Raw genomic sequence first — 144,179 nt, 5'->3', positions numbered from 1 at the left:
CAAAGAAGCAAGCCTCAGATTAAAGAACTACTGCTAAATTTGGAACAAGGATCCATTATCTTCTGACAGAATCTGTAAGGTACTACTTACAGTCCTTTAGTAGGACTTCTTGTTTGGATATATTTTAATTTGGGTAAGGAGAAGACAAATGCATGGCTGATTTCACTTTGGATAAAAGAACATCATCAATAACAAAAACCATGCTGGAATCTGACAAATCAATAAAATCATGTTTATTGCTACTATTATGGGATTGTTCCTTTCCCAGAGAGATTAATTGACTCATGATAAATACCGACTAGGGGGACATTTTCAAGTTGGAATCTCTCCCAATATATCATTTTGCAAGACGTTTGAAATATTTCTTCATTAAATCACCTACCATGTTGCATTTCTATATGTAGAATTCTAGAAGAAACTGAAGGAAGTTTGCAGGACTTGGAAAAATGTGGAAGACTCGTATAATATATAGGCAGAAGCTACTAAACATTTAAAAGGTATTACATCTTTTAAAAAAAAGTTTTTCTTTTTTTCCCACAGTCTCCATATATACATCCCTACACATACCATAAATTATATCAAGATATACAGTATTTTTCAAAGTATTAGATGCACTGGAGAATAAGGCGCACCTTAATTTTGGGGTGGAAAATAGGGGAAAAACTCTACATACCAGGTATTTATTTGGCTAGCGTCCTTAGTCTGTTCAGTTTTGTTAGGGCTGACAAAACATTTTTCAGAGAGAGTAGGAATAAAAACAAGTCTGCAAAGACTTAGGGCAGGAAAAGAGACAGAGAGAGAGAGACAGAGAGAGAGACAGAGAGAGAGAGACAGAGACAGAGAGAGAGCTACATTTGGAGTATAAGACACACCCAAATTTTCAGCCTCTTTTAGGGAGGAAAAAATTGCATCTTATACTCCAAACAATATGGTACATAGTTATACATTTCTACCCAATATATCATAAACCAATTGCCTAATTTTGCACCTATTATACTTCTATACAGTCTGTTTTCCCCCATTTCATAACGCTCCCTTCCCTCTTTCTTTCTCCCTCTCTTCTCTCTACCTTCTTTCTCCTTCTCTCCCCTTTCCTATTTTCTTCCTCCCCTTCTCCCCTCTCCTCCCTTCCCTTCTCTATTTCCTCTTCCTCCCTCTTGCCCCTTCCCTTCTAGACTTATATATTTTCTACATCCATATCTATACATATAATACATAACTTCTTTTTTTTCTGGGTATACAGTAGTCCCTCGCTATACTGCGCTTCACCTACTGCGGCTTCACTTCATCGCGGGTTTCTGAGGAAGCCGATCGGCAGATTTAAACAGCCCGCCGAACTCGATCGGCAGGTTTAAAAAAAAAATATATGTAAAATTGTAAATACTGTATTTAAATACTGTATCTAAAATAAATACTGTGTGGGAAAGGTTTATAAACACTTAAAACAATGAAAACTTACCAAACAATTACAATATAAATACTTAAATAAGTACTATCAGTCGATAAATTCCCCATCACGGATTTCACCTATCGCGGCCAGGTCTGGAACGTAACACCAGCGATAGGTGAGGGACTACTGTATACTATTATCCTAATGCTGCCACCTTTACTACCTAATTTTGTCACCTGAGTCCACCACCTTTAATTCTACATTTTCCTCCAATTTAGTCAGTGTTACTTAACTTCTACCCAGCCATAAAATTTCACCCATACATTATAATATGAATTTTCCTTATCTTTAATTTTCATTGTCAACCTATTCATTTCCGCACAGTCCAGTATTTTCTTAATTCTCCTTCAGAAGGGGCTTTTGCTGCTTTCCAGTTTTGTGCAAATGTAATTCTAGCTGCTGTGATTATGTGACTAATTAAATATGTATCTTCTTTATTACATTTCTTTGGTAGTATACCCAACAGGAATATTTCTGGTTTTAGCTCTGTACGTTGTTTCACCATTTTTTCTATCCACATTTGAATTAAGCTCCAATACACTTTAGCTTCTGCACATGTCCACCCCATATGATAAAAAGAGCCCAGTATTTGCTGACATTTCCAACATTTCATAGATTTATCTTTTTAAACATTTTAGCTAGCCTTTCCAGTTACTTGTACCGTCTATAAAATATTTATACATATTTTCTTTGTATGCTATTGCCATAGATTATTTATAATTTCTTTCCCAAAGCTGTTGCCATTTATCCAGTTTTATAATGTGGCTGAAATTTCTTGCCCATATTATTACCATTTATTTCAGTTGTTCATGCTCTAAATCAATATATAGTAAATAATTATATAGTTTTTAAATTAATCTTTCATCTGTTCCTGTGAGTCATCTAATTCTGTCATTTCTAAATTAATACCCTTTGTTTTAACATCCTTGTTGTATCTTGACTGCATTTTCATTTTCATATACCACACCAACTTAATCCCTTTTTCTTTCTCTTCTTGTATCCATAATTGGATTATTGGAGGATTGGATTATTATTATTATTTTCTTTTAAAGGGATTTTTATATCCCTTTTGTATACAATCTTTTTGGGGGGAGGGGGAGGTTGGCTTTTTCTATTTCCCTGTCCTTCTTATTGGAATATACTGGAATTCATTTTTATTCTCTTTTTATTCCTTTTTCCCCTTCTACTACTCTCACTTTTTATTGGATTACAAAATATTTGGATTATAAGATTTGATACAAAAGGTTGAAGGGAAAATTGAAGCAATGGAGAAGAAGATGGAGGAATTGGATGATCGACTCACAGAATTAGATAAAAGGCAGGAAAGGACATTTATAACATTGGAAATGGATTGTTCTGAATATTATTTATGATTTCAAAATATGATGGAAGACAGGAAAAAACTTGGCTGAGATAATGGCAGAAATTTTGGCAGAAGCAATGGAGGAAAAATAAAGAAAAGATTCAATATCATTAAGTATATTTTCTTTATTTTCCTCCATCAAAATATATAGAGTCCACACCAGATATGCAATAAAAAATAAGCTTCCTAGAGAGGTGCATATAAGATTTTCAAAGAATTCATTCAGAACAAAGATTTTACAAAAGCTAAAAAATAATATTATCAAATACAAAGAAAAGGAGATTGTGGCATTGAAACAGGTCCCAAGAAGAGTGAGAGACTCGAGAAGAGAATATCAATTTTTGATGAGAAGTTTGATTGAGAGAGGTGCTAATTCTGGAGGGGATAATGTTGGCTTGGCATAAAGAGAGATTTAGATTGGACACAGTGGAAAAAACTAAAATATTTTATAGACAATATTTTGAACAGAGCGAGGAAAGACTGAGAGGAGAAAGAGAGGTTAAATTTCAAGAAGATATTAGAGATGAGACAAAACAACAAGCAAGCCAACATTGAAGAGACGGAAGAGAAAGAATTGGAAGGACCAATGGTTATGGAGATAAAAGAGCAAAGAATGTGCGGCTGACTAGATCAGCCAAAACACTGAAATAGATGAACATGGAAGAGGAGATTAGGATGATTTAGATAAACATAAATGGATTGAATTCGGCTATAAAAAGGAAAAGAACACTTAATAAATTGAGGACATTAAAATGGTTATAATATATTAGCAAGAAGTACATATTAGATGACAACACAAGAAATTATTAAAATGTGCAAGATTGGGAGATTTATATTCAGCACTGGCAGATCAAAGTAAAAAAGTTGTATTATATATACAAAAAAAGAATACAAAATGTATATACACAGATGAAGATGGAAGAATTTTGATGGTCAAAATAGTAACAAATAACAAAAATAAAATTATTTGCAATTTATGCACTAAATGCATGACAAGATAAATTTTACTCTAAGCTACATGCTGAAATAATTGAATTAGACTATGAAAATATTTGCATGATGGGAGATATTATTGCTATTGTAGAGTCTGAATTGGACTATAAGATAACAAAAAACAACAAGGGACAAAGGAAGATATTACCAAAATCATTCTTTACTATGGTAGATGAATTAAATGTATTTGATGCATGGAGAGGGAAGTTCCCACAAAAGAAACAATATATATTTTATTCCTCTATGTAATGGTCAAGAATAGATATGTTGTGGATGTCAATAGATTTATTATCAAGTATATAAAATTAAATATTGAAATTGGTATATGGGCTGACCATAAACTGATAACAACAATTTGGAAAGGACAAAAGAAAAGAATTAGGTGGACATTAAATCAAGAAATATTGCATGAAAAAGAATTTCAACAATTTATAGATAAAGAAATGAAATTTTTCTTTGAAGAAAATAAAAAGAGTTATGTTTCACTTCAAACTGTATGGGATACAGTGAAAGCATATATCAGAGGATTAGTCATGACATATATGAGTAAAGAGAAACAAACAGAGAAAATATGAGAAAAAAAGTAGAAGAAGAATATAAGAGACTATAAAAGGAACTTCAAAAAGATACTCAGAATAAAAAGATTAAAAATATGATGGATTTAAAGATTCATATAATGACTATGATGAAAAATGAAGTGATGGCAAGGAAAATAAAAATGACTAAACAAAACTTTTTTGAACATGCAAATAAACCAGAGAGGTGGTTAGCCTACATGATTAAGAAGGAAAAGGGAAAAAATGGATTAAACAATTGGAAGACAATGAAGTGCATATGGTTTGGTGGGCATGGCTTGGTCAGGTGACATTGAGTTGGCTATGCCCCCTTGACCTTACTGTGAGTGATGTAGAGTTGGCAATTCGCACTCAGTCACATGAACCCTCACCAAGCCACACTCACAGAACCGGTAATTAAAAAAAATTTGAATCCCACCACTGACGTCATCCCAGGAAAAAAATATTTTATCCATAATTATCCAAATATCATCTGCTGCCTGCCATTGATTAAAGAGATTTGGCATTTAGCAGAGGATAAAATATTAGCACCAGTTTGTTAATGGTGGAGTTGCTTCCTTCATCCTATACTAAAATAATCAACCCCACAGCCAGGGGTGGGCAGCAGGCAGGATGGGGTGGAACACAGTTCCACTGGTGGAAATGAAGATGTGTGGGCAGCTCCAGCTGATTGGTGGCTGTCACTTCCTGGATTATTGGTCTTTGCTTGGCTCTCCTTTTTTTCCCTGCTGCTGCTGCTGCGCCTGGGCTCCTTGCTTTTTTCCGCTTTCCTCCTTCCTGGCCTTGAACAAGCTTCCATCTCTCCTGCCCAGCTCCCTTCCATCCTCACGTGGCCACCTCCCGCCTGAGGTGAAAGCAGAAGGCGTTGGTGGAAACGGCGCTGGCAGCATTTATGCTTCTGGCAGCACCCGTTCATCTAGCTACCTAGCCTGAGGTGGGGGGGCGACTCAGGAAGGAGAGTGCAGGAAACGCAAAGCAAATTGTCATCCTGGCGAGTGACACTTACAACTGGCAAAGTTGTAAGTCGAGGACTTAACAGTTCACTTGAACGATGATGATCGTTCAAGCCACTCCCACCTGGTGACATGGCCGGCAAGCCACTCCTACCCAGTCACATGACCACTAAGCCACACCCACAAAATAAGCCACACCCGCAGTGTGGCAGTAAAAATTTTGGCTGCCCATTACTGCCTACGGCACATCATCTGCTTACTTCTGGAGCGAAGATCAGAGCAAGTTTTGCTGAGCTCAAGGCTAAGGATTTGAAATAGACTTCTTCTGTCTTTGTTGATCTCTCAAAAGACTGTTTAGTTCTCTGAAGAGTTCAACTTCATGAAATATGATTCATGCCTTTCAAGTGATCATTAAGGCCTACTTAATAATTTTCTTCCCAGCTGGCATCAATCATTTGAATTACATTCTAAAATACACATAGATCATGTTCAGATATTTGAAATGATACTGACGATTTACAAATCGTATCTTTAAAAAAACCAATTTTGGGGTTATTTGTGTGCATTATCGTCACGGTCTCCATTTATGTATTGTATTTAATTTTTTTTAATCAATACTTTAAAGATATCTGCAACTAGCTATTATGGCAATTTAATCCTAGTAAATATCACAGAGTTGGCTGCATTTTATATAGAAATGTCACAATGAAAGTAGGATGATAAATATATTAGCCTTCCTAATTTTGGCTTGGGGCAGTATGCAAAATAATTTGATGATTTCTTACCAAGCAAAATTTCTGGTTGAATTCCTCCTTCTCTCTCTGTAATACCCCCCCCCCCCCAAATGTATCATTAAGGAACAAAATTTATTAGCAACTTTAGATGCATGGCTGGACACATAAGCACAAACCTATCCCAGGGAGATTCCCTTTACTTGAATGGTGTTTAATATGGCATCTTGAATGCACAACTGTTATCCCCCTCCTATTAAATGAAGATATATTATCCGTATTTGTCTTAAACATTCTGTTTGAACACTCTGCATATATATTCATTAGCACCTGGGATTAAGAGTAGGTTTGCACTTTTGCAGTTGCTGCTTTTCCTTATTTCCCAGGGCTGCCCTAGATTTCCTTCTCCTTTGCAATTTCAGTGTCTGTCATTCACATGTAGAAAACTCAGCTCTCTATTTAACACATTGCTGGTGAGAGATAGACATTTACAGGGCCCCTCTGCCCTTGAGCTGTTCCATTAGTGCATGGAAAGCACCTTGCAGCCTGTGACAAGCGCAGCAGATCGGCACTAAATCAAAAATCAGTGCCAGCCAGGGATCTAAGCCACCATGAAGGTCACAGACATCAGCCGCATGCCATCTCAATCCAAACAAAACACACTGGATACAGAGGGATTTTCGCAACTCACAATAGGAGGCAAACATGTCATGTTAGAATAATCCCCTCTAGTAGCGAAAAGGGTAAACTGACCTTTTTTATACAAGCACTTTGGCATCCTTAATCAAACTTTTGAAAGAGAAGGGTAGTAATTTGGGGGGTAAATTTTTTCTAATGCTGCATTGGAAACTCTGGCTACTGAAAAACTGCCTTTGGGATGAAACATAGAAACATAGAAGTCTGACGGCAGAAAAAGACCTCATGGTCCATCTAGTCTGCCCTTATACTATTTTCTGTATTTTATCTTAGGATGGATATATGTTTATCCCAGGCATGTTTAAATTCAGTTACTGTGGATTTATCTACCACGTCTGCTGGAAGTTTGTTCCAAGGATCTACTACTCTTTCAGTAAAATAATATTTTCTCATGTTGCTTTTGATCTTTCCCCCAACTAACTTCAGATTGTGTCCCCTTGTTCTTGTGTTCACTTTCCTATTAAAAACACTTCCCTCCTGGACCTTATTTAACCCTTTAACATATTTAAATGTTTCGATTATGTCCCCCCTTTTCCTTCTGTCCTCCAGACTATACAGATTGAGTTCATTCAGTCTTTCCTGATACGTTTTATGCTTAAGACCTTCCACCATTCTTGTAGCCCGTCTTTGGACCCGTTCAATTTTGTCAATATCTTTTTGTAGGTGAGGTCTCCAGAACTGAACACAGTACTCCAAATGTGGTCTCACCAGCGCTCTATATAGCGGGATCACAATCTCCCTCTTCCTGCTTGTTATACCTCTAGCTATGCAGCCAAGCATCCTACTTGCTTTCCCTACCGCCTGACTGCACTGTTCACCCATTTTGAGACTGTCAGAAATCACTACCCCATAATCCCTAAACCCCTAAATGAAGAAGTAAATACTTTTTTTTAATAACGTGGGGACCCAATATTATTATTTAGTCTTTAAAAAGAAAAGGGCCCAATATGAAAAGTGTTGCTCAAATGTGATGTGCATGGACTAATGTTGCTAACCATCCTGTCAGTTCGCGATGCTTAATTGTTAATGTTTTGCGCTGTTATAAGAAAATGATAATGGTGATGTTAGAGAGGCAGGCTAATGCATAAGCCGTTTAGAAAGGTGAATGAAAATTATCCTGTCTCCGGGCCCATAAAGAAAAGATGTTTTGCTGGAAGGCAGGAGACTGAACAGCAGGACTTCCTGGTTTTCTTACCTTTGCACGATTCCATGCACGCACCTTGCCAAAACCTACAGAGGCCATAGGGATGTCTTCTCTGCAGGCTTTTTCCCAAAAGGTATGTGCTTCTTTCTTTCCCGATGAATCAAAAGAGCGAAGGCTCCTTCCATGTATCAGAAGGAAGCAATCAGCTTCATATTTGGGGAACCTGTTTGTTTAGTGCACTAAGGCAGGGGTCTCCAACCTTGGCAACTTTCCAGAGTTGAAGTCCACAAGTCTTAAAAGCAGTGGTTCTCAAACTTTCTCATGCCGCAACCCCTTAATACAGTTCCTCAAGTTGTGGTGACCTCCGACAACAAGTCTAGCGCCAAGTCTCCCAACAGAGCTTTAAGCTGATTGGCAGCAAGGTCAGAAGGACACTCCTACTGTAAACGCCTGATTGGTCAGATTGTAAAAATATTATTATTATTATTATTATTATTATTATTATTATTATTATTATTATTATTATTATTATTTATTAGATTTGTATGCCACCCCTCTCCGAAGACTCGGGGTGGCTAACAACAATATAAAAAGACAATGTAAACAAATCTAATATTAAAAACAATCTAAAAAACCCCAATTTAAAAAACCACTCATACATACAAGCATACCATGTATAGATTCTATAAGCCTAGGGGGAAGAAAAATATGTTCCAAGGTGCCAGAATAGAAGCTTTAGTTCTTAACACCATGGGAAATTTGTCTTGACCCGTGTGAAATGGTCATTTGGCCCCCAAAGAGGTCCCAGCCGCCAGGTTGAGAAAGTTTCCAAGGTTGGAGATGCTTGCACTAAGGGCTATTTTTAATTTTTAACCATTAGTTGCGGACATGGAGGCATTCCTTTGGTCTTCATACCAGAAGCAAAAGATAAAGACGAGCAGAACGTTGCAAGATTGCAGAACAACACAGAGATAGTAAATGGCTCTTCTTCTTGGGTAGGTGACCAAATAAACTTCCTTCTATACGCTGCATTTTATCTCTTCTCAGATAAGAGCAAAAAAGGTAGCTTAATTGTTCTGCCGGCGTGTTTCAACCACCCGTAATTGCAGGGTAATTAGTCCAGGAAGACACACACCACATGATAAAAGGAAAATCCAAAAGTTTTTATAAACAGAAAAATAGAAACAGCTCCCATTTAAAATGTCAAAGGGATTTTCTGGTACACTCAAGGCACAGGTTAAATGCAATCCAATTGCTCACCCAATAACTGGGAAATTGAGTCCAATTCTAAAGTCCAGAGAGTCCACACACAATCTTGAACAGCACAAAAACCACGATCTTGACGAAACAATGAATCAGATAAACTGCCATGAGGCTAAAACACCAGGTTGCACTTTTATCTGCAGCACTAATTACAGCAGCCCCACCCAACTACAGGTGGCCTCATTTTCTCTTGTAATAATCCTTCAGTTGTTGTCTCCTATGCATCACTCTACGCATGCGTGGATGTGTCATTAATTCTTGTTCAGAATCCAAGGATGATACAGATGATTGATCTCCTCCTGGGCTGTCTGCCAAACTCCCCTCTTCCCTGTCACTCACGCTTCCTTGGTCAGAGGAGACTTCGTCGGCAGATTCTACTGGGAGCAAAACAGGCCTGCGGCATGTGGATGTCTCCCCCACATCCACCTGCACATTCCTTGGGGCAGGAGCTGGGCCAGAGCTAACCACAACATTAACTACTTGCTTTTTCTTTGGATTGCTCTCAGAGAGGTGAGCATTTCTACTGGGAATATATCCACCTCTTTTCAGAGATTTCAACCGATCCTCCGCTTCTTTTGATATTTCCTGCTGTTTTTAGCAGCCAGTTTATGATTGGACAGGGGATCTGTTTCAAAATTGTGTCTAGAATTCTTATTAAAATATAGTTTATTGATTTTTTAAGAGAAGAAAAAAAAAGGAAAAAGAAAAAGGGAAAAAAGGGGGGGAAATAGGGATACAAAAAGTAAGGGTGATACAGAACAATAAACATATTTCAGCATAAGATATATAACTTATTGTATATCAGTTTTAAACATTTAACTGTACATTTCCATGTTATACTTAATATTTAACGTTTTATAGTTTCGTATCTATAGATTTATTTAGTAATATATTAGTATGGTTAGATAAGATAAGGTAGGATTTGAGTGGGGAAAGGGAAAGGGATGATACCTGCGATATAGCAGTTTAACGACATATTTTTAAATTATAGTGTTGTGGGTTTGGGTGTGTATATTGAGGATGGTTGCATATTGCATTGTTAGTAGATTATAGATAGATATCAGAGGGATTGAACTCAGACAGAACATCTAGTTTGTATTTGGTCTAAAGAGTTTTCAGTTGGTGTCTGTTTTATTGTCATTCGTGTTGGATAGCCATCTGTACCACTTCTCCCAGGCCTTGTAGAACTCGGATTCATTCTTATTTTCTATTTCCATTGTCATTTTGGATAGTTCAGCACATTCCATGATTTTACTAATAATAGTTAAAGTTGTTGGGATGTTGTTTTCTTTCCATTGTTGGGCATATGTTAGTCTGGCGGCAGTCAATATTTGTATGATAAGGTATCTGTCTTCTTTGGTGGTTTTTTGTCAGAGGACACCTAGAAGAAACAGTTCGGGTTTGATTGTGTCTAGAATTCAAAGCAGCCTTCCTAAACGTGATTCTCCTCTGACCAGCTGATTCTCCTCTGACCAGCTTGTTCTAAAACAGAATTCCGTGCCACCGTGACAAAGGCAGCTCCAACATAGAATTTGTCTTTTGGTGGTTCTGTTGCTTTTATTTGGATTGGACCACATCCTAGAAGGATGCGAACAGAATAGATAGCAAGCATGAAGCAGTGACTTCCCAGCCTTTTTGGCACCAGGAATAGGTTTCATGGAAGATAATTTTTCTATGAACTGGATGGGGGTGGATTATTTTTTCTCACTAGCCTGCTGCCCACTTTCAGCTGTGTGGCCTGGTTCTTAATAGGCCAAGAACCAGAGATTGGGACCCCTGGTATAAAAGCATGATAAGTGCCTTCTTTCTTATTCTTCATAATGCTGGTAAAAGAAGAACAGGCATTCAACTGTGTGATTGTAGACACCATCTTATCTGTCCTGATGCTTTCCTCATGCAGATATTCCACAGCTCAAAATCCTACATCATTCATGTTGTGATTCAGCCTGAGGCTGCTCAGGGACCAGCTGTGTCTCTGCTGGCTCCATGCCCGGAGGAGGATGACAGCGCAGAGGAGGGGGCTGAACAGTCGGACGGGGGAGAGGAGAGTCAGGAATGGGATGAAGGAGAACAGCATGAGAGCCCCAGGGGGGGGCTCTCCCCAGCCAGTAGCTTGGAGTCATTAGGTGATGACGCACAAGCTGTCATTGACATGAGACAGAGACGTTCAGAGCAACGAAAGGAGCAGTTAAATAAATATTTTCACCATTGAATTAGAAATAGCTGGGTTTGGGTGTGGTCCTCATCAGCAGGGTTTAAAAGGCAGGCAAGGCCTTGAAGCCATGTGGAGTGTTATCAATTGGAGTTGCAGTGATCTGTTTTGATTCTCAGCGTCTCTGATCTTGGCTTGTGGCCTCGCAGTCTGGAAGACTCGTGGGAGGCGTCTGTTTGCTATCTACAGCTTTGTCTTGGCAGCAAGAATCTGGTATTGCTTCATGGACTATTCCCTTCGTGTATATATTTGAAGTTCCAACGTTTTTCCTGTTTGTAAGGACATTTTCTGTTACCTGTGTTTTCCTTGAATTATATAAACTGCCTTTGCCTTTTACCAGAGTGTCTGGCTTCTCTTTTTGGGTTGGTATTGGCTTCTGGAGTGACCCAGACAGAACAATTCATAACTTTCATGGCAAAGAATTGAATTCGATAAGATTCACTTGCACAGCTAAGGAAACTTAATTTTTTCATTCTCTGCAAATTTCATTGCATCTTTGAGTTTATTTATTCATTTATTGGATTTCTATGCCACCCCTCTCCGAGGACTAGGGGCAGCTCACAACATATAAAATATACAATACAAAATATCTTAATCCAATTAACTAATTAAAAATCTAACCCCCACCCAAAAAAACCCCATAAAAACAATCATTCCATTCACTCCATATTCTTTCAACACGTTCATTGGGCAGGAGGCAAAGATGTAATGGCCCCAGGCCTGACGGCATAAGTAAGTCTTCAGACTCTTACGGAAGGCAAGGAGGGTGGGGGCCGTAGGAATCTCCAGGGGGAGCAGGGCCCCCCACAGAGAAGGCTCTCCCCCGGGCTCCGCCAAACGACATTGTCTGGTTGACAGAACCTGGAGGAGGCCGACTCTGTGGGACCTGACCGGTCCCTGGGATTCATGCAGCAGAAGGTGGTCTCAGAGGTATTCTGATCCCATGCCATGTAGGGCTTTATAGGTCACAACCAACACTTTAAATTGGGTCCAGAAACCAATGCAGACCATGGAGTGTTGGATAAATATGCAAGAGTCTGGGCAAGCCCGTGACTGCTCGTGCGGCTGCATTTTGCACAATTTGTAATTTCCTAACACTTTTCAAAGGCAGCCCCATGTAGACAGCATTGCAGTAGTCAAACCTTGAGGCGATGAGGTTATATAAGTAATCCTTGTTAAGCAACTGCCTCATTTAGCAATTTTTTGCAGTTACAATGATGAAAAAGTAACTTTAGGACCTGCCCTCATATTTGTGACTTTTGCAGGTCTGTAAAGCAAAAGAAAAGTCAGGTTTTAAGCAGGGTTACAATTTCATTTTGCGACTGCTTCACTTAATGACCAACTTGGTCATTCAATGAGGACAATCTGCATGCTCTACTCTAATATATAGATTAAACAAGGCTGTACAGTACTGTTTGGTTTTTGAACCTCTGCAAATTTTGCATTGCCGTTTTCAACTCTAAAACATGTATTTTAAAAGCATTTAAAATTTTAACTTTTAAGAGAAAAATATAAGCAAAATCTGTATTTTATTAGACCAGCTAGAGGGAGGGAGGGTGTCCATTATTCCTGATTGTCCATTAAATCGGAAAGTATGTCATCAACAGCAATGTTATTATGCAAATTATATTTGTGTCATTTCATGTCAATTGCATAATGACACAAATTGATGCAAATGATGTAATTATGCAAATGACCCAAATGATGTAAATACCACAAGAATTCATCTGTTGCATCCAAAATTCATTGCCTTAAGATCTGCTAAATTGAAATTTCATTTGTAGTGTCCCACGTTGGAATAAAATACATTCAGTCATGTATTGTGAGAAAATATGTACTTACTGTATATGTGTATGTACTGGTATTTATTTATAGAGGTTACAATCTTTACATGCCTGTGAACAATCCATTGTTTTGTAAAACGTTCTAAGAAGCAAAGCAGAATAAGCAGAGTATCACATGAAAAGAAGAAAAATCCTGCATGCGAGTACTTTGTCTTTCAGAAACATCAAGAGTATTAAAGCAATTTTCCACTATCTAATGCTATGAGAAATGTAGTCAAAGAAGTAAGGAGACGTTGGAGCTGCCTTAAAGACCAAAAGTGACCCAGCTTAAATTGTTCAGCACCTAGTAATTCTGACTTACTGTGTTGATTTTACAGACTATTTGTAGCTCCGAGCTTATTTATTTTCTTGCAAACATTTCATTGTCCTAAATAGGTAATGTCATTAGTGTTGACTTAGTAGTGCAGCTTAAAAACAAGGGAATACAGTGATATCTTGTCTTACGAACTTAATTGGTTACGGGACGAGGTTCGTAATGTGAAAAGTTCGTAAGACGAAACAATGTTCCCCATAGGAATCAATGAAAAAGCGAATAATGCGTGCAAGCCCAAAACTCACCCCTTTTGTCAACCCAAGCACCCGTTTTTGCACTGCTGGGATTCCCCTGAGGCTCCCCTCCATGGGAAACCCCACCTCCAGACTTCTGTGTTTTTGCAATGCTGTGATTTCGCTGAGGCTTCCCTCGCTGGGAAACCCCACCTCCCGACTTCCGTTGCCAGCGAAGTGCCCATTTTTGTGCTGCTGGGATTCCCCTGCAGTCTGGAGGTGGGGCTTCCCATGAAGGGGAGCCTCGGGGGAATCCCAGCAGCACAAAAACGGGCGCTTCGCTGTCAACAGAAGTCCAGAGGTGGGGTTTCCCAGCAAGGGGAGCCTTCGGCTGTCAACGGAAGTCCGGAAGTGGGGCATCCCAGCAACGGCGGTTTGGGTTGGTAAAGTGAAAATAGTTCGGAAGAAGAGGCAAAAAACCCCCCTTAAATCCCGGGTTCGTATCTCGAAAAGTTCGTATGACGAGGGGTTCGTAAGACGAGGTATCACTGTATCACTTTTAAGCCACCATGCCTTTGGATTGATGACAGCCAACTCTTAGTGGCTAAATTTAAGCTGATTAAGTTTAGTCAAAATCAGTACTTGTCAGTGCTTCTCAAATAGTGGGACAGGGTGTGTGGGTGACCCTGGGAAATGTGATTTTTTTACCGCAGGGAGTAGGGTTTTTTGCACTGAATAATAGCATACAGCACAGAGCGGGAGATATGAAGTGCAGATAACAAACCCTTAAGAGACACCATAGAAAAATATTGAACAGGGATAAAAAGAAAGAAGGAGAGAGATGGAGATAATGAGACAAATGTTAAGTCTACCAAAAGCTAAGACGAGGAAATATGGAAATATGATGAACCGTATATAGCGCTTGGCTTCACTGTGACAACGGCGGGAAATGAGGAAAGACCAGTATGTTTACTGTGTCCAAAAATGTTTGCAGCAGACAGCACGTAGCCAATTAAATTAAGGCATCACTTAAACACATTACACTCCAATCATGCTGATAAGCCGCTTAAGTTTTTTCAGCAAAAACGTGCTGAATATTGCAAACAACTGTCCCGAAGGAAAGTTGGAGGATGCGCGAAATGTTTACTTTTCCTGGGGGGGAACACTGGTCTAAATGAAGAAATAGTCATTCTAAAGGCAAACTCACAGCAACTGCCCTTAAGTCTTGAGACGCGGTGGTTTAGTGACGAATACGCTGAGGTTGTCGATCAAAAGGTTGGCAGTTCAGCGGTTTGAATCCCTAATGGGATGAGCTCCTGTTACTTGTCCCAGCTTCTACCAACCTAGCAGTTCGAAGCCATGTAAAAAATGCAAGTAGAAAAACAGGGATTAGCAGTGGTAACAGTGTTCCATGTGCCTTTGATGTTTAGTCATTCCGGCCACATGACCATGGCGACATCTTCGGACAGCGCTGGTTCTTTGGCTTTGAAACAGGTGAGTACTGCTCCCTAGAGTTGGGAACAATTAGCACATATGTGCGAGGGGAACCTTTACTTTTTTATTTATTGGGACTGAGAGCTACGTTCTTCCTGATGACTCCATGAGCTGATCAACTGAGAATGGAATGAGCGTTCAGTTCAGCTGCTACTCCTTCCATTTAGGGAAGGTTGTCAGGTTTGGGGCCTCCCTGAGATAATATTCCAAATTGCAGAGAGAAGAATTGTAGTAACTTTAACGATGTAAAACTGCTTAGTCATGGTGAATATGCAAATTGTAATGTAATCTGATTGGCTGACAAAAGTATATTTACATAATGCACCTTTGCATAGGTGTGGCTTGTGAATTGGATTGAATGCATTGTGGCTTAGTATAGTTTAGAGTGGCTTGTGAATTAGTGTGGCCTGTGGTGGCTGAAGACTCGTAGCTGTATATTGCAACTGAGAACAGTAGATTGAGAATTGTGAGTACTTTGTATAGTAACTGCTAGAGAGATATCTACAGTATAAATAGTTTAGGTTTGCTACGAAAGAAGTAAATATTTTTTTCTAAGAAATTCTGCAGTACGTGTCTTCAATTATCTTCAAGATAAAGGTTCCCGGTATCTTGGTCTGAGGCAGACTGGTTAGCTGCTTTGGCTATCTGGGTGGGCTAGCTTCTGCAAAACATTACTCCAACAAAGGTTAATCTCATTTTTTTTTCATGCTTTTTAGTTTGATCTAGTAAATATGCTTGTAAAACTTGAATTATCTGTATTTTACTTTTTGTGGTTAGAGGCCTCAAGGTCTCCTATAGGCAGAAAGTCAAGATACAACATAAATACATACTGAAATAGGAATAATTGAGGTTAACTGCATCTGTTAATTCTTAAGAGCCCACATATATGTCAGGGTGTCATAAGAACACCAACTGCAATGTGATATACATAATGTATTCTAATTTACTTAAAAGATTAAATATAATTGACTATGTTAGTTTATATTTTATTATTTCATTTCTTGGCTCAGTTGTACCTCTTATTTATTTTCCTACACATTATAATCTTAGATTTATTTATTTATTTATTGGATTTGTATGTCGCCCCTCTCCGCAGACTCGGGGCGGCTAACAACAGCAATAAAACAGCATATAATAATAATCCAATACTAAAACAGTTAAAAACCCTTATTATAAAACCAAACATACATACAGACATACCATGCATAAAATTATAAAGGCCTAGGGGGAAAGAGTATCTCAATTCCCCCATGCCTGGCGGCAGAGGTGGGTTTTAAGCAGCTTACGAAAGGCAAGGATTCTCATATTATAAGGGCCAAAAACTAGTCTTGTAACATTGAACTACAAGTTTTAAGGAGAAATACCTATCAGTGTGCATCTCAAGAGTAGTATTTAGCTCTGAGGTCTAATTGCTGATATGCATGAGGCATCCTTCTACTAAACTTAAAATATGGTGTAGTCCTTCTCCTTGAATGGCCAAGCAGGTTGTAGAACCTGTGTAGAGGATCTTAATGGTAACTCCCTTGGAGGATGTATAGCTGAAATGGGCACATTTGTTCGACCACTCAAGCTGAATGCATGTGCAATAAATACATGTGTGTAATCACATTCAGCAGCCCCATTATGATGAAAGGAGTCATGCAAATAGATGATGGATGCCACTTATCTGAATTTACAGTTGGCATGTTGTATGAATGTACTCAAAGGTGTGAAGAAAAAAAATATAACATATCGGAGCTACTCTGTAATCTGGCATGTTTGGTTTTTGTGTGCGTTGTGAACACATCCAACAGTGTATCTTCGGAACCTGAGTTTTAGCACAAGAAAATAAAAGACATTCTTCAACAATCTACAGTTTTTAGATATGTTAATTCCTTGGAAGAAAAATCATGGAAAGCAGTATAATCACTGCAATTTTTAGATATTTCTTATAGTTATAAACAGTCTAGAAATGTTTTATCTCTGTGGTAAAAAGTAAAGGTAATATACAGCAGTGGGCTACGAGCCGGAACGCTAAATTGCGCTCGCCGCCACGACTCGTAAGTTCTTGCGGGACCAGCGCGATTTTGCTGCTGCATCTGTGGAGGTAGCAAAATTGCACCCGTGTTTCGTCAAGGTTTTACCTGCGGCTCTGTGCCCGATTTTGCTACCTCCACAGGTGTAGCAGCAAAATCGCGCTGGTCCCGCAAGAACTTACGAGCCGCAGCGGCGAGCGCAATTTAGCATTCCGGCTCGTAGCCCACCGCTGGTAATATAGCTTAAGAGACAATAGCAATGTTGTTATAACATGCTCACCCATGGTTAATTTCTCTATGTTGATTTCATTAACTCAATGTTCTGGATTTATACAACACAGAGAATGATAAAATAATTATTTAGTAGCAAAATATACTATTGATTAAATCAACTGAGTCGCTTCGAGAAGGGTGGCATAGAAATCTAATTAATAAATAAGTTAATAGTAAATAAACTATTAAATTGCAAATATTGGTATTTACAATACGCCCCTATAGGTCACCTAATTTGTCTTTCAGTTTGTTGTGCAAAACAGCAATGGAAAAATCTGCTTTGGGAGGCGTTGAAGGAAGATCTCAAACCTTGAGGTTTAGATAACTCACAGGCTAATTTCCCCTAATCAAGGGAGGATTTGAGATATACCTTCATACCAGTGCGCTGCGTGAGCATTGCGATGTTTTGCAGGTCTCCTCCTGTGATTTTGCTTCTGTGCATGCGCAGAGGGACAATTTTCCTTCTGTGCATGCTCAGAGAGCCAAAAAACACTGAAAATTTTAGGGGAAAAAAGATGGTGCACGCACGGACTGGCAAACATAGCACCGGAGCAGTCATGTGCAAATTGCGCAATTGGCGGGCCACTATCGGAGCAGCACACTGGGGTGCACTGGCAGGAACCCACCTCTGGTTTGAGGATTATATAATCAATGATCAAACTTCAGACTTGCTACTTTAATTTCCTAACTGAAAATACTGCTGTTATGGGATCTTATAAATAGAAAATATGCGGTCAGGATATACATTAAAAAAGTTAGCATAACACGTTGCTTAAAATCCTGTTACATATGCCTACAATATTTCTTTGCTTTGACTCTTTGATGTACTTTTGACCGTTTGTTTATTATAAGGAGAGTCCATATTGTCACAGTTCAAATAACAGTTCAGATGAGCCGGGGTGGCACAGCAGGTAGAGTGCTGTACTGCAGGCCACTGAAGCTGACTGTAGATCTGAAGGTCAGCGGTTCAAATCTCATCACCGGCTCAAGGTTGACTCAGCCTTCCATCCTTCCGAGGTGGGTAAAATGAGGACCCGGATTGTGGGGGTAATAGCCTAGCTCTGTTAAAAAGTGCTATTGCTAACATGTTGTAAGCCGCCCTGAATCTAAGGAGAAGGGCAGCATAAAAATTGAATAAAATAAATAAATAAATAAATAAACTGGTAGATCACCTCTTTCAGAGAGCAGACCAGCTTGGTCTGAGAAAAATGTAGTTAGGAAGGGGGATTGGTTCTCTAATTCCACAATATGTTTATTTAATAAATTTATATGGCTGCCCATCTCTGGGTGGCTAACAACACATTAAAACAACAGTTAGTTTTCACTTTCCAATTCCCAACCTCTAAAACTGACAGAGCAAATATTCATTGTCCTATGAATATTTGTGGATTTTTTTTAAAAAAAAACTTTTTGCTCCCTTCAAACAAAAGTGGAATAAATTGTGTGTACATCCTTATTTCTATCCTTACCTTATTTTGTGTACATTTGCTTAACTACATGCCCAAAAAACTGATCGTGTTCCTCTACCTTTCTCCTTGAAAGACGTATTTGGTTGATGAAAAGTACCTCACCTAAGTCCAAGGGAGCTCCAGAATTTTTTGTGCTACTTCTTTTTAAAACATACCACTTATTTAGAAACAGACTCCATTCTCAAACATAGCAGATAGTGGGAGATCCAGAGCTACTTCCAAATTGGTGCCAATTTATCATGTGACCTAATAGACTTAATCCTAGGTAGCTTCTGCTCTGGTATTCTCACTCTACTAATCAGAGCATACAAAATTTTCGCCAGACAAATCCTTGAATACAGCTAATCTGTCTGGAACCTGTTGTGGTTAGCTCTGGCCCAGCTCCTGCCCCAAGGACTGTGGATGTGGGGGAGACATCCACACGCTACAGGCCTGTTTTGCCCCCGGTGGAATCTGCTGATGAAGGCTCCTCTGACCAAGAAGACATGAGTGACAGGGAGGAGGAGGAGAGTGTGGCAGACAGCTGAGAAGGAGATCAATTATCTAGCTCCTCCTTGGATTCAGAACAAGAGTTAATGATACAGCCACCCATGCGGAGAGCAATGCATAGGCAACAACAACTGAGAGATTATTATCAAAGTAAATGAGGTCACCTGTGGTTTGGTGGGGCTGTGGGGCTGTTTCGCGACTGCTTTACTGACTTTGACCTTTTGTGTGCTTATTTTCCCCCGCTTTGAAACTAAACCAGAGCAAAGTGTGTTTCACTTTGTGAAAGAAGAACTGTGAATTGCCTCACAGCTGCAAGCTAAGTATCACAGAACTGATAAGGGACTTGTACAAATTGCCAGTTTGTTTGGAGACGAGTGCTCTTTGCTATACCAACAGAGGACTTAGTTTAAGTGAATTTTCATTATAAAGAACCTTGTTTTGAATTTTCAAACGTGCGTGTGTCTGAAATTTGTACCTGTGAATTTTTGGGAGAAGTCTACCAGAGAGCCCGACAGAACAGAACCCATACTGCATTTAGGACATAAACACTTTAGAAAACACCCAGAGGTACTTTACGTGAAGAGCCCACCACTTCTCCACTAGGAGCAGAATACCCTACACAACTAGACTTACAATCCTAGGTTTAGAAAGCTTAGAAGTACGTTGCCTTATACACGACCTAAGCATAGCACATAAAATCATCTGCTACAACGTCCTTCCTGTCAACCATAACTTCAGCTTCAGCCACAACAACACACGAGCACACAACAGATATAAACTTAAATTTAAGAGGGGAAGAAAGCATTGACTGATACGACTGAAAGACAGTTTTTAATGACTGCAGGAAATATGATTTTACCAATCAAGTAGTTATAATGCATGGAACTCACTACCTGACTCTGTAGTATCATCACCTAACCCCCAAAATGTTACCCTTAGACCAGGGGTCCCCAAACGTTTTACACAGGGGGCCAGTTCACTGTCCCTCGGACTGTTGGAGGGCCGGACTATAAAAAAAAAACTATGAACAAATCCCTATGCACACTGCACATACCTTATTTTAAAGTAAAAAACAAAATGGGAATGTACTATTTAGAGGGGGGAAAGAAGTCTGAAATTCATATATGTTTATGTTTTGTTTTTAATTTTTTTTGGTTAACATCTGATTGTAGGTTTTCTTGGTTTATAGAAAAATGTATAAAGAAAGAAGGAAGCACTTTGGCATAATGGTTAATAAGTTAGAAATATAATTGGTGTACCTTTTGAAGGAACATTAAGGAGGGAATTTAATTAAAAGAAAATGAATGTAACTGGATGACAAAATTAGAAAAAAAACCGTTTGCAACTTTTTTGATGATTGATATTAGTTACTAACAAAATACCGCATTTTATTCATAGAAAATTAGATGGAACACTGTGTTGTGCCACTCTCCCGCGGGGCGGATAAATGGCCTCAGCGGGCCGCATGTGGCCCGCGGGCCGTAGTTTGTGGACCACTGCCTTAGACTATCCATTGTTGACCTCACCCAATTCCTAAAGGGGCGTGCATAAGTGCACCAGAGTGCTTACCGTCCGCTGTCCTATTGTTTCTCTCTTACTAGCATCATGTATATAAATATTGTTATATCTTTTTATACTACCAATACGTACTTGACAAAATAAATAAATAAATAAAAATAAGTGAGAACTTGGTGTTCAATGAGTCTAAAAGATCTAAGGGTATATTTCAATGAAGGAAGGCGAAGTGAATTATGGAGCGAGCAGAATGTCAAATTCTGGAGGGCTTAGCAACTATTTAACCTTCACAAGAGACGATGACCTTTCAGGAAAGCTGGTCCCAAGTTGTTTAGGGATTTGCAATGAATGCTGCTTGATATTTCTTTGACATCCAGCTGCAGCAATGGGATGTAGAAATGATTCATTAAAAACTATCTTTCAGGTGCACCAGTCAATGCTTTCTTCCCCTCTTAAATTGGGTTGCTGGGGGGGGGAAAAAGCTTGGAGGAATCTTGTTCTAGTGACTCCTGAGCGAACACATGCTCAGAAACAGTTGGGCCTGTGTTCACACAATGTCTTCAGTCAAAAGATTCCAACAATCTCTCAGCAAGCAGTTTCGTACTTCAAACTTCACCCAAAGGCTAAGTGGTGGAGCAGTCACCATTTTAGATGTACCAGTCTGATTTCCAGGAGTTATATGCCGCCCCGAGTTTTCGGAGAGGGGCGGCATATAAATCCAATAAATGAAATGAAAATGCAGATGTTTTGAATAAAGAGGTCTATACATAGTTCCCTCTAAGCTGAGCAGTGAGCAATCGCTCACTTAAAAATCATCATCAACTCAGAGTTTTCCAAACCTGCCCAGAAGCCGAGAGGGAAAGAGTGAGAGGGAAGGAGAGAGAGAGAGGAAGAGAGAGAAACAGATAGAAAAAAGAGAGGAAGGAAAAGAGAAAGAAAAAGAATGGGAGTAAGGAAGAGAGAAAGAAAATCAAAATCTAGTTTGAAACTAGCTCAACTATTTAAGTGGCATTTTGATATTGATAGAGTTGCCCTATTATGAGCTCACTGTTATAGACACACAGTACAGTATTTTATTTTGAAATTCTCTGAGGCAAAACAGGGTGGGTTTTTTATTTATTTATTTGTTTGTTTGTTTGTTTGTTTATTATTTCTGTGCCGCCCAGTCCCGAAGGGACTGCCGCTCAGACACTATACTTTTCCGCCCCCCCCCAAAAAAAAATTAGAGGGAACACTGGGTCTATATGGATGGAGTAAAATGTGCATCCACTAGTTATTTCTATGAGTTTTCAGCCTGTTGTGTAAATCTAGACATTATGCTGATCTTTTGCACCACAGGTTTATCACTAAAAAATAACAATGTAGCAGGAACTGGAACCCCAGTTCAGGCTACTGTGTTCAACTCTTAGTCCCAAATGATATCACATAGACAACATTAGGTGAAGAGCAGCAAAGGCTTTTATCTAGATTTCTATGGATTTGAGACAAAAGGAGAAACAGAAGGGAATCTGAGTACTGTAGCTTGTAACACACTGCCATCTAGTGACCAACCTCCATACAGGAGAAAGCTTAGAGAAATAAAAAAGTGTGAAGACCAAAAAGTTTTGTTAGACTTTTTTCTTCCATTCCCACCCCCGCCTCTTCCATTTTCCTGTCTTCTGCATTCTGCTTCTGCTGTCAGAGTTTTATCATTTATCCCTGCTGCAGCTTTTATTAAAGTGAAGCACACCTTTGAGTTACATTATTCATTTAAAATTAACTGTATTACCGGCTTCACCGAACCATTAGCGGTGAAAGCTTTTGCAAAGGAAAGGCGCGCGCCCGATGCCTCTCCCTGCCTCCCCCGCCAATTAACAAACTTTTTCTGTTCATCACTCATCAATCGTCAGCCAGCAAGTCTGTTCTATTTAAATAAGCAGGCCTTTTTTTTTTTCACTTAATGTATCCCATCTGTTTCTGAAATAAATTGCAATAATCCGTGTTTAATGTTAATCAATGTATTACTAAATATGCAAATTATATTAAAAGACGTGGTTTGAAAAAGCTTTCATTTGTAAATAGGGGAGCTCCAAACAAGAAGCATATCTAAAAGGCATTTAGCTACAGTAGCCTAACTTTAACACTGTGGCAGATTTATAAAGCGGTTTGCGAGTTGATCTTTTCCCCACAAGGGGATATGTAAAACTATTGCATATCAGATGTTGTTAACATCGTATGGGCTAACAGAGTAGGAGCATAGTTTTGGAGGCGTCTCTTTTTATATTTAAATTAATCCTGATCCTACGCAGCTTCTGCTCTGGCGATCTCACACTACTCACAAGAGCCTACAAAACTTTTGCCAGACCCATCCTTGAATACAGTTCATCTGTCTGGAACTCATACCACATCTCGGACATCAACACCCTTGAAAATGTCCAAAGATACTTCACCAGAAGAGCCATTCACTCCTCCACTCGAAAGAGAATACCCTACGAAAGCAGACTATCAGTCCTAGGTCTTGAAAGCTTAGAACTACGACGCCTAAAACACCATCTAAGTATTGCCCACAAGATCATATGCTGCAACGTTCTACCTGTCAATGACTACTTCAACTTCAACCGCAACAACACAAGAGCATACAACAGATTCAAACTTAATATTAACTGCTCCAAACTTGACTGTAAAAAATATGATTTCAGCAACTGAGTTGTCGAAGCATGGAACTCATTACCTGACTCAGTAGTGTCAACCCTAACCCCCAACATTTTTCCCTTAGACTATCCACGATTGACATCTCCAGGTTCCTTAGAGGTCAGTAAGGGGTGTGCATAAGTGCACCAGTGTGCCTTCCGTCCCCTGTCCAATTGTCTCTCCTTATCTCATTTATCTTTTCTTCCTTTCAAATATGTTCACCTATACTTTTATATCTTTTCTTCTATTCTTTTCTTTACTTATATTACTACATATCTATTCTCTTCAATGTGTATTATGTATTGGACTAAATAAATAAACAAACAAATAAATAAATAATAAAATAAATAAATCCTAGTCTATGTTTTAAATTTTATTTATTATGGAAGTTCATCTCAACATCAAGGATGTTCTTCAAGCATTGATGGACTAGAGCAGTGATGGCGAAACTGTGGCATGGATGCCACAGGTGGCATGCCAAGCCATATTTGCTGGCACATGAGCTGTTGCCTCAGCTCAGCTCCAACATACATGTGTGTGCTGGTCAGCTGATTTTTGCCTTGCACAGAAGCTCTGGGAGGGCGTTTTTGGCCTCCAGAGAGCCTCTGGGGGATGGGGGAGGGTGTTTTTACTCTCCGGGGAAACCTTTGCAGCCTGGGGAGGGAGAAACATGAGCCTGCTGGGCCCAACAGAAGTTGGAAAATGTTTCCGGCCTCCACAGGGCCTCTGGGGGGCCGGGGAATCTGTTTCCACCATTCCCAGGCATTGAAATAATAATAATAATAATAATAATAATAATAATAATAATAATAATAATAATGTGAAGGAGAGCAAAGAGTCAGCATTGATGGAGGTCAACAATAGTAAGCTTCTCAAGGTGAAGCAAACTAAGGACCAGTACAGAAAAACTGTAACTCAATGCCGTATGGACAGTTGGCGGAACAAAGCAAACATAACTCGCCGCTACATCACGCAGTCTTAGGTGCTTGGGAAGCACCCGACTGGTGATGAAATACAAAATCCAGCAAAGTGATCTCGTTTGCTGTGTTGCATTGACATAATAATAATAATAATAATAATAATAATAATAATAACAACAACAACAACAACAACATATTAGCTCAACAACAACAACAACAACATATTAGCTTCATATGCTGCCCCTCTCCGAGGACTCAGAGCGTCTTATGAATTATGGGTGTGGGCACTCGCGCATGCGCGATAGCATGCACGCACGCATGCTCTTTTGGCACCTGAGGGAAAAAAAGGTTCACCATCACTGAACCAGACTGAAAGTTGCAATCTGACGCAAAAGAATATAAGGCCCTCAAGGGCTGGATCAAGACGTTCTTTCAGGCATTGGCACTACAGAAATAAGACTAGGAGAATTTCTACTGATGATACCTAGCCAGTTAATGAAATGTCTACAAACAAACAACCAGATTCAGCACCAAAGACTCCAGTTCTACCTGGTCTGCAGATATTTTCTATTGGAAGTACAGTGATACCTCATCTTACGAACTTAATTGGTTCCATGAGGAGGTTCGTAAGGTGAAAAGTTCGTAAGACGAAACAATGTTTCCCATAGGAAACAATGTAAAATCAATTAATGCGTGCAATCAAAAACGGCGCTCTGCTGGGCGCCGCTGCCCGGCTGTCACCTTTTGAAATAGCCGGGCGCTTCTCAGCGTTCTCCTGAACACCGAACCCAGATGTTCGGCAAAAGTTCGGGTTTGGGAAGCTGCCGAGAAGCTGTCACCTTTGCAGAAGAGCCGTGGAGCTGTCGGCCAGTCGTGAGGCACAAACGGAGGTGGGGAATCCCAACAGGGAATTCCATGGGCGGAGATTTGACGTCACAAAGACGTCCTTCCTGGAGTCCACATTTCTGAACCCTGGGTTTGTATCTTAAAAAGTTCGTATCATGAGGGGTTCGTATCACGAGGTACTACTGTATTATAATTAGCCACCCCCCAAAATAAACACTAAAAATACGTCTCTGTTGTCACGTTAATGCGCTATCCACCTGTCTTTGTAACAGCAGAAAACTATACTAACATAAAACATATTGTCCTCATTACTGAATAGCTATCCTGCTACAGGTTAAGTGCTACTTTAGTTACAATGTACAGAGCATATTAAGGACAGAGACTTGTGGAGTCTCCTGAGTTTTCTTTTGTCCAGCTTACCAAAGATCGCCAGCTTGAAGTAAAACATCCATTAACAAAACTGCTATATGTATCTACAGCTGTTGCCTTGTGTTATGGAGAGGGAGTTGCTTATTTTAATGTGTACCAAGTCCCCAAACTGATCTATCCATCCATTCACACGACCAATTTTTGAACAAAATAGAGATGGCTATAGACTGGGGGGGGGGGGGGTGTCTTAAAAAACTTCCTTTTAAAGCTTCTAGCACTTTTTCAAAAATCAAGAAGAATCAGAATTTTATGAGGTTTGGCAAAAGGTATATATCTGGTGGGATACAAAGAAACAGAGATAACCTTATTTTTACACTATTTTAAATATATTTGTACCTAGTAGTTATATTGTATTAGATAGTGATTATTAATAATATAAAGATAAACTCCTTCTTTCCTCTTCTACCATTTCTTTTTTTTCTTTTCTTAATAGTTCATTTCAAGTTATAATTTTAAAATTTCTATATATTTTAAAAATTTTTAGATGTGTTTTTACTTATTATCTTATAATTGATATATCTAAGTATTTTATAAATAATGATAAAGTTAGTTTTTTGTTTTTTTTACTTATTATAAATATAAAGATGACTTCTACTTTGAGAGGAGCGATTGTTGCTCCACTAAGTGTTACATGTAATGTATGTTTTGTCTGTCTTTGCAATTTAATTTAAAAAAAAAAAAAAGCTTCTAGCACTAAAGATTGAAGGAAACTCACCTGGTGCTATAAAATGTGTGTTGATCCAAAAGTTCTGAATAGCTGACTAGCAGTTTCCAAAAGTGATCGAAAAGAAAATATGCAAATCTAATATCTTTTTAAAGGCACCAACTGTATTTTGAGGAAGATGGCTATTTCCTCATTTCCCAGAACTCTAAATCCTCCACATCTTGTGGTCTTTTTACAAGGAGCAACTGCCTGGAGCACTACTAGGCAATCTCAAGTTATCTCCTTGTCCAGGGAGGAGTTATCAAAATGTGGTCTACTCGTCAATACCCCATTCCACTGCAGTCATTGACTCTTTCTGTTGAGTACCTTCTTCCCCATAGGCCCCCCAGCAGCATCAACTTTCTATTTGGTAGAGGTTTCCCTAATATATTCTAGCAAAAAAATCCTTTTCTTTGACTTATATGAAAATGAGTGACCCTCCCATCAGCCTGAAATGAATTACTAGAGGGTAATGAAAAATATACCAGTTTTCCCTCCAAGAGAACTAATATTTTCCATGACAATATGAATTGCCATACTAAAACTGCTAGTTAACTGATGTCTTCAACAATATGACAACAATCTTATCCAGGTTCCATCATACATAGCATGATTTTAATATTTGTGTGCAGTAAAACTTTAGTAAATTCACATGTTTCTCATAAAGCTGTTAACATGTAAATAGTCTGACCACAGCTATAATATTTAAAATGTGAGTGGAGGTTTTTACTGAAGAGCGGTTGCAAGATCTCATTATGCTGTAAGCATGAATTTGCTGAACGCATTAAGAGTACGATTTATGCTCTCATCCATGGGTCCTAGAATACCTGGAATCTTTAAAAGTGAATAGAAGAAAGTAAGACTCTATTTTTTTTGAGCAAATCTATTATGAGGAATTGGAAAGGAGGGGAAAAAGCCTAAATCAAAGTAAAAAGTCCTTCAGAACAAAAACAAAATAAACCAAGACTATAATGCCATCTGGGGGTGCACAGTCATATCACAGCAGCTCTCTTTTGGCATGTGACACGTGAGGTTCTGATCCAACAGCATCCCTGACAACTGAAGTGATCTGCTGTGAACTCCATTTATCAAACGTGTATGAATATGGAAACAGTCTCCTATTATTAATCATTGTTTTACAAGGAGCATGATGAGAAAATAAAATGAAATGTTTATACAGGATAGATGGCAATCTGTTTAATTTCTCATGGCTGACTATGTGCAGTTACACCAATAAAGCATTTACTAAAAAGCCTGTCTTGGAATGAGGCACTGTGGATAATAGGCAAAATATTTGTGTCATCACCAAAATACTCATTAGAAATTCTGTAACGACAAATGAAAAGCTACAGCGTGTCTCTTGGTTCCCATTAAGCAATCTACAACTGCTCCTTAGAATATAAACATGGTGACAAAAAAGAGAAAGGATCAATGAACTCACAAAGACTTGTACTAGTAAAAGCTCCTTATAGCTAATTTTCATTAAGAGCTCACTTAACAATAGTAATTTTCTTTAAACACGGGAGATGTTAGTTTCTTCGGTTGCTTTGTACAATGATTGTACTTGATTGCGCCTTAGCCAATTGATGCATTGCTAAGGGATGCCTATTACAGATATCAATATTAAAAATGTAAAAAATCAAGACAAAGTACTTCTGATCGAATGCCAACTTCCAAAATAAATCTCCAATGGGAATGTGTGGCCAATGACTTCAGAACGCAGGCAGAGAACTCTAGCACATCATTATAAAGTGTCAACCACCTATTTCCAGTTCCATCCTCTAGTCCAGATAATAAACTCTTTTTAATTTGTTCTGAAGATAACAAGGCAGATGTAGGATATGGATAAATTGTATAAGCTTTCTTTCCCTAAAACCAAATCATCAACATGACTAGCATCTGACCCTTCCTTCAAAAATTAATGCCATTGCAGAATATATTAATATTTATTTATTTATTTAATAGTAGTATTTATATGCTGCCCAATTCAAAATGGACTCTGGGCGACTAACAATAATAATATAAAACATAGGTACAATATAAACAAGAATAAAAACACTATAAAATATACTGCTCAAAAAAATAAAAGGAACACTCAAATAACACATCCTAGATCTGAATAAATGAAATATTCTCATTGAATACTGTACAAAGTTGAATGTGTACAACCACATGTGAAATTGATTGTCAATCAGTGTTGCTACCTAAGTGGATAGTTTGATTTCACAGAAGTTTGATTTACTTGGAGTTATATTGTGTTGTTTAAGTGTTCCCTTTATTTTTTTGAGCAGTGTACATTAATACCCCTTCATATTATACATACTCTCAATCCTTCATGGCAGTATCAGAGTGACCACTTAACGGCCCCAGGCCTGATGGAAGAGCCAGGTTTTAATAGAACTTAGGCTATTAGTACTTGGAGAAGGAAAAAAAAGCACTGGATTTTGAAAAAATTGCTGTGTAAATGCATTCCAGGTAAAACCAAACCACAAACTTAGGTAGTACAGTAACACCATTCTTTCTGGCCTTTTGATTGATTAGAACAATAATTATTATGTGTTATCCCAACCTTTATTTTTATAACTTGTGGCAGCATGCATAATGGTCACTCCTCCTATTTTCCCCACAACAATCCAGTGAGGTGAATTAAGCTAAGAATGACTGCCTCAAGATCATACTGTATTTAGTTCAGCATCTGAGCCACTACACTAAAGCAGCTGTTTTTTGGAAAACCTAATAAATGTTTATTAAATACATTTAATAAATATATTTTAATTAAATATATTAAATAAATAAATAAATACATTTAAATACATTTATTAAATATTAAATACATTTAATAAATACATAAATATGATGTTTTGTTTGTAATACGTACTTCTTCCTACAAAGTGAGCAAGAGTTAAAATAATAGACATGGAATTCTCTTGTTTCAATAAAATGGACAGAATCATTATCCTGTACGATTTCTGCTGGGTAGGCCTTCTATAATTTTTGGTGCGATATCACCAACTTTTCCTGGTTTATATCTGAAAACTGTTAAGGAGCACTAAATAATTTAATACTAGTCAATAAACCTCACAATATTTATTTGTTATGCAAGTAATATAAAATGTTTTGTGAAATGTTCAGAGAGGATATTCTGTTTCCATTGTCAGGGTGATCTTTCTCCATGATAATTACTTAAGATAATTACCGGTAGGTATTTAGCTATCTATGATAGAGAGCCAGAACAGTTTCCATAGATTTATTAATTCCGTTACCTGCTGTATTTGTTAACAGCTCAATCTTATACCCTGCACAATATACAATTATAAAAAGAGCTTTAAAATCATTGTAAAAACAGAATATTACAATACAGTGATATTCAATTAAAGATTAAATAAAAATATGCATGCTTGAGGGAAGACTCCTGAACTAATTATGTGGAGCAGAAAGTTAATTGTAAAATAATGTTTTTTTCACAATCTGCTTAAGTGCAAGAAGGAAAGGTAACCTCTGACACTTTCTGACATTTGAACGGTGCCTGGAAAAAATATAGTTATTACTGCATCAATTAGCTGTGCAAAGCCAGAACCCTTCAAAGAACCGCACTCCACCCTATGAATCAGGTTAACCTATCTGAGGACAACCCTAAAGTGTTGGGGGTTTTAATGATTAGTGGCACAGGGTGAGGATATATTAATTCTTAAACTGGACAATCCATGATCCTATCAGACTTTTCAGAATAATCAAGGGCTATTCTTTATTCAATATGTGTCCTGTTCTGTAACAACCAATATAATATTATTTAATGTTATTATATAACTTTTATCTTCTTTATTTTAAAAAGTGGAGACTGAAATTAGAATGGCTACCTGTTTAAGAAAGGCAGAGATGGCATTACAGTAGGTGCTTCTTCAAATTTTGTGCTGGATCACTCCAACCTGACTCTTTCCCATCTTAGTTTAAACTGGAGCTCAAAATCTGGAAAATCAGAGTGCTTCAAAACACCAAAAAATACCAAATGGTATTTTGGAAACAGATGGTATTCCCATTTATAGGCAAGGAGAATAGTGGCTCCTGTCATGCAACTGCTGAAAACTGAGATTGCGCTTATAAAAGCATCTAAACTCCTATAACTTGTGGGTATTTCAGCTTCAGATCCCTCCATTCCTAACCAGTTCAGGTCATGCTGGCTGGGAATCGAGGGAATTGAAAGCCTACATATCGGGAGAGCACCAGGTTGGCAAAGACCTCCTGGCTCATATATTAAGATTGATAGGCTGCCAGTTTGGCACCTGATATATACCATATAACATAGAATTGTAAGGCTGGAAGGGACCTTAGAGGTCTCCTAGTCCAACCTCTCGCTCAAGGCAGTAGACTTATAACACCCTGGTCAAATGGTTGCCCTTTTGTTGGATCTAGATTAGCAACAAGTCGGATCTAGTTTAACATTTAGTCGGATCTAGTTTGGCAACCAATCGGATCTAGTTTAGCATCTAGTCGGATCCAGTTCAGTCGGATCTAGTTGGGCAATCAGTCGGATTTGGTTTAACATCTAGTCAGATCCAGTTTAGTCAGATCTAGTTTAGCAACCAGAAGGATCTAATTTAGCATCTACTTGATCTAGTTTAGCATCTAGTCAGATCCAGTTCAGTCGGATCTAGTTTGGCAACCAATCGGATCTAGTTTAGCATCTAGTCGGATCCAGTTCAATGGGATCTAGTTGGGCAACCAGTCGGATTTGGTTTAACATCTAGTCAGATCCAGTTTAGTCAGATCTAGTTTAGCAACCAGAAGGATCTAATTTAGCATCTACTTGATCTAGTTTAGCATCTAGTCGGATCCAGTTCAGTCGGATCTAGTTTGGCAAACAATCGGATCTAGTTTAGCATCTAGTCGGATCCAGTTTAGCCGGATCCGGTTTAGCAACCAGACGGATCTAGTTTAGCCGGATCCAGTTTAGCAAAGTTGGATCTACATGGATCTAGGGTAGCATCTAGTCTGATCTACTTTAATCGGTTTAGCATCCAGGAAAGCTGCAGGAGTTTAGGAGGGGGAACACCGCCCCCCCCCCAGCGTTTCTATCTCATGGACCGATTAGCCGCGGAGGCATCTTCTGAATCGCCTCCCGCCAACAGCCACTCCATTCCAGGACCGGCGTCTCCCTCGCCGACTGCCCCCTCCTGGCCCCGCCCCCTCGCAAGTACGGCGAGAGGCGAGGGACAAACCTTCCGCGTTAAGACCAGGGACGTCAGCTGCGCCTTGACAACTACCGGCATTTCAACCGGAGACGGCGGAGGTCGTCACAGCAGGCGGCGGGACTCCTCCCTCTCGCAATGCTGCGGTGGCTGATAGGAGGGGGCCGCGAGCCGCAAGGGCTGGCTGAGGTAAAAGCCCGCCGTGGGTCGCGAGGAGCGTTGATAAGTCAGAGGGGCGGCTCGGCGACGGAAGGGGAGGCGGCGCGTTTTTGTTTATTTCATTGATGTCCGGCGGTCGCAGCGTTGCCTCTACCTTGAGGAAATCCGAGCAATGTCGGGAACCTTTTTTTCTCTATGCGTAGGGCAGTCACGCAGCCTTGAGCCTTGGCAGGTGGTAGTTTTCTCCAAGCCCTTCGTAATTCCCAGAGTTCCCATATTGCTGGGAATTAGGGAAGCTGGTTGCTTTTTTTTTAAAGAGAGCTCCACGTTGCGCAAGACCGACCCCCTTGGTCACTACAGAATAGCAATAGCATTAGCAATAGTCTTCGGAGAGGAGCGGCATACAAATCTAATAAATTATATATATATATATAAATTCTGCACAAACATAACATCAAAACTTCATTTTGCACCAACCAAAAAATATCTAATATCCTAAGGAGCCCCAAAGATAAATCCAATTGGAATACCAAGGAATCTATGAAATCCCTTGCAAAACATGTGCAGCCACATACATTGGACAAACCAACCGAATAGTAAGTGCACGCCTTGCAGAACATGTGAATGCAGTTAAAAAAGAAGAAAAGACTTCCTCCCTTGTCCAGCACATTAAAAAAACAGGTCACGAAATTGACTTTGAAAAAACTAAATTACTTCACAAAACAGAGAATTTATATAGAAGAATTGCTCTAGAAGCCATAGAAATTGAGAGGAGACCCCTTTGCATAAATAAAAGAGATGACACGTCCCGCCTACCAGAAATTTGGAAACCAGCCTTAAACAAAAAAAACACTTCATAAAAATCACCATGTCAATCCTTCTAATAATTATGATTTTGGAATTTTGAAATTTGGAAACCAGCCTTAAACAAAAAACACTTCATAAAAATCACCATGTCAATCCTTCTAATAATTATGAATTTGGAATTTTGAAATTTGGAAACCAGCCTTAAACAAAAAACACTTCATAAAAATCACCATGTCAATCCTTCTAATAATTATGATTACACCAACCAATCAGATCACTGAAACATAATCACCCAATCTATTTGCTACATTCAAACCAAATCTCCACCCCCGCACTATATACTAGGAAGAAATGACAGTTGCAAACATTCCATTTTACAACAGCACGAAGCTTGGAAACTTCAGCCTGATGATGGTGAATGTGATTTCACCGAAACGTCGCATAAACATGCAAAATATTACACAGGGCAAAACCCGAACTCAGAACAATCTACATATATATATATATATATATATATATATAATTATTATTATTATTATTATTATTATTATTATTATTATTATACACTGCAATAGCAGTTAGGCGCCTTTTACACTGACTTCCTTCTTGGTTAGAGAGCAGTGTTTCCCAGCCTTGGCAACTTGAAGCTACTTGGACTTCAGTTCCCAGAATTCCCCAGCCAGTGAATGCTGGCTGGGGAATTCTGGGAGATGAAGTCCAGATATCTTCAAGTTGCCAAGGTTGGGAAACCCTGGGTTACAGTTAGAATCCTGCATTATTAGCCTCCTAGATCATATGGAAAGAGCACATGGATAATTGCACATATTAGTACCTTCACATATTAGTACCAAGTAGAATTAGCAATAGCATTTAGACTTACATACCGCTTCATAGTGGGTTTTACAGCCATAACTAAATGGTTTACAGAATCAGCCTATTGCCCCCCAACAATCTGGCTCCTTATTTTATCCACCACAGAAAGATGGAAGGCTAAGTCAACCTTGAGCAGGTAGTGAGATTCGAACTGCTGAACTACAGGTAGCAGTTCGCTGAAGTAGCTGTGATCCCTGCAACTGGTTTTCTCAAAGTGGAACAATCCCTTCTTCTTTTTCAGACCGAGTTCTTGCTCCACCTTTGCGTTTTGTCTTAGTGAATATGAAACTGAACTGCGCAGCTATTCTTTCTTCCTCTTTTAAAAAAAAGGAATATTTTTTTTAAAAACCCAAAGCAAACGATGGAAGAAACATGGAAAGAAATGGTTGAAAGTGAGGGAGAATTGAGAGAAGAAGCATTAGATTAGCATTTAAACTTATATACTATTTCATAGCGCTTTTACAGCCCTCTCTATGCTGTTTGCAGAGTCAGCATCTTGCCCCAACAATCTGGGTCCCCATTTTATCCACCTCTGTAGGATGGAAGGCTGAGTCAATTTTGAGCCGGTGGTGAGATTTGAACTGCTGAACTACAGCTAGCAGTTAGCTGAAGTAGCCTGCAGTTGCTGCACTCTAACCACTTGGCTGTTAGAATAGATTTAAAATGGGAAATGGATGAGATTCAGCTTCATAAACTAAATGCACTCCTTTTTCAGTGGAAATAATACAGTGCTACCTCTACTTAAGAACGCCTCTATGTAAGAACTTTTCTAGATAAGAACCGGGTGTTGCCTCTACTTAAGAACCATTTTCTACTTAAGAAGCCGAGCCGGGAACAATCTCCCAGGAAATTTGTGAGCAGCACAAAGGCCCGGCCAGTTTCCTGCCATTCCCCCTTTAATCCTGGCCATCCGGGCTGCCAGGGGAGCCTTTTGGTGGCGCTTAAGGAGGCTTTGGCAGTCCAGAGCGAATGAAGCCTTTTCCTTTCTCTGGGCGCTTGGACAGGGAATAAACCTCTGCCAGCGTCCAGAGAAAAGAAACGCTCCCTTTGCTCTGGACAGCCGAGGAGTCACCACAGCGAAGGAAAGGCACCGGCTACAAAGTGAGCAAGCGAGAGGAGAGGGGAGCCCTTCAGCATGGGAAGGAAGAGGCAGCAGGTAGCAGCAGAAGCAGCCAGTGTATGGGAGGCAGCCTTGTGTCAGGTGCATTGGAGGCGTGTGCTCCTCCTCGCTGCCTCAGAGTCCCTCTTTTTTAAGCCTTAAAGTTTTTGATTTTTTTTATTCCCCTCACCTCACCTTCCTTTGGGAGCGACTCTCCTCCTCTTCCACCAAATTCCAAGCTTTTATTTCTTTCCTAACGGGTTTGCATGCATTATTTGCTTTTACATTGATTCCTATGGGAAAAATTGCTTCTACTTAAGAACTTCTACTTAAGAACCTGCTCACAGAACAAATAAAGTTCTTAAGTAGAAGTACCACTGTATATGAGTTTAATAGCTGCCTTAGAAGACTTCAGCACTTGGTTTACTAGCTTTCCTGTCCACTTAGATTACAGCAGAGGAAGACATTGCCAACTGTTTTTGTCAAGTTCACCCTGGTTCCCAAATTGTCTAAACAATAATATAGCGCTGCCAGTGATTGGCTTCACAGCCCGCAGGATCTGGAAGTACATAACATGGCTTTAGAACATATAGCAGTGATGGCGAACCTTTTTTCTCTTGGGTGCCAAAAGCGCATGTGTGTACTCTATTGCGCATGCACGAGTGCCTATATCCAGTGGTGGGCTGCTGCCCGGATTGAGGGAGGGGGGAACGCAGTGGGATAACAAAAATGGATCTCCACCCAGAGCGCCCAATTTGCACTGAAAGATGTTGAAATATAATGCAGGGTGTCCTGTATAAGCCATGCCCACAGTGCGGTAGTAAAAAATTTGGTAGCCCTTCACTGCCTATATCCATAATTTAATTCCCCTGTGCCTGTACGTGTGACCCCCACACGTGCTGTCCTGCCCCCCATGCATGCATGTACTAACCCTTCCTGCTCCCCTGCTCCCCCTTTTCCTAACTTCTAATGGGCCCGGTAGGCCTGTATTTTGCTCTCCCCAGGCTCCAGAGGCTTCCTTGGATCTTGGGGAGGGCAAAAATACCTCCCCCCCCCCGGAGGTCCTCTGGAGGCCGGAAACGCCCTGCAAGAGCCTCTGCATGAGTCAAAAATTAGCTGGCCGGCACGCACATGTGTGCTGTAGCTGAGCTAGGGCAGCGGGTCACGTGCCGGCAAATATGACTCTATGTGCCATCTGTGGGACATGTGCCATAGGTTTGCCATCTCTGACATATAGAATGGTAGTGCCTCCCTCTCACAATAGGAATAGGAGAGTCATGCAAAACCCTCCGTTGACAAAAATAGGAGAAACCTTTAAGTGATTCATTTGACACCGAACCAGCAATCTCTCCCAGTTTAAATGTAATTCCCCTTTTTGTTACAGACAGCAATGTATACTCTAAAGACCAGTGATGGTGAACCTTTTTTCCCTTGGGTGCCAAAAGAGAGTGTGTGCATGTTATTGCACATGCACGAGTGCCCACATCCATAATTCAATGCCTGGGGAGGGCAAAAACAGCTCCCCCTGCCCCCTGGGGGCCCTCTGGAGGCCAGAAATGGCCTGTTTCCCAACTTCTGGTGGGCCCAGTAGGCTCGTGTTTCACCTTCCCCAAGATCCACCTTCTCTACTTCATTATGCCTACTTCCTTTCCTAGCTGACTATCAGCTGTGCTAATTTTGGACATACAAAGTAGTCCTTGACATATGACTGGTCGTTTAACAACCATGACCATTCAGAATTACAAAGGGTACTTTCTAGTCCAGTGTTGGCGAAGCTTTTTTTCCTTGGTGCCGAAAGAGTGTGCGCGCGGGCTATCACGCATGCGTGAGTGCCCACACCCATAATTCAATGCCTGGGGAAGGAGAAAACAGCTTCCCCTGTCCCCCCATAGGCTCTCTGGAGGATGGAAATGGCCTGTTTCCCAACTTCTGGTGGGCCCAGTCGGCTCGTGTTTCGCTCCCGCAGGCTCCAAAGGCTTCCCTGGAGCTGGGGGAGGGTAAAAACACTCTGCCCCATGCTCCTGGAGGCTTTCTGGAAGCCAAAAACACCCTCACAGAGCTTCTGTGCAAGCTAAAAATCAACTGGTTGGCACACACATGCACATTGGAGCTGAGCCAGGGCAACGACTCACGTGCCAGCAGATATGGCTCCATGTGCCACCTGTACCATAGGTTTGGCATCACTGTTATAGTTTGTTCATAACGTTCAGCTACTTTCATTATTCAAACACCAAGTTATAACATTAAGAAAATTTGATACGAAATGTATTTATTTAAATTTATTAAATGCCTACCTCCGGTCGACTGTGGTTGTCATATACAAAGCTAGCAAAAAAGGAAAGAAAAACCAATAAAATCATAGAGACAGACCAGACTGAAATAATCTGATAAACAAATGAAGACAAGCAGTGTCTCAGATACCAGTCCCTATGCTATAGATCAGTGATTCTCAACCTTTCTAATGCCGCAACTCCTTAATACACTTCCTCATGTTGTGGTGACCCCCAAACATAAGTCTAGTGCCAATTCTCCCAGAAGAGCTTCAAGATGATTGGCAGGAAGGTCAGAGGGACACCCCCACTGTAAACGCCTGATTGGTCGGATTGTAAAAATATGTTCCAAGTCGCCAGAATAGAAGCTTTAATTCTTAACACCATGGGAAATTTGTCTTAGGCAACCTCTGTGAAACGGTTGTTCGACCCCCAAAGGGGTCCCGACCCCCAGGTTGAGAACCACTGGTATAGATGTTTAAAATGTTATATAGTTGGTATACAATTCCATCAATAATAACTAAATCAAATCAGACTGTAATAAATGTTAGAAATGTCACAAAACAGAAGAAAGAACTCAAAAATATTGGAAAGACATGCATGGTATAATGCAGAAAATTGTGATTTGAAATGAAATCACAATTTTTCCTAGTAGTAAATTTCAGGCAAAAAACCAAGAAAGGTAATTTAAAGAGATACATGATTAGAGCAGCAAACATAAACTCAATATTGGAAGGAAAAATACAATTCTGACAATGTCTGATTGGGAATTTAAATTTGGAAAATACGCAGCTATGCTTCAACTAATAGGATACTTATACAATAAATGTTAACTAAAATTTAAGAAGAATTGTTCCCATATATACAATATATTACTCAATATGGTAAATATATCTGCTTATAGTCTGGCTTTTAAGGGGGCCTGAAAGTACAAATATTGTATATTAAACCAGTACTTAGGATGGAGCCAAGAGAAATAGAAAATGGGCATAATCTATTGATCGAGAAATAATAAGACTATAATTGTATGATGCTCAGTTTTATTTTTCTAGAAAACTGTACAGACTATTGGTGAAGAACAAGCTCAAAATCCATATACGGAGCTTCTTGTGCTGAAAGGCCACCATGATATAGTGCGTTTTCTAGTGGCAATTGATGACTACAGGTGAGACATTGCTTCTGCACATTTGAACTGTAAAAATTATTTCCTTGCCTTTCGAAAGCTTCTGAAGACCCACCTTTGTCGCCAGGCATGGGGAAACTGACATACCCCTAGCTATTATGGTTTATGTATGATTTGTTAGGTTGTGTGATTGTTTTCTTTTTATAATAAGGGTTTTAAATTGTTTTTAACATTAGATTTGTACATGATATATTGTTGTTGTGAGCCGCTCCGAGTTCTCGGAGAGGGGCGGCATGCAAATCTAATAAATTATTATTATTAATTATTATTATTATTTCAATTTTTTTTAAAAAAATGAATTTTAATGTTTTGCTTTTTCAAATTGAAAAAATATATGATGGGCAGCTTCGGTCATATATATAAATTGATATAAGAAATCCCTACCAGCCTTTAGCTAAAACCCAATTAAAAGACATCTGTCAAAGATTTTGACAGAGCAAGTGTTGTATGACTTTAATTGCCATTACCTTTCCCCACTTCACTGGAAACATGTCTCAGAATGCGCTATTTCACAACAGTTATATACATTTTATAAGTTGGTTTCTTATCAGCAAACATTGGAAAGAAAGCATTTTACCCAAAACAAAAGATTTTGGTGACTTACAGAACAGATAGAATAAACTCTACGAATTATCCACATGTTATCAACTATATTTTCCACACATATTTATTTATTTATTATTTATTAATTGGACTTCTATGCCGCCCCTATCCAAGGACTCTGAGGACTATATGACGCTTCATTCCATATTTTTTGAAGGGGAGGTTCTGTTAATTTGTATGAACATTAAATTCAAATTTCTTTAGGTGAATAGTTAAATTTTCACAGTGAAATGTAGTACAGAGTTTTAAAACAAATTTGACATATTAACCTAAAATAATTTTTTGGATAATATTTGTTTAAAGAGGAATAATTTATACCAAGAATATTATGTCTTTAATTATAAACCCATTTTATTTCCATTATTCTTTATTCAGTCATTGGAGGATTTTTAACTAAAACGTAATTATTTCTTCCAACAACATTAGCATTATTACTTGCTTTCTGAAACAATTTCATTTAGTTTTCATAGTTCTTTGATTGTATTTTTGTCAACTGTTGTAAGCCAGGTTTCATGCTTCAGCTCTCTAGATAATTTCATTTTATTGAGAATTTTGCAGAGGGATTTTCTTGTTTTCTTTGTGGCTCAGCTAAAATCAGTGAGTGGAAAATTTTCTCAGATTGGTTTCTGAAGATACTAAATAAATCCTGTATCAACCTAACAGGCAGCTGCTTTTCACTTCTTTTCTTTTATGTTTTTGAACATGAAGAGAAGGTCATATTGATTGCAAGATCACTAAAGAAGGCTAAGCCTTAGCAAGTATCTTTCAGAAAATGGAATGAAATAAAATTGCAAGTAATACTCTAGCATTTGACACATTAAACTGGACTGAATTCGTAACACATTTTAAAAATTGCTTGTTTGACCATTTGGTGCTCCTCTAGGAAATAGACAAGATTATAGAGGATGGTGATCATGACTGGAAAAGAATCAGATGACCCATGAAACACCAACTTGGTGAAAAGAAATCCATTTGCAATATGAGATTGATCGGGCAGGAGAATGTCACACGAAGCCTGAGTTTCATAGTTCAATTTTTTTTAAAAATCTAAAGCATTGTTCTTATTGAGACATTATTTTTAGAAGATTTTAAAAAGTGTATTTGTGCTACGTAATGTGACAATAGTAATACAGTATATAGTTTCAGAATTAAATGTAATTTGTAGAGGGCTAGGGTTTTTTCTATGAATTCAGTCATTTTTTAAAATAATGCATACCAAAAGCATTTTAGGTGACTATTTTGATTTTGTTATAACAAATGAATGCAGAGGTGCTAGAAGTGGAAGCCTGATTATATAAAAATATAATACACATTTTATTTATTCAATAATAAAGACATGATCTCATTTTGAAGACTTAAGTATATTTTCTAAAGTTCAGTTAATGTTTTATCTCTCTCTCTGTCACTGATCTATTTAAATAATGATTATCAATAAACATTTTTATTGCTTTGTTGCAGTGTAATTATACAGTGGTACCTCTACTTACGAACTTAATTCATTTCGTAACCAGGTTCTTAAGTAGAAAAGTTTGTAAGGAGATGCAGTTTTTCCCATAGGAATCAATGTAAAAGCAAATAATGCGTGTGATTGGGAAAATCACAGGGAGGGTGGAAGCCCTGTTTCCTCCCAGGAGATTCCTAGACAGGCCCCACGGAGGCTTCTCCCTGCCTTTTCTGGTTTCGGAGTCTCGGGTTTGTAAGTGGAAAATGGTTCTTGAGAAGAGGCAAAAAAATCTTGAACACCCAGTTCTTATCTAGAAAAGTTTGTAAGTAGAGGCGTTCTTAGGTAGAGGTACCACTGCAGTCTTCAGTGTGTGTTTTTTTTCATTACTAGATTTGCATCTGCTGGTGATGATGGAATTGTATGTCTCTGGAATGTCCAGGTTTGTTTAGAATTTTTTAAAAAAATGTTTATAAAAATATCCATAGGGGTAGATTGGGTGGCGTTTACATTCATGACATGCTGGAACATAAAATTAGCTATTATTTGTCATTTGTATTCCAAAGATTCATAATAGAATTATTACAGAAGTAGAAATATAAATTTAAAAATGCATTCTGTGGGTCATAATAAAGAACCATGGGTTTGTGAATGTAATTCACACTTGAAAAGGTGAAGTTGAAACAGGCATTTCGATTATCAATATATTTGCATATCTGCATTATTAGAATATTTGTGCAGAAATTGTTTAATTACATGTAATACTGTTAACAAATCAATGGACTATTTTTTTAAATTTTATATAACCAGACACTTATGCAATACAGGTAGTTCTTGAGTTATGATAGCAATAGGGACTAGGATTGAGATAGCTCAACTATGCAATCCTAAAGCATGACATTATGTGATTGCATTACTTAGCAGTGACAATCCATGCAGTTTTAATTGTTATTGTAACTCCAAGATCTTTGGCTGTTTATCGGGAACCCGAGGGAGCCCTAGGTACAGCCTGGTGAGGTACGGGGTGTGGGGGGGAGAGTATTGGAAGAGATTTAGGGAGATCGGGATCGGCCTGTCACAGGTGCACACAGGAGCTCACTAATTGATAATTTATAATCAGATCACAACTCTGTTTATTACTTTGCTTCAGCTTTCCTTTTTTCTCCCATTCTCCCATTTTGAATATTCATCTCGGTCAGTAATGGTGAACCTTTTTTCCCCTCGGGTGCCAAAAAAATGTGGGTGGGTGCTATTGCAGATGCCCGAGTGCCCACACCCATAATTCAATGCCTGTGTAGCGTAAAAACAGCTTCCCCCACCCCCCGGAGGCCCTCTGGAGGCTGGAAACGGCCTATTTCCCAACTTCTGGTGGGCCCGGTATGCTTGTGTTTTGCCCTCCTCAGGCTCTAAAGGCTTCCTTGGAGCCAGGGAGGGTAAAAACGCCATCACCCATCCCTCTTGAGGCTCTTTGGAAGCCAAAAATGCCCTCCCAGAGTCTCTGTGCGAGCCAAAAATCACATGCATGTTGGAGGTGAGCTAGGGCAATGGCTTGTGTACCAACAGATATAGCTCCGCATGCCACCTGTGGCACCCGTGCCATAGGTTCGCCATCACTGATCTAGGTGCTGGGATAATTAGCAAGAAAGGAATTATTGTTTGTATTTACATTCATTAGAGGGGAAGGGATTGCAAGAAAGTAAGTAGACACACAATAGGAAATGCACATAGAAAGAAATGGGCTAGCTATTTGCCTAGTTTGTGCATGATTCCCTGCTCTGAATGCACCAGGCAAACAGCTGCTGCTAGCAGATGTTTGTTCCTCATGGTATGCGTGCTTATTCTTTGTCATTTCTTCTCCTCCTGTCTCTGTTCTTCAAGAGAGATTGGATAAAAACAATGGGTCAGTCACAGCAGAAATTGTCTAAAAATATTGCTTAAGCCATCTCTCCGCTCTGCAAGAGCTGGGGAAAGAAAATCTCATCAAGCACAAGTCAATGCATACTAATTGTATTGGCAAGCTTGTGGCTCAGAGAGTCATATGTTTAAAAAGTCCTAATGTCTTGGCCAGGATCACAAAGTTACATTTTCAGTACTATCATATTGTTCAAAGCCTTGGAATAGTTGCTGTACCAAATCTACTGTACTTGTAGATGACAGAGTAGTTTGAAGCAGATCCTTCAGCTGTACCATGTGTGGCTGATGTCAGGTTTTACTTTTTCTTTTTAAAAAGTGTTTAAAGTCCAAAATAGTAAAACAACTGTTTTTATTCTGTACAAAGGGCAAACTAAATTTAAGAAGTCAGCAAAAAAATTAGTTGGCTTTTGGGTTCTGCATATCTCTTATTATTTTCCATACCTAGCATTAATACAATAAATCATTTTAGTTAATAAAAACACAAATCAATATTTTTTTAAAATTACCTATTTGGTATTACTAACAGAATTCAAATTTTTAGTGTAAGAAATCTGGTACATTTTTTAAAAAGGCTTCTAAATGGTATTTTAGAAAAGGCAAAATGCACTTCACACTGGGCAAACATGCCAGGTAAAATATACAAATAGATTTCAGATTTTGCTGAAAGAATAGTTACAAAGGCATTGAAAGTCATCATTCTTAGGTAGCACAGATAGCTTAGAACTACAGATAGCTTAGAACTTTCAGTCATTCAGTCACTTATTCATTCACTTTGTATAGCCACCCATCGCACATTTATAATCCCATTCACTATCTATGGTATTGCTGGAAAAGATCCTGCCTGAAATTTGAGAGCTTCTACCACACAGTGCTGATAAATCTTCCTCAGCCTACCATTATCCAGATGTGTTTTCCATCACTTAATGTAATCGCTAGCTAGCACAGTGAATGGATTTATAGGAATTGGCTGGGTTTTCTGGCATATAACAGCAGCAGATGAGAGAAGGTTAAACTAGATGGACCCGTTATTTGCGTTGTACAGTATCAGATCTCATTTTTAATTAAATAACATTTGGAGGATTCTTATTCTTTGTATTGTTTCTTCATCACACATGTTTTTGTGTTCATCTATCACTGTAATTATAATATCAAGTTTGCTTTTGTTTTTCAGACTGGAGAAAAGTTATTTGAGCTACATGCACATACACAAAAAATCACGGCTCTTGCAGCCTTTCCTTTGTTAGATACCTGTGAAGAAAAATGCCATATGATTTTGACAGCAAGTGCTGACAGAACTGTAGTTGTATCCTTTACTTTTTGACTAGTGGAATGCAGAATTGATTTGTGTTGCGTAATAAGTGGTGTATATGGCTCATAATGTTATTACATCAAAGTTTAGGGTTTTAATGAGCAAAGTGCTATAAAAGCAATAGACTTTCATCATTTCCAGGACAAATTGATATGTGGCTAAAGAGGACAGTGATAAGATGCAGTTGTGAAACTGCACAATTCTTCATTGCATGGACAAAAAAGGCGGTTGGTGATAATAATCTTCAGGTTGATCAATAAAAACTCTCAGGAAATTCTTTTTTTACATATTTGCATATCTGTTGCTTTTTCTTCTCTTATAGGAATAAGGGAACAAGGTCTATAGAGGTCTTCTTCTCTCATTTGTGTGGTAGTAAGAGGTTCAAGGAAATATTTTTTTATACTTTGTTTTATGTTTGGTGTGAATGTGCTGTTTGGTTTTTTAAATAATGATAGGGTTTTATATGTTTTTTAATATTAGATTTGTTCCAGTACTATATTGTTTTTATTACTGTTGTGAGCCGCCCCGAGTCTTCGGAGAGGGGCGGCATACAAATCTAATTAATAATAATAATAATAATAATAATAATAATAATAATAATAATAATAATTTTTGCATAGTAAATAGCTGTGGGAAATAGAATCATTCTAACAGACTCCTCCATTTTTTAATTATAATCATATAAGATATTTCAGCTGCTATTCTTAGTCCTTAATGATTGAAACCAGGTTTGGGATTGTGACAATGGCAGACAAATTCACAAAGTATCCTGTTTTCATTCCACCGTAAAGGTAAGTAAGACTGGATGTGATTTTGTCTATTTTCAATCTTCTTAGCTAGAACACATTACAATAGGATGAATTCAAGCACTTTGTCCATTTACAAGAATATTAATCACTACTATAAATAGCTTTCTATAATCTTGGAAGCCTATGAATCTCAACCAGTGTATTCTTGATTACTTCTTAAATTAGATCTTTGAAATTATGGTAGAAGACCCCTTTAAATTCACAAATATGTTTCTATCATTTATTAGATAATTGCACAAAATTCTCATTTAATGACCACAATGGAAACTGGAATCTTGATTGCTGAATAAGTAATCATTAAACAAGATGCTTGCATGACTAGTTGCAGTCCTTAAGTGATCTCCTGGGTCTTTTGGGTGGATCAAAAGAGCTCCCTGTCTTTAATTCTTAAGCTTTCCTGCAGCCACCAAAGGATTTCAGTTTCTCTCTGTGTAATGAAGAGAGATCCTTCAGCAGGCTGCAGGTACAAAGGTGAAATCTGCCACCAAAGGATTTCAGCTTCTCTCTCCTTTGCTTGCAACTTGCCTGCTGTCTTCTCTATTGACTTTCTGGGAAAGGTGGCAGAGAAGATAGGGAATACAATCACGTGATTGGTTGGAATCAGTTCCCCAATGCCCGAAATGTCATGTAACCAAGGGGGTGCAATATTTTATGATAGCCATAGAAACGTAGAACTGCAGATAGCTTAGAACTACTGATAGCTGTAGAAACTTAGAACTACAGAGAGACAGTCTTGACTTATGACCAGTTATTTAACAACCAAACAAACGACCAAAGAAGACTGCTTTGTGGCCTGTAAAGCAGTCTTTACAGGCCACAAAGCAGTCTTCTTTGGTCATTTCTTTGGTTGTTAAACAACCGGTCATAAGTCAAGACTGTAGTTCTAAGTTTCTATTTGACACAGAATGTGGAAAGCAGTGTCAGAATTGGTCTTTAATATTGATACTCATTGTGCAGAACGGGGCCGCGAGAGCCATCGTGGGGCTTCCAAGATCTGCCCACATTTTACCAACACTCTGCAGCCTGAACTGACTGCCAATCAGTTTCCAGTTACAATTCAAAGTGTTGGTTATGACCTATAAAGCCCTACATGGCATCGGACCAGAATATCTCCGAGACCGCCTCCTGCCGCACGAATCCCAGCGGCCGATTAGGTCCCACAGAGTGCGCCTTCTCCGGGTCCCGTCGACCAAACAATGTCGGCTGGCAGGACCCAGGGGAAGAGCCTTCTCTGTGGTGGCCCTGGCCCTCTGGAATCAACTCCCTCCAGAGATTCGAATAGCCCCCACCCTCCTTGCCTTCCGTAAAATGCTCAAGACCCACTTTTGTCGCCAGGCGTGGGGATAATTACCATCTTTCCCCTTTTTATTATATTTTTGGCCTTACTGCATGATAGATTAGGTTGAATGTTTGTGACTGCATAGCTAGGGGTTTTATTATGTTATTAATGTCTTTTAAATGGATCTAATTTTTTATTGTTAGATTTGTAATGTATTGCTATGTTGTGAGCCGCCTCTTCGGAGAGGGGCGGCATACAAATCCAATAAACTAAATAAACTAAATTAAACTTTTCAGTTGGCAGTACTGAGCTACTATATGGTAACTTCTCTGTAATGTAAAATCTTAATTTCTGTTTTGTATATTTAATGCTGACCTATTTGAAAAACCTGGAACATCTCGAGGACTAATTATTTTTGTGGTATTTAACTTCTCATTTTGAGTTGCTTCCTTTTAAACAAAACTAGACGTGGCATATGAAAACATTCTTAATGTGATATTGCCTTGATAAAAAAACCCCGATTTCAAAGATTTGAAAAATATAGATTGCAATCCTGCTTAATTTAAAAATAAGTGTTATTGACTATAGGGGCACAATGGCTCAGAGGGTAAAGATGCTGAGCTTGTCAGCTGGAAAGCTGACCACCTGGGTGTCAGGCCAAAGCCATTGTGTGGATTCAGAGACTTTGGCCTGCCACATTAGTTTAGCATTAGGGGTTTTGGGAGGGGTAGCGAGTGAGAGGGAACGTTACTAGACACAACAAATTTGAAGGGGAAATTGTATGTCAGCGCCCCAAATAGCATCTGAGAAATAAATCAAATTCCAGTCCAATTCTTTCACTCAAGGTTCGATTTATTAATAGAGCCATGTTGGTCATCCCATCTTCATTCTGATATTAATGATGGAAGGCTTGAGTAAAAAAACTAAGGATTTGTAGGTTTTGGGGGGGGGGAGAAGGATACCTCAACACCTAGCATGTCTTTGTTGACTTAGGTGATGACCAACTTTGGATGGTCAATGAACTGCTGTAAGTCAAGGACTACATTTATCACCCAAGAATCTGCTACTAGGATCAAAGTGATACTAAAATGTCTAGATTCTAAGAATCTGAAACGGTTCTTGGATGTTCTGTTTTTTAAATTATTATTATTATATTGATGGTCTTTGACTGTAATAAGGGTCTATTTATTTATTTATTTACTAATGTCTTCCCAGTTCCCACCCAGGTTAAGGTTCATCCTACATCCCCACACCCACAAGTCCATCACGAGACCCAGTCTGTGTGTAGGGATTTCACCAACTTCCTCTTTTCTTCAGTTAATGCAGAACAAAAGATGACCTTGGCTCAAAGAAAGGAATTTGTTGTGTCTAGTAGCTTTCCCTCTCACTCGCTACCCCTCCCAAACCCCTAATGCTAGACTACTGTGGCAGGCCAAAATCTCTGAATCCACACAATGGCTTCGGCTTGACACTGGGATCAAATGCAAGTAGATAAAAAGGTACCACTTTGATGGGAAGATAACTGCATTTTGTGTGATTTGGCATATAGTCCTAATGGCCACATAACCATGGAAATTTCCTTGGACAATGCTGGCTCCCTCCACTAAGAAATGGACAAGAACATCGCTCCGTAGAGGAATGTCCAGACAGGGGAAACCTTTACCTTTTTGCCTTTGAGAAGACACATATTCAATTGCATTTATAATTCAACATGATTTTGAAATATTAAAGTGTTGTTCTTTCTCCTTTTTTTCCTTTCTGTTTCATAAACTGCATACAGCTCTGTAAATGGTTATAAATGTTATTGGAAGGAAATTGAATGTTTGTAAATACATCTGTATCTAAACCTGATAATTTTATTTGAAAACATAATTCAAAAATATTACATATTGCATGTCTGATTTTGTAATTTGAAGTGTTTGACTGTTCTTCAAAGAATGGATGTATGGCTTTCTGGAGGAAGTGATTTGTGTGTTTGGAACCGAAAATTAGATCTCTTGTGTAAGACAAGTCATCTAACTGATGCAGGTAAACAAATTTAAATAACTTATTAAACAGTAGAATGAATCTATAAAATGTTATAACATTAATTTGGCAAAGTCTCTGATTCTAAAGATAACATATATTAAAGCTTAATAAAAGTTAAAATTGTTACTATTAACATTTCTTACAGTTATAGTTATATATAATTGTTATAGCTATAATTGACATATTTGATCCCTACATTTTGACAGTCATTTGGATATAGGGAACTACATATACAAATAAACATAACCATATAAAATTTATTGATTTCAAATATATTAATTTCTGTTTGTAAAATATGTGTAAAAAAAGGAACACCTGTTAGAATTTATTTTCTTGCTGGACACATGTAGGACTTTCAAATATAACAGCAACAAAATCTTACTTGCATTTTCCATAATTTTTGTTGTTTCTTTTCATAACCCAATGTATTTTGCTTATCATCTTTGTTTGAGACAGTCTTTCATCTATGGTTATTTTTTGAATGGCTTATTGTTTGTTTCTTTATAAACATGCAAAAGATTCCTAGAGAAGCCTGACATATATGTCTGGATTGAGACATGAATGTTTTGGCCTGAACATGGAGTAGAATACAAATTTTATTTATGTATTTATTTTTTGACTTCTATGCTGCCCAATCCCTTGGGACTCAGGGTGGCTTACAACAATATAAAAACAATACAATATAATAGTAAGAAGTCAATATTAAAATTAAACGCTCTAAGATTATAATCAATAAAATCCCATAGTAGAGATTTACAAATCAAATCAATCGACCCAGCTCTCACCAATCCAAGAATAACTGTTTTTATATGGGAGGAGAAGAAAAATCCAAGGTCATTGGTAGTATGCAGTAGCAAAGGTGAAGCAGGAAAAATAAAATGCTCTGCTATTTAAAATAAGATACAATAGCACTGGATCTCTTCAGATCAAACATCTATTTTTAAAAGCTTTTTTATTTTGTTAAATTGTCTAGAACAATAATTTCTGGCAGGCAGAGACCAAAGGGTGGGTGGGGCACGCATATTTTCACCTTTTGGGGGGATAAAAAGGTGTATCTTATACAGTGATACCTTGTCTTACAAACTTAATTGGCTCCGGGACGAGGTTCTTAAGGTGAAAAGTTTGTAAGACGAAACAATGTTTCCCATAGGAATCAATGGAAAAGCGATTAATATGTGCAAGCCCAAAATTCTTTTGCCAGCCGAAGCATCCATTTTTGCACTGCTGGGATTCCCCACCTCTGGACTTCTGGGTTTTTGCTGGCAAGCAAGTTTTTCCCCAGCAGGGGAATCCCAGCATCGCAAAAACGAGCGCTTCGCTGGCAACGGAAGTCTGGAAGTGGGGTTTCCCAGCGAAGGGAGCATCAGTGAAATCGCAGCATCGCAAAAACACCGAAGTCCTCAAAACCCCACCTCCGGACCTCTGTGTTTTTACGTTGCTGCGAGTTCACTGAGGCTTCCCTCGCTGGGAATCCCTACCTCCGGACTTCCGTTGCCAGCGAAGCGCCCGTTTTTGCGATGCTGGGATTCCCCTGCTGGGATTCCCCTGCAGCATCGCAAAAACACAGAAGTCTGGAGGTGGGGTTTCCCATGGAGGGGAGCCTCAAGGGAATCCCAGCAGCGCAAAAATGGGTGCTTCGCTGGCAACGGAAGTCCAGAGGCGGGGCATCCCAGCGGTGGTGGTGGGTTTGTAAGGTTAAAATAGTTTGTAAGAAGAGGCAAAAAAATCTTAAACCCTGGGTTTATATCTCAAAAAGTTTGTTTGACAAGGCATTTGTAAGACGAGGTATCACTGAAAAATATGGCAAGTAGCCCTCTGAGAGTAGACAGAGAGTAGCACGTAATTTTTTAAAAAAATAACATGTAAGCTAGATATTAATTTCCTATTTTTTCTACTTTCCCCCTTTCTTAATAAAGATATCAGTGCTATGATTGAATTGCCGAAAAACTATGTGGCAGCAGCTGTTGGCAAAGAATTGAGTAAGTATTACTGTGAATTAGAGGAATGTTGCCAGCTCTTGTGGGCTAAGCACCACATCCGATCTTGAATGGCCAGAGCTGGAATCCACATTTCACATTTCAAACAATTGATGGAGGCAGGATAAGAAATTGAGTTTAACTTGTATATAATATAATTAATTAAAATGTAATATAATTAAACATATGTAAATTGATAGTTCACTGAGAATGGAATATTTTTTTCTCTTCTGTCAGTCAGATTTACATGTGGTTGTACACTCCTGCTATAAATAGTTATAGAGAGTAAGGAAGGCAGTGATGCATTGGTTTGGACCGGTTCGCCTAAACTAGTAGCGATCCGCTGGTGATGTCTGGTCTGTGGGTGCCACATCATTTTTTGCAATTTGTTTTTCAATTTTTTTAAAAAAAAATTAAAAAAATCTTTCTGAGCATGCACAGAAGCTGGATTTCCAGCACTATGCATGCAGTCACCATCTTGTTACCGCCTGGATTTTGGGGTATTGCGCGTGTGCATATGCACGCCCACAACGCATGCCCACACAGCGCAGGGGGAAGCGAACTAGCAGCGAAGTAAGTAGAAACCCACCCCTGGTAAGAAAGATGACCTTGATGGATATAGGCAAACTCCAGCAAGCCGTAAAATATTGTATATGTCCAGAGTGCAGGAGTGGGCTCCAGCCGGAATGCTAAATTGGGCTTGCCGCTGCAGCTCGTGAATGCTTGCGGGGCCTTCGCGATTTTGCTTCTGCACCTGTAGAGATAGCAAAATCGCGCAAGTGCGCCCGTGTTTCATCATGCGTAGAAGCAAAAAAGCCTCGCTGAAACACGGGCACACCTGCGGATCTGTGCACAATTTTGCACATGTGCAAAGGGTTCATTGTCAGCCGCTTTCAAGGAGCAGCAACCGGGAACCGATTTGGTGTCATGGCAAACAAGCCATTGCTACCTGTTCAGCGAATGGGGCCAAATTTCTGCTACTGGCTCGCGAGAACCGGTAGCAACCCACAACTGCCCAAGTACCTTTGAATCCGATCTGCAGCATAGTGTACTGATAGATAATTTTCTAGCATCACTATCATATATAACAGAAAACATTGTAACTTCAAACATTAAAAGGGATTTTTCATCCCTTTCATCTTTTCTAAATACATCCTAACAATCATCTCGAGTAAATACAAAAAAGAAGACATGGTAATAGAATGGTATATCCTGGAGAAAATAATTATGGGCGAAAACTATTACAAACTTGTTACTGATAGGAAGTAAAGAACAATATTTCAGATAATATAGTTTCCTATACTTCAATAAAGTTTTTTTTAACATCAATTTTGTCTTTCAAGTAATTCTAAAATTGAAAGTTTCCAGAGATGGAACCGAATGGGATGTGTCTGAAATAAAACGACTTATTGATCACCAGGATAATATTGTGTTATTGGTCAATGTCAGTGGTAAGCCTGGTTCCAGCTTTATTATCTGTAATGATTGGTACAACACACATTACATATTTTCATAACTATCTTCTACCTTTGCCAACTTGAGTTTATTTAACTCCATAAACCTTTCCCTAATAAAGTTAGAAGCTTTTGTTTTTAAATATTCCAAAATGTCTATATTAGAAATATGGGGGGGAGGGGGGGAGAACTAAAGGAAGCACCTTCTTGTAGCCTGACTTGGTAAAGATACTGAATCTTTATATCTTATAAAGATGAGTCTTTTGTGATACACTAGGAGACAACAAAGTTCTACTGTCTAGTAGAAAGTTATGATTTCTATTTTAGAAAACTGAGACTAAGGTAACAGCAAAGCAAAATTAAGCTGCTGGGAAATATTTTGGTGGTTGGTTTCAGCAAGCCATGGTTAGTTTGAAGTTCATGAGTTGACAGTCAGTAGCACGCAGTAATAGAACATTTAACTATGTTCTCTACGAGTTTACTAAATCCTCTTGTTTGGAAAGGATTATTCCCTTTACAAACATTTCCTTTTATAAAATATAATACATTGTCCATTTTTAAAATCCAAATTTATTTTTTAATTAATTTATTAAATTTATATGCCACCCCCTCTCTGAAGAATCAGGGCAGCTTACAACATATAAAAGTAGTATACACCGGTATATAATAATTAAGTTTAAATTAAGAATTACATTTTAAAAGAAACTAAAAGGCCTATTAACATGCACACATACCCATTCAAACAAACCTACTATACATTCATTGGCCAGGGGATAGAATGTAATGATCCCAGGCTTGGTGGCATAGATGAGTCTTTAGACTCTTATGGGAGGCGAGGAGGGTGGGGGCAACATGAATCTCTGGGGAGAGTTGATTCCAGAGGGCCGGAGCCCCCACAGAGAAAGCTCTTCCCGTAGATCCCGCCAAGTGACATAGTCTAGTTGACGGGACCTGTAGAAGGCCAACTCTCTGGGACCTAACTTGTCACTGGGATACATGCGGCAGGAGGCGGCCCTGTAAGTAATCTGTAAATGTTTGAATAAATAATAGATTGCTGTTTATCAATCTCAGTATTCACTATTTTGATATCTAGATTTGATTTTTGCAACTGGCTCCCATGCTGGTGAAATGATTGTGTGGAATTCATTGGACTGGACAATGCGAGGTTATGAATGCAACTGGGATGCATCTCTTCATGTGAACCACCAGCAAGAAATAAAATTATCACAAAGTCAAAATGAAATGTCAATTCAGGATTTAACTTCTGATGAGGAGGTAAAAATAATAGCATAGAAATTATTTAAGTTATATAAATGATACCTTATTTCATAATTGGATTATTTTTCAGTTGTATGTTACGTTCAACCCAACTGGAAATACTGTTAATCAGTCCTAAGCAAAGGGATAAAGTAGTCTTAAGTTTGAAAATTTCCTTTAGCATTGTAGATGAAAATCATTTGTATATAAGACCATTAAATACAGATGGATGATTTCATTTCAAAATTGAAGTAGAATATACTTTAATGTACTTGGTACAATATTAGTAGTAATGAGGTACATAGGAATATGAAAAATTTAACTTATAAGTAGAACCCTCATTCTGATTCAGAAAAAAATAAATTCTGTAATCTCTTTTTTCCCTATTTTCCTTATATTTAATAGTAATCTTATCATTTTCATTTATTTGACTGACTAACCATAATTTACTGAGAGTGTTTGAGTCAGGTTTATCTTGCCGTATGAATCAGAGGATATATGATGCAGCTAGGAATACTATGCAAGTAGTTTTAAATTCCACAAAAGAAGGGGAAATGTACATGTACTTAAACACATAAAATAACGATAACTTCCTTCGCAATTCAGTAATTTTTTGTATAATTGAAGGACTTTCTTAGGTGCACATGAAGAGAGATATTGGCAAATTATTATTTTTTAAATGTAAAACCTCAAATGCTGTAACACCCAGGAAATCAAATATACTTTGAGTTAGTGCATACTCTACATCTGAATATTGAATTTGAGATTATTGAATTTGCTCCATCTTCAATTCACATGTTTATGATTGTCTACCATCATACAGGCAGTCTTCAACTTAGGATCAAAGTTGAGTCCGAAATTTATGTTGCTTGGCAACACATTTTATTGAATACTGAATGATCTGTATATAGAACACAAATGCAGGAAATACCAGGAGTTTTGTCCACAATCCAAAATAATTTTTTTTTAAAGAAATAGTTCTGTTTAGTTCTTAGTAGGGAGGAAGAACACTAGATTCAGAGGCTGTCTTAAGTCAGAGTAATCTTTGCAACTGCTTGTCAAAGTGCAGCCAGTTGGGTAGATTAGCAGATCATGGAGGTGAAGAGACATAGTTGTATATTCAGGGATGCTGCAATAAAACGTTAATTTCAATGAGGGTTTCTTTTGTGTATATAAATGGATTTCCTCTTACAAACAATTGAGTCCATTTTTCTCATTCTTTTTCTCAATCTTGCTTGAACCTCTTCCAGTGTATCTTTAACTTCCCAATCCCTCATTCTCCCTCCTTCCTTATTGCTCACCCGAACACATTCTAAATATTGTTTAAAGACAATAACTGTTCAATTCTAATTTTACTACTACTCATTTTTTAGTTCTGTAAATCATTCATTATTTTTTATTAACTTTTATTTTGTTAATATTGTTCATCTGCAATATTTTCTTCCCATAATATGTCTTATAAGCGTGGCTACTAGCAGTCCCAGACTTAGTGTTAGTATATTACATTGTCAACACAAATGTGAGGAAGAAGGAATCTCAATCAAATTACTCAGGGAAAGTGTTTTAGAAATAGCTGCTGTTGTTAGAAAACCTTGAAAACTGAAAACTTCTGCACTGATTTTAATAGTCTTAATTATGTCTCTGTGGGGGCCCCAGCCCTCTTGAACCAACTCCCCCCAGAGTTTCATACTGCCCCCACCCTCCTTGCTTTCCGCAAGAGTCTTAAGACTCATTTATGCCGCCACGCTTGGGGCTATTAGATTCTTGCCCCCTGGCTGACGAAGGGGCTGAGAGAAAGTTGATTGAATGGGAATGATTGCTTTTTATGCCCTTTATATTTTATATTTAATTAATTGGATCTAAAATGTTATACAGTGTTTTATTATATGTTGTAAGCTGCCGAGTCCATGGAGAGGGGCGGCATAAAAGTCCAATAGATAGATAGATAGATAGATAGATAGATAGATAGATAGATAGATAGATAGATAGATAGATAGATAGATAGATAGATAGATGCAGCTTTAGTGAATAGTTTGACAGTGGTGAGGGAGTTATTTGTTTAGCAGAATGATAGCTTTTGGGGGGAAACTGTTCTTGTGTCTAGTTGTCCTGGTGTACGATGCGTCGTTTTGAGGATAGGAGTTGAAACAATTTGTGCCCAGGCTGTGAGGGATCAGTAAATACTTTCATGGCCCTCTTTTTGATTCGTGCAGTTTACAGGACTTCAATGGAAGACAGGTTGGCAGTAATCATTTTTTCTGCAGTTCTGATTATCCTCTGAAGTTTGTGTCTGTCTTGATGTAATTAAAGATGTAATTAATAGTTTGATTATACTATTAATATAAACTGAAGTCTAATATATTTTTGTAAATTTAGTAGTCATAAATTAGGATGTGCATAGTTTTTCCCCTTCTTACATATTGGACTTAATAATTAGATAATTAGAAACCTCTTACAGAAAATATATATCTTTTGTTAAGATGTTTTACTGGCTTATTTTTTCCAGTGTATTTTTGCTGCTGTTGGCAAAGGCATCTATGTATATAACCTTCAAATGAAACGTGTGATTGCCTTCCAGAAGACCGCTCATGATTCCACTGTCCTGCATATTACCAACGTTCCCAACAGGTGCAATTTACAAGGCATATTTCATGCATTCTTTACTTTCAGAAGGATGATCAGGGACATGCTTAATATTTATGCATTTTCTTTCTTAAACTTCCCTTACATCATAGTCTGTGCAGGCAACCTAATCTTTAGCCCAAATGACCTCTTTTGAAATTTAAGATATTTTTTTTTAAAGTACAGTGGTACCTCTACTTACGAACTTAATTCGTTCTGTGACCAGGTTCTTAAGTAGAAAAGTTTGTAAGTAGAAGCAATTTTTCCCATAGGAATCAATGTAAAAGCAAATAATGCGTGCAAACCCATTAGGAAAGAAATAAAAGCTCAGAATTTGGGTGGGAGGAAGAGGAGGAAGAAGAGGAGGGGGACAGTCGCTGCAGAAGGAAGAAGGGGAGGGGAGAGGAATCAAAAAAATCCAAAAGGCTTTTTTTTTTAAAAAAAAAAGAGGGACTCTGAGGCGGCGAGGAGGAGCATGCGCCTCCCATACACCCAGCGCGAGGCTGCCTCCCATACACTGCGCCAGAGAGAGAAACCCAGGGGGAATGGCAGGAAACTGGCCAGGCTTTTGTGCCGCTCTCAAGTTTCCTGGGAAGTTTTTCCAGGCTCAGGTAGAAAATGGTTCTTAAAAAGAGGCAAAAAATCTTGAACACCCTTTTCTTATCTAGAAAAGTTCTTAAGTAGAAGCGTTCTTAAGTAGAGTTACCACTGTACTAACAAAGAAACAAAAATCCTGGCACTTTGAGAATCCCTAGATTTTATCCTCTGAGATAGCATAGCTCCACACCAGGCGTGGGTTTTACTTAGCTTTGCCATCAGTTCGCATTGCAATGTTTTGTGCGTCCTTGCACTCCGTTCACATGTGCATACGCTCTGCTCACGCACACATCCCCTTGTGCAATTTTGCTTCCGCTCATGGTCAGCGGATAGCTGGAATTGACCTGAAACACAGCTGAGGAGCTGATCAGCTGATCCAAACAGGGAAAAATTAGCCAAAATATGCAAAAAAAAAAAGTGGTGTGCACAGATTGGCACTGACTAAATTGGATCTGTGATGTCACATGCGAGGTGCTACCGGTTTGGGAGGTCTGATCCAAACTGGGAGGAACCCACTCCTGTCCCACAGCATAACTCCACAGAGGACAAGCAAAACCTATCATAGAATTTTCCACTGGCATGTTTTTCCCTCTGCCATTCTGGTTTAAATTGGATTATCTCATTTGTGATGAAACCACTTGTTTTCGCCTTATTGTGTGTGTGTGTGTTTTTGCTTGATTGTTGATAAAACAGCAAATTGCATAGGTAAATCAATAAGAAATAAAGCAATTCTAGAGATAGATGCTACTTTTTAAAAAATTAGTGTCAACTGATTTTGTAGAGTTGTGCAAATATGCTTCTTCACAACTATTTGATTTATTCTTATAGAAAATTAATATCTTGTTCAGAAGATGGTAGTGTTCGCATGTGGGAATTACATGAAAAACAACACCTTACAGCTGAACCTGTTCCATCAGGTCTGTATACAAAAAAATAAGATTAATTGCATAAAAAAGAGCTATCTACTTGAGAGTCCCATTTATAATAGTAAAAATGTTCTTCTGTCCTTTTATTATTAGTAGTATTTGTGAAAATTTTGAAAACAAAGCAGAACCCTTTTAATTTGAATCTAGCCAATATTTTGTTTTTATTTTAGGAAAAAAGTAAAAAGTATATATTGCCTTTAGTAGAAAAGTACATGGAGCAATATTTCTCAGTTTAAGAATTGCATTTAATCCTAGATTTATGGGTAGAATTATTCCTTCTGAATAAGAAACGTATTTCCATATTATCCTTGAATAAAACTAGGTTACAGAAGGATGTGATGGTATGGCTTTTCTCATAGATTGTCTTGGAATGGTAAGAAATCTGGTTGTTTCAGCCAAAAGGGTATATAAATTTTAAAGAAAAGATTTGTTTGTTTATTGCTATATGGAGAATGATTACAATCATGATAGCACTGTTCCAATATCTAAGGGGCCAAGCTAATCTAAAGGACCTGAAGGCAGGACATGAAGGAATGGGTGGAAACTAATCAAGGAGAGAACTAATCTAGAACCAAGGAGACAATTAGAACAATTAGCAACATGAGAAAATATTATTTTACTGAAAGAGTAGTAGATCCTTGGAACAAACTTCCAGCAGACGTGGTAGATAAATCCACAGTAACTGAATTTAAACATGCCTGGGATAAACATAGATCCATCCTAAGATAAAATACAGAAAATAGTATAAGGGCAGACTAGATGGACCATGAGGTCTTTTTCTGCCGTCAGACTTCTATGTTTCTATGTTTCTATGAATCAGTGGAACGACTTGCCTCCAGATGTTGTAAATGCTACAACACTCTTTAGAAGGCAGTGGCCATTGAACTAAGGATACAGATAGTAAGTTAAAGTACAATGGCTGGGTTATCTTAGCTACATTTTTATCCATTTATTGTGGCTGCATATTTTATGGCTCAAAAATATATATTGTTTAATGTAAATAGTTTGTATTATTTATAACTGATTTCATTCAGCATTGGGTCTATTGTTCCCAATAAATGTTAGCATTTAATTATTTAGCTTATTCCAAGCTATGCGATCTGAATTAAACATTTTTGTTCTTAACATATAACATGATTACGATTACATAATATTTTGAAGTGAAACTTGGTCTTCAGTGGCTGACAATTCACCCTCTATGCATAGGCAATAGCAAGTATGGATGCAAATGAAAGAAAAGCTAATTCAATGAAGTTCTTGGTTATCAGATTTTGGGTGTGAACAGAACAATGTTTGGTGGCTACACAAAAAACTCCTTTTAAAAATACATTTTCTTTATATTCCAGGTTTCTTCAATATCTGGGGATTAGGGAGGACAAGCAAACAAGCAAATCACCCAGCTAAAAAGGCACCAGAGTGTACTACGATTTTTTCCCTTGACCTTACTGGGGATCTGATTGGACACTCTGCAGCTGTGCAGGTTAGTTGGATCTAGAACAGCAGATAACAGAAGTTGCTTTTATATGGTGGCTACTTTTTAAGATAACCGTTACCTTGATTTTGGTTGTCTCACCCTTGGAAATTATTTCCCCCCCGATCCTAAGAACATTTTATCTTATACCTGCATTGGTATAGGAAAAATGTTTGATGCTATGTGTGAAATTGCACGGTCATGTTTAAAATGAATTATTGCAGGCCTACTCTGCCCACAGACTAGAGTTCAATCCTGACTCAGGTTGACTCAGCCTTCCATCTTTCTGAGGTCGGTAAAATGACGACCCAGATTGTAAACATTGTAAACCTCTTAAAGGGGGCTGTAAAAGTACTGTGAAGTGACATACACTGTAAGTCTAAGTGCTACGGCTTTGCTATCACGGCAAAACAAAATGATCCTATTTTGAAAGTTTCCTAAAAACTGATGGTGAAATATGCAACATGCTTGCACAGTCATTTCTGTCTATGAAGCTTTGAACTTTTTTTATTAAGAGCCTCAGTGGTGCAGTGGTTAGAGTGCAGTACTGCAAGCTATTTCTGCTGATCACCAGCTGCCAGCAGTTTGGCAGATCGAATCTCAGTAGGCTTAAGGTTGACTCAGCCTTCCGTTCTTCCAAGGTTTGTAAAATGAGGACCCAGATTGTTGGGGGCAATATGCTGACTCTCTGTAAACACTACTTACCAGAGCTCACACTACTTACCAGAGCTTACAAAACGTTTGGTAGACCCATTATAGAATACAGCTCATCTGTTTGGAACCCATATCGCATCTCAGACATTAACACCCTTGAAAATGTCCAAAGATACTTCACCAGAAGAGCCCTTCACTCCTCTACCCATAACGGAATACCCTACGAAACTAGACTTACAATCCTGGGTCTTGAAAGCTTAGAACTACAACGCCTTAAACATGATCTAAGTATTGCCCACAAGATCACATGCTGCAATGTCCTGCCTGTCAAAGACTACTTCAGCTTCAACCACAACAACACAAGAGCACACAACAGATTCAAGCTTAATATTAACCGCTCCAAACTTAACTGTAAAAAATCAGGTTGTCGAAGCGTGGAACTCATTACCGGACTCTGTAGTATCATCCCCTAACCCCCAACATTTTACCCTTAGACTATCCACGGTTGACCTCTCCAGATCCCTAAGAGGTCAGTAAGGGGCGTACATAAGTGCATTAGAGTGCCTTCCGTCCCCTGTCCTATAGTTTCTCCTATATCTTGTATTTCTTCTCTACTATATCCTCTATAACCTTCATTGTGTATTATTGTGTATTGGACAAAATAAATAAATAAATAAATTTATTTATTTATTAGATTTGTATGCCTCCCCTCTCCATAGACTCGGGGCGGCTCACAGTAACAATAAAACAATGTACAACAAATCTAATAATTTAAAAAACACTAAAAAACCCATTATTAAAAGCAAACATACACACAAACATACCATGCATAAACTGTATAGGCCAGGGGAGATGTCTCAATTCCCCCATACTTGACGGCAGAGGTGGGTTTTAAGGAGTTTACAAAAGGCAAGGAGGGTGGGGGCAGTTCTAATCTCCGGGGGGGAGCTGGTTCCAGAGGGTCGGGGCCGCCACAGTGAAGGCTCTTCCCCTGGGTTCTGCCAAATGACATTGTTTAGTCGACGGGTCCCGGAGAAGGCCAACTCTGAGACCTAACCGGTCACTGGGATTCGTGCGGCAGAAGGCGGTCCTGGAGATATTCTGGTCCGATGCCATGAAGGGCATCCCCTTAGAGAGGGCTGTAGAGCACTGTGAAGTGGTATATGTCTAAATGCTAAGTCTAAATGCTATTTAGTGGGGAATACAGGTACTCCTTGCCCTACAACCACAACTGAGTGCAAAATTTCTTTTCTTAATTGAGACATTTGTTAAGTGAGTTTTCCTCTATTTTATGACCTTTTTTGCCACAATTTTTAAGTGAATCACTGCAGTTGATAAGTTAGTAACCCAGTTGTTAAGTGAATCTGGCTTCCCCTTTGACTTTGCTTGTCAGAAGGTCGTAAAAGGTGATGTCATGATCTGAGGATGCTGCAACGGTCCCAAATATGAATCAATTGTGAAGCTTCCAAATTTTGATCACATGATCATGGAATGCTGCAAAGGTCATAACTGTAAAAATGGATGTAAATCACTTCAGCGCTATTGTAACTTTGAATGGTCACTAAACAAGGACTACCTGTATATTATTTTAACAAAATTCACCTATTTATGCCCACAATGTGGATTGATACCAATCTGTCTTCAGCTATTTGTCTATATTTAGAGTCACACTGAAATTTGCTATATGTTCATCTGATATTCTGCTTGCTCAGAATTCTCAGATACAAAATATTACCATTCTTTGCATTTTATTTAACACTTTATTGTTAAATGATGCTTTTATCCTGTAGATTTATTATATTTGACCTAAAAACTACACATAGTTTTAATCAAAATTGAAAAAATAATTTATATTGATATACCAAAGATAGAATAAGTATACATCATTGTCTTTTTCATTTAAAGATATGGGCATATTGTTATAATTTGATTGCATTTTGGTAATTTGGCACCACCTTCATACGACATTTTGGATTTATTTCATATAAAATGTGAAGAACTACTATGATATGAGAAAGTTTGTACAGTGTCTTGTACTATGAGGCTACAAACCTTACGCCGTGTAATCAAGCCTTTTTATATATCTTAAATCACTTTTTAGATCTTGACCTTTATGTTCACTTTTGGAATTGTCATTTTATTATTTATAACTATTCTAATCTTTTATTTTTTTTAAACCATTGCTAGTTTGCTTGGATGTTCAGAAGATAAACCTTGAACATGTTCATTACTATTCATTACTTCACTACTATTGTAATGAACACTTACAATTTTGTAAACATACTTTTGACTAGTTTTATTCATTAGGAATGTTTCTGACATCTGATAGTTGAGCACATTATTTTGATGATTTTTAATTGCAGATGTTCCTTTACTTTGGTGAGCATGGCCTGGCAACCTGCTCTGCTGATCACCTTATTATTCTATGGAAAGATGGAGAACAAGAGTCAAGAATGCGCAGCTTAATCTTATTCCATAAGTTGGAACAAATTGAAGATTTGCACTTAAGGTCTGAGATAAAGTAATGTATAAAATACAAATAGGCTGTTTATATGAAATATTTAAAATAACTATGGCTGTAATTTTATGTTTGTTTAAAAATATATATTTTAGTGGTGTTTTTTCTTACTGAATTTGCCATAAATTTGGATGAATGAGGACCCAGCACTATTAGTTTCTATGCAGAAACTGAAGTTTGATACACAGACCTTTCTGTTTAGCCCACAATGCCTTAACTCGGGGACATTGCCAAATTTTGGATTTTTCACCAAGGTTCTGATGGTGCTTTCAAGCAGTTCCTTACATTTCCATAAGGACAGGTGAAAAAAATGCAAATCTACAGTTTGAGTTCAGTCACTAGTTATTTAGAACTGCCTGCCTGCTCTTTGCCAGATCCCAGGAAAAGGGAAATTTCATTTAAGAAATGGCAGGCAGTTGGTATATGAGTATCCTACATATCCCCAAGCACCTTTTTGACTGAATCCAGATTTCTGTGCAGCCCTATTAAACATTATATATTAGAATGGCATATTTTATTGCCAAGAAATAGCATTTTATGATAGACAATAGAAGCAAACATTTGGTATTTGAATTTCTTTGCTCTAATTTAACACACAGCACAATGAATACACTTATGATTTTATGCCAAATGTTGAGATTCTGTCTAGACAAGTCTTCAATGAATTTCTGTGATAACTGGTGTTATTTGTGAGTTTGAAGGATCTTCTCTATCAGGAAGTAACAGTTTAGGTTCTATGAATTGTCAAGTACATGGGATTCCCCATAGTCAATTGGGGTTAAACTGAATGTTGATGCAGACTTCCATAGAAAATTGACTAGAGCTTTAGAAATATGTTGGAGATTTGCACAAAATAAATCTTTTAGAGAAATAATTTAACTGAATGATTTGGCAGCTCAAATATTTTGACAAAATAGTGTAATCTATATTTGTTCTTCAAAGTCTACATTATATAGGACAGTTTATGAGCAAAAAAACATTAGTGTTCAAAATATACTTAGAAGTATGCTGAAACATACAGGTTGAAAGCCAGCTCTGAGTAAAAATTCTGCACATCAAAATTCTTTGCTAACAAAGACCTACAAGTAAACACAGAAGTTGATGATTCTTGAAAGTTGAGCTTTTGTTCCATAAGTCATATTTACAGTATTGTTGTCTTCATTGCTTATTATTTTGTGATTGATACACTGAACAAATGGAAAAATAAAATTTGGGCATGTATATAAGGATTTGAATTCAATTTTTATTTTACAAGCGAGAGCAGCTCTTACTCCCAGGGAAAGCAAAATGTGATCTTCTAACCCCCCACCCCACCCCTTGGAGAAAAAGGACCTTTATTTCATTGTATTGGACAATATCCCCTACCAATATTTTTCTGAAGCAATTGGAAAAGGGAATGTTTCTTCTGGATCGAATTCGTTCCAAATAAAATGGCAACTAAGGCAGTATGAATAAAAGTTAATTTAGTCAGATACAGGCTCTGATAAGAAATATGTAATAACAATGAATAATTCTGCGGGAAGCACAAGATTTTTAAACACAACGTAGCACTTTAATACATAGGAACAAAAGTTAGATCGTATTGCATTTTTAACAAAAATATAGCTTTTGTACATTTCTCAGCATGGGAATTATGAGAGTATAATACAATTTTACATAACTTGATACAAAACATTGAAAAATGTTGGCACATTCTTTAAGCTACAATCATTGTCATTTTTCAATTCACCTGTTTTATTTTCTCTGACTGTACAGAAAAGAATCAGAGTCCTTTTTGATGGGCAGTATACTACTGTACATTAAATGTCAATTTTTCAAGAGCTGCTTATAAAGCACAATATAAATTGTTAAGTAGAATAATATTTGAGTAATGGCCAAGTAAGTGAAGATTGTCTAAGCTCATGAGCTTAATTAAAGAATGGTTCTATTTTAATGAAAACCAGAAGTCAAGATCATTTTTTTTAAAAACCCTCCATTTGTAGGAAGAGCTCCTGTAGGAACTCAGTTTAAATCAATGGCAGTTGTGTAAAAGCACAGATTTCATTCATTGTCCAGTGCAAGCCCCTTTCCATTCTAAGCTATGTTTAAAGTAAATGTAAAAATATTTGTGCTTTGGCATTTAATGTAAAAACTTGAATGAGAAAGTTACATTCAATACATTAACCACATTCATTAGGGCTATAATATTTCAGTTTTTAAAGTACATAATTTTAATATTAGAGGTTTCAGCATTCAGCATATAAGTGGCTTATGTTCTTAACACTAAGGTCTTTAGAGTAATTGCTATGGCTGCAATCCAGGACATCAAGGCACTGGGGTTTCCTACCCCTCATAGAGGGATGAGCATCCATTTCCCTTCTCTAAAAGAGGGTTGGAGGCCTTTTTATGGGTGTCAATTCTGGAGATTTTCTATTAATATGGCTCATATACTATATAATATATAAGCAGGATTTGTTTTATGCTTATGTCTATAAAGCATCTGTCACTTTCTGCTCATAGGATCTGTCCCAGCAATTCCTCTTCTAAGCATGTAGATGAAATCTGGAACTGTACAACATCATAGAACATGGCATACTGTGGCAGATGCAAATAAGTGTTTTACGATGGAGTGCTAGTTGTTCATTTTTGACTACTTGTCTAGATTTTCATATATGGCTGATGTTACTATTAAAAGGCAGAGAAAACTATGGGCTTGTTTAATTTGTGGATTTATATCAGCTACAATTTTCTTAAAGATCAGTTAACAAGCAAAACACATACAAGGATTTCTTGTGTGTAAAAATCACAGTGTGCAGCAAGGCCTCATTGTAACAAAGGGCCAGCGAGGGAGCTATCTCTCTGGATACGAACATGTCCCTGATAATGAAATCTGCTGGGAAACCTGCCTAGGGAGGAGGGCTCCACGCATACGCAGGCCTGAATCACAGTAATCATAAATGTATAAATGAGAACGAAGTCTGACAGATCAGCAATTACATTAAGAAATGATTTATCATTCAGTGGAGTCAACACTTATGTTTTTTTGCTCTACTAATTGACAAAAAGCAAGCAAATGGGTCCTTTTAAGACTGACTAGCTATTTGAAGGTAGTCTCTAGCTCCCATGGCTGTGTAGCAGGAGGAAACCCAGAGACTGCAGTAGATCCTGGAAGTAGATACAATGCGAAATGAGATATCGCCGTGTTTGAGATATTAGGGTCTCTATGGATGAATCCAAATCGGTTGTTCTCAGGGTTAAAAAAGTGACCAGGCTATAATGTAATACTTGCTGCGAACAACGCTTTTGTAAAATCAACTTTAAATTAAATATTGTTCATAATTTTTTTTCAAAGCTACTTTTTCTTGCTTCATCTTTTACGTATATAACTGATTTTGACTAATAAATTAAATATCGTTTGACAAATTGCAACCACTTTATAAAACTATCCTTAAAAGGATCCACAAAAAGCAGGATAGTGTTTATTAACCATTCCTTGTCTTCACAATTATGTCTTTTATTTTTTTAAAAAGCCCACAGTTTTATAGAATTTTGAACTATTTAAAATTGAGAAACAATAGTTTTCTCCGCATTTCCCAGTTGGTTACTTCATTGTGAAGGAAATTCAACCCTTCTTGGGTCCATACCAGTATATGGTTCACAGTGTACGTGGTAGGTTACGATCTTTCTTTTGTTCTCTTCAGCTTCCAAGATTATTCTCTGAAGGGAGACGAAGGCTCCTACACTTTGATTCATCTAATTTTTTCCAGTGTTTGTAGTTATTTGCTAGGTGTTGCATCAGACCGGGTAGATATGCAAATGCTGAGAGATACGGAGGGGTAGGGTGGGGGAAGCAATGCCATACTTGTTTTAAAAGCGTGAACAATTTCTGCATTCTTTCAGCCTTTGTATATTTAGGATCAATTGTTAGCATTACACAAAGAATCATGTTATTATTAAAAAGTTAATAAAATTTATTTTTTTTAAAGAATCATTTTATGTGCTTAGCAATAGCACAACCTGGTAACTCGACATTTTTCCTCCCCCTAGCACAGCTTGCAACAGAATGCGGGATATCATTTCCAATTTAGAACTTTTTTGCACATGTTCATTAACAAATTTATTCCATCATGCATTTTACTTAAATTCATTTTTTAAAATACAGTAGTACCTCTAGATACGAGCTGCTCCACATGCGAGTATTCCAAGTTGCGAGCCACGACGGGAGGGAAATTTCTGTTCCAGACCCGAGCTCAAATTCGGGATATGAGCCGAGCTTCCACTAGGTGGCGCAAGAATCCTTGCTTCTGGTTATTTCCGCGGGGGCAAAACAAAGTCTAAAGCCATTTGTTCCAGACACGAGTTGATCCACATACGAGCTCCGTTCTGGAACGAATTAAACTCGTATCTAGAGGTACTACTGTACACGAAAATTTATATTTAAACATTTGTGAAATTTTGAGAATTCTGATTCATATAATTACATTCCAATTCATTTATGGGAGATACAAAGCCACTGAGTTAATTTCAGACTCCTCCAGCAATGAACTCTTATTTTAAATCACAGCTTTTAAGATATAGAGCCAAGGTGGCACAGTAGTTAGAGTCCAGTAGTGCAGGCTACTTCAGCTGACTGCTAGCTTTAGTTCGGCAGCTCAAATCTCAGTGGCTCAAGGTTGACTGAGCCTTCCATCCTTTTGAGGTGGGTAAAATAACCCAAATTGTTGGGGGCAATATGCTGACTCAGTAAACCACTTAGAGAGGACTGTAAAAGCACTATGAACCAATAAATAAATGTTATTGCTATTGTCCTTGCCAATTATCAGCATTCTGTGGCCCCTGAGCATGGCCAATCATCATCAAACTGGTTTTCATCCCATACTATATTATTTGGAAAACCATTCAATTTTTCCTACTGATATTTTATAGTTTCCTTTTCTCTTTACAATAACTCAGTGCTTCTGCCAGATTTAAAAACAAACAGTTGTAGAATTAGAGTCAGAGAACTTTTAAATCCCATACGGCTGTCACTTAAATATAATCTCTCTCCAGGCTAGAGTTGTAAAAATAGTATTAAAATAATTTTAACTAGTATGATAAATGGGAATAGTTCTCTCTCCTCACCCTCATATTCTCTTGCCAGAACAACTGTGTCTGGCTTAAGGCATTAAATAACAGAAAGGACAAGGATATGTTTTAACGCCTAAGACCTGTTGGACCACTTAGCAAAACAATAAGAAATGCATTGCTTAAAAGAGAAGAGGAAAAACGAAAATTCTTACCATCCCAAGCATCAAACATGTCCATTATAAAGTAATCAATGAAGGATATCTGAGACTTAGGGATGCTGCAGGTATTTCGATCAAATACGGGCATCACAACTGGAAGGCCCTGCTTCTTTTCTTCATCAGTCTGTAGGGGTGAAAATTACAAAAGTAGATCAGTGGTCCATTTGATAATTAATTATTGGGCTCAAACCAATCTAGCAGAGAACAAAACTGAGTTTGTTGGCAACGGAAAATGTAATCCTAAATGAAACTAGATTTACTATCGTACTTTTTATAAGGGGAAATGTCTGCTTTAATCAAACTGTACCCTAAGATAAACAGACATATAACAGTTCATGTGCATGAAAAACAGCATTTCACTTCTTATTTAGGATTATTTTACTGCTGCTTTTCTCACACACAATTCATATCTCAAGATCAGAATTTGTTTTGTCAGCATTTATTTAACATGGTAGGACAGTGATGGTGAACTTTTTTCCCCTCTGGTGTCAAAAAAGCGGGGGGGATGCGCTATTGTGCGCGTGCGAGTGCCCACACCCATAATTCAATGCCTTGGGAGGGAGAAAACAGCTTTCCCCCCCTGGAAGCCCTCTGGAGGCCCATTTCCCAACTTCTGGTGGGCCCATTAGGCTCGTGTTTTGCCCTCCCCAGGCTCCAAAGACATCCCTGGAGCTGCGAGAGGGTAAAAACTCCCCCCCCATCCCTCTGGAGGCTCTCTGGAAGCCAAAAACGCCCTCCCAGAGCATCTGTGAGCCAAAAATCAGTGGATCTAGCTAATCTAGGGCAACAGCTTGAGTGCCAGCAGATATGGCTTCGTGTGCCACCTGTGGCACCCGTGCCATAGGTTCACCACCACTGTGGTAGGAGGTGATGGTATTGCTTTGGCATTAGAGTCCTTATCTTACAAGATGATTGAGAAACAGATTGCCCATTTTAAAATGATATTAATTACCCAAAGTCAAATATGTAAGCAGGGCACCGTACAAATGGAATTAAATTACAAACTATTGGCGAATGGGAAATACCGGTAGCTGTTCAATAAAGCGAATAAAATTATAGTATTACATTAAGATTTTCATACAGAAGCATTAGATTTTAGAATGATAAACTAAAACATTTCTTTGATTTTCTAACAGTAAATTCATACCTGGGCAAAATATTCTTCTGATATTCTCCCAGCCCACTCAATACACAATTCTAGGGGACGACATGGATTTGCGACATCTGCACATTTTATCATCATGCGCTTGATCAGTGTTTGGTTATCTGGAAAGTTCTTGAGACTGTTTGTATATTCACAATCACCACTATCATTCTGGAAAATGGTTATTCATAGCGTCAGTTGGCATTGCCACTCATACCCACTAAATAATGTAATTATAATATTCTAAATATGCACTATAAGGAAAAATACATAGTTGCTTGGTGGTTTTGGCTGAAATTAAAGAGATTTGAGCAAGGTAAAGAAGTTGCTTTCTTACTTAGATTTGTCAGAAGGTACAATAATTTTTTTAATTGAAATCATGTACTGCATTTATGATTTTTCATTGCTTTTTGGTGCAAGGTGGTGGTTTATATGTTATTGTACAATCCTCAGGAAACTAATTGGGTAGTCACAGAATTCAGTCTAATGAATTAAAGGTTGTTAGAGAAATATTAGAAACCTCAATTTATAGTAATGTGATGGCAATGAATCAACCAAAATAGAGATGAGGGATTCCTGTATAAATGGGTCTGTCTTTGGCCATTGATTTATTCTATATCTTTATCTCACTATACAATAAACACATTTGTATCAAGTGCCACAACAACTTGAAGCATTTTTAATAATAGAATAATAGAACATTAACTGTATACATTACATTTATTTCATTGAACCAATTTATTTTTATATATGCATTGGCTCATAGTTTGTTAACTATTGAAAAATTTAAAAATCCTATTTGAAATTATGCTATGTAAAGTTCCAAAATATAATACAATTTGATTTGGTGATACCTGAGCACAACATCCCTGAAGCGCTTCATTTTGAGACCAAGTAGTCTCCATACTACCCTGTTTCCCCCAAAAAAATTATCCTCTGATAATAAGCTCAATCGGGCTTTTGAGTGCATGACAATAAGGCCAAGTGCTTATTTCAGTATTCAAAAAAATATAAGACAGTGTCTTATTTTCAGGGAAACACTGGTAATTGTGAAGTGAAGAATCCAAGTTCCTTCTCTTCACCTTACTTAAGTCTTTGACTAGTTCCTATGTACCACCACCACCACCACCAAAAACACCCCCAGTGTTGGAACTGGTGATCAAGGCTTCAATTATACAAAGTGCAATGTATTCTAAAAACAATGTAATAATACATTTTATAATGCAATCAAAACAAAAGTATAAAAAGCCATAGATTTTCTTTATACTGTATAATGTAGCAATAGCATTTAGACCTACATACTGCTCCATAGCGCTGTAAAGCACTCTGGGCAGTTTACAATATAAGCATTATTTATATACAGCCCCCAACAATCTAGGTACTCCTTTTACCAGCCTCGGAAGTATGGAAGGTAGAGTCATCCTTGAGCTCCATCAGGATCAAACTCCAGGCTGTGGGCAGAATTTGCCTGCAATGCTGCAATTAAACCACAACCCACTAGGGCTCTTTCATTTAGCACCTAATGTATAAGAACTAAGTATGCTGGCTCAGGAATTCTGGACTTGAAGTCTGCAGATCTTAAACCTGCCAAGGTTGAGAATTACTGGTGTAGAAATAGGTGACTCCAATGTGAAAAATATTGTAAAAACTATTTCTTCCAAACAAATCCATAGGGATATAAGGCTATCATTTTGCCTGTAAATCTGAAATGTAGTGTTGGAGTTACTCTAAATAAAATCTTAGATCTAAACACATTGCTAAATTTCCACAAATATTTATTTATTCATTTGTCCAATACACAAATACATAGGAAGAAAAATAGACATGTGATAATATAAAAGAGGGTGGAAGTGAACTTAGAGGAGAGGATATATGAAAGGAAGAGAATATATGTGATAGAAAGGAAAGACAATTGGACAGTGATGGCACCATTCATAGAAAAGAAAGAATCAGCAGAATCAGAGAATGCTATGGTTTGAAAAAGAACTAAAAAAAAGTAGGCTGAGCAGTTTCAGCATTCAATGAATGCTACCTGACTGTACAGAACTTTAAAAACCAAAGACTCTGGGGTTTTGCTTTGATTTTTCAATGAGGATTGGCATGGGGTAAAGTGGTTGTAGACCAACTTCGAATCATTGCACAATGCAACATTTTATTGCAGCAGCTTATTTCCTGGACCAAAAATGTAAACTTATGTAGCCACACCTCACTGAAAACTCTTTAAGAACCACAGTCAGCCAGAAAGAGATGAAAACTGCTTGCGGGGACCCAGTCTTCCAATTTATCCTGATTTAAACTGATTAAGGCTATTTTGTATGATCTCATGTATTGTTCATAAAGCCTTGAAACATTATTATTGTTATGTTACTCAGTCTTTCCATTTTAATAAAACCTTCAAAATGTGAAGAAGCATGCATTACATTAATAATTCAAAATACAAACATTAAAGTGACATAAAACTAAAGAAGAATATACTCAGGCAAAATTATGGGCACTTATGGTTGAAAATGAAATGCAAATCACCCTTGTTCCCATTAGAATACTGCTGTCATGTGAATGAAAGATGACCAAAGCTGGGAAAAGACATCTGAATGAAATGCTTTGGTTTATTCACAAAGGACTGCTGCTTACGTTGGAGTTGCTTGCATCTGAGGACATAGGCTTGATGATGCTGTTCACAAACTTGTTCACGTGCTCAAAGTGCTTTGTCATTTCTGTTGCCAAGACCATGTCAATAATTGCTTGACGAAGGGTTCGATAATGATTTCTGAAAAGAAAAAAAAAAGCAATCTGAATAGAACTAATTCCCGGTTTCCCACGTATCAGGATAACATTGGTGAATCCATTTTTGACTATGCAGGTATCTACTTGCTAAAACATGCAATTCGACTGCACTACAAGTGGGCTTTAGCTTTTGAGGTCCGTTAAAGCAGGCACGTTGCAATGCGCACCAGTAGTGAAGGTAAGTGGAACCCACCCCTGAAGCAAGCCAATGGAGAAGTCAGACTCTGTTGTAATCATAGGTTTTTAAGCACTGGAATTTGGGAATAAAATATTGCTGGAGAGTGATGTTTTAAGCCTAAATTATGTGCTGAATAAAATCTTAATTCTCCCTCTATGGAAAGGCAGCCCAGGCTGAGCAAGCATTCTGCAGAATCCATGACCATAAAGCAATGAAAACCTATAGCTAACTTCCATATAAGGATGCATTACTGACATTCCTTTGCTAACACGAAATCTAGGGAAAAGGCAAGGAATGTAGCTTCTGTTTATTACCCAAAGAGAAGCTTGCCTTATATGGTGCAAGGAATGAATAGTAGTTGGAGGATGGCTTAATGTATGTGGCGTTCACGAATTGGTTATTCTGTACCACATGTCAGAGAAGTAAAACACAATAAAAAGGAGAGGTCTTGTTGCATTCAAGGTCGCCCCATCGAGAAAACTTTCTCTCTGTCATTTCATTCTGATGTGGCAATCATGACATGCAGTGCCTTCCTAGAGGGCGACCCACCGGGGGAGGGCAGAATGCTTTCAAGACTCATATAACAACCATGTTTACTAGCTTTACAACTATTCTGTCAGGCTCTCTGGTAGACTCCTCCCAAAAATTCACAGGTACAAATTTCAGATACACACACGTTTGAAAATTCAAAACAATGTTCTTTATAAGGAAAATTCACTTAAACTAAGCCCTCTTTTGGTATAGCAAAGAGCACTCGTCTCCAACCAAACTGGTAATTTGTACAAGTCCCTTATCAGTTCTGTGATACTTAGCTTGCAACTGTGAGGCAATTCACAGTCCTTCTTCTTTCACAAAGTGAAACACACTTTGCTCTGGTTTAGTTTCAAAGCGAGAAAAAATCAGCACACAAAAAGTCAAAGTCAGTAAAGCAGTCACGAAACACAACGATCAGATAATCCTCCACAATGGCCAAACCCACAGGCTGCTATTTATAGCAGCCTCACTAATTACCACAGCCCCACCCAACCACAGGTGGCCTCATTTTCTTTGATAATAATCTCTCAGTTGTTGTTGCCTATGCATTGCTCTCCGCACGCGTGGCTGTATCTAACTCTTGTTCTGAATCTAAGGAGGAGCTAGATAATTGATCTCCTTCTGAGCTGTCTGCCACACTCTCCTCCTCCCTGTCACTCATGTCTTCTTGGTCAGAGGCGCCATCATCAGCAGATTCCACCAGGGGCAAAACAGGCCTGCAGCATGTGGATGTCTCCCCCTCATCCACAGTCCTTGGGGCAGGAGCTGGGCCAGAGCTAACCACAACAACAACTGGAGTGAATCACATATCAACTGTGGCAGGAAACATCTGTAAAACCATAACTACACTCATTCAAAACCATATGATCACACTCATTCACATCACAGTCATGCTAACAGCCAGAGCAGAGTATTAAAGCTCAAAAGCCCCAGGCTTGCCGGCAAAGGTGAGTTTTTAAAGCCTTCTGGAAGATTAGGAGAGTGGGGACAGTATGAATCTCTGGGGGGAATTGGTTCCAGAAGATTGGAGCTGCCACAGAGAAGGCCCTTCCTCTAGGGCCCACCACTGCTTGGCTGACGGGACCTGGAGAAGGGCGACTTTGTGGGCTCTGACCAGTCCCTCGGATACATGAGGCTGGAGATGGTAACCTGATCCAAAGCCATGTAGGGTTTTATAGGTAACAACCAACACTTGTCCAACAATGTCAGTTAGAAAGGCCAGATTCGCTTAAAGATCATGTGATTTACTTAATCATAGTGATTTTCTTAATAACCATGGTAAAATGATCATAAAATCAAGTCCAGTCAGGTTTATGACTCACTTAATGACCATACTGCTTGGTGACCAAAATTCCAATCCCAATTGTGATTGTAAATTGAGAACTAGTACCTTGTTGTTGAAAACATATTTTCATATTAACACATTACATTGCAATGTAGTTAATATGCAATTTATGCAAACATACAGTATATCTCCACAATGAAAAAGAGTTCTGATAGAGATATAAATGTGAATTACATTTGGAATCACATTTTTCAGATTTGGATATTCTGGTCAACTGATATTCATGAATGTCACCAGCTTGCCATTGAAGGAGACTAAATTTACACATTATACAGAAATCCCAACCTATTCCCAGGCTCAAATCCAAGAAAAATTCGAAGAACCTAACCTGTTGAGATTTTTAAAAATGTTGCACTTGTTGTCTTTTATCGTGAGCTGGAAGGCCAGAGCTGTATGATGATTTTCTAGGACAGCAGTGTCATTGTAGAGAACAGCCAGTTCACTGCCTGCATTACACAAAAATGAGTTGGTCCGTCCTGGATGATCCACATCGTGAATTGTTGCTGCTATTAATGCAGCCACTTGGTCTAAATGATCAAGGCTTCCCTAGAAGGAAAAATTAAGTTGTTATCAGTTAAAATGTGTCAATCATCAATAAATCTGCATTCGTAGTGCAGTCAGGCGGTAGGGAAAGCAAGTAGGATGCTTGGCTGCATAGCTAGAGATATAACAAGCAGGAAGAGGGAGATTATGACCCCGCTATATAAAGCGCTGGTGAGACCACATTTGGAATACTGTGTTCAGTTCTGGAGACCTCACCTACAAAAAGTTATTGACAAAATTGAACGGGTCCAAAGACGGGCTACAAGAATGGTGGAAGGTCTTAAGCATAAAACGTATCAGGAAAGACTTAATGAACTCAATCTGTATAGTCTGGAGGACAGAAGGAAAAGGGGGGACATGATCGAAACATTTAAATATGTTAAAGGGTTAAATAAGGTCCAGGAGGGAAGCGTTTTTAATAGGAAAGTGAACACAAGAACAAGGGGACACAATCTGAAGTTAGTTGGGGGGGAAATCAAAAGCAACATGAGAAAATATTATTTTACTGAAAGAGTAGTAGATCCTTGGAACGAACTTCCAGCAGACGTGGTAGATAAATCCACAGTAACTGAATTTAAACATGCCTGGGATAAACATATATCTATTGTAAGATAAAATACAGAAAATAGTATAAGGGCAGACTAGATGGATCATGAGGTCTTTTTCTGTCGTCCGTCTTCTATGTTTCTATGTTACATGGATTCATGTAGGCAATACATGTGCCGGGGTGGTGCAGTGGTTAGCCTGCAATGCAGTACTGCAGGCTACTTCAGCTAACTGCTAGCTGTAGTCTAGCAGTTCAAAATCTCACCACCGGCTCAAGGTTGACTCATCCTTCCAAGGTGGGTAAAATGAGGACCCAGATTGTTGGGGGCAATATGCTGATTCTGTAAACTGCTTAGAGAGGACTGTAAAAACACTATGAAGTGGTATATAAGTCTAAATGTGATTGCTATTGCTCATATACATGGTTTTTCAGTAACATTCCCCTGTTGTGATTTTTCATTGGTTCACCTATTCTTGTAAATGCAATAGTTAGGAAAATGCAGACTCAATTTTATGAAATGCAGGCTCACATTCCAGAAGTATCTGGGAGGGATGGTTACAAAAAAAAAAAATCAATACGGCAGACATAATTTATTTATTTTATTTATTTATTTATTTGATTTGTATGATATAATGACATAATGCTACAGATGAAGCTCCATCTCTTTTGTACATGCATCACAGACCCCTCTGGCTACACAGCTGCCTTACAACAGATGGAAGCACCAACTTAATCCTAGTACAGTGATCCCTCATTTATCATGGGGGTTATTATTATTATTATTTTATTATTATTTATTAGATTTGTATGCCGCCCCTCTCCGAAGACTCGGGGCGGCTCACAACAGTAATAAGAAACAGTGTAACAATGGGACAAATCTAATAATAAAAAATATATAAAAACCCCAACAATTAAAAACCATACAGCACATACATACCAAACATGAAATATAAAAAGCCTGGTGGATATGTCTTAGTTCCCCCATGCCTGGCAGTACAGGTGGGTCTTGAGTAACTTGCGAAAGACAAGGAGGGTGGGGGCTGTTCTAATCTCTGGGGGGAGTTGGTTCCAGAGGGCCGGGGCCGCCACAGAGAAGGCTCTTCCCCTGGGGCTCGCCAAACGACATTGTTTGGTCGACGGGACCCGGAGAAGGCCAACTCTGTGGGACCTTATCGGCCACTGGGATTCATGCGGTAGAAGGCGGTTCCGGAGGTATTCTGGTCCAATGCCATGTAGGGCTTTATGTTCCAGGACCACCCACAATAAACAAAAATCCACGAAGTAGGATTTTTCTCTCACTCCCCCCCTTTACCTCTCGTCTCTCTCTCTCTCTCTCGGGGAATCCTCGCGAGGGGCTCCCTGAGGCTCCGCTCCACACCTAGCAGCAAAGCCCTGCTTTGGCAGGGACAAGGCAGGTGCGCCACTGAGTTAGCCCCATCCCCTCCTCCTCCCCTGCCAGGACTGGCTAACTCAGCTGCAAGCCATTAAAGCAGCCTACCCTCAATTTGTTACTGCTCGGGTTAAGGGAGAAGGTCTGACTCAGGAAAAACCGCCACCACCCGCGCTCACTTCCGGGCCTTTCAGCAACCCGCGATGCACTGAAGCCGTGAAAGGTGAACCGTGAAGTGGTGAGGGATCACTGTATGTTGAAAAAAATTAAGCAGGATTGGATTTCCTTGGCGTGCAGTTTTATAGTGGTTTTTTTTTCTTATTCAGTTAAACAATCTGAATTTATAATTTGCGAAAGGCTTCCAGTTAGGGTGCCTATAGGTAAGTCTTTTGTTGTGTTGTTGCCCAATCCCATCCCAATGTTGTTTGGCGGGGCACAGGGGAAAAGCCTTCTCTGTGGCGGCCCCGGCCCTCTGGAACCAACTCCCCCCGGAGATTAGAATTGCCCCCACCCTCCTTGCCTTTCGTAAGCTCCTTAAAACCCACCTCTGCCGTCAGGCATGGGGGAACTGAGATATTCTTTCCCCCTAGGCCTTTACAATTTATGCATGCTATGTTTGTTTGTAGGGATGTTTGGTTTTTACAATAAGGGTTTTTAGTTGTTTTAGTATTGGATTTATATGATGTTTTTTATTACTGTTGTTAGCCGCCCTAAGTCTACGAAGAGGGGCGGCATACAAATGCAATAAATAAATAAATGAATGAATGAATGAATGAATGAATGAATGAATGAATGAATGAATGAATAAATAAATAATTCTCAAATTGTTTGATCATGGCAGGGAGAAGTCGGGTATTTTTGTCCATTTGTTACTTCCTCTTATTTTTCTCAAACTTCCATCTTTTACTTTACCAAAGGTAATCAGTTAGGAAAGGAAAGATGGGGTTCCTTTTCCCTGGCGTTTAATCTAAACATACCTTCCTGTGATTTTTACATCACTGCTTCTTGACTAAGTCTTTCCTTCTTACAAAATGAACTTGTTAATAATACTGGAACATAAATAGATAATTATCAGCACCAGCTGTTACCTTAACTCTTTCTTTCCCCAGAAAAAATGCTGTAGCGTGCAGAACATCGGCTGCATGAGTGGAGTTATGGTAAGAATTGGAAGAGTGGTAGTTTTCTTCGATCACTTGGAACCATGCACGCAGTGTGGCTTCTGAACAGTTTAAGAATTCACAGATGCCAAAACGGGAAAAAGTTTTCAAACCCAGGTAAACCAATGGCCTAGAACATAACAATAGAGGAATAAAGAAACAAGGTCACTCATCACTAAACTTCTTATGTTTATAGACTTTGGTTACTAATAGTTTAACTTTATTAGATAAATTACAGTTTGTTTAATGACGATTTGAAGTTACAGCACAGTGATACAGCCAAACCAATTATAAATTGTTCTGTCCGGCACTGTTAATTAGCAGTAATGAAGCCCCAATAAAAACATAGAAGTTAATTCACTATGTATACTTGTCTATTTACAAAGAAACATGCTAGAAGCAGCAATGAAATCAGAGGAATGTCAGTTTGCCTGCCAAAAGTCCAGCATTATCGGAACATGTTAGTACAGGGTACGTGATTGTTAGGGATTGCCATTGTAAACTGCATATTGTAAACTGTACCAAATGTGTACTTAAAGAGTTAATGTGCACTTAAAGGGTTAACTTGTACTTGAAGAGTTAATATTCAAGGCTGTTTCATCACTTCCTCATTGAAGCTATACAAGCTCATTATTTTGCTCGGTCATTTCCTTAACTTTACTTTTGCCTGAGTATTAGCTTCGTGCTTGTATTAGCATCGTGCTTTATCTATATTGTATTTTAGCTTCTTGCTTGTTATCTATATTGTGTTTTGCTTTGTGCTAATCTTGTAATTGCTCAGTGCGTATTCTGTATTTGCTACGTGCTTATTCTGGATTGTTTATATTTTGTTTATATGTAAATAATACTTATTTAACTAAGTCTGTGTCTTGGCTTTATCACACAACCACGCTCTGTTAAAATTCTCTGCTCGGTATTGTCGAAGGTTTCATAGCTTAGCTAACCGAGACAAGCTGACAGAACAGCTGATAAACAAGTGTCCAAAAGTCATTAATTCAAGTCATTAATTCACGGTGTGGACAGGTACTCACAAATGCCTTTCAAAGCTGGGAATGCAGGATTACAGAAAGATTTAAGGGAGAAACACTTTGGCTGCTAGTTCTCTCTCTCTCCGTAAAGGAACGTTGATCTTCTGCAACAGGACTTCCCACCATCCTCCCCTTTTATACTATCTGTGATGACAAGCTATGCCTAGATCTACGTTGCTAAAAATACTCTTGTCTCCCTTGCATTCTTCTGACTCTAGCATCTTATATGGGGTCCACAATATCTCCCTCCTCATCTGACGCCGACATTACTGCAGCTGGGGGGTCTACAGCCTCTGGAGGGTTTTCAGGCCCTAACTCTCCCTCACTGTCACTTTCCGATTCCTCTGATAAACACACTGGGCCTATGATACCCAGATGGACCAGGTTCATTCGCCTCAAAGTCCGTGACCAAAGGAGCTGGATGTGAGCCAACCACAACATAAATAAGCCACACAAATTTCATTTATGACAAAACTGCAACTGCCTGTAACTTCTATTTTTATCCATCTAATGAGCACCAGTGTAAAGCTTGCCTTTTATTTGTAACACTTTCCAGTTCAAAAATGTTGAAATCCCAGCTCTCTTCATTATCCAATAAGCGTGCAATGCAGGGCGGAGCATCGCTGATGGTGGCTGGCACCGATTGGTTCTGGTTCAGATCTGTAGAAGTGGGGAACAGGCAGATAATGATTCCGTAAACGTGAACCCTTAATAAAAAGGAAGTCTCAAGGCTAAGCTGGAGATATTAGCAAGCTTAAACAGGTAGAAGTCCCATGCCTGTGGAAAGACATGGATGTCAAATGGGGCTGCTGGAAAGGAGTGCCTTACCTTCTTATATTGTTCTATTCTATTCTGTTTATTTGTTTATTTGTTTATTTATTTAGAGATTATATGTCACCCAATCCCGAAGGACTCAGGGTGGCTGACAACAATATAAAATACAAAAATAATAAAAAGAAGTCAAATGTACAAGCTAAAGCTATAAAACCCTATTAACAACTATCATGGCCAAATTGTATGAATGGTATGCATGTATGCGGACTGGATAGTTTAATTAAAACCCATAACTAAACTATCCAGTCCGCATGCATGCACACCATTCATACAATTTGGCCATGATAGTTGTTAATTCATGGCCCCCAGGCCTGCCGGCAAAGCCAGGTTTTTGTGGCCTTATGGAAGACCAGCAGGGTGGGAGCAGTATGGACATCGGGGGGGGGAGTTGATTCCATAGAGCTGGGGCAGCAACAGAGAAGGACCCTCCCCTGCAGTCCTGCCAACCTGCACTGCTTAGTCAACGAGACCTGGAGTAGGCCAACTCTGTGTATTCTTATTGGTCTCTGGGAGGTATGCGGCAAGAGACGGTCCCGTAAATATATACCCATTTGCTGATGAAGAGAAGCTACCCCAAAAAGACATTGGCCGAGATACTTCCTAGGTTTGGAGAGATTCCTGCAATGACTTTTGCACTTCTTTCTTCTCCATCTTACAAAGTGACTGAGGCCTATCAGTGTTGAACACATTAATGCTATCGCTTTTAGTAGGTCACTCAAAAAGTTAGTTTTTCAACTTGAATGTGTGAGAACTTTTCTACATGTGAAAATATAAAATCCACAGCATCCTTGATACTTTTTCAGTGCCGGTGATAGTGACCCCAGTGTTGCTTTAGCAAAAACCAGCTAGGTACAAGTAATAACTCGTAATTCTAGAAGAGGGAGTCTAAGGCCATCAGAACATGCAAGCAGTCTATTTAATAAAGCAATAATGAAGTTTGCGCATTGATGCAAACACAGTATTTAGAGTAATATTCAATCAGTTTTGCATACAAAATTGGAAGGTGTTAGATATCCAGACTGCATAGTTACAACTAGGTCATCCATTCAAGTGGGAAAATGGGAGGCTGATGATTGGTTAAGCCATCTGACACTCCCTATAAAAGGGGAAGCTGTCAGCTGCTGGACCTTATACATAGTTACAATTATAGTTGCATTCTATTTGATAAGAATACAGTTATCCAATCATGAAAGGGACCTGAGATGCCATAGGATTTGAGTTTCGGAAGTAGTTTGTCATGTAGTACTGAATCAAAGGCTTTACAAAAGCCTATGTAAATTGCATGTATTGTTTTACCCTCAACTCAAGTTGAACCTAGAATTAAGGCAAAATTTCCTGACAATGAGAACAATTAACCAGCGGAAAAGCTAGCCCTCAGAAGGTGTGAGTGATCCTTCCACTCACAATTTTAAAAAAGAAATTGGACTGCCATTTGTCCAGAAAGGTATAGGGTTCCCCTTGAGAGGGAATTGGATTAGAAAACCCCTAAAGTCTTTTCAAACTCTATTATTCTGTTATTTCTTGTATTACAGCAAAGCAATGAATATTTTCTGACTACTGCCCTCCAAGTAGTTTGGAGTAAAAAAGGATAAACTTATTTTTCCAAATGCTATATGAAAACTATTACATCTAAACTCTTTATGCACCAAATTCAAAAGACATGAAATAATGACATAATGAAATAAATTAAGATAATTAAAGTTTTGCATTCCTGTTTTTTTCAGCAAAATCAATTTTTCTGCAATATTAACATGAAAGAAAAAATAAAGAGGGTTTAATATAGAAACTTACTTTTAGAAAATACATAGTCATTTCCTGACAGTTTTTTCAAGCCATCCTGAAATAATAAAAAGAAGAAAAGCATTCCATATACCAAGAGAAAAAAGATGAAATTACATTTTAATAAATGTAATTTATTACAAATATTATAGTTGTTCTGCCGGCGTGTTTCAACCGCCCGTAATTACAGGGTAATTAGTCCAAGAAGACACACACCACACGATAAAAGGAAAACCCAAAAGTTTTTATAAACAGAAAAACAGAAACAGCTCCCTTTTTAAATGTCAAAGGGATTTTCTGATACACACAAGGCACAGGTGAAATGCAACCCAATTGCTCACCCAATAACTGGGAAATTGAGTCCAATTCTAAAGTCCAGAGAGTTCACACACAATCTTGAACAGCACAAAAACCACGATCTTGATGAAACAATGAATCAGATAAACTACCATGAGGCCAAAACACCAGGCTGCACTTTTATCTGTAGCACTAATTACAGCAGCCCCACCCAACCACAGGTGGACTCATTTTCTCTTGTAATAATCCTTCAGTTGTTGTCTCCTATGCATCACTCTACGCATGCATGGATGTGTCATTAACTCTTGTTCAGAATCCAGGGATGATACAGATGATTGATCTGCTCCTGGGCTGTCTGCCAAACTCCCCTCTTCCCTGTCACTCATGCTTCCTTGGTCAGAGGAGGCTTCATCAGCAGATTCCATCGGGAGCAAAACAGGCCTGCGGCATGTGGATGTTTCCCCCACATCCACCTGCACATTCCTTGGGGCAGAAACTGGGCCAGAACTAACCACAACAATAGTTAAACAGCAAGATAATGACATTTCTAATAGATACTATATGAATATGAATGTTAAAAGTAATTATAAAGTGCCTATATGTCTGGATGGGGGCCAACAAGCTCAACCCAGACAAGACTGAATGGCTGTGGGCATTTCCTCCTAAGGACTATGCGATCTGTCCGTCCATTGTTCTGGGGGGAGAATCACTGACCCCCTCAGATCGAGTCCACAACTTGGGTGTCCTCTTGGATCCACAGCTGAGCCTTGATCACCATCTCTCGGCTGTGATCAGGGGGACTTTTGCCCAGGTTCACCTGGTTTACCAGTTGCGGCCCTATTTGGACCAGGAGGCTCTATGCACAGTCCCTCAGTCCCTCATCACCTCCCGACTTGATTATTGCAATGCACTCTACATGGAGATACCCTTGAAGAGTATTCGGAGACTCCAAATGGTCCAGAATGCAGCTGCCTGAGATATCACAGGGGTACCTCGGTGCACCCATATAACACCTACGTTCCGTGAGCTCCACTGGCTTCCTATTAGTCTCCGGGCACAATTCAAGGTGTTGGTTATTACCTATAATCTCCTACATGGCTCAGGACCAGACCATTTATGGAACCGTCTCCTGCTGCATATGTCCCAGAGACCAATTAGAGCACACAGAGTTGGCCTCCTCCGGGTCTCGTCGACTAAGCAGTGCAGGTTGGTGGGACCACAGAGGAGGGCCTTCTCTGTTGCTGCCCCGGCTCTATGGAATCAACTCCCCCCCTGATGTCTATATAAGACCTGGCTTTGCCAGCAGGCCTGGGGGACCATGAATTAACAACTTTCATGGCCAAATCATATGAATGTTGCATGTTGTTGTGATTGCTAAATTTATGGGTTTTTAATTAGGGTTTTATAAATGTTTAGATTTTAAATTTGACTTCTTTTTATCATTTTGTATTTATATTGTTGCTATAAGCTGCCCTGAGTCCTTTGGGATTGGGCGGCAAAAAACCCGAATTAAATAAATACATAAATATATAAATTTTCTACATAATCTGCAAAAAAAATCACTGAAAATGCAGTGCAACCTGATTCCTACCCAATATCTAATGAATACTGCTTTATTTCCTCAAGGTTTACTAAAGGAGGTACTCCAAATTTTCGAGTAAAAATGAGAAGATAACAACTAATCTCTTCTATCACACTTCAACATTCATAAAAATAAGATGTGAGTTTGCAGAATTTTCATCACACTTTCATTTCATCTTTATTTATTTTTATTTATTTATTTATTTTGGCCAATACACAATGAGGGTTTTAGTGGGTATTTATTTATTTATTTTATTTATTATTTAGATTTGTATGCCGCCCCTCTCCGCAGACTCGGGGCGGCTCACAACAAGTGAAAAAACAATCTACAACAAATCTAAATTACTGTTTAAAAATATTTAAAAGACCCCATATTCTAAACACATATACATATAAACATACCATTCATAAATTGTATCTCCCCGGGGGAGATGTTTCAGTTCCCCCATGCCTGACGACAGAGGTGGGTCTTAAGGAGTTTACGAAAGGCAAGGAGAGTAGGGGCAGTTCTAATCTCCGGGGGGGAGCTGGTTCCAGAGGGTCGGGGCCGCCACAGTGAAGGCTCTTCCCCTGGGGCCCGCCAACCGACATTGTTTAGTTGACGGGACCTGGAGAAGGCCCACTCTGTGGGACCTAATCGGTCGCTGGGATTCGTGCGGCAGCAGGCGGTCTCGGAGATATTCTGGTCCAGTGCCATGAAGGGCTTTAAAGGTCATAACCAACACTTTGAATTGTGACCGGAAGTTGATCGGCAACCAATGCAGACTGCGGAGTGTTGGTGAAACATGGGCATACCTACGTAAGCCCATGACTGCTCTCGCAGCTGCATTCTGCACGATCTGAAGTTTCCGAACACTTTTCAAAGGTAGCCCCATGTAGAGAGCATTACAGTAGTCGAACCTCGAGGTGATGAGGGCATGAGTGACTGTGAATAAGGGAGAGACCTCGGAGTCGACCTCTGGCCCCCCACTAACACCGACTGCGACCGACCGGAGAGGTAGGAGGAGAACCACTGGAGAACAGTGCCTCCCACCCCCAACCCCTCCAGCCGGTGCAGAAGGATACCATGGTCGATGGTATCGAAAGCCGCTGAGAGGTCAAGAAGCACCAGGACAGAGGATAAACCCCTGTCCCGGGCCCGCCAGAGATCATCCATCAACGCGACCAAAGCAGTTTCCATGCTGTAACCGGGCCTGAAACCCAACTGCTGGAGACCTAGATAATCGGCTTCTTCCAAGGACCGTTGGAGCTGGAGTGCCACCACCTTCTCGACAACCTTCCCCATAAAGGGAAGGTTGGAGACTGGCCGGTAGTTATTAAGTACGGCTGGGTCCAGGGAAGGCTTCTTGAGGAGGGGGCACACAAGCGCCTCTTTATAGGATGATGGAAAGGATCCCCTCCCCAAGGAAGCGTTGATAATCTCCTGGACCCAGCTCCGTGTCACCTCCCTGCCGGCCGAGACCAGCCAGGAGGGATACGGATCCAGTAAACAGGTGGTGGAACTCACAGCTCCAATGGCCTTGTCCACTTCATCAGGTGTCACCAGATCAAACTCTTCCCAGACAGGTGGACAAGTACGGGCCCCAGTCACCTCGACTGACTCGTTGTCAGCCGACTCTGTTTTCCAATTGGAGAAGAGGTCCGCCCGAATCTGAGCGATTTTATCAGCGAAAAACGTGTTAAAGTCCTCGGCACTACTCTGTAAGGGCTCCCCAGTTCCCCCCTGGTTAAGAAGGGAGCGGGTCACCCTAAACAGAGCGGCCGGGCGGGATTCCGCTGATGCAATCAAGGCGGCATGATATGCGCATCTTGCCGCCTTGAGCGCCACTTTGTAAGTCTTAATAAAAGCTCTTACAAGTGTTCAATCGGATTCAGACTTGCTCTTCCTCCATCGCTTCTCTAGACGTCTCTTCTGGCGTTTCAACTCCCGGAGCTCCTCGTTGAACCATGTATATATCTATATACACATAGTAAAATACATGATGAAGGTTATAGAGGAGATACTCATAGTAAAATATATCTAAGAAATAATAGAAAAGAAGGTATAGTAATAGAACACATCAGTGAAAGAATAGAAGAAGAGATATAGGAATAGAAGAGAGGTATAGGAGATATAGGAGAGCAATAGGACAGGGGACAGAAGGCACTCTAGTGCACTTGTACTCGCCCCTTACTGACCTCTTAGGAATCTGGATAGGTCAACCGTAGATAATCTAAGGGTAAAGTGTTGGGGGTTTGGAGATGACACTATGGAGTCCAGTAATGAGTTCCACACTTTGACAACTCGGTTACTGAAGTCATATTTTTTACAGTCAAGTTTGGAGCTGTTAATATTAAGTTTAAATCTGTTGTGTGCTCTTATGTTGTTGTGGTTGAAGCTGAAGTAGTCGCCGACAGGCAGGACGTTGCAGCATATGATCTTGTGGGCAATACTTAGATCTTGTTTAAGGCGTCTTAGTTCTAAACTTTCTAGGCCCAGGATTGAAAGTCTAGTCTCGTAGGGTATTCTATTTCGAGTGGAGGAGTGAAGGGCTCTTCTGGTGAAGTATCTTTGGACATTTTCAAGGGTGTTAATGTCTGAGATGCGATATGGGTTCCAAACAGATGAGCTGTATTCGAGGATGGGTCTGGCAAAAGTTTTGTAAGCTCTGGTAAGTAGTGTGAGATTGCCAGACCAATCTGTTTTTATGATTAATCTAGAAGAGGTCTCTCATAACATTTTATTCTCCTTATGGACAAGAATCTAAAACTATTTCTCCTGCAATGACTACAACTGCTTTCTTTTATATTTTTCGGACTATAAGATGCACCAGCGTATAAGACGCACCAAGATTTCAAAGAGGTAAGTAAGAAAAAAAAGGTTTTGTCCTTCCTGGAGCTCTCTGTAAGTTTCCCAAACCCTCTGTGCACCCCATTTTTCAGAAAAATTGACTCGGTTTTCACTCATTTTTTGCAAAAATGAGTGGGCAGATGGTTGAGGAGGCCTCTTGAGGCTGGGGGAAACGCAACCCCCTCTTTTTTTGCAAAAAAAGGCCCTTTTTTGGCTGGGTGGGTTTTTTTGCATAAATGAAGGTGTTTTTGCCTTCCCCCAGCCCCCCAGGAACATACGGCAAGCCACCCAAACCTTCTGCGCATCCCATTTTTATAAAAAATAGACCCATTTTTGCAAAAAAAATGGGTCTATTTTTTATAAAAATGGCATGTCTGGTAGGGCCTTCCGAAGGTCAAAACTAGCTGTATTCAGTGTATAAGACGCACCAACATTTCCACCCTCCTTTAGGGGAAAAAGGTGCATCTTATACTATGAAAAATATGGTACATTTCTTTTTTAGTATGTTTTTAATGGTAGAGATGTACAGCAAAAGGACCCCAATTTTATAGTGAAACCAATGAAGTCATTTATGTCTCTTTACTCACAGTCATCAGACCTCCGACAAGATCACTAGTATGAGGGTCGTCGTCTTTGGTTCCTAACTGTGGAGAATAAAGTTCTGTTGTTCGTAAGATTTCCAACACTCTGTCCAAAGCTTCTGCTACAGTCACAGGACTATTCTCTTGAGCTGAATTGATTATATTTATAACCTGTAGGATTACAAATGGAAAGGAAATAACAAGGGCCATTGTTGATTTGAATCCAGTGTATTTGCATACTGAGTTATCACTGTAAAAGAACTATGAACCCAATAAAGGAGTTGGCTTTTAAAATGATTAATTCTTCAATCAATTAAATGTTTTTAAAAATTTGCATATTTTATATCCCTCGTATCCTGGACAAAAACGTTTTCAACTCCTACTCTCAAAACGTCGCTACAGAGCACTGCACACCCAGACAACGAGACACAAGATCGGTTTTTCCCCAAATGCCATCACTCTGCTAAACAAAAAATTCCCTCAACTCTGTCAAACTTTTTACTAAGTCTGCACTTCTATTTCTACTAGTTTTTCTCATCATTCCTATTACTCATTTCTTCCCACCTATGACTGTATGACTGTAATTTGTTGCTTGTATCCTTAAGATTTTTATTAATATTGTTTCCTCATTGCTTATTTGACCCCTATGACAATCATTAAGTTTTGTACCTCATGATTCTTGACAAATGTATGGGGTTTTTTTATGTACACTGAGAGCAGATGCACCAAAGACAAATTCCTTGTGTTTCCAATCACACTTGGCCAATAAATAATTCTATTAAAAATTCATTACATTGACTTTTTGTGAAACAACCAACAATTTATAAATAGATACTCTTATTTATGGTAGATCTCAACATCTCTCTATGACAAGAATTGATATTCCAATAAGTATAATGAAAATAGATGTGCTCATTTTTTTATTTTGCAAAGGATTGTTGATGTATAAAATGACATCAGAAAGTCTTGGCCTCATACCTTTGTAATTGGAGCTTCTATTGTCATGGAGTGGATTCTTGCTATAGATGAATATCGGTGATTCTGTAAACTTGTTGCTGCATTAAAAGGAAAAGAATTAAGCTTTTTAAAAAGGCTACTTGAAAAATTTAAAAACACTACTCTCTTATACGTTGCATTGTTTTAAATTAGACTGTTCCAAATAATATGTTCTTACGTTTATGTTGCATATTTTTATTTATTTTGTCAAACAATTACTGTATAGGGTGGTAATTTGTACAAATAAAACATTAGATAAGTAATGATAAAAAGTAACAAAGAAGATAATAGGACAGGGACAGTAGGCACAATGGTGTACTTATGCACACCCCTTACAGACCTCTTAGAAAGGGGGAGATGTCAATTGTAGTCTAAGATTAAAGGTTTTGGGCTTAGGAGTAGAAACCACAGTCAGGTAGTGCATTCCAGGTGTTGATTACTCTGTTGCTGAAGTCGTACTTTTGCAGGCAAGTTTGAAGCGGTTGACATTTAGTTTAAATTGATTTTGTGCTCGTGTGTTGTTGCAGTTGAAGGTGAAATAGTCGTTAACAGGTAGGACATTTTGGTATATGATTTTATGAACTATAGTTAAGTTGGAACTTAATTTAGCTTATATAGGTAGTTCTCCCCTATCGACTGCTGGTTTTGTGACTGTTCAAAGTTATGATAGTGTTGAAAAAAGAGATTTATGAGCACTCCTTGAAGATGTACAGAAGAGAGCAACCAAAATGATAAAGGGACTAGAAACCAAGACATACGAAGAGAGGTTACTGGAACTGGGCATGGATAGTCTAGCGAAAAGGAGGGCCAGGGGGGACATGATGACTGTATACAGGTACCTAAGGGGTTGCCATAGACAGGAAGGAGTCACATTATTTTCCAGGGCACCAGCAGGCCAGACCAGGAGCAATGGATGGAAACTGACCAAGGAGAGATTCAACTTTGAAATAAGGAGGGATGTCCTGACGATGACGGTGATCAACCAATGGAATGGCCTGCCAGCAGAAGTTGTGAACGCCCCAACACTCAACATATTCAAGAGGAATTGGACTGCCACCTGACTGGGGTGGTTTAGGATTCCTGCTTGAGCAGGGGATTGGACTAGATCAGTGTTTCCCAACCTTGGCAACTTGAAGATATCTGGACTTCGCTGCCTGGGGAATTCTGGGAGTTGAAGTCCAAATATCTTCAAGTTGCCAAGATTGGGAAACACTGGACTAGATGACCTACAAGGTCCCTTTCAACTCAAATAAATGAATAAATGAATGAATGAATGAATGAATGATAGAAAGAAGGAAGGAAGGAAGAAAGAAAGAAAGGAAGGAAGGAAGAAAGAAAGAAAGAAAGAAAGAAAGAAAGAAAGAAAGAAAGAAAGAGGCCTTTGCAGCATCCCTTTAAATATGTGACTGCAATACAGGCATTTGGCAACCGATATATACTGTAGTACCTCTAGATACGAGCTGCTCTACATGCGAGTATTTCCAGATACGAGCTAGGAGGGGAGAGATATTTCTGTTCTACTCCCGAGCTGAAATTCAGGATGCGAGCCGAGCGTCACTAGGTGGCGCAAGAATCCTTGCTTTTGGTTAGAATCCTTGCTTTTGGTTATCTCAGAGGGGGGGAAAGTTATTTGTTCCAGAATACGAGTTGCCTCGAGAGACAAGCTCCCTTATGGAACGAATTATGCTCGTATCTAGGGGTACTACTGTATTTATGTTGGCTACAGAATCCTGGGGTCATGTGATCATCATTTGCAACCTTCACTGCCAGTTTCCCAGAAGCAAAGTCAGTGGGGAAGTCAGCAATGACTTGCTCAATGACCAAGGGCGATTCATTTAAGGACCGCAGCTGAATGTCATAAATCAGGTGTGGTAACATGACATTTCACTTTGCAATCTGTGTTGCTGAGTGGCAGAATTGCTAGTCCTAATTGTGGTCGGTACAAGAGGACTACCTGTATAATTAAAAAATAAGAAATTGCCCATTTCCCCCCATTGTTTAAACTTATCCTGCCTCTTCCTGCTATTCAATAGCCAAGACAGTTGGAAAAAGATTATAAAATATTAAATCAAATGCCAGTTACTTAAACCATCAATTGCAGTTCTCTTTAACATAGGGCTCTGTAGGGATATATCCTGTATACAGTATTTCATTTCTTACCATCACTACTTTGAGAAGATATTGATTTAGTATCAATGGATTCTTTCCTCCTCTTCTTGCATCTGAAGGAGTGAGAATCTATAAATGTTAAAGGAAGGATTTTAAAATGAGTGGGATTTATTTTCACAGCCACATTTTGTCCCCATATTAAAAGACTTAGAAGTGTATATTTTTTCTTTTTTCTGTATTACTAATATTTTGTTTCTTCCTTTTCTTTTTGTATAAGTATATAATATTTTAAAATATAAAGAAATTATAATTATTAAGTTTAATATTAAAAATATAGAGTTAAATTCAATAAGAATGTAATTTACACGTATGGCATTTCTGCATTGATCTGATAACAGGGTTTTTTATATTTCTGTATTAGTAAGACTTCTACGGCAAGCGGAGCAATGGTAGCTCCTTAAATGTTTAATGTTGTATGTCTTTGTCTTTTTGAAAAACAATAAAAATATTTAATAAAAAAAATAAAAGACTGACTAATTGCCTCCCAACTACAGATCAGAAATTTAAAAATGAACCCTTCCTCAGTTAAATAGAAAACGATAACAGAAACAAACTAACCAACACTTTCTTTTTCCAACTGTCTTGGCTATTGAATGGCAGAATAAGTTAAACAATGGAAAAAATACTTTCAAACCCAATTTTACTCCTGCCTTATTTTATGCTAAAATTGATTTGATTTAATGATAATATGTTGTTTAAAAAACCCTATCAGAGAATAACTAGGAATATATTGAGCCCATGAGTTTATATATGCATTATTTTATATCTTATTTCTAAATGAGTGGTATTTAGCCACAATACACACACCCCGCACTCTCAGTCTGTGTGCATTTATAACATTCTTATGGTCATCTATTTCATGCAGGTGTCTCTACACAATTTATAGGATTAAAAATAAGAAATCCCCCCAACACAACCTGTTTGATACCCAACAATTGCTGCCAGCCTGCTTTCCATTGAGGACTTGTATACTGCACGAGTCAAAAAGAGGGCGGGGAAAATATTTACTGACCCCTCGCATCCTGGACACAAACTGTTTCAACTCCTACCCTCAAAACGTCGCTACAGAGCACTGCACACCAAGACAACTAGACACAAGAACAGTTTCTTCCCCAACACCATCACTCTACTAAACAAATAATTCCCTCAACACTGTCAAACTTTTTACTAAATCTGCACTTCTATTCCTACTAGTTTTTCTCATCATTCCTATCACTCATTTCCTCCCACTTAGGACTGTATGACTGTAACTTGTTGCTTGTATCCTGAGATTTTTATTAATATTGTTTCTTCATTGCTTATTTGACCCCTATGACAATCATTAAGTGTTGTACCATATGATACTTGACAAATGTATCTTTTTCTTTTATGCACGCTGAGAGCATCTGCACCAAGACAAATTCCTTGTGTGTCCAATCACACCAGGCCAATAAAATTATATTCTATTCTATTCTACTCTATTCTACTCTGTTCTAATCAATCAACAATTAAGCATCCATACTAGCAGAGCTTCAGTTCCACCTGCCCCAATATAAAAGACTAAAAAGATTAGAGCCACCCAATGTTTTGAAGATGGAAGAGTTCCACAGAGCAGGGACAGCAGTGAAAATGCATTATTCCAGGATGCAATGAGAGGGCACACGCCCAATGTATCTGGTGAGGTTGGCAGAAACACTAGTAGAAGTAAATAAATGGCCTGGCCCTATGCCACACAATCATAATCTATGACAGGGGGGGTCAAACTCAATGTCATCAGGGCTGTGGTTGACCTCAGGGGGCTGGGTATGCATGGTCAACTGAGTGGGCGTGGTCAACTGGTGGGTGTGGCCAGCTTTATGCCATGTTTCCTCTGTGTATTGAATAGACTGGGCTGGAGTCATGATGGCCCAATGCTTCCTCTTCATCTTGGGTAGACTGGGCCAAAGCAGATTGACCGGATTGAAGCCATACTAGTCTGACGTTTCCTCTTTGCATTGGGTAGACTGGGCCAAAGCGACATGGGTCAGATCTGACTGAGGGGGGTGCACATGCACAGGGGGAGTGTCATATGTGTATTGCGTTATGGATGCGGGCTTGCAGGCACTTTTAGTACGCAATGACAAAAAGATTAGCTGTCACTGATATAAATCATCCTTCAGCCAAATAGTAAGACTGGTTCTGATTCTTCAAATAATAGAAAGACTATTTTCTAACCTGATTGAAATTGATCTCCTGTGCACTTTTCATCATGATGTATCCTGTAAGTCTTAAGTTATATAAAAAAAGGAAACACAAAAGAGACACATGAGCTCCCGTTCTAATAGCTAGATAAAGACCTGCTACAAAGCGTATTTAGCAGTGACAATCCCTTTACTTTCTTAATCAAAAACTATTGAAGGCCATAAAAAACATTTTTTTTCAGACAGATAGAACTTGGAGATTGTTCAGGAAAAACTGACTTTGTCTTCTATCAGTTTTCTTGGTGGGATGTCAAAGAAAAAAATAAGTTATTGTTGGATGCCAAGGGTTTCCCATCTCTACTACCCTGTTTCCCTGAAAATAAGTCATCCCCGAAAGTAAGACACAGGAGAGGTTTCATAGAATTGCCTAATATAAGGCATCCCCCGAAAGTAAGACGTAGGAGATGTTTCATTTCGCAGCGTTCCTGAACAGAACATATATAACACTGCTGTTCATAAATTGCATCCCAAAACGCTGCATCAATAAGATTTAAAACACATCCAACACGCATCTAACATGTGCCTGTGTGTTTGGATGCGTTTTTGCTGCAGCAGGATACAGAATACAATCCATTGGGAAAAAATAAGACATCCCCTGAAAATAAGACGTAGCACATCTTTGGGAGCAAAAATTAATACAAGAAGCTGTCTTATTTTCGGGGAAACACGGTATATAGATTACTTGAGCTTATATCAATCTATCAGCTGTTATCTCTGTTTAGCTACTCCCTTATTGCATTGGAACTGAATGACTATAACAGTATAATTGAATTACCATAACTTTCCACTCCAAAACAGAGAAATTTGAATCTAATTTGCTGTATTTGATAAGACATAGACATAGGAGAGGCTGCTAAAATAAATACTACTACTACTACTACTACTAATAATAATAATAATAATAATAATAATAATAATAGTAATAACTGATTAATTTGCATGCCGCCCCTCTCCGAAGATTCGGGGTGGCTCACAACAATAACAACAATGTAACAAATCTAATATCATCTTTCCAAGCAGCAAATGTTCACTGCAGGGGTAAAATGCTCCCTGTTAGCTCGTGCCTGTCATTTGCCAGAGAGCCGGTCATGAAGGGAGCACGAGGCTCCGCCCACCTGCCTGGATGCTGCCATTTGGGTTCTTTTGCCCTCTATGCATGCACAGAATGCTTTGCACATGCGCAGATGATAAAAGAACCCAAATGGCAGCATCCGGGCAGATGGGCGGAACCTCGCGCTCCCTTCATGACTGGCTCTCCAACAACCAACAGGCATGAGCGAACAGGAAGTATTTCAACCTTGGTTCACTGTCAAAAGATCCTTTTTATGATAATGTGATTTCACATTTGTATTTTAAGTTATACATAATTTAAAACTTTGGAAACTTCCAGTAGTTAATAAGAAGTCAACAAACAATTGTGCAAAAGGAAAATCATACCTGCTTGTTTCTATCATTGCTGCAACACAGTTTTTTGATAGATACAAAATGTCGAATTTTTCTATGAAAACAAAAAGAATCCATTATTATCAAATGCAATATAGAAAAAAATCTAGATCCAATTAGTTTATTGCATTGCTGTATTTATTACTTTTGGCAGTTATTGAGATCATTCTATAAAACATCCATAGCTTATCATCGGCACACACTAATATTGGTGTGAGGAAAAAAGGGATGAAGAACACAAGATGATTTTCCATTAGAATCCTGTACATGCAGAGCAGGTACACGTACCATTAGAGGTGTCAAACTCGCGACTTCATACTGCAATCATGTGATGTATCACAATCTTTTCCCCTTCGCTAAAATGGGGTGGGCAGTGTGTGATGTATCCGGCCTGCGGGCTGCAAGTTTGACACCTCTAATGTAAAGCAACTGATGGTAACAAAACTCTGCCTAATGCTGCAACAGAAACTTCTGTCATTTCATTGAATGAGATAAATGGTATTTAATTTGTATAAAATTTGTAACATGCCTGAGATAATCAAATCCTAAACTTCTAATTTCAATTTAGCAAAAGGTATTGGTGCTACTTATCCCTGGTTGGATGTAAAACAAAGAGAAACCATGTCAACAGAACTTGATCCAAGAGGCAATCTTATCACTTATAAATATGATAAATAAACTTGATACACATCACTTATAGTCAATGCATTTATTTTTAATTAACACACTTACCCTCCTTGACCTGTCACGGGTGTTATCTTAACATGCTGCTGGATATTATCGCCTGATTTTCTTCGAGCGTAATAAACTCCTTGCCATTCCTAAAAAGCCAAGTGAAACCAGAATTTTTTAAAAAGAAGTCAATCTGCCTTACTAAAAGTAATAATAACCAGTTGTGACCCTATTTGGACCGGGAGTCACTGCTCACAGTCACTCATGCCCTCATCACCTCGAGGCTCAACTACTGTAACGCTCTCTACATGGGGCTACCTTTGAAAAGTGTTCGGAAACTTCAGATCGTGCAGAATGCAGCTGCGAGAGCAGTCATGGGCTTCCCAAAGTATGCCCATGTTACACCAACACTCCGCAGTCTGTATTGGTTGCCGATCAGTCTCTGGTCACAATTCAAAGTGTTGGTTATGACCTATAAAGCCCTTCATGGCACTGGACCAGATTATCTCAGAGACCGCCTTCTGCCACACGAATCCCAGCGACCAGTTAGGTCCCACAGAGTGGGTCTTCTTCGGGTCCCGTCAACTAAACAATGCTGCTTGGCGGGACCCAGGGGAAGAACCTTCTCTGTGGCGGCCCCGGCCCTCTGGAACCAACTCCCCCCAGAAATTAGAATTGCCCCCACTCTCCTTGCCTTCCGTGAGCTACTTAAAACCCACCTCTGCCGCCAGGCATGGGAGAATTAAGATACTCTTTCCCCCACGGCCTTTACAATTTTATGCATGGTATGTCTGTATGTATGTTTGGTTTTTTTATATTAATGGGTTTTTAATCGTTTTTATTATTGGATTATTATTGTACGCTGTCTTATTATTGCTGTTAGCCGCCCCGAGTCTCCGGAGAGGGGCGGCATACAAATCCAATCAATCAATCAATCAATCAATCAATAAAATCTGTTGCAGTTCTTCCCTAGGTGATATCCACAAAGTTACCGTCTAGTCTTTCTCAGTCAGGTGGCCTTTCATGCAGCATGCCATATTCATACTGTACCACACATACAGAGAATCATAGATTTTCTAATTTTAAAAAAAACACAAGAAAGTCCAGTTGCCACCTGAAAAAACATATTCGGGACAACCATGACCTGGGTCACTGAGAATCTCCGTAGACTTATAGAGATGAAAGTGTTCATGGACAACATTGAGTCCAACCTTCTACTCCGAGTTAAAACATCCATGGCAAATAACTACCCCAGTCTCTGCCTAACCCTCTCTAGTAAAGAAGATTCCAGTGATTTTTCATATTGAGATCGTAAAAAATTGATTACATTAAAGAATGCAAAAAGCATTGTGTATTTATCACCCACTTTTCCTCTTTTGATGCATGTATTGATTGTATCTAACAGATCTGCGTGGTTTCTGTCACTTTTTGGAAGCTCTGTCAGTTCTTTCCCTATTAACTCTCCCTTCTGGTAGCCCATCATCTCTTCAAAGGCTGGATTAACATACTGTAAAAAAATAATAATGAAATGAAGTTTACAAGCAACTACAGAAAATTTAAAATAAAATTTTGATAAATTTCATATTCTGTTTGCACAATCTCAGGGTGGGAAACCTCCAAGGCAAATGCTTAAATAGAAAGGCTTTGCTTTGTATTTGCTCACTGCAAATGTACCAATAGAAAAGAGTTCCAAAATAAATTACAGAAAACTTCTGTTTGAGGTCCTCAAACTTTTCAACTTTAAGACTTGTGGACTTCAACTTCCAGAATTCTCCATCCAGCATAGAATTGACAGTTGAAGTTCACAAAACTTAAAGTTGAAAAGTCTGAGGACCTCCCTAGACAAATAATTGCATTGGCATCCTCCAGTCTCGAAAGACCACGGTATCATGCTCTGGATTCCCCAGAGTATGAAGCCTGGGTAGGTTAATATGGAGGACAAACAATATCTAAACAGAATTTACAAATACAGTGTTCCCTCGATTTTCGCGGGGGATGCGTTCCAAGACCGCCCGCGAAAGTCGAATTTCCGCGAAGTAGAGATGCAAAAGTAAATACACCATTTTTGGCTATGGACAGTATCACAAGCCATCCTTTAACACTTTAAACCCCTAAATTACCATTTCCCATTCCCTTAACAATAATATACTCACCATTATTACTGGCACTCACCATTGAATAAGACACTTAGTGATCCTGATATTTATAAACATAATTATTTATTAACAATAATTGGTTTTTTGTTATTGATTTGCAAAAATTATTAGTTTGGTGATGACGTATGAGGTCATCAGGCGGGAAAAACCATGGTATAGAAAAAAACCCGTGAAGTATTTTTTAATTAATATTTTTTGAAAAACCGTGGTATAGGCTATTCGCGAAGTTTGAATCCGCGAAAATCGAGGGAACACTGTAATATCTAAACAGAATTTATACCTTTGTGCATATACTATAGGCAAAAGTGGTGATTCTTCCCTTTATTAGTTTAAAGTAACATTGATAAATGAATTTTCTAAGGGCAGTTGTGCTTTTTTTCCATACCTGAATAATATGATCTTCACTAGTTATTTCTATTGCTTCATGACAGTGTTCCAGTGCAGTGAACACTGAATTGCAAGCCCTGTAATTAATCAATAAATAGAAACTATTAGAATCTGTGATGGAACAATTCAGGATGCTATGACTGATTAATTCCTATGCAAATCCATGGAAATCCATCACCTTCCTGCAAAAATATACTTTTTAGAATATATTAGTTTACCAACTATGCAACATTAATGTCATTAATAAATGAATGATATACTATTGCAGTAATATAAATAGATCCCACTTCCCATATAAAATTATAATTTTTATTTGGCAGGAGGAAAGAAATCAGAAAGGCATGGTCTTAACACAATTATTGCCAGATGTTTCCTCAAATGTATTACATAGGCATGCTTTTATTCATGTCACAATTTGCATCTTGCCTGAGTGTGGAGATCCAGTCATCAGTCTACCTTTGCAATCTAACACAAAGTGGTACTTTGTGGGGAAAATGTTTCTGATTAACAGAAGTTTAGAGTTCCACATAGTAAAACAGGAGGAGGCAACCCACAACACACAAGTTGCAGGTAGTTGAAATATATTTATGTGTCTTCCTGAGATTGTACCTACTGACATTTGGTGTTGCTCACGGAGGCGAATATTTCCATTGATTTTTCAAATAAAAATACATTTACAAAAATAGGCAAATATCTGAATGAACGAATGAATGAATGAATGAATGAATGAATGAATGAATGAATGGGCTAAAGCCGCAAATGGAATGCAATCCATCAAACAGCATTAAAAAAATTAGCCCCAGCCATTCTCTGCAACATTGATCTGATGTCTACTGAGTTATTATTTTTAAAGGGTAGTTCTAGCTATTAAGAAATCGTCTGATCTGGTGATACAAAGGTATGGAAGTACCATATTATAGATGAACCCTGAAAGACTTTTAGATGACGAAAAAATTCCTCATGTAAAACCTATCTGACAATTATCCCTGAAATATAGGCAGTTTTGAACTTAGTTTTTGAGAGTATTTTTAACAATGAGAAACCTACAATTCAAAAGTCAAAAAAGCTATTCTTAATACATAAATACCCAGCATTGGAGATATATAATAACAGAGTTGTAAGGGACTTTGGAAGCCTTCTAGTCCAACTCCCTGCTCAAGCAGGAATACCATTTCAGACAAATAATTTTTGAATCTCTTTTTAAAGGCCTCCAGTGTTGGAGCACCCTCAACTTCTGCAAGCAAGTCATTCCACTGATTACTTTTTCTAACTTAGTTCTAGGTTTGTTCTCTCCTCGAATAATTTCCATTCTTATTCTGCCAAACATTCCTAAGAGGTCAGTAAGGGGCATGCATAGATTTGTAGGTCAGCGGTTCAAATCTCATCACCGGCTCAAGGTTGACTCAGCCTTCCATCCTTCCAAGGTGGGTAAAATGAGGACCCGGATTGTGGGGACAATAGGCTGGCTCTGTTAAAAAGTGCTATTTCTAACATGCTGTAAGCCGCCCTGAGTCTAAGAAAAAGGGCGGCATAAAAATTGAATGAATGAATGAATGAATGAATAAATAAATAAATAAATAGGGAAGTGTTTTTAATAGGACAGTGAACACAAGAACAAGGGGACACAATCTGAAGTTATTTGGGGGAAAGATCAAAAGTAACATGAGAAAATATTATTTTACTGAAAGAGTAGTAGATCCTTGGAACAAACTTCCAGCAGACATGGTAGATAAATCCACAGTAACTGAATTTAAACATGCCTGGGAGAAACATATATCCATCCTAAGATAAAATACAGAAAATAGTATAAGGGCAGACTAGATGGACCATGAGGTCTTTTTCTGCCGTCAGTCTTCTATGTTTCTCTGTTTCAATAAATAAATAAGTAAGTAAGTAAGTAAGTAAGTAAGTAAGTAAGTAAGTAAGTAAGTGCACCAGCGTGCCTTCCATCCCTGTCCTAATGTTTCTCTCTTACTAGTATCATGTATATAAACATTGTTATATCTTTGTATACCACCAATACGTACTTGACAAAACAAAATAAATAAATGAATAAAATCTGAACAGAATCATCTTTATTGAATACCAGGACTCTGCTTTTTCTACTAACCCAGAGGATGAATAGTAACAAATATGCTTACATACCGTAATTTGAACTGTGATCGTACCTCACCATGTTCTATTTGAATCAGTTCATTGTAACAAGCAATGATGCTGTTATTCTCCAAAAATCTCTGGGAAATACAAAAATAAAAAGTAGATGTCACTGGTCATAATAATTTATTTCTACATTAATCTGTCCACTGATGAGTTAACCAACAAATACTTCTAGCTTGAAAAACACCAAACTCAAGGGGAAGCAATTCTAAAAGGCAACCAATATAGGGAAAGGATGTAGAGACTCCTGACCTTTCTCCAATCCTTAATAAATAGCAATACTTTGAGACAAATGACCTAGAAGAAGGAAACATCTAAATGAGGAATGAGCAATATTTGGAGATGTGGCCCAATTGCATCTCCAAAGCAATGCATTTTGTGATGGTTTTTTCTCTACAGCTGCCAGCCAATCCTGTAGGTATAATGGCAGACATAACTAATCACTGAAGCACCAATTTAAGGAAATGTGAATGAGTCTCCTGGGTGTCCTCTATTGTTCCAGAGGGATTTTTGTGGAGGTAAAATCATTTCTGCAGTAGAAGCTGGTGCCTGAATTTATAACATGGCAGCTTCATTTGTAATTTTTTTAAAAAATTAAATGATTTTTAGAGAATCTTTGGGCAAGAAGTGTGGGAGTGCCCATTCACATCACATTGCCACCTTTGTGTTTTAATAAGAGAGGCCAGGATCCCTCCCGTTACTATCTATATATATTGATTTTACAACTCTAAGAATTACAATCTATGACACTGGTTTGCAGTTCTAGAAGTACCGTAATACTTCCTTTTGGGTGAGTGATTATCAGATTGGGAAAGCTATATTAGAGTACATCTCTCCATAAAAATATGAATAAATATTTTCCCCCAAATAATTATTACTGAAGGAAAACAAGTACTGTATTTGAAACTTGAATTGAAGGTATTGTATGTATGCATCTTCTTTGCTTACAAAATAATAAGCAGAGTCAAACTATGCCTGTGTGCCTTCAAGACAGTGTTATCTTTTTGCAACTGTCTGCAGGTTCTTTGGCAGAATCTTGGAAGTGGTTTTCCATTGCCTCCTTCCTAGGGTTGAGAAAGAGGGGCTGGACCATAGTCATCCAGTTGGCTTCATGCTTAAAATGGGACTAGAACTCATGATGTCTCACTTTCTAGCCTGCCACCTTAACTATCACACCAAACTGTCTCTAACTGTGACAGTTTAATGGGACAAAATTAGGATGGCATTTCCTAATAGAAATTACTAACTAGCACATAACATGGATGTTTACTAATACAGAATATCTATCCATGGCACAATTGACAGGAAACATCTAGTGATTATCACAAAAAGAATGCTGTATGCAAATCTCGGGCATATGTTAGTATATGTAAACTATAGTTTTAGGATATTTCAAACATAATTGGTATTCCTGTAGGAAATAAAGACAATAAATCTTAGCCAAAATAATTATGGTTTCCTGTTATTTCCAAAATTCCTTTTGGTGATATTTTCCTATTGATGACAATTGATTTTGCCAATGAAACTTCATATTATAGTAATATACAACTTGGGCGGGGGGAGCTTCTTTTAAGAGGACACGTGACTTTGATAGCAATCTCAATGGATAATGTCATTTGCCCTAAATAAGAACAAACAGTCCCGGGGTCAACATACAAACCTTTGAAAAAATTCAAAGGTACACAATGAAAGAAATGTAACATTAAAAGTGTGTCTCATATTATTTTGTTTTGTTGTCAAAAAATACCATTATTCATGTCATAACTGTAGCCTTCACCAACCTACTCTTTTTATTAAAATTCTCCCCTTTAGACGAGAAGGGGTGATACCTAAATCTAATAAAAAATAAAATAGGCATGTATAAATGACAGCTGCATCTCATTTCATTTTATTTTATTTTTAAGTATTTTTATTGATTATTATAAAAGGACGAAGAAGACAAACATACATTTAACATATACAGGGGCTACAATTGCCCCGCTCGTAGTAGAAGTCTTTCTAATACAGAAAAGAAAAACACTAGAATTTGTCAAACCAATACAGTATTTTAGGTAAGAAAAGAAGTTTTTTCATGTAATTTAACCTTTCTTAATAATAATAAAAAAGGAAGTTAAAAAAAGAGAAAAAATCCAATTCATATACATTTTTCTTTGTATTCCATTCATTTAACTTTTTTTTATTCAACCATACATTTCATTTTAAAGTAAGCAACATCATCATTAATAGAAATAATTTCTATATAAATAGGATTTGCTGTTGGATTCACAATTATTCATGCCTTTGTGACACAAGTATTGTAATATGCTCTTAATAAAAATACTCTTGAAATATGTCTGGAAAATGGCTGCTGATAATTATGGTAGTTAAACTACTAACTCAATACTAAGTAAGCCATGCCCATGATGAAAAACCCACACTGACTGAAAGTTGTTTTCCAGGTATAATTTTAGGATTTGTGTTAACCTTGAATGCCCAGTACACCTTGCAATGTGTGATTATCTTAAGGACTGTATCTCTTAGCACAGATGCTAAAATCTCGAGGAGATGCATTTTAAATGCTTTTAGCCACCAAATTGCCAGGTAGAATACACCCAAAAGGACAAACTAATGAGAATGGGCAAGGTTTTATTAGTTCAAAGAAAAGAGACATTGCAACAAAAGACAGAGGAGAATGCAGTCTAACTATATATAGTATCACCATTTATCAAGTCCACTAGCAATTTCCTTTCCTAAAATATAAGTGGATAAATGATACACGGAAAGAATCTCAAGATCCTGCAGGTCAGATAAAATTCTCATCCGTCCTTCCACTCTATGAAAGAGAAGAGGAAATAGAAATAAGAATACTGCAATTGAAAGATTAGCTCTGCAAAATATCAATGGAAGATATTTTCTTTCTGAAATATGGTGTGAGATATCCAGGTGGTGTGTTGCTGGCACGAAATGGGTTGTATTTTATAAGGACAAATAAATATGTGTTTGCCAGAACAAGCTCTAACCTTGATGAGGGTTGAAACAAAACCCTGAAATAAGGACGTTGGATAAACATTTGTATATTGTAGAATGTGGGAGTATTTGTGAAACTGAGCTTTTAAAACCGTTTTTGTGGAAGAAGCCAGAAAGAACATTGACCTATAAAGTTCATTGGCCCATGAAGGACATAACTTTTATGAGTTTGCGTTCATTTTGTTTATTTCTCATACTCTGAGCTAAAATTCAGAGTATGGGAAATAAACAAGACGAGCTTAAGTTCCCCATTCAGAAATGCACGTGTGATTTATTAGATGTAACAGAAATTTAATTCCCACTGTTAGAATACAGCAACCAAAGGATACAATATATTCAAAAGTAAAATTAGAAAAGATTAAGTTGTATGTGAAACAGTATCTATTGCTTAGAAACAAATGAACTTAGTAACGTTGTAGAGATCAGCTGGATAAATATAAGTGAAGGAACAAATAAAAATAATGTCTTTGGTGTCTACCATACTCAACACATTCAAGAAAAAGATGAAAATGTATTATTTATTGACCATTATGCCAAAAAAAGAGGTAAAGTATGCATATTGTTATACATTGCAGGATTAGATAACAAAAATGCTATTTGGAAAGGACAATTCTAATATTTAAATATATGTTTTATAAACTGGTAAGTATACTTTCAATTTTTTAATTACTGGCATGGGGGAGTTGAGATATTCCTTCCCCCTAGGCCATTACAAGTTATGCATGGTATGTTTGTGTGTATGTTTGGTTTTATTATAAGGGTTTTTAGTTGTTTTATTAATTGAATTTCTACATGCTGTTTTTATCATTGTTGTTAGCCGCCCCGAGTCTGCGGAGAGGGGCAGCATACAAATCCAATAAAATAAATAAATAAATAACGTTACTTATAAAGGATTACGTTTAGAAGGAAAGAAGGATATTTATCAGATAAGGAAGAAAGGAGTCTCGGCTTTTTTCTCCTTGAACAAACAACAATTCAAGTTAATCACTGAGGCATAGGAAGCGCCTCTTGTACCTATTCAATAATTATGTTAATGTCCATTCTTTCTTATGCTTATCTTTTTTTTCTACAGCTCATGAAATATACTGTGCAGCCTAGTGAGGGCAGGAGATTTTGTCTGAACAAGTTGATTATCATTGTTGCTGCTCTGATGGCAAGTGTGCAAATATGCAAGAAAGATAAGAAAGAAGTCTCAATTGGTAGGGACAGGTGATATGATTCATGCCAGTGGAGGATGAAAATATAAGAGATGGTTCTCAGCAGGGGGTAAACAACCTTTTGGGTTCAGTGCAGTGATGGGTTGCTCCCTGTTTGGACCAGTTCTTAGAACTGGTAGCACAAGCGGCGGGAAGCTCCGCCCACCTGCCTGGGATGCTTCTCCACATGCGCAGAAGCATCGCATGCACAAACTGATAGTAAATGGTTTTAGAACCCACTACTGATTCAGTGGACAGACACGGAACATTAAAGCCTACACACACTTTCATCAAATATTTAGGTGGGATGGCCAGTCACAAAATATCAACTTGCTACATGCAATTATTTCTTTCTGTTTTATCTTAATTATCGGAATATATTTACTCTCCCTATGGGATCCACAAGCATTGGATGCTAGAGATTGGGAGCTTTCCTTTACATCAGACAGTTTCCTTTTTTTATTAAAGGAAAATAAAAGTCAATTTTATGGACTTTTTAATTTAGAATAATTTGGGATTCCTGTAGGTAAGGTGCTGTCTAGTTCTGATTTTATACGAGCTTAAATCTAGTGGTTACAGAGGTTCAGTATTTATAATGCTTCCATTCAGAGTAAAAGTCCTTCAACACATCTACACACTACCATTACAATTCCTTTTTCCCCCCTTCTCCCTCTCCCTTAGATCGTCCTATAGGCCTTCATAACACCTCCTGATGCTCTCTTCAGTTATCTTCCTTCCAGCTGCAGTTTCTTCACTTCCTATCCTACTGGGAAATTGCCTAAGTCTTCGTCTCTTTTCTATTTCCCTTCTATATCAGCTCTTTTCCAGATAGTTCATAAATATATTGATGAATAAAGATGGCTGATGGCTAGAGAGAATGTTTACTGCTGAAGCATTTTTTTAAAAAAAGAATAATTTAAGGAGAGAAATACTGGGGTATACAATAAGAAACAAGTATCATCAGAGTAGTTTGTACACTTAAATATGTGAGGGGAAAGGTCAACAAATATATCAATAATAAGTTTTAGATTACATCATAAGGAGCCAATAAATCCAACCTTTTTGCAGGACCACATGGTATATTATGAAAACAGGAAGAAACGTATAGCAAGGAGGCATGCTAAAAAGATGGAACTAAAAGTCAGAAGGGAGACTGATTTTTAAAAAGTAACATCAGTTAAGTAAAGACTAACTAAAGCTTTGTTCTTTCAGAAAAACAATCATAAAATGAAGGCTTAATGGAACAAATCTCACCTATCAAGATATTCCAAAAACACAGAACTAAGTAAAAGAGTACATGTTCAAGGACAAAATCTGGCAAGAAATCTGAAGTTTAATTTAAATCATTTAGAGGTAGTCCTCAACTTACAACTTGACTACTGTAACGCTCTCTACATGGGGCTACCTTTGAAGAATGTTTGGAAACTTCAGATCGTGCAGAATGCAGCTGCGAGAGCACTCATGGGCTTTTCCAAATATGCCCATGTTACTCCAACACTCCGCAGTCTGCACTGGTTGCTGATCAGTTTCCGGGCACAATTCTGCCTTCTGCTGCACGAATCCCAGCGACCGGTCAGGTCCCACAGAGTTGGCCTTTTCCGGGTCCCGTCGACTAAACAATGTCATCTGGCGGGACCCAGGGGAAGAGCCTTCTCTGTGGCGGCTCTGACACTCTGGAACCAGCTCCCTCCAGAGATTAGAACTGCCCCTACCCTCCTTGCCTTTCGTAAACTCCTCAAAACCCACCTCTGTCGTCAAGCGTGGGGGAACTGAGACATCTCGCCCTGCCTATGTAGTGTTAGTGCATGATATGACTGTATGTTTTTTTATATTGGGGTTCCTTGTTTTTAGATTTTTTAAATGTACAATTGCTATTTTAGATTTTAAATTATTAGATTTGTCAATACATATTGTTCTTTATCACTGTTGTGAGCCGCCCCGAGTCTACAGAGAGGGGCGGCATACAAATCTAATAAATAATAATAATAATAATAATAATAATAATAATAATAATAATAATAATAAATTTGTTTGGCTACTATTCCAAGTTACAACACCAATGAAAAAAGTGATTTATGATTGGCTCACCTACATTTATAACCATCGCAGCATCCCCAAAGCCACATGATCAAAATTCAAGTGCTTGGCAACTGGTGTGTATTTAAGATTGTGGCAGCATCCCAGGGACATGTCATTGCCGTTTGTGATCCTCCCAGTCTAACAAACTAAGCCATATTTTCTTAATGACCATGGGATTCACTTAATAACCATGGCAAACAGGTAATAAAATTGGGCACAAGTCACTTAATAATTACCTTGTTTAGTAACAGAAGCTGTGATCATAAATCAACAATTCCCCATGTAGCATATGTTTCTTTTTCCTTTTTAAATTTCTGAAATCTGCTTCTTTTTACATAGTCCAACATGTTGCTTGGAAAGATATGACCCTCCTTCCTAATCCCACCATCCATTCTTTTCTCTTTACATAGTGATTGTGAAGGCAAAATGCCAACCAATTCCTTGAGTTCTTTTCCAATCAGCATAGGCTATGCTGCACCAGCAAACATAGAGTTTGTGGCAGTTATAAATGATTTATGTGATCCCATTAGACAACCTTATTTTCAACCGAACACACTTTTCTTGGTCTCTGTTACAGGAAATCATGTTCAGGCTTGTAGAAATTTATTTGCTTTTCCAGTATCTTTTCACCTCCTTAGATCTAGCTAGCAATAATACACGTATAACTTGGTGTTGATTTATGAACTAAAGTGTGGAGGAGCTGAAGGGGCCTCAGTTCTCGCATGCAACAAATGCTTGCATGACAACAATATGAATGTCATGTCGACACAAAGGTTTGGTAAATCAATTGTTTATGACCTAAGCAATCTACAATAACTTTAACATACCCTATTAAATCCCGCATGGAGAAGTGGGAGGACCGAAGCTTCTTCCTGACCAGCAGATCTACAGAAATACAAAATATATTATCAGTCAATAAAGTCAATGCATGTGGTTGCTAATAGTTGACACCAACTTGATGGCACTGAATCAATCAATCCTTCAAGATGTTGAAGACCTATCTATGTCGCCAGGCATGGGGGAATAACTATCTCTTCCTCCCCACCACCACCTTTTTTCCTGACTGTAATACATGAGAATGGTGTGATTGTACAGTAATGATTGTTTTTAATATCTATGGGTTTTAAATTTCGTTTTTAATTTATATTGGATTTATATTTTGTATATTGTATTGTTGTTGTGAGCCACCCCGAGTCTTCAGAGAGGGGCGGCATACAAATCTAATAAATACTTAAATACTTAAAATTCTTGCTCCAACTAGAGAAAGATATACTTTTCACTTCCTGTTAGCTCATTTTCGATCTTTTCGAGAGGAAGGTAAGAGGAGAGAGAGAGAGAAAATGCACAGAGATTTTGGAGAGACTTGCTCCAAACCCTAATTTGCCTGAGGAAAACACAGGGGATGGCTTGGGATGGAGCAGAGAGCCTTTGAAAATGCTGGTGGAATTATCTGGGGGAATGTGCAGCCGACTGTCCTTTGTAGAATGAGTGGAAACACACACATACAGAGAGGTGGAGGGAGGGAGAGAAAGAGGTGTGTGTGTGTGAGAGAGAGACAGAGAGAGAAAAAGAAAGAATGAAGGAAGGAAGGAAGGAAGAGGAAGTGTATGCGTGTGTGTGTGTGAAAGAGAGAGAGAGAGAGATAAGAAAGAAAGAGACAAAGAAAGAAAAAGAGAAAGAGAAAAAGAGACAAGAGAGACAGAAGGAAAGAAAGAAAAGAAGAAAGGAAGAAAGAAAGAAAGAAAGAAAGAAAGAAAGAGAAAGATACAAAAGAAAGAAAGAAGGATGAAGGAAGAAGAGGAAGGAAACCACAAACCATGCAACTAGATGTGTCTTCAAAAGATACTTTGAGACAACACAGCAATTTAGGGCTGGAAAATATGTTGGAGATCCTCTAGCACAACACCGTGTTGCGGCAGGAAACCTTATATCGTCTGGATTATTTTGGTCCCTCTAACAGAGAGGAAAATTGTCAGAAAGGAGAAGGACAAGGCTGCCATGCAGAGGAAGGCAGAGATAGTCCTTGACTTATGACCACAATTGAGCTCAAACTTTTGGTTGCTAAACAAGAACGTTGTTAAATAAGTTTCACCAAATTTTACTCAATTCATGACATTTCCTGGCTCTAACAGTGATGTGCAAGCTAGAGAAGAATATCTGAAGACATGTGTAATGTTCTAATGTTCAGAAGTTATGGTTAAATGTGTGGCAGAAAGTGTACTTTAGGTGTGTTTTTCTAAATGCAGTAAGTAAGGTTGAATGTGTATAGTCTTAGAAGAGGTGTGTGCGTGTCTATGTGTGTGTAAGTGTGTGTGCGTGATACAGTAGACAATGTATCTTTATGTGTGCCTGTGTGTATTATGTATGTACATATATGCAGGGGTGGGCTACTGCCCAAACAGGGGGGAACTCAGTGGGGTAGCGAAAATGGAGCAGCAATTTGCACTGAAAGATGTTGAAAGAAAATGCAGGGCATCCTGCATAAGCTACGCCCACAGTGTCATAGTAAAAAAAATTTGGTAGCTCTTCACTGCATATATGGCATACATACATAGGATTAAATAGCATATTTTGGAGGTTCAGTGGTATTAAATAGACATGGAAATTGTATCTCGTTGAAAGCTTTTGAGATGAGGAAAGGCCAGGCACCCTATCCCTATCCCTTGACGTGAGTGGCCATGCCCACCCAGTCACATGACCACTTAGTCACATGACCGCAAAGTCACTCCCACCCAGTCACATGACTGCCAAACCACTCCCACCCAGTCACATGACCATCAAGCCACACCCACAAAGTAAGACACGCCCACAGATTGGCAGTAAAAAAATTTGGAACCACCCCTGTCAACCATGTAATGATTTATGTGTCAAAAGAATCTTCTGATGGTGCTGATCATTTTCTAGGCAAGAAAAAAATGATTTTTTGTTGAGAATGGCAGTCCAGAAAGTAGTACCTTTTACCAGGACAACACTAGTCTTTATTATGTTTACATTTAATTAAAATCAAATGTAATTATATTTGAGAGCTACACAGTTCTCCTTCGTCTCATTAACCATTACAATATTTGATGGTCTTCAGGCTTTAAAGCAGTGATTCTCAACCTTTCTAATGCCACGACCCCTTAATATAGTTCCTCATGTTGTGGTGAACCCCCAACCATAGGTCTAGCACCAATTCTCCCAACAGAGCTTTAAGCTGATTGGCAGGAAGGTCAGAGGGACAACCCCACTGTAAACACCTGATTGGTCGGATTGTAAAAATATGTTCCAAGGCATCAGAATAGAAGCTTTAGTTCCTAACACCATGGACAATGTCTCTTTTCCCATGGTCTTAGGCGACACCTGTGAAAAGATCATTCGACCCCTAAAGGGCTCCCGACCCCCAGGTTGAGAACTACTTCTTTAAAGAGTTTTATGCAGCTGTGAGGCCTCAGCTTGTTCCCTGACATAAACTAAGATGTTTCTGAATGTTGAATACCCAGTAAGTATAGAATGAAGCCGAAGAAGTGAAGGTTTAATTCCAGTCCGCTGTTCAGGCAGAAATAATAGTTTAAACTGATTGGTTGAGCTGTCTGGCATCCTATTGCGGTCCACCAGCGGCCAGTGCAGCTGGTAGCAGAGTCAGACAGCGAGAAGGCTCGGGAGGAACCTGGGCCAGGCCTGGAGTCTGGAGAAGGCTCGGTGCCAGAGGCAGGGATGCAGCCAGGGCCATTGGGGAGGTCAGTCCCGCTTCCAGAACCTCCAGAGCGAAGAATGAGCGAAGAAGAACAGGAGGAGCCTGTTCTCAATGAGCGCATGCACAGAGCTGCCAAAAGGCAAGAACAGTTCCAGAGGAGAAGGACTACTTGGAACAAGTAAGGCTTAGGGATATTTGGCCCCTCCCATAGGCTATATAAGTGGAGAACATGAAAGGGTTCATTGCAGGAAGCAACTCAGTTCATTTCTAGATCTTGTCATTGCAACTCAAGACTCAGTTTTGTTCCTGTTTGAACTTGCCACGTTTTCCTTGCAATTTGGTCTGTAGCAGTTGCCAAAGAAGAGCAAGGTTTGTGTGTGTTATCTGCTTTTCTCTGAAAGACTTTAGCAGGACTTTTAAAAAAAAAATTGTTTGGACTCTTATCTGCTTTTCCCTGAAAGACTTTAGTAGGACTTATTTTACTTTATTTTATTTATTTATTTATTTTATTTATTTATTTATTTATTCTTTGTCCAATATACAATACATATGGAAGAGAATAGACATTAAGTAATATATATAAAGATAGTAAGTAAAAAGAAGAGAAGTATATGAGAGGGAGAGAATATATATGATATATGAGATAAGGAAAGAAGATTGGACAGGGGACGTAAGGCACATCAGTGCACTTATGCACGCCCCTTACTGACCTCTTAGGAACCTGGAGAGGTCAATCGTGGATAGTTTAAGGGTCAAATGTTGGGGATTGGGAGTTGACACTATTGAGTCCGGTAATGAGTTCCACGCTTCGACAACTCGATTGTTAAAGTCATGTTTTTTACAGTCAAGTTTAGAGCGGTTAATATTAAGTTTGAATCTGTTGCATGCTCTTGTGTTGTTGCAGTTGAAGCTGAAGTAGTCATTATTTGGACTTACGACAACTGCTAATGATAATAATTAGGAGTAGTTACAAATAAAAGAGGTCTGTGAGACACCATTTGTGCCATTTTATATATTTAGGAAGCCTGGGTTGGAACACAGCCTCTATATAAAGGCAAGCTGCCAGACAGACTTTGCTGGAATCTTACTGTATAATAAAGAGCTGAAGTGACACTGATTCTGCCTCTTCAATCGCCCCATTTAACAATGAGAAACTGCTACTTATTCACTGAATAACCATACCCATTAAAGAAGTATATAAAATAAGCATATGCCCCTGAAATACTTACATTTGTACGGTAACAGCTATTATCACAGTATGCTCAGCAGGTTTTGTAGCACGAATTGACCTGGAATGAAGAAAGTCCAGGCCATATTTGATTAAACAATTTTATTAACAAAAATTTACCAATCACATATTAAGATGGGTTGTATCTCTCTGTGTGTGCCTTTACACAGAGGAAAGACAGCAAGCAAATCAGATGTTATTTTACCTGCCTCATTGTTCTATTTTATAAAAGGTCAAACCTAAGTTGCTAAAAAACAAGATGAGACAATAAATTATCTGCTAAATTGAGACAAATTCTTGACAAGCAAGATTGGATCGCACAGAATCAATACAGTGGTACCTTGACATACGAGTTTAATTCGTGCCAGAGCCGAGCTCGTATGTCGATCAATTTGCATCTCGAACGAATGTATTTAGATTTTGCTTTTCCTGCCAAGATAACTGGAAACATGGAATTCTTGCGCCACCTAGTGGACGCTCGGCTCGTATCCCGAATTCGAGCTCAGGTGTCGAACAGAAATTTTGCTCGCGTCTTGGCTCATAACTTGGAATACTCGCATGTGGAGGAGCTCGTATCTAGAGGTACTACTGTATATTGGAAGTATATGTGCACATGCAGGCTAATAAGAAGAGAGTCCTCATCAAACTTAGGTTTTGAATTCTAAATATATGATATTGGCTAAAACTCTTCCTTTAGAAGGATATTGTCTCAGAAGTAATTCACCTGAAACATTATATGGACCATATGGATGGTGGTCAGCAGTTAGAGAAGGAATATGGGTTGTTCAAAACCCAACGTAACAGTTTTGGCTTCTACAAAACTGGCAAGAACAAGGTTCTATCAAAGCCCAAACTGACTGATTATTCATTTAACCCACTCAGCTTATTATAACAAAACAGTGAATGTCACAAGATCCTGAATTTGGTATCATGTATCCTTCCCCAAGAAGAGGAATATAAGCCTCAATTTCATCTGCCATATTCCCGATTTTTTTCCGCATGTACTTAATGCTGAAGTTACAAGTTTTAGGCAGAGCTTAGACACAGTGTTAAAGCAAAACATCTAGTGTTCCTCCAATTTTCGCGGGGGATGCGTTCCGAGACCGCCCGCGAAAGTCGAATTTCCGCAAAGTAGAGATGCGGAAGTAAATACATTATTTTTGGCTATGAACAGTATCACAAGCCTTCCCTTAACACTTTAAACCCCTAAATTACCATTTCCCATTCGCTTAGCAACCATTTAGATTATTACTCATCATGTTTATTTATTAAAGTTTATTAAAAAAATATTTATTAAAGGCAGATGAAAATTTGGCAATGACAGATGACGTCATCGGGCAGGAAAAACCGTGGTATAGGGGGGAAAAAGTGCAAAGTATTTTTTAATTAATATTTTTGAAAAACCGTGGTATAGGCTTTCCGTGAAGTTCGAACCCGCGAAAATCGAGGGAACACTCACTACTTCACAGTTAATCTTTTGCGGATTCGCTACTTCACGGGTTTTGAAAGGGGGCGTAAATCCATTAAATCCACTGAAAATTTTAAATCCATTAAAAATTCATAAAATTCTTTTACAGTACTACTGTACTCTATTAAAGAAACTGGTAGAATATCACATGTAGTTCCAGCTGAGAAACATTATACAATGACTGTTTAATGCAAAGGGTGGGTTTTAAAAGTCCAAATACTCATTAAATACATTAAAAAATATGTTTCCTCTACTTCACGGAAATTCGTTTTTCACGGGTGGTCTTGGAACGCATCCCCCGCGAAAAATGAGGGATTACTCTATATGAAGTGGAACAGCAAATTACATGTTTGTGTGCTTCAGAACCTAGTCTATAAATTAGAATCTGGAAAAGTCTTCATCTATGCCAGTCCAGCTGACTATTGGCATTTTTTCCGCCAAAAATCAGACTCCAAGTGAATTTTTTTCTAGCCAGATTTGACACATTACCTCCAGCTGTTAGACATGATAAGATCCACTGTTTTGAATTTTTTTGCTACTATGGTTCTCATGCAACATAAGATGTCTTATTATTTTGCACTTTTTACAGAGATTTATGAGCCATATTAAACATGCCCCTTCTAAAAGACTTTTCTGGCATAGAAGATGAAATATAGATCTCATTCCTCCTATCCCACTGTCAGATCAATATTACATATTTCACAGACAAATTTTGTTTAGCAGTCATGAAAATACACTCTTGGATTTGCCATAGCATAGCAGAATAACTACAAAATTTTTGAAACTACTCAGATTGCTAATGATGCTACTACTATAAGTAACATGTGTAGAGGTCCAGGGTCCAAAGATAAAAACTTGAACATCTCAAATGAGTCCCTTTATCTTTTATTAACTGGCTAGTGCAATTTTTCTCTCGCTCAATAAGTGAATTATTTCTGGTTTTGATTTTACTTTAAATGAATTATTTTTACTTTAAGTGAGTTGTTTCTGGTTTTGATTTTACTTTGATTTTACTTTCTGAGTTCAATTTTCTATGTTACTTTTTTGTATTTCTATATGCTTCATCCGACCAGCCAGCAATCATCAATAGAATGTACTTCTACTGTTTACACACTGATTTAATTTTATAAATGCCCTAATGGATGGACTTTGGAGGATCTGATCTTTGATTGCACTACTATGTAAGTAACTATTTGCAATGTAGATGTATCTCACCCTACTATCACTTAAAATGGGCAGTTTAGTCATCATAATTTTTACTTTCTCAGCAAGACTCCTGATCTTATTTTTGGTTAATGGAGAGCCATCTCCCAGGCATGTCTTTTATTCGACTTTATGCCTGTCATTGGAAGACAGAACAAGGAAAAAATACCATTTTTCACAGGATTCTGGCATATCAAAACATCTTCCTAGGGCCTCCACAGACTGGGAAGTTGCCATGACTACATGATCAAAGCCCTGCTGCTTTTTCATATATGTTGCATATGTAACACATGTAAACACATGTAAAAAGGCACAGCTATCACCTTGATTTTTATTTATCTCTTTCTCATAAATGCCCCATGTAGAGAATTGATAAATTCTTCTCCTTAAAAATCTTAAAATCTAGCTTTTTCATATTCAGAGATTTTACACACTGATTTCAGATGGAAGAACATCTCATCATATGACAGCCCACTCAATTGTCCAGAAACAGTTTCACCACTGAAGTTAGCAAGTGAATATAGAAATTGCATAATAGTATTTTACTATACTGCCAGGGTCATATGAAATACAAGTACAAGTAATTACCTACAGATGGCTTCTGCATCAAAGTGTCTGGGGTTTCGATAATCTATAACAATTATTTCATGATGTTTATCAAGAAAGCATTCAAGTGCTGATTCTGGTGTCCGAGCAATGTTACACTTATACCCAGCTTTATTACAAGCCCACCAGAATCCATCACTCTGTTTGTCTTCTTTTGCAAAGATTAACAATACCTATAAAATGCAGAAGATAGTTTAACATTACTATGCATTTAAAACAATAATTTTGGTCTATGACAATATGATAAAATAAAATAAAAATTCAACTAGCTTCTTTCAGTGTGTAATTAACTCAGTGATGTTTAGTTTTTTTAAAAAAAAAAAATCCTCAGAGCCCCCATGGATACATTAACTTTTCAAAAGCAAGAAGTAAAAAACAATGTTTTAAATGTCTGTACATATTTGAATGTTATTTTTACTTTTAAAGACACAAGCTTTACCTATCGTCTGTCTGTCTGTCTGTCTGTCTGTCTGTCTGTCTGTCTGTCTGTCTGTCTGTCTATCTATCTATCTATCTATCTATCTATCTATCTATCTATCTATCTATCTATCTATCTGTCTCTCTATCTACCATCACCCAAATTGTTGGGGGCAATATGCTGTCTCTGTAAACCTTAGAGAGGGCTGTAAAGCACTGTAAAGTGGTATATAAGTATAAGTACTACTGCTAAATACTATTACTAAGTGCTATTGCTCTCTCTCTCTCTCTTTCTCTCCAACTTCCAGGATATACCCTAAAAGAGCACCATTGTGCCTACCATCCCTACCCTATTGTCCTATTGCCTAATTTACCTGTATCTACTTTGCTAATATTTATGTTTATACCAATATCTACTATCTTGTAAATGTCTGACAAATAAATAAATAAAATAAATAAAGTACTGTATATTTAAAGGATTCCATTTGATCCAAAGAAGATCCTTTCAAAACCTTTTTTTTGGGGGGTGGGGGATTGTAGTACTTAATATTTATTGGTAAAATAAGACAGTTTTTAATGTCAAAAAGAGAAGTCCTACCTGAATAGGATCTTGTGTCAGTCTCATAGGTCCAATTTCTGTCTCAGTAGTTGATGCCTGCTTTAAAAAAAAAGCATTATATAAATCTTGGTTTTGTCCCATTGTGAATCTATATTAATGGCATTTCATTACAATGATTAAACCAGTGCATAAAAATAATTTATTGTACGCTAATTTTGTCTACAGTCCTGGTTTCAAACAAAGCCCAGTCATATACATTTTTGTGTTTATAACACAAAATTATTCTTTCATATTTGTACAGACTTCAGAATTCTGGACTTCCCTGCATAGTTGTAGGTGCTCCAACACTGGAGAATTTTAGAAAAGATTGGACAACCTTTCTCTGAAATGGTACTATAGAGTTTCTTGTTTGAGCAGGGGGTTGAACTACAAAACCTCTAAGATGCTTCCTGTTCTGCCTGACTGGCTCAGGCAATGCGTAACAGTCCAAGGAAAAGAAATCAAACACACACATGCTCTGCTAATCAGCAAACTTGTATTAAATAAACAAAAAAAGATTACTCAAAATAGTTCGTAGTGTCCGAAAACAATGCAAGGCTTACTTCAGCCGCATACAAAAACACAGGAAAAAACAAACAAAGACAACCTGGAATGAGCAAAGACGTTTCAGGAGTCCTTTTGAATTTTTGGAGCAAACAGCAAGTCCCAGAGTTTTCACCTCCCATTTGTCTGAAAAAGCTGGGTTGAAAACTCCAACGGCACGGAACAGAAACTTCAGAGCAGGAACCACAAAATAACACAGATAAACAGCCACAGTTTGCCTTGGCCTTTGTTCCCTTTTATCCCTTTAGCCCTCATTAAGGGAACCACACCCAGCCCTCAGTATAAGAACCACACCCAGCCCAGGTGCTCCTATAATGACTTGTAATACTCCTTAAAGTGATCCCTTCTTTGCATAGCTCTTCGGCTACGCAGATCAATATATTGATCTGCAGAAGAACCCAGGGACGAAAGACTGTCTGAGGGACTGCAGGCGAAATCCCCTGGGCTGTCTGCTGAACCCTGCGTCCCAGTCGCCTCGTCCTCCTGGCTGTCTGCCACGTCTTCCTGGCTGTCTGCCACATCTTCCTAGCTGTCCGCCACATCTTCCTGGCTGTCAGCCAGGCTTTCGCATTCACTTTGTGCCACGTCTCTCCCATCTGTGGGAACAACGGCTGGCCCAGGCCCAAACACAACACTTCCCAACTCTGTTATTCTATCAAACCTACTAAACACTGGTGCAACATCTACAAAAGCATTGTAATATAACTGTAGCAGTGTCACTGGCCAAGAACTGAGTTTGTTTATTTATTTATTTGTTTGTTTGTTTGTTTGTTTGTTTATTGGATTTGTATGCTGCCCCTCTCCGTAGACTCGGGGCGGTTAACAACAGTAATAAAAACAGCATATAAACAATCCAATATTAAAACAGTTAAAAACCCTTATTATAAAACCAAACATACACACAGACATACCATGCATAAAATTGTAAATGCCTAGGGGGAAAGAGTATCTCAGTTCCCCCATGCCTGGCGGCAAAGGTGGGTTTTAAGAAGCTTACGAAAGGTAAGGAGGGTGGGGGAAATTCTAATCTCTGGGGGGAGTTGGTTCCAGAGGGCCGAGGCCACCACAGAGAAGGCTCTTCCCCTGGGTCCCACCAAGCGACATTGTTTAGTTGGTGGGACCCGGAGAAGACCCACTCTGTGGGACCTAACTGGTCGCTGGAATTCGTGCGGCAGAAGGCGGTCCTTGAGATAATCTGGTCCGGTGCCATGAAGGGCTTTATAGGTCATAGCCAACACTTTGAATTGAGTGAATGCAATATTGTACCAATTTTAGTTTCCAAGTGGTTTTCATGACAGCCCCAAGTAAAGCACGCCACAATAGGCACTGCCTTATGATAAGTGCGTGAGTCATTGTTGCAAGGATCCAGATTCAAATGATCCACTCCTTCAGCATGAATCTAGTTCACCTAAACTATTTTGGTTGCTAAAAAAAATAAAATAAAATGAATTTTTAGTGAAGAGAATTTGAAAAATGCTTTTGAGAATTATAACTGGTTTAATATGGTGATACAGTTTCACTTTTATTGGAATAAATATTGTTATTTGGAACACTTCCAAAAACAGTTTCCCGCAAAAACACATCAAGAAATAATGCTCAACATGAATCCTGTTTCCCTGATCTATAATCTGTCTCATTCATGCTTCTTTAGTGGTATCCAACATATACTAAATTGTTTATTCTAACATTAATAGCCTGCTCAATTAGCCCAACTCAAACTCTCTTACTGAGTTACATCGTAAACACAATGCAGAATATACATACATTTCATTAACACTGTCAGTAATATGTAGCTAAGCATTTACATTAAATGCAGTTCACGAAAACTGTGGCTGCACTACAAAAAAGAGTACAGTACTACAAAGCTGTCTTGGTGCCAATTTCATGATAATTTTTGCACAGCAAGTTAAATTAGTATTATTGTAAGATTTCTATGCCAGACGTGTTTGAGATTCATAACAAGTTCTCCAAATAGCTATTCTCAATGTAGTACATCAATGGTGAAATTTAAAAATTTTCCCAACCAGTTCTGTGGGTGTGGTTTATTTTGTAGGTGTGGCTTGGTGGTCAGGTGACTGGGTGGGCGTGGCCAACTTATAAAATGTAGTGAAATTCACTTAACAACATTCTCGCTTAGCAACTGAAATTTTGGGGTCAATTGTGGTCGTAAGATTTTTTCTTTCTTTTTTTCCTTCCTTCCTTCCTTCCTTCCTTCCTTTTTCCTTTCCTTTCCTTTCCATTCCATTCACTTCTATTTCTTCTTTCCTTTCTTTCTTTCTTTCTTTCTTTCCTTTTCTTCTTCTTCCTTCCTTCCTTTCATTTTCCTTTCCTTTCCATTCCATTCACTTCTATTTCTTCTTTCCTTTCTTTCTTTCTTTCCTTTTCTTCTTTTCCTTCTTCTTCCTTCCTTCCTTCCTTCCTTCCTTCCTTCCTTCCTTGGCAGTGGGAGAAGGAAAAAAGTGCTTTGGGAGGGTGGGCGGCCTGGCCCAGCAGCAGTGCATCCTCTGTGATGTGCCATTCTGGAGCGCCATTGCCGCTGCCACCACCCGTTGTCTGCCTGGCTTTGATTCCAGGGCCTTTGCGGGCTGGGTAGTGTCAGGCCACGCACCTATGGAGCTCTGCTGGTCTCAGGCTCTGGAGGTGGCAGGGGCCTTGGCGGGGCAGGGAGACAGTGGCATTGCTTAGAGGCCCAGCGGATGGGTGTGTCAGGCAGTCTCTGAGCCTCACCAGGAAGGTAAACTGAGCACCAGCCAGGCCCGCATGTGCTCCTGCCCATCCCTCACTCCAGCCACCGGACCAGGATATCTGCAAGACCGCCTTCTGCCGCACGAATCCCAGCGGTCAGTTAGGCCTTCTCCGGGTCCCGTCGACTAAACAATGTTGTCTGGCGGGACCCAGGGGAAGAGCCTTCTCTGTGGCGGCTCCGACCCTCTGGAATTAGCTCCCTCCAGAGATTAGAACTGCCCCCACCCTCCTTGCCTTTCATAAACTCCTTAAAACCCACCTCTGTCATCAAGTGTGGGGGAACTGAGACATCTCCCCCTGCCTATGTAGTTTTTATGCATGATATGACTGTATGTATGTTTTTTATATTGGGGTTCCTTGCTTTTTAGACTTTTTAAATGTACTATTGTTAGTTTAGATTCTAATTATTAGATTTGTCATTATCTATTGTTTTTATCACTGTTGTGAGCCACCCCGAGTCTACGGAGAGGGGCGGCATACAAATCTAATTAATAATAATAATAATAATAATAATAATAATAATAATAATAATAATGACAAAACCTGTATTGTAAGGCCATGATAGTTGTTTTGTCATCTACTTAATCCTGCTCACCCCTGCAAATAACCACAGCTGGTTATTCCTAAAACATAGGAAGTTTAATGTTTCCAAATGTAAAATAATGCACTTGGGGAAAAGGAATCCTCAATCTGAGTATTGTATTGGCAGTTCTGTGTTAGCAAAAACTTCAGAAGAAAAGGATTTAGGGGTAGTGATTTCAGACAGTCTCAAAATGGGTGAACAGTGCAGTCAGGCGGTAGGGAACACAAGTAGGATGCTTGGCTGCATAGCTAGAAGTATCACAAGCAGGAAGAGGGAGATTATGATCCCGCCATATGGTGAGACCACATTTGGAATACTGTGTTCAGTTCTGGAGACCTCACCTACAAAAAGATATTGACAAAATTGAACGGGTCCAAAGACGGGCCACAAGAATGGTGGAAGGTCTTAAGCATAAAACGTATCAGGAAAGACTTAATGAACTCAATCTGTATAGTCTGGAGGACAGAAGGAAAAGGGGGGACATGATCGAAACATTTAAATTTGTTAAAGGGTTAAATGAAGTGGTTTTAATAGGAAAGTGAACACAAGAACAAGGGGACACAATCTGAAGTTAGTTGGGGGAAAGATCAAAGGCAACATGAGAAAATATTATTTTACTGAAAGAGTAGTAGACGCTTGGAACAAACTTCCAGCAGACGTGGCAGATAAATCCACAGTAACTGAATTTAAACATGCCTGAGATAAACATAGATCCATCCTAAGATAAAATACAGAAAATAGTATAAGGGCAGACTAGATGGACCATGAGGTCTTTTTCTGCCGTCAGACTTCTATGTTTCTATGTTTCTATAGCTGAACAGTATCATGACGCCCCTTACTCTCCGAGCGATATGCATCAATCCATGCTACTGATTCATCCATTCCTGCTAAAGAATTTAGAACAAAGAAATGTGAACGCATTTGAATGCTAATGACACCCACAGTGAATAACAAACTTTTTTCATTTTCATAACTGATTAAGAGTTTTGATGTCTTCTCTGCACAGAGACTTCAAAATATCACACAAATAGCTTCTTGTGACTGGCAGAATCATTTCCAGAACAACGGTTCTTACCGATTTGTTGGAGGCTCTATGTATTTTTATTCAAGACTACAATTTTCAGGACACTAGAACTACTCCACTTTTGTACAGTATCCGGGAAAGTAGACATCGTGCTCTAATGAAATTGCTGCATGACTTGTCAGGAGTACACACAGCCTATATTATTCGTGACAGAACTAGTAATGAGATTCACCAATATTTCTCCTTCACTGCCATGCCATTGTGCAAACTTCTAAGAGCCAAACTAGATGTGACAATGGGTGCTGTATAATGCATAGAGGGCGTACCAGTTAAGAGCAGCTTTACTTCATCATGGATAAACCCCAAGGCCATTCTCCAAAGCTGAGGGCAATGGTGGTGTTAAAGACACTTGTATATTTGCTGCCTGAAGAAGCTCTTTTTATTCTGTCCGTCAGGGCTACCCTGATAGGAACAAAAAGACTTCGAATGACGTCAGCAGGAATGAAAAGCTCCGTTAACCTCTGGGGTACCGAGGTATCATTTCAGCTGACAGATTCTGGGACCACGTACTGCATGACTGCAGGATATTTATCCTTGAGCTCTGTACTCTATTTTTGGCACTAACATCATGCTCTCCTGGGGGATTCCACTTTTGAGAGAGAAGAAAAGCAGAGAATTCAGCCCAAGATACATCTGCAGACCTAAAACTTCCATGAAATAAGTGCTTTAGTTATTCAAAAAGAACGGCTTCATACCCATTCCTGCACATTGAATGCATGGGTTTTCCAAGGCTCTGAATGGCTTTAGTATGTGCCATTGATCTAGACTGGCAATTCATCTGAATTAGCATAAGATAGTTTCCAGTATTCCTAGCCACACATAGTAATCTTCACTTTACTAAAATGAAACCAGTCCACAGAATAGTTTCACTACAATGTGTTTTTATATAAAGATCTTGTGGCTGATTGCTTGATTATTAATCCAGCCTAGAAGATTTTTGGGGATGGGAAGAAGAATATAGCAGAGAAGGAGCAACACATATGATATGTCCCAGCATTTAATGAACATTTCATTTTATTTTTCTAAGCTTAGAAGAATATTAAAGATGTTAGTACAGACTCTCCAATTGGTGGTGGGGTATATATGTATGTTGTCAGGTGATGGGTGCACCTTCACAGGACACTGTTTTTATGTTGTTTGTATGTAGTCTGTGTGTTTTAACATTTAAAATTAATTTAAAAAATTAAAAAAAGAACATTTCGTTTTATTTTTCTTGCTATGATTGAAAAAAACACTGTATGTTACCCTATTTCTTTATGCTGAATCCTTTGTCCAAATTTCCAAAGCATCCTTAGAAACAGGGAGCACTGGCACAAAATTGTCAGCAATTTTATTTAATTGGATTTGTATGCCGCCCCGAGTCCTCGGAGAGGGGTGGTATATAAATCCAATTAAATAAATTAAATAATAAATAAATAAATAAATTTAAGCCAGAAACAAAAATTCTACCAGGCTCTTTCTGTAACACAGTTTTAATGGAATTAATATTTATTATTTTATTTTATTTACTTATTTTGTCCAATACACAATACACATCGAAGAGAATAGACAAGTAGTAATATATATAAAGAAAAGGATAGAATAAAAGATATAAAAATAGGGGAGAAGATATATGAAAGGAAAAAAAGATATATGAGATAAAGGAGAGACAATTGGACAGGGGACGGAAGGCACACTAGTGCACTTATGTATGCCCCTTACTGACCTCTTAGGAACCTGGAGAGGTCAATCGTGGATAGTCTAAGGGAGAAATGTTGGGGGTTAGGGGTTGACACTACTGAGTCCGGTAATGAGTTCCACGCTTCGACAACTTGATTGCTATGCCGCCCCGAGTCTACGGAGAGGGACAGCATACAAATCTAATAAATAATAATAATAAAGTCATATTTTTACAGTGAAGTTTGGAGCAGTTAATATTAAGTTTGAATCTGTGGCGTGCTCTTGTGTTGTTGCAGTTGAAGCTGAAGTAGTCATTGACAGGCAGGACGTTGCAGCATATGATCTTATGGGCAATACTTAGATCGGGGTTTAGGCGTCGTAGTTCTAAGCTTTCTAGACCCAGGATTGTTAGTCTAGTTTTGTAGCACACAGCACAGAGTAGGAGATAGGAAGTACATATAACAAATCCTTAAGAGACACCATGGAAAAATATTTAACAGGGAAGAAAAGAAAGAAGAAGAGAGACGGAGATAATGAAACAAACGTAAGTCTTCCGGAAGCTAAGATGAAGAAATGTGACAAAGCTTATGTAGCCCTTAGCTTCACTGTGACTACAATGGGAGACGAGGAAAGGCCAGTATGTATACGGTGTCTACAAATGTTGACGGTATTAACAGCATGAAGTCAAATAAATTAAGGCATCACTTAAACACATTACACCCCAATCACGCTGATAAGTCACTTGAGTTTTTTCAGCAAAAACGTGCTGAATAATTTATGTATGTATGTATGTATGTATGTATAGTATGTATGTATTTACTTACTTACTTACTTATTTATTTATTTATTTATTTTGTCCATTACGCAATATAGTATATACATATAGTAAATATAATGAGGGTTATATATACATATAGTAAATATAAAATGAAGGTTATAGAGGATATACTCATAGAAAAATATATCTAAGAAAGAAGAGAAGAGAAGAAATAGGAATAAAGTATATCAATGAAAGAATAGAAGAAGAGATATAGGAATAGGAGAAAGGTATAGGAGATATAGGAGAGCAATAGGACAGCGTCTTAGTTCTAAGCTTCCTAGACCCAAGGTTGAAAGTCTAGTTTCGTAGGGTATTGTTTCAAGTGGAGGAGTGAAGGGCTCTTCTTGTGAAGTATCTTTGAACATTTTCAAGGGTGTTAATTTCTGAGATGCGATATGGGTTCCAAACAGATGAGCTGTATTCGATGATGGGTCTGGCAAAAGTTTTGTACGCTCTGGCAGTGTTCCCTCTAATTTTTTTTTGGGGTGGGCGGAAAAGTATAGTGTCTGAGTGGCAGTCCCTTCGGGACTGGGCGGCACAGAAATATTAAATAAATAAATAAATAAACAAACAAAAAACAAACAAACAAACAAATAAAAAACCCACCCTGTTTTGCCTCAGAGAATTTCAAAATAAAATACTGTACTGTGTGTCTATAACAGTGAGCTCATAATAGGGCAACTCTATCAATATCAAAATGCCACTTAAATAGTTGAGCTAGTTTCAAACTAGATTTAGATTTTCTTTCTCTCTTCCTTACTGCCATTCTTTTTCTTTCTCTTTTCCTTCCTCTCTTTTTTCTATCTGTTTCTCTCTCTTCCTCTCTCTCTCCTTCCCTCTCACTCTTTCCCTCTTGGTTTCTGGGCAGGTTTGGAAAACTCTGAGTTGATGATGATTTTTAAGTGAGCGATTGCTCACTGCTCAGCTTAGAGGGAACTATGAGCTCTGGTGAGTAGTGAGAAATTGCCAGAGCAGAAGCTATGTAGGATTAGGTTAACAACTCTTGAAGCCTTCTTATTTATTTTATTTATTTATTAATTAGATTTGTATGCCGCCCCTCTCTCCAGACTTCTTAGCTATGTTGTTACAGTGGGCTTTGGCATTTAAGTCTTTTGTTATTAATATTGCAAACAATCATCCCAGCAGAGAGTTGGGGAGGCACAAAATGTTTAATTCTTCCTTGGAGGGTGGGGAACATAACAGAATATAATTGAGAAACACTGCTAATCTCCATGTCAAGGCCATTGCTTTCTAACTGCTAGGTTGGCAGGAGTTGGGGCGAGGATCGGAGGTCTGTTGCATGGCACAAGCTGGCAATCTCAAAGACTGCTGGCTTTCCAACTGACAAGCCCAGTGTCTTAATCGCTGAACACTGTGCCACCCACTAGTGAAATAAGAGAGAATTTAAAATGCTTTCCCCCCCACCCTTCCATTCAGTTGTATCTGATTCTTGGAGTCTACCTGGATGAGTCCCTGCAGTTTTCTTATCAAGGTTTTTCAGAAGTGATTTGCCATTGCCTACTTTCTAGGGCTGAGAAAAAATGACTGGCAAAAGATTATCTAGCTGGTTTTAAACCCAGAAAGAAAAAAAACTAGAATTCATGGTCTTCCTTTTTCTAGCCCGATGCCTTCACCACTACATCAAACTGGCTCTCTTAAAGTGCTTTACTTTGCTTAATTTATAGTCTATTAATATTTATTCAATTTCTGTAGCCATACAACACAACCAGATGGTTCTGAATGGTTTACAATTCTAAAATTATCAAATAATTAACAACATTAAAACAGTAATAACATCTGCAGAATAAATAAATACAAACAGCATCTATAATGATTAATCAACTAATAGTAAAGTCAGCTAATGGTCCCCTTAACACATTCCCAGCCCCAAATTTGGGTATATAGCCAATTTTTTAAAGCCTTGTGAAATATAATAAACAGATATAATCTGTATTTCACTCAGAGACCTCAAATAATTATTAGTTTGTTACTGTTAGTTGCTTCAGTAGTGCATTTTCCATTAATTTGTATTAATATCAGGATTTTATTCCTACAACCCTAATCTTCATATTTTAGACATGATCTCAGAATATGATAAAATGAACAGTTTCTATGATAGCACATGCATTAGGAAAGAAATATGGAAAATTATTTTTTCTGTAGTACAACTATAATCATTAGCTGAATTTTATGAGGAACACATTTGAATATGTGTAGTAGAATGTATTAGCAATGTAACCTCTCAGCTATTTTTTTTCATTACTGCATTATAATTCTGTGCAATAATTGTAATACTTTGTTAGAGCAAAGGCATCTGAAACAGTTTAGTAAAATTGTAGTTTTAAGGGTTTAGAAATCTATGGGGCTACCTTTGAAAAGTGTTCGGAAACTTCAGATCGTGCAGAATGCAGCTGCGAGAGCAATCATGGGCTTCCCTAAATATGCCCATGTCACACCAAAACTCCGCAGTCTGCATTGGTTGCCGATCAGTTTCCAGTCACAATTCAAAGTGTTGGTTATGACCTATAAAGCCCTTCATGGCACTGGGCCAGATTATCTCAGGGACCGCCTTCTGCCGCACGAATCCCAGCGACCAGTTAGGTCCCACAGAGAGGCCCTTCTCCGGGTCCCGTCAACTAAACAATGTCGTTTGGCGGGGCCCAAGGGAAGAGCCTTCTCTGTGGCAGCCCCGGCCCTCTGGAACCAACTCCCCCCAGAGATTAGAATAGCTCCCACCCTCCTTGCCTTTCATAGGCTCCTCAAAACCCACATCTGCCGTCAGGCATGGGGGAACTAAGATATTCTTTCCCCCTAGACTTCTACAATTTATGCATGGTATGTTTGTATGTATGATTGGTTTTATAACAAGGGTTTTTAGCTGTTTTAGTATTGGATTTTCACATTCTGTTTTTATCACTGTTGTTAGCTACCCCGAGTCCATGGAGTGGGGCGGCATTCAAATCAAATCAAATCAAATCAAATCAAATCTATGATTTCCCATATTATAAAGTAGCAAAAATCTTTCTCAGCTACAGAAAAAAATGGATTTTACTAAGCTATGTAAACTGCCATGTTATAGAGGATTCAGAGGAAGGCAGCAAAGCTGAAAGAGATTTGAGATGCCTTGTGAACACAGACTGAAAGAACTTGGGATATTTGGTTTGGAGAAAAGAAGACTAGGAAGAGACATGAAAGCTGCAACCAGATATATAAATGGAACATGGGCAAGAACTATGTTCCAGACCAAGAAACAAAGTCCAGAAGTAAGAGTAGCAATGGCACTTAGACTTATATACCGCTTCACAGTGCTTTACAGCCCTCTTTGAGCGGTTTACAGAGTCAGCATATCGCCCCCAATAATCTGAGTCCTCATTTTAACCACCTCGGAAGGATGGAAGGCTGAGTCAACCTTGAGCCTGGTGAGATTTGAACTGGTGAACTAAAGCCAGCAGTTAGCAGAAGCAGCTTGCAACAGTGCACCACCAAGGCTCATGTATGAGTTGAAGTGCAGCTATCTAAATTCCAGTAAAATGTAAGAGAAAAACTAATGATAAGATCTATGCAGCAATGAAACAGTCTGCTTCAAGAGATTGAGGGTTTTTCATTTATTGGTATGTAGGTTTTAAGGACATCCTAAGGCAGCCATCTACTGAGAATAGCTTAATTTTGTGTGTGTTTGGGGGTGTACATTGATTCAATGTCTTTGTGACCCCTTCCACTTCTCCACATCTATAATTTTATAATTTGGAAAAAGGAGAGAGAATAATCCTCAGTCCTTATGTTGGTCTGAATTTATACAGAGAATACAGAACAAGAGTTAGAAGGGATCTTGGAGGTCTTCTAGCTCAACTTCTTGCGCAATGAAAGGGATTGAGAGCCTATTCCATTGCAGACAAATGGATGTCCAATCTCTTTTTGAAACCTTCATAATGGAGCAACCACAACCTCTGGAGGCAAAGCATTCCAGTGATTAATTGTTCTCACTCTCAGGAAATTTTTCCTTAGTTCTAGATTGGATCTCTCCTTGATCTGGATTCCTAAATGAATAATCAAATAATTTAACTTGAACTCCATGCAACATTATTTGATTATACAACCACCCATTTTCCCTGCATATTCCTAATGTAGCTCTCTCTCTCATTAATAGATAAAATGTATATTTTGTTCTAATTAGAAATGAAACTATTCTACATACTTTCCAAAACCAAATCCTATGGCTATTTTGGAGCCATAACCAGGATACGATTGTCCTTGCAGACAGATTGACTTCTGTCCGGTTTTCATACTTACGATCATCGCTACATCCCCATGGTCAGGTGACCAAAATTTGGGCTTTCGGTAATCGGCACATATTTATCTATCTATCTATCTATCTATCTATCTATCTATCTATCTATCTATCTATCTATCTATCTATCTATCTATCTAATCTATCTATCTATTTAGCTTATATTTATTTATTTATTGGATTTGTATGCTGCCCCTCTCCGAGGACTCGGGGTGGCTCACAACTAGTGTTGGGCGAACCCAACAAAGTTCGGGTTCGGCAAACTTACCCGAACGTGGCAGCGGAGTTCGGGTAAGTTCGCAGAACCCGAACCCGAACACTTCTGGAAATAAAGCCACACGCCAGGAAGGAGACTCCATGATGTCAAAGCCCCACCCCCAGGAAAAAAAGGACGCCGCAGCGGCACTGCAAGCAATACGTCTTCCTGGCCGGCCAAAATAAAGTAAAAGGACAGTGCACACTAAGGACATTATTATTGCACAAAAAACCTTAGCTCTTTCAAATGCCTCTCTAATATACGGTAATTTGGAGAGAAAGTGCCTGGTACCCAGTATTAAATAATCCAGCCTAAATTTGCAAGGAAGGTTACATATTTTCTTGCTCTTCTGAAGTGGTTTTTTTAAAATTGTCCCATCATTCTAATGAACAAGAGTTCAATGTGTAAGTTTAATTTTATAACAAATCTTGGACCTGAATTTCAAATACTCCATGTGCTCATTTTGGATTGTTACATGCACTGAGCCAATATATTCAGACTGCTGAATGTTTCATGTACTTTTTCTTCTCCTTTCAGCTGTCATTTGCAAAGTATCGTTTTGAGCTCTCTTCAGTATTAAAAAGGAAAAAAAACCAACCTCTATTCTGCAGAGTAAGTATTAACCAAACTTAGAAATCCTTTAAGAAATTTCTTTTGCTGTATCAAATTATCTCATTTTAGCTGCAATGTTATTATAGAAGAGGATACATTAGCATAAAATGGCATGTTTTTCTTAGCTCATCTTAGATTACAATAAAACAGGGCCAATTTTCAGACTGCTCTTTGCCCAACTTTATTGTTATATACATGACTTTAATATAAGAATAGAAGGGGGGGAATTGTCCCCTTTTTCTCCTCAAGAAAAGTACATTCCTAATTTAAGTTATATAACTCAGTGATTTTCAACCTTTTTTGAGCCGCGGCACATTTTTTACATTTACAAAATGCTGGGGCACACCACCAACCAAAATGACACAAAATGACACCCTAAGACACTCTCCTCTCTTTTTCCATCCCTGTCTCCTCCCCACCCTTGTGTGTGTGTGTGTGTGTGTGTTGTATACACACTCTTGAACCATTTCCAAAAACAGGTGAGGGCTGGGTTTTTTCTCTTATTCTTTGGGTGCTTTTTATCATATGCTTTAAATCAAGAGTCACTTCTCTCTCTCTATCTTGTTTCTCTCTCTTTCCTCTCATTCTCTGCCTCAATCATTTTCTCATTTCTCTTTTTTCCTCCCCTTTTAGCTCATTTCTCTCTCTCTCTCTCTCCCTTCCTTTCCTTTTCTCTCTCTCTCTCTCTTGCTTTCTTTCTCTCTCTCTTTCTCTCTCTCTTGCTCTATTTCTCTCTCACTCTTTCTTTCTCTCTCTTTCTCTCTTTTTTTTCTCTCTCTTGATTTCTCTCTCTCTCACACTCTCTTTCTCTCACTCTTTCTTTCTCTCTCTCTCTCTCATTCTCTCTCTCAGCAAACAGTTGCGAGACCGGAACTTGAGCTTCCTTCTTCGCGGCACACCTGACCATGTCTCGCGGCACACTGGTTGAAAAACACTGATATAACTAATGGCTGAATATATTCACAATGAAAATAACTGACAGCTCTGAAATTCTGCTAGAAGCCTTATTTATGGAAATTTCACAGAAAGTCTTCTGCTTTATCTTGAAAGCAAAATGGGCTGTGCAAAGCAGTGATTGTTATTCTTCAGCATCCCAAATCTCCTCTCTTTTTTGAGCCTTCTGTCTAAGACTGTTTGAAATTTATTTATTTGTTTGTTTGTTTGTTTGTTTGTTTGTTTGTTTGTTTATTTATTTATTTGATTTGTATGCCGCCCCCTCTCCGCAGACTCGGGGCGGCTAACAACAGCAATAAAACATTATATAACAAAATCCAATACTAAAAACAGTTAAAAACCCATTATTATAAAAAACAAACATACATACAGACATATCATGCATAAAATTGTAAAGGCCTAGGGGGAAAGAGTATCTCAGTTTCCCCATGCCTGGCGGCAGAGGTGGGTTTTAAGCAGCTTTCGAAAGGCAAGGAGGGTGGGGGCAATTCTAATCTCTGGGGGGAGTTGGTTCCAGAGGGCCGGGGCCGCCACAGAGAAGGCTCTTCCTCTGGGTCCCGCCAAGCGACATTGTTTGGTTGATGGGACCCGGAGAAGACCCACTCTGTGGGACCTAACTGGTCGCTGGGATTCGTGCAGCAGAATGGTATGACCCCACAGGTGATTCTCCAAAATTTAAGGAAGAGAACACAATAAGGATACCTATATAACACAGTACATTTGGCTTCATTGCCCTGTCAATTACTGCTCTCTTAGGTACCCTTAACCATCAAAGGTTTAACCAGTAACCCAGTAAAACTGGCTAGTAGAATTACATCAATTTTTGAGGGTTATGCACCCATTTAGCCTAACACAAATGTGTCTTGCCTATAAAGGTCACAATTCAAAGTGTTGGTTATGACCTATAAAGCCCTTCATGGCACCGGACCAGATTATCACGGGGACCGCCTTCTGCTGCACGAATCCCAGTGACCAGTTAGGTCCCACAGAGTGGGTCTCCTCTGGGTCCCGTAAACTAAACAATGCCGCTTGGCGGGACCCAGGGGAAGAGCCTTCTCTGTGGCAGCCCCAGCCCTCTGGAACCAACTCCCCCCAGAGATTAGAATTGCCCCCACCCTCCTTGCCTTTCGTAAGCTACTTAAAACCCACCTCTGCCGCCAGGCATGGGGGAATTGAGATACCCTTTCCCCCTAGGCCTTTACAATTTTATGCATGTTATGTCTGTATGTATGTTTGGTTTTTTATTATAATGGGTTTTAATTGTTTTTAGTATTGGATTATTGTTATACACTGTCTTATTATTGCTGTTAGCCGCTCCGAGTCTCCGGAGAGGGGCGACATACAAATCCAATACATACATACATACATACATACATACATACATACATACATACATACATACATACATAAATAAAGGATGGATTTATATTAAAATATAGTTAAACAGTAAGAATGAATCACTGCTACATACCTGTATTGGCTAAAGCTGCTGGCATAATTTTATGATTGATAGATCCAGAGATGGATTCCACTTACCCTCCCTACTGATTCGCATTGCTATGTAAGTGCACATTTTGCACACATGTGCTTGCTTTGCATGCACACCTGCCCTATCATATCACGCAAAAACCCAGAAATGACCCTCTGCACATGCACAGAAGCCATTGTGCATGTGCAGAGGGGTTTTTTGCAAGCCGTTATGACTGTAGGACCAGTTTGAGACCATGGACCGCTGGTCATCGCTGCTGGTTCGGCGAGTGGCGATAAATTTCTGCTACCGGTTCTAAAGAATTGATCAGAACTGGCAGCAACCCACCATTGGACAGGTCTGTATCCCGATAGTACCATATTTCAATATAATTGTGGATTTACTTGAAGGAACCTCACAGGGACTTGGAAATGTAAACTGTGAGAAGGAATTTGCAAATGTAAATCATGAGATTATTGGTTCTTTACATCTTTACCCATCTTTAAATATAGAGAGAGATGACAAAAACATAAAATATGAAGGGGAGGTGTTGGCATTGTTGTTACTCTTCTTAAAAGAGCTGCAATACTCCCCTTAAACTTTTTCAGAAAGTAGTAGCTGAACAAAAAACTTAACAAATTATGTCAAGGGAATATACTGTAGCAAGTTGCAACATGACATTTTTAGTTTGCAAAGCACTTGAATTTGCATCCATCTAATCAATGGTTTTATGCTTAGTTAAACTATAATGGAATATATATACTGTATAGTAAAATGCGAGAAATTCTCCCAATGATTGGTCATATAAATAATAATAATAAATAATAATAATAATAATAATAATAATAATAATAATAATAATAATAATAATAATAATTTATTAGATTTGTATGCCGCCCCTCTCCGAAGACTCGGGGCGGCATACAAATCTAATATGCTTTTGTCAACTTACTTGCACAGTGGGGAAAATATGTAAATAAAGTTCTGTGTATCAGATTACAACACTTTTAACTAGATTTAGATGGTTTCCATTTATGTGTTTACATACCGACTATATTTATTAGCTACCTATTAAAACTTTATCCTTGCCAAGATATATATTCATTGGTATATATTATGGATCATTCTTTCTTCTGAAAGAATTGATGTCATTTGCCATACAAAAAAGAAAAGAGATTATGCAACCAAATAAATCATAAAAATCAACAACTATTCTTAAAACCATAAATCAATGTTTAAGCAAATCTACAAGTAAATTATTAGAAATAAGCCAAATCCAGAACATAAATGCAACTTGACTATTATTATATTGCCTGTATACTAATAATAACTGCAAAATAAAAGTTAAAAGAATATATACATATTACACACACACACACATATGTGCATGCATACATATATATATATATATATATATATATATATATATATATATATATATATATATATTACACACGCACGTACGTATGTACATACAGTACATACGTATGTACATATGTATATAAATAAACAGATGGGTCCAACCTTCTCTTGCCAGGGAGAGAATTCTATAGGGAACCAGTACAAAGAAATTACAAAAGAGCAATTTTTTGATATCTGAGAATTATACTTTATTTCTCTCCCTCCTCCCAGGCCATTATTTTATGTGGTCACTAAACAGTCAGCACCAGAATTATTTGGGTATATTCTTTTCTAGGAAGAAGGGAATGTAATGTTTCTGCGAATCTAAAATGTATCATGTTATTTATCTAAAATGTATCATATTATTTATCCATGTTGCCATTATTTGACAATTTACTTCCATATTTTAGTGCTTCGTGACCAATGGGGCTGCAAAGGATCTGGAGATCACATGTAATCTATGAGCTCACCAGTAGCTCTGGCAATCAGGAGCTGATCTTAGCTTGAGCCTTTGCCAGCCTTAGCTTGCTTTGTACCAAGCAGTCTTGTGCTGATCTCATAGAAGTTATATTTGTTGCTTATAATCTCAATTCCTTCACATTGGGATTAATGTGAATCCCAATGGATAAGAATAAACAGTATATTAAGTGTGTTTAGGAAACGTACCAAAATACTGAAAAAAAGGAGTTCTGAGCACCTCCAAATTTTCATCCCTATACTGTATTCGTTTTTTAATTTGGTCCATATGTATGTCCGTGGGTCAGGTACAGATGGTCCTTGACTTACAACCATTTATTGAGTGACTGTTTCAAGTTATAATGGCACTGGAAAAAGTGACTTACAAGTGAATCCTTGCGCTTACAACTGTTGCAGCATCCCTAAGGTCACATTCAAAACTCAGAAGATTGGCAGCCGGCATGCATTTAGGACAATTGCTGTGTCCCATTCAGTGATCACCATTCCTGATCAGCTTCTGACAAGCAAGACCATTGGGTAAAGATGGATTTGCTTAATGACTGCATGTTTACTTAACAATTTCAGTGATTTGCTTAAAAATTATGGCAAAAATAAATAAATAAAATAGGATACAACTCACACCACAACCACCTTGCTTAGGAACAGAAACTCTGGTCCTAATTGTGGTTGTAAAGCAAAGACTAGATGTAATTTGTTTTAGTTCTCCATGAATCTTTTAAGAACCATCTAGTGCAAGGGTCTCCAACCTTGGCAACCTTAAGACTTGCGGACTTCAACTCCCAGAATTCCTCAGCCAGCTTGGCTGAAGTCCACAAGTCTTAAAGTTGCCAAGGTTGAAGACCCCTGATCTAGTGAATGCTAATCCACCATGCTGGCTTTCTAAGATCCATGGCAGCACAGTGGTTTGAATACAGTATTGCAGGCTAATTCTGCTGACTGCCAGCAGTTTGATTCTCAACAGGACCCTTCATGCTGACTCTATAAATCACTTAGAGGACTCTAAAACACTATAAATCTGTATATAAGTCTAAGTCCTATTGCTATTTTGCCTCTTCTTTCCTTTCTTTTAGTTCCACTCCAATGTGTATTTTTAAATGTATTTTAAGATGTTTCTTTATGAAAATGCAATGGTTAGAAATTCCAAAGAAGCATTTAAATGACTCCTGCCCTTATTTCTTAAAATTCCACCAAAGAGTTCCAAAAAATGAATATGTTATCTCCATTTAAACGGAATAGAAGAAAGATGCGCTTAGGATCAGGGGTGGCCTGCTGCCCGGGGTGGGTGGGGGGGAAATGTAGTGGGCTAGCGAAAATGGAGCTCCACCCCAGAGCCCCCAATTTGCACTGAAAGAAGTTGAAAGAAAATGCATAAGCCACACCCACAGTGTGGTAGTAAAATTTTTGGTAGCCCTTCACTGCTTAGAGTCAATAACTATTTCAGGTAAATTACATGAAGAAACAGGGGTTAAGTTCTATATTCTAACCAAGAAAAAAGCAACCAAGTCCAAACATTTTGAACTCGACTCCAGTTGGTACCAGCCAACATGGCTAAGAGCACATGATCCAAAACTCTTCTGTGATCACTGTAGCAATCCTGTCAAATCCCAGGGATTCCCACTGTTTAAGTATTCTTTGAGCACTTACTACTTATATCTGACAATTTCCCAGGAACACTGAATATTCTGTCTGAAGGAACTAGGCAGATATTATCCTTCGTCCATGCGCCAACTGAAATTAATTTATATATTTTCTATTGTTGTTAAGAAAAATATTGGACTTTTCGAAGTAGTCACCAAGACTTGTCCTCCCTCTCTCAAGGGAGATTTTATTTACTTTGTGTCTTCATAAAATGGTTCTGTTTTAACTCATATTCCACAATAGCATATGCAAATTTAGATAAAGATGCCTTCCATCCTTCCGAGGTGGGTAAAATGAGGACCCAAATTGTGGGGGCAATAGCCTAGCTCTGTTAAAAAGTGCTATTGCTAACATGTTTTTAGCTGCCCTGACTCTAAGGAGAAGGGCGGCATAAACATAGAAACATAGAAGACTGACGGCAGAAAAAGACCTCATGGTCCATCTAGTCTGCCCTTATACTATTTTCTGTATTTTATCTTAGGATGGATATATGTTTATCCCAGGCATGTTTAAATTCAGTTACTGTGGATTTACCAACCACGTCTGCTGGAAGTTTGTTCCAAGGATCTACTACTCTTTCAGTAAAATAATATTTTCTCATGTTGCTTTTGATCTTTCCCCCAACTAACTTCAGATTGTGTCCCCTTAAAAATAATGAATGAATGAATGAATGAATAAATAAATAAATAAATAAATAAATTTGGGATTCATTCTGACAGAATAAAGCACATGGATTGATAAAGGTAAATGCAATACAAAGTTTCCAAAATATACAGAATCTTAACCTTGAATTTCAACATGATTCCCACCAGCCAATGTTCAGGGAAGGACACTGGATCAATGTGCTTGTACCTGACCAGACAGGAAAAACCTGGAGAAGAAGGAAGCCCATTGGATGCCATGGCAACCACTGCACCCCATGTGCTTGTGCTGCAGCCTTTCTTGTTGTCAACCTCATGCTCTCTCCCTTATCCCCTTCTGTAGAGCATGGGAGGCTCTTCCCCGACAGCCAAAACAATACCGTGTGGGAGACTAAATACGCTGCCTTTTCTCTAGTTCCCTCGTCTCATTGTGGCTTTCATTGCTCGTCTCCTGGGAAACGGATTAAAAAGATTTCACTAAACAGCCCAAAGAAAGTTTTAGGTTAGGTGGCTCAAGGCGCTTCATCTATTCCTTTTTTAGGATTCAAGCAGCTCCATTCCCCCACTCGCAACACAATTCCCTACGCAACTAGACTTACAATCCTAGGTTTAGAAAGCTTAGAACTATGTCGCCTTCAACACGACCTAACACAGCCCATGGAATCATCTGTTCAATCATCTGCTCAAAATTAAAATTTTGCTACCCGTACTGTGTACCTGACCACAATTTTGCTACCGGTACTGCGTACCTGACCGTACCCATAGGAGCCCACCACTGGCTGTAAAGCACTGTGAAGCGGTATGTAAGTCTAAATCAGAGGTCCCCAAACTTGGCAACTTTAAGACTTGTGGACTTCAACTCCCAGAATTCTCTAGCCAGCTGGCTGGAGAATTCTGGGAGTTGAAGTCCACAAGTCTTAAAGTTGCCAAGTTTGGGGACCTCTGGTCTAAATGCTATTGCTATTGAGACATTCAAAGGGAGATTGGACTGCCATTTGTGCGAAACAGTGTAAGGATTCCCGCTTGGGGGAGGGAGGTTGGACTAGACGACCTCCAAGGTCCCTTCCAACTCTGCCATTCTGTTATTCGATTTTATTTATTTATTTATTATTTAGATTTGTATGCCGCCCCTCTCCGCAGACTCGGGGCGGCTCACAACAAAGTGAAAACAATTTACAACAAATCTAAATTACTATTTAAAAATATTTAAAAGACCCCATGCATAGATACGTATAATAAACGTATCTTATTTCTTTATAGGGTACTTTTCTACAAAGGGAGATTGGACTGCCATTTGTCCGGAATAGTGTAGGGACTCCCGCTTGAAAGGGGGGAGGGGGGACTAAATGACCTCTAAGGTCCCTTCCAACTCTGCCATTCTGTTATTCGATGCATAGATACACATAATAAAAATACCTTATTTTTTATAGGGTACTTTCCTACCAAGGGAGATTGGACTGCCATTTGTCCGGAATAGTGTAGGGAGTCCCTTTTCTACAAAGGGAAATTGGACTGCCATTTGTCCGGAATAGTGGAGGGACTCCCGCTTGAAGAGGGGTAGGGGAGGGTGGACTAAATGACCTTTAAGGTCCCTTCCAACTCTAATAATAATCTTTTAAAAAAAAATCTAATGGATGGCGTCCAGCAGGTGCAATCTTTACCTTGACGCTATTCTGGCTGGTCTGGATCTCCGCCTCGACGCCGCCATAGCAGTAGCGACCCCCGCTCCTGCCCACTTCCCTGCGCGGGTAGGCCGGGCAGTTCTTCGCCGCCGACGGCCGGCGACTCCGGTAGGCGAGCGCCGAAGGGATGGAGTCGGCTGCGTCAGTCTTGAGGAAGAGCCCGCGCAAGGTGGCGGCCGTCCGCTGCGAGACGGCGGCGGTCTGACGCGGCGAATTGGAGTCGTCGGAGTGGATCGCGCCGCTCTGCGAGACCTGGGTGCTGGGGGCGCAGCCCATCCCTCCGCCGCCCACGCCCCGACCGAAGGAGCCGGCGGGGGCCACACCGAGTCCTCTCCCCCGCCCTTCGAGTTCTGAGGGACGCCGAACGGAGCGGAGCCGTCACCTCAGCCCAGAGCGGGAAACTCGGCCGTCGGCCTTGGGTGGCGGCGGCGACCGCGACGGCGGCGGTTGCGACTCGCCATTCCCCCCCCACCCTTCGTCGACCGAGGCTACGCGCTGCCCGGACCGGGACACAGCAGGCAGCGGCCCTCCGGAGAGTCCCCGCGGTGCTCTTTCCCTGCGGCGAGGCCGCCCCGTCCTTCCCCGCCGCCAGGCAGGGACTGGAGTGCGAGCCCGCCGCGCTCCATCATGAGGGCATCCCTCGCAGCCCGCGTCAGGGAGGAGGAGGCTGCGGAGGAGGAGGCGGAGGCTTCCCGCCTGACTGAAACTTGGGAGCGCGGCAGGCGGGCATCCGACCCAGACGGCGGCGGCCGCTCCCCGTTTCCTCAGTTCGCCTTCTGGAATCGGTCGGCGTCCCCTAGAACCGTACTTCGGCTTCTTCGTCCGGACCTCGGCCCCTTTATCCTTTGCCCACACCACATTTCGGACATAAACCTCTCTAGAAAATGTCCAGAGATACTTTACCAGAAGAGCCCTCCACTAAGCATGGCTCATAAAATCATCTGCTACAACATCCTTCAGTCAATGACTACTTCAGCTTCAACCACAACAACACAGGAGCACCCGACAGATACAAACTTAATGCAAACCACTCCAAACCTGACTGCAGGAACTCACTACCTGATTCTGTAGTATCATCACCTAACACCCCAAACCCCCTTAGACTATCCACTGTTGACCTCATCCAGTTCCTAAAAGGTCAGAATAGAATAGAATATTATTGGACACACAAGGAATTTGTCTTGGTGCATATGCTCTCAGTACATAAAAGAAAAGATAAGTTCGTCAAAGCATCATAAGGAACAACACTTAATGATAGTCCAGGTACAAATAAGCAATCAAATCATATTAGGAACCAGTCAATATAAATTGTAAGGATACAAGCAACAAAGTTACAGTCATTCAGTCATTTGAGGGAGTAACTGGTCTGACAATGTTGAGGACATTATTTGTTTAGCAGAGTGAGGAACTGAATATACACGTGAAGAAGTAATGGGACTTATTATAAAAACTGATTTCAAAAATAAAATATAATACATTAAACCAGATTCCTTTGGTGGGGAGACTATTGAGCACAAGGATAACATTTCTTTTTGAATTTTGGGTGCAATATAGTGCAGGGTTTTTAATCTCAACAACTTAAGATGTGTGACTTTCAATTCTCCAAATCCTTTGGGGAGCATGCTGGCTAGGGAATTCTAGAAGTTGAGAATCAGATAGTCCTCGACTTATGACCACAAGCCCAAATTTTTTGATGCTAAGTGAGACAATTGTTATGTGATTTTTATCCCATTTTATGACCTTTATTATTATAATAATAATAATAATAATTATTATTATTATTATTATTATTATTTATTAGATTTGTATGAAGCCCCTCTCCGCAGACTCGGGGTGGCTCACAGCAACAATAATAACAAATCTAATATTTAAAAGACATCTAAAACCCATCATTAAAACCATACAACACAATCATACCGTACATAAACTATATAAGCCTGGGGGGTATCTCAATTGCCCCATGCCTGGCGACATAGGTGGCTCTTAAGCAATTTACAAAAGGCAAGGAGGGTGGGGGCAGTTCTAATCTCTGGGGGGAGTTGATTCCAGAGGGCCAGGGCCGCCACAGAGAAGGCTCTTCCCCTGGGCCCCACCAGACAATATTGACCCGGACAAGGCCAACTCTGTGTGACCTAATCGGTCGCTGGGATTCATATGGCAGAAGATGGTTCCGGAGGTATTCTGGTCCGATGCCATGTAGGGTTTTATACATTATTACCAACCCTTTGAATTGTGACCGGAAACTGGTCAGCAGCCAGATTTGTTAAGTGAATCACTGCAGTCGTTGAGTTAGTAACATGGTTGAAAAATTGACTTTGACTTTGACCATTGACTTTGCTTGTCAGAAAGTTGCAAAAGGTGATCACATGATCTTGGGACCCTGCAGTCATTGTAAGTATGCCAAGTGTTTGAATTTTGATCACACGCCCATGGAGCTGCAGTAAACAGCCATAAGTGTGGGAAATGATCGTAAGGCACCTTTTACATTGCCATTGTAACTCTGAAAAGCCATTGAACAAACTTGCAAGTTGAGAATTGCCTGTGCATCTTAAAATTGGTGAGTTTGAGAATAATTGGACCTCTGCAATCTCAAAAGGCAAAGAAATACAAAGATGTGTTTATGAAATAAAACTCCTGGACAAAGTCATAGAGGAAGGCACTAAAGAGGTAAAATAAGTAAGATCCGGGACTGCCTTCTGCTGCACGAATCCCAGCGACCGGTTAGGTCCCAAAGAGTTGGTCTTCTCCGGGTCCCGTCAACGAAACAATGTTGTCTGGTGGGACCCAGGGGAAGAGCCTTCTCTGTGGCAGCTCCGACCCTCTGGAATCAACTCCCCCCGGAGAGTAGGACTGCCCCCACCCCCCTTGCCTTTCTTAAACTCCTCAGAACCCACCTCTGTCGTCAGGCATGGGGAAATTGATTCCCCTGGGCCGTTTCCGCTTTATGTATGGTCTGTATGAGATGTATGATTGTTTTTTATATTAAGAGTTTTAAATTGTTTTAATGTATTGGATTTGTACTGTTTCTTGTTGTGAGCCGCTCCGAGTCTTCGGAGAGGGGCGGCATACAAATCAAATAAATAAATAAATAAATATGATTCCATTTTTTTAAGGCTTTCAAATTTAAAGCCAGCACAGAGTTCAAAAATAGACTGGTAGCTGATGAAAATAGAGAGAACTGATCTTATATGATCTGAATGGATAGATGCCGGCAGAAGCTTTGCAGACACACTTTAGACCAAATTAAGCTGCTGAACTATTCAAGAGTAGCGAAGAAATTGAGAAGCCTCATTACCATGGAAGGAGCAGCAATTTGCTCCAAAAGCCTTGGACTGCCTACCACTGCTATAAACCAAAAAGGCACAACTCTGACTTCAAAGTCCTATGGTTTTCTGTGGGAAAGAAAGAAGAGATCCAGAGCCTCTCTAAAAGTTTCTATTCAATTGTAATTATAAAAATTGAAAGAAGAAAAACATTATTAGGACAGGGACAGTAGGCACATTGGTACGCTTATGCACGCCCCTAAAGGACCTCTTAGGAATTGGATGAGGTCAACAGTAGACAGTCTAAGGTTAAAGTTTTGGGGGCATGGAGAAGACACCACAGAGTCAGGTAGTGCATTCTAGACATTGTCAACTCTGTAACTGAAGTTATATTTTCTGCAATCAAGTTTGGAGTTGTTTACCATAAGTTTGTATTTACTGTATGCTTGTATATTGTTGTGTTGAAGCTGAAGTATTCATTGACAGGTAGGACACTGTAGCAGATAATTTTATGTGCTACACTTAGGTCGTATGGAAGATGGCAGAGTTCTAAATTGTCTAAGCCTAAAATTTCAAGTCTGGTGGGATATGGTATTCTGTTGAGAGCAGAAGAGCGGAGGACTCTTCTTGTGAAATATCTCTGGACTCGCTAGATTGTATTAAGGTATTCAAGGATTGGTCTAACAAAAGTTTTTTTGCCCTATTGACCAGATTCCCTCCACTTATGAGATCAAGAAAGCAATCTCACAAATGATCTCAAATAAAACAACAGGACAAGATGGCATTTCTGCTGAGTCATATAAAGCACTAAAGCTAAAACACATTGCAGGCGTTTCAAGATATCATGAAGACATTTTATTTATTTATTGTTAGAGTTGAAAGGGACCATGACGGCTATCGAGTTCAACCCCCTGCCCAAGCAGGAACCCTATAGTACACCAGTCAAGTGGCAGTTCAATCTTCTCTTAAAAATGTCCAGAGTGTTGGAGTTCACAACGTCCGCTGGTAGGTTGTTCCATTGGTTGATTGCTCTGACCGTCAGGAAGTTCCTCCTTATCTCGATGTTGAATCTCTCCTTGGTCAGCTTCCAGCCGTTGTTCCTCGTCTGGCCCTCTGGTGCCCTGAAGAATAAAGTGATCCCCTCCTCTCTGTGACATCCCCTCGTATACTTGTAGACTGCTATCATGTCCGCTCTGGCCCTCCATTTCTCTAGGCTATCCATGCCCAGTTGCCTCAGTCTCTCTTCGTAAGTCTTGGTTTCCAGTCCCTTAATCATCTTGGTTGCTCTTTTTTGCACCTTCTCCAGAGTTTCAATGTCTCTTTTGAAGTGTGGTGACCAGAACTGAATATTGCTTCACAGAGGGGAGGCCTGACAAATTCCTGAGTGTGGTCATTGAAGTTCTCTATAAAAATAAGGAAAGCAAATGAGATTGCAGAAATTACAGAGGTCTTTCTCACTGTTATACAAATACCAAGAACCAAAAATCACTGTGGACAATACCCAGCAGAAAAGGGCAAAGAGAAATGTCGACGATAAGAGTAAAATGCTTAGAAAATAACATTTCTATTTGTATAGTTTGTTTTGTCTAGATTTATTGTAGGGAAGTCACTCCTACCTTAGTTAAACTTCTCATATTTCCAAACCAAACAATTTTTTAAAAAGATGGTTTAAGTGTCATTTTCTTTTTTATTAGAAGGAAGCACAGCTTCTTAACAATATTCACGTAACTTTTCACCACTTGGAAAAACATGTAAAAACATAGAACAATGGATGATTGAAAGATTTCCTATATAAAGTTTAAAAATGGGCATGGGCTGAGATAGTAAATTAAGGAATCGTGGACTATAGCCTAAGATTGAACAATGAACAAAACACATTGCTACATTAGCATTAAGTGGCTTATCTGTTGTTTTCAAATACTTCTATGAATGGTTGGTTTTACAGCTACAAGCTGCAAGTAGCATGGAAAATATATTAGAAAAACAGAAACAAATTATTCTTTGTTTATCTTACAAAGGACTCTCTGCTTCAATGAATTCAAGGGCATATAGAACAGTAGCAAGCCAGATATTGGTTAAATATAATGATACATTTGTTGGAATTAGGAATAGCAACCATAATTTCCCGATATATGACAATGACAGTTTGGTCATTTCCAGGATATAAAACATAAAATCAATCCTGATTCCAGCACTTAGGACACATTGATTCCATTCATTATCTAATCTTCCTATTGTATTATTTAGCAAAATTAAAAGCATCAAATTGTATTTGATACTAATGGACCACTAGTGGAACGGAAGTAGAGAAAAACTGTGTAACAATCTGAGTAGCATTCAGAGAGAGGAGATAAGGGGGAAACTAATTATGTAACATTGATCACTGTACAACACAATTAAAATACATTTACTGTGAGGAAAAAAATCGCTAACTATCCCTATTGCTTCAGCTTTTCTTTCTCTTTAACGTACCGTATCTCTAACATTCTCTGTCGTTCAAGTTTTACCTTCCCATGTGGTATATTCAAACTCTGGTGGCTAATTCCATTCATTTTTAAAGCAGTCATTTTTAGGCTGGAAATAGTGCTGTTCAAACCAAAATGGCTTTAGATTTAGAATGGGTCCAAAGATGGTGGAAGGTCTTAAGCATAAAACGTATCAGGAAAGACTTAATGAACTCAATCTGTATAGTCTGGAGGACAGAAGGGAAAAGGGGGACATGATTGAAACATTTAAATATGTCAAAGGGTTAAATAAGGTTCAGGAGGGAAGTGTTTTTAATAGGAAAGTGAACACAAGAACAAGGGGACACAATCTGAAGTTAGTTGGGGGAAAGATCAAAAGCAACATGAGAAAATATTATTTCACTGAAAGAGTAGTAGATCCTTGGAACAAACTTCCAGCAGACATGGTTGATAAATCCACAGTAACTGAATTTAAACATGCCTGGGATAAACATACAGTATATCCATCCTAAGATAAAATACAGAAAATAGTATAAGGGCAACTGAATTTAAACATGCCTGTTGATAATATACAGTTGGTTGCCCTGCCAATGTTGTTGGGGATATGGTTTTCTCCTTGGTAGTTTCTTGATTAGCCTATTGTTTTCTACTTGTTTGTCTGGTGCTGATCTCTGCTTATCTGAATGCGGGGTGCTGGAGGAGATGTGATAGCTTTTTGTTTCCTTCTTAGAAACATAGAAACATAGAAGACTGATGGCAGAAAAAGACCTCATGGTCCATCTAGTCTGCCCTTATACTATTTCCTGTATTTTATCTTACAATGGATATATGTTTATCCCAGGCATGTTTAAATTCAGTTACTGTGGATTTACCAACCACGTCTGCTGGACGTTTGTTCCAAGGATCTACTACTCTTTCAGTAAAATAATATTTTCTCATGTTGCTTTTGATCTTCCCCTCCAAATAACTTCAGATTGTGTCCCCTTGTTCTTGTGTTCACTTTCCTATTAAGAACACTTCCCTCCTGAAACTTATTTAACCCTTTGACATATTTAAATGTTTCGATCATATCCCCCCTTTCCCTTCTGTCCTCCAGACTATACAGACTGAGTTCATGAAGTCTTTCCTGATAGGTTTTATGCTTAAGACCATCCACCATTCTTGTAGCCCATCTTTGGACCTGTTCAATTTTATCATTATTTTTTTGTAGGTGAGGTCTCCAGAACTGAACACACTATTCCAAATGTGGTCTCACGAGCGCTCTATACAGAGGAATCACAATCTCCCTCTTCCTGCTTGTTATACCTCTAGCTATGCAGCCAAGCATTCTGCTTGCTTTCCCTACCACCGTATATATAAGAAACTTACAAGAACATGCATTATAGCTGAGGCAGTTTCAGTCTAGGTATACTTGCTACATTTGGGGTGAGTATATCTCAAGTTTTTGTACCAAATGTTTCAGATGGAGAACATCCTATTTAGAACCACAGAAAGGCATTGCACTGTGGATGTTTCAAAAAGAAGCCAGGACCTTACATGAATGGATGAGACTGAATATCCTCCTACAAAATTCCTTTTTGCAAAAGCAACCATGAGATAGCCGATGAAAAGCAGATAGTGCAAAATAATTATTGCTTTGACCTGTCCAACAGTCACCAACTGGATGATTATTCTTAAAACTAAAGATCTTTGAAAATAGAAGTACCTGGTTCAATTCCAAAGATCGCTGGTTATAAAATCTAATAAAAAGAAAATACATTGGCAGCTGCCAATATTCTGATTTGGAGTGTGCGTCAAATCTCCTTTGGGAATTTATTTCACATCTGAAATCAATTGTATTCTGCAAGGATTCTTGCATTAATGTAAGAACCACAGTGAGAGTATGGTTTGTTCTTCTAAGCCAGAATCAGTGGCGTAGCAGGAAGCTCTTTAGAATAGAATGGAATGGAATGGAATAGAATAGAATAGAATAGAATTCTTTATTGGCCAAGTGTGATGGCACACAAAAGGAATTTGTCTTTGGTGCCTATGCTCTCAGCGTACATAAAATAAAAAGATACATTTGTCAAGAATCATGAGGTACAACACTTAATGATAGTCATAGGGATCAAATAAGCAGGGAGGAAACAATCAATATTAATAAAAATCATAAGGATGCAAGCAATAAGTTACAGTTATAGAGTCATAATTACTCCCAGGAAATAACAAAGGAGGAAGTTGTTTACTCCCAGGAAATAAAAAAAATCATACTAGAGGTTTATTTACTATGACAGCTAATTTATAGATCTATCACATTGTGTTGTGTGCATGGTGCAGATTAATATTTACTGAGCTCATAGTGAAATAAAATACACATTTTGCTTTCACTCTGAAAGTCCTCCGCAATTAAAATTTGATACTTTCATATTCGGAGAAACCCTTCTTCTAATTTATTCCCCCTTGGGATCTTTTTTTTTAGGTATCCCCTATTAATAAATGGGAGGGTTTCTCCTAACGTCCACCACCATTTCTACAGTTTTGAGTGTGTTCAGTTCCAGATTGTTCCAGTTGCACCATGAGGCTAGTTGTTCAACCTCCCATTCTGTATGCAGTTTCATTGTTGTCTCGAATGAGACCAATCACTGTTGTATCATCTACAAACTTCAGTAGTTTAACAGATGGATCGTTTGAGGTACAGTTATTGGTATAGAGAGACAAGAGAAGTGGTGAGAGCACTTTTTTATTACATGTAAAAATACATCTATTTATAAATCATTACTTGTTTTGGTATACATTCTTAGTTGTTTTATAGCACATAGACAAACACAAATAATGGGAAAACAGGGAGCTTACATCAATCTCAGTTAATATGTGTTAATAATAAAGAAAAAAAAGAGCGGGAGGTAGAGGAGTTTTTAACATATACCCCTATTGCATAATTAACCATATGGTAAGATACTCAATTGATTCAGTACTTTATTTATTTATTTATTTATTTATTTGTTTGTTTGTTTGTTTGTTTGTTTGTTTGTTCGTTCGTTTGTTCGTTCATTCATTCATTCATTTATTAGATTTGTATGCCACCCCTCTCCGTAGACTCGGGGCGGCTACGAATATCCGTATCTGGTCATGACCTGAATCTTATGCAGTGGCCACATGTGGATCGCTGACCATCCCTTTAAACTTCTCCCAATCAAGGAGAACCACAAGGAATCCAGACAGTTGCTCTCGAAAGGAGACCACAAGACAGAGTCTCCAATGCAGGGTTCTCCAACCTTGACAACTTTAAAACTTGTGAATTTCAACTCACAGAATTCCTAAAGTTGTCAAAATTGGGGACCCCTGCTCTAATGGTTTTGCATGCGTTCTGTGCATGGGGCTTCGCTTGTTTGTGTGACCTTGTTGCTGGCATGCCATGGATCAATGCTGTCCACAGATCGTGGGCTGAGACCAGTGAAGGGCTACCAAAATTTTTACTTCCACACTGTGGCCTTGGCTTATGCAGGATACCCTGCATTTTCTTTCAACACCTTTCATTGCAAATTAGGAGCTCTGGGGTGGAGCTACCCCACTGCGTTCCCCCCACCGTCCAGGCAGTAGCCCACCCCTGGTTGAGATCCTTTACCTATGGGAAGAGGAGATGGAGTGGGGCAAATTTTCAGCTACAAGATCTGCAAATTTCATATAAACAAATCAGTAAATCACTTTTGTTACAATTTTGGATGTACCAGATAAACCCTCTTTTAAATTTTTTTAGTAATAAATTGGCTAAAATGATCAATATTGTGATACTGGCCAAGTCTAGATCTGATGCCAAGATCTCTTATGGAAATGTTCTAGAAGGCATTTGTGGAAGAAATTCCTATTTCAAAATTCTGACCTTAATGCAACTGAAATACTGTCCATTGTAAGACAGACTCAAATAAATTGTTCTCTGTGGACAAATTAACCAGTACAGGATATGTTTGGTTGAAGGGATTGTGCTTGAGGAAGGTTTATCAGTTGCAATTCCAGAGCTTCAGGTATAAGTGGTCCTCATTTAATGATGGTAATTGTACCAGAATTTCCTTTGCTAACAAAAAGCTACCAGGATTTTTAATTACTGTTATTCCTTTCAATCTTATTCTCACCCAATATTGCTGATTGATTCTTGTACAGTTATGGCGGCCTCTAGTGGCCAAAAGGAGCAATTGGAACAAAAATCTACAAATCCAGGAAGTTTAACACTACAGGTACTGTAGTCCTTAGGTAATGACGGTAATCAGAACTGGATTTTTCATTGCCAAACATGGCAGGCTAACAGATTTAACAGATTAACAGTGTTGGAAGGGACCTTGTAGGTCATCTAGTCCAACACCACCCCCCTCAAGCAGGACAGCCTCCACCATTGCTGGGCCACTGAAACCTCAACATCCATTCCTGCCCTATGAGTGAACAATGATGGAATGAATGGGAATAATTGCTTTTTGTTTTTTTGTTTTTATTTAGGGGTTTAGTTTATAGTTAGATATTTATCTGTCTTAGTACTAAGATTTTATTTTTTTAAAAAATAATTTTTATTATATTACAACGATTAAAAAGAAGAGCAGATATATATTGTTTTACATCGTTATTTCGGAACATAATCGTAATTATATAATTCTTGTGCTTAATTTCTAAGAATTTTGTACAAATATTTCATATCTTTTCAAAGCATAGTCATCATTGTATCATCGTAAAAATTAAATTCTAAACTTTCTATACAAATACTTTGTACAAATATTTTGTACAAATATTTCATATCTTTTCAACGTACCTTAGTACTAAGATTTTAATGTATTTTAATATTAGATTTCTTTATATTCTGTACTTGTTTACTGTGAGCTGCCCTGAGTCCCAGGAAACTCAGATAGAAATCTGATTAAATTAAACAAACAAATTAATAAATTTCTGACAAATGGCAGTCCAATCTCTTGTTGAAAGCCTCCAGTGATAAGCTCGCACAACTTCCGAAGGCAAGCTGTTCCATTGGTTAATTGTTTTCACTGTCAGAGAAATTCTCCTTATTTCTAGGTTGAATTTCTCCTTGATCAGTTTCCATCCATTATTCCTTGTCTGGCCTTCGGGGGCATTGGAAAATAGCTTGACCCCCCCCTCTTCT

General features: G+C 38.7%; 2 protein-coding genes across 5 annotated transcripts; one reads left to right on the top strand and one right to left on the bottom strand.

The window, feature by feature from the left end:
• Positions 1-31,731: 31,731 nt before the first annotated feature.
• On the top strand, positions 31,732-76,191 carry WDR41 (WD repeat domain 41). Of its 3 annotated transcripts, none has more exons than XM_070743218.1 (14): positions 31,732-31,908; positions 37,980-38,092; positions 40,548-40,596; positions 43,240-43,371; positions 44,106-44,168; positions 47,382-47,493; positions 49,410-49,472; positions 50,813-50,920; positions 52,017-52,198; positions 54,687-54,808; positions 56,228-56,316; positions 57,672-57,805; positions 60,814-60,959; positions 75,807-76,191. In XM_070743218.1, the coding sequence occupies exons 1-14, from the start codon at positions 31,858-31,860 to the stop codon at positions 75,841-75,843; spliced, it is 1,401 nt and encodes a 466-aa protein (XP_070599319.1). In that variant the 5' UTR covers positions 31,732-31,857; the 3' UTR covers positions 75,844-76,191. The 3 variants fall into 3 exon arrangements, with proteins under 3 accessions (XP_070599319.1, XP_070599316.1, XP_070599318.1); XM_070743215.1 differs by lacking the exon at positions 75,807-76,191 and adding an exon at positions 63,468-63,615; XM_070743217.1 differs by lacking the exon at positions 75,807-76,191 and adding an exon at positions 63,468-63,616 and having other exon boundaries at positions 31,772-31,908; positions 37,992-38,092.
• Positions 62,499-133,647, bottom strand: PDE8B (phosphodiesterase 8B). Of its 2 annotated transcripts, none has more exons than XM_070743213.1 (22): positions 133,312-133,647; positions 112,461-112,520; positions 111,428-111,618; positions 108,170-108,229; positions 104,092-104,149; positions 96,972-97,060; positions 94,825-94,903; positions 93,650-93,790; positions 92,344-92,432; positions 91,606-91,666; positions 90,143-90,194; positions 87,941-88,018; positions 85,763-85,839; positions 84,791-84,955; positions 79,508-79,553; positions 77,416-77,542; positions 75,786-75,984; positions 72,546-72,763; positions 70,008-70,143; positions 67,380-67,547; positions 66,227-66,356; positions 62,499-64,766 (listed from the first exon to the last, which is right to left on the bottom strand). In XM_070743213.1, exons 1-22 carry the CDS (start codon positions 133,606-133,608, stop codon positions 64,645-64,647), a joined length of 2,643 nt encoding a protein of 880 aa, XP_070599314.1. In that variant the 5' UTR covers positions 133,609-133,647; the 3' UTR covers positions 62,499-64,644. The 2 variants fall into 2 exon arrangements, with proteins under 2 accessions (XP_070599314.1, XP_070599315.1); XM_070743214.1 differs by having other exon boundaries at positions 112,461-112,517.
• Positions 133,648-144,179: the final 10,532 nt, after the last annotated feature.

Source organism: Erythrolamprus reginae, chromosome 2 (genome assembly GCF_031021105.1).
Source record: "Erythrolamprus reginae isolate rEryReg1 chromosome 2, rEryReg1.hap1, whole genome shotgun sequence".
Taxonomy (NCBI): Eukaryota; Metazoa; Chordata; class Lepidosauria; order Squamata; family Dipsadidae; genus Erythrolamprus; species Erythrolamprus reginae.
This window is presented reverse-complemented; position numbering and strand designations above follow the sequence as displayed.

Coding starts and splice junctions, on each gene's coding strand:
- PDE8B (XM_070743213.1), bottom strand. CDS start 133,608: ATGGGCTGCGCCCCCAGCACCCAGGTCTCGCAGAGCGGCGCGATCCAC. Junction 112,521..133,311: donor CCAGCCAGAATAGCGTCAAG/GTAAAGATTGCA, acceptor TTTTTTTTAAAG/CAGGCATCAACTACTGAGAC. Junction 111,619..112,460: donor TGACACAAGATCCTATTCAG/GTAGGACTTCTC, acceptor TGCATTTTATAG/GTATTGTTAATCTTTGCAAA.
- WDR41 (XM_070743215.1), top strand. CDS start 31,858: ATGCTGCGGTGGCTGATAGGAGGGGGCCGCGAGCCGCAAGGGCTGGCT. Junction 47,494..49,409: donor AAGTCATCTAACTGATGCAG/GTAAACAAATTT, acceptor TTCTTAATAAAG/ATATCAGTGCTATGATTGAA. Junction 50,921..52,016: donor GTTATTGGTCAATGTCAGTG/GTAAGCCTGGTT, acceptor TTTGATATCTAG/ATTTGATTTTTGCAACTGGC.